The 144,179-nt window shown below is 40.6% G+C and overlaps 5 protein-coding genes across 6 annotated transcripts in view; 3 read left to right on the forward strand and 2 right to left on the reverse strand.

The window, feature by feature from the left end:
- Positions 1-5,396: 5,396 nt before the first annotated feature.
- On the reverse strand, positions 5,397-8,775 carry zic2a (zic family member 2 (odd-paired homolog, Drosophila), a). Its single transcript, XM_028591494.1, has 3 exons — positions 7,803-8,775; positions 6,468-6,631; positions 5,397-6,287 (listed from the first exon to the last, which is right to left on the reverse strand). Exons 1-3 carry the CDS (start codon positions 8,773-8,775, stop codon positions 6,093-6,095), a joined length of 1,332 nt encoding a protein of 443 aa, XP_028447295.1. The 3' UTR covers positions 5,397-6,092.
- A 5,182-nt stretch (positions 8,776-13,957) lies between these two features.
- On the forward strand, positions 13,958-16,589 carry zic5 (zic family member 5 (odd-paired homolog, Drosophila)). Its single transcript, XM_028591735.1, has 2 exons — positions 13,958-14,999; positions 16,153-16,589. Exons 1-2 carry the CDS (start codon positions 13,958-13,960, stop codon positions 16,587-16,589), a joined length of 1,479 nt encoding a protein of 492 aa, XP_028447536.1.
- Positions 16,590-32,559: 15,970 nt separating this feature from the next.
- On the reverse strand, positions 32,560-98,688 carry clybl (citrate lyase beta like). Its single transcript, XM_028592232.1, has 8 exons — positions 98,629-98,688; positions 57,587-57,800; positions 46,664-46,852; positions 41,228-41,329; positions 38,905-38,998; positions 38,539-38,706; positions 34,239-34,363; positions 32,560-32,866 (listed from the first exon to the last, which is right to left on the reverse strand). Exons 1-8 carry the CDS (start codon positions 98,670-98,672, stop codon positions 32,771-32,773), a joined length of 1,032 nt encoding a protein of 343 aa, XP_028448033.1. The 5' UTR covers positions 98,673-98,688; the 3' UTR covers positions 32,560-32,770.
- A 17,442-nt stretch (positions 98,689-116,130) lies between these two features.
- Positions 116,131-117,869, forward strand: si:ch211-184m13.4 (G-protein coupled receptor 183). 2 transcript variants are annotated; one of them, XM_028591994.1, is made up of 4 exons: positions 116,131-116,174; positions 116,299-116,652; positions 117,038-117,552; positions 117,628-117,869. In XM_028591994.1, exons 2-4 carry the CDS (start codon positions 116,304-116,306, stop codon positions 117,790-117,792), a joined length of 1,029 nt encoding a protein of 342 aa, XP_028447795.1. In that variant the 5' UTR covers positions 116,131-116,174; positions 116,299-116,303; the 3' UTR covers positions 117,793-117,869. The 2 variants fall into 2 exon arrangements, with proteins under 2 accessions (XP_028447795.1, XP_028447794.1); XM_028591993.1 differs by lacking the exon at positions 116,131-116,174 and having other exon boundaries at positions 116,292-116,652.
- A 24,048-nt stretch (positions 117,870-141,917) lies between these two features.
- gpr183a (G protein-coupled receptor 183a) overlaps positions 141,918-144,179 on the forward strand; it is a 3,767-nt gene continuing 1,505 nt past the window's right edge. The window contains exons 1-2 of the mRNA XM_028591348.1: positions 141,918-142,094; positions 143,826-144,179. The exon at positions 143,826-144,179 is cut by the window's right edge and continues 1,505 nt beyond it. Coding sequence (XP_028447149.1) covers positions 143,849-144,179 — 331 coding nt within the window. The 5' untranslated portion in view covers positions 141,918-142,094; positions 143,826-143,848. The remainder of the gene's footprint in view (positions 142,095-143,825) is intronic.

Consider the following 144,179-nt stretch of genomic DNA (forward strand, 5'->3'; position numbering starts at 1 on the left):
ATCAACTTCCCACATGTTCCAGATAAAGTGTGAGTGAACCAAAGATGTGCATAAACTGTGAATACACTTCTTTTTTTTTTTTTTTTTTTTTTTTTTTTTTTTTTTTTTAAAGCAAAGCGATATTAGCTACTGTGTGCCTGGTTGGTTTTGTGTTCTGCTTGCAGATAATTGGTCTTTGATGGTACACCTGCTCCTGTCTGGGAGAACTTTGGCTGCAGCAGAAAAGAGTTACCTGAAAACGCCCCGTATTAACAGCACATTACCCATTGTGGCAAATAAGAGAATTGGCATGGTGTTGTGTCGGAGCCATATTGAGAACCTCACTGCAAAAGCAACAGCAGGGGAGGATGCTGAGTTTGTGAGGGATTAGATGAATTCTAACACTTTTTTGGGGGAGACCACAACAATGAGCACATCTCAGTCAAGCTTGAGTATGTCATTTACTCTGCACCTCTCCACTTTGTGTTTCTCTGTGTGCATGAGAGGACCAGTCATGCCAAGCTTTCTGCATGAAAGGGAGAGTGTTAAGCTTTTGAGGCTATTTGTGCTTCTGACTCTGTAGTGTTTGTGTCCAATGGGAGGTGCCTGCGCCAGCTTCCTTAAAGGAGTAGGGGGTTTTGTTTGTTTCTCTGCTGTGCCAGGAGAAGTGACAGCCATTCCGCCTCTTTCACAGAAACACATTCATCTGTGTGAGAAAGGCGGCCGCTGAACTCAGATGAAAGGCCATGGGGGCTGCGTTGCACAGGAAGGCAGACTGTACATCGACTTCAGTACAAACACAACATAAGCCATGTCACAGACAGACAGACAGACAGACAGACAGACAGAAAGAAAGAAAGAAAGAAAGAAAGAAAGGAAGAAGCAAACAATAAATATAATGCAAATATCACACTACACTAAAGTTAATATGTTGATATTTTAATAATGTATTTCACTTAGTAATAAACTACACTATACTGGTCTGCATACTATACTGACCTCTCTATTAACTGTTGAGTTAGAGAGACAGACAGAGAGAGAGAGACAGACAGACAGACAGAGAGAGACAGTCAGAGAGAGAGAGAGAGAGAGAGAGAGAGAGAGAGAGAGAGAGAGAGAGAGAGAGAGAGAGAGAGAGAGAGAGACAGACAGACAGACTATCATGAAGGCCCTGTCACATAAACATGTGACATAATCATTACAATAAAATATTTTAGTCAGCCACTTTAATTCATGTCAGGCCAAAACAAAAATCTAAATTTTCTTTAAGGTTTGTGTTGATACAGGATATAGGTTTGTAACATTTTGTGTTATTTAAAAAAAAAATGAATTTATTGTTGAATAGTTTTACGAAATATTTTGTAAAATGTATTACCTATATTAAAATGTGGTTTGGGCAAGCAGGCCCGCTTTTTGAGGGATACTTGTGTGACTATAAATAACAAAGGCCGGCGAACGGACACGTTCATTTCATTAGAGCAGGTCGAATTCAATTAGAGGATGTGGCGTTTGTTTTAAAAGTTTTCTTTCAAAACATGGTTGCCGACAAGCTCTTCACAGTGTCTCTGGTATTTCTCCGGAGGAGGCCCATTTGGGAAGTATCACATTGAGAAACGAATTTGGTTTAAAATATACGAATTTAAAGTGCGCAAACAAGGCACATGTTTTTTTTTTAAACTCCATAATTTAAATGACGGTATTGACATAATTCATAATGACACAGCTAAATAGAAAGGCCTGCTAAAAGCAAGTCGATTTAACATCGTCTAAAACATCACGTGTAATGTAATCCATTTAAATAGAACGAATTTGCGTTGCCAGGAGAAATAGGTTGAACATTGATGTGCAATATTTATTTTCTAATTCATTCCATGATAATCTTTTTGTGTGTATGTGTCGTTGACTTGCAAAGAATTTATTTTGGCCCTTACAAACGTGTATGTTTGCTTAAAACAGGAAGTCATGTTTATAATCTCAGTTCCTTGTTGTATTGATACACTGTATAGGCCGTTTTTTTATTTGCATTGTAATAATTCATTGTGTAATTATACCTCTTACCTCTTCTTTAATTATTAAAGGTGTCGTTTAGAAGCCCAGTAAGCCACCTGTTTAGTCCTTAAAAGCTGCGCAACCTTCATAATGTGCGTTATATCGCTTCATATCTTAAAGCAAGTCAAGTTTGGCTGTCTAAAAAAAAGTAAAATCTCTGTCACCAGATTTTATAAAAAAAATAAAATAAAACATAAAACAAACAAAATGTGGAAAAAACAATTGTGTTGCCATGATGAATTATGAAGGTAACTTAGGCCTGCAACCACTACACGTTGAAATGAGGAATATTTAGGCCTATGCAAAAACACACAATTTAATACATCAATAAAGATTTTTATTTTTTTAGTCAACCGTACACAATTAGTGTGTGTGTGTGTGTGTGTGTGTGTGTGTGTGTGTGTGTGTGTGTGTGTGTGTGTGTGTGTGTGTGTGTGTGTGTGTGTGTGTGTGTGTGTGTGTGTGTGTGTGTGTGTGTGTGTGAGAGAGAGAGAGTGTGTGTGTGTGTGTGTGTGTAATAAGTGGAGAGAGAGAGAGAGAGAGAGAGAGAGAGAGAGAGAGAGAGAGAGATAATTATTCATCAATATAAAAACACAGCCAAAACCACACTGATCACTGATGCGAACATTGAGCCAATACAGCAGATACATTCACCTGAAATGACAGGTCTGATGTGTTGCTGTGGATGCAGACCAACAAGTACTACAGACCAGGACGCGCAAACACACGCGCGCGCTGCATGTGCGGCATCCCTTGAACGCACTGATTTGATTTCATTCCCTGGAGGCCTACAATCATTCGCGCTCCTTGCTTCGCCCTCTCACTCAAACTTCAACCTCAATTGACACAGAAAATGTTTTAGCTCGTAAACTACAACTAGTGAAGCTTAATTTAAACAATGTTGTCCCTAATATCGACATGCTGCCACCTCTCTCCCTCTCACTCTCTCTGTCTCTCTCTCTCTCTCTCTCGCTCCTCTCTCTTTCTCTCTCACATACACACACACGCGCACACATACACACACACACATATATATATATCTTCATTGATAATGGTAAATACAGTTGTAAAATAACAAACAATATTTGTGATTCTCAAATAATGCTCATGCTGTACGCCTATTTAACGAATACACACTGCGCTGCTACAGACTAAATACAAAAATAATTGTTTTTTGAAGTAGGGCCTATAGGTCATGAATCCAGGTAAAAACCTGCTGCTTCCCTGTTGATTTCTCTTATTTGATCAACGCCATGAAGGATGTGTGTTAGATAAAGATGGGGGACTAATTACTCAAAATGTGGATAAGCACGTTTTATGCATATTGTTGTCCCGTGCTACCTTCCTGCAGCCTCTGCGTAATAACGTCACCTTAGATACACTCATGCAGAACGGTTCATATTGCTCAGTGAACTTATTACGTGACCTCGAAGATTTCCTCCTGAACTTTGGCCTGAGTCCAAGTGTGACTCCTGAAAAACACAAGCTCCAGGCCCAGTGAGGCAGGTTGGCTGTGTGCTCTGACAGTATAGTATCCTTACAGTAGGCTACAGGCAACAATGTTCAAGGAGCTGTGAGGAGGGAGAAAAAAAGAGTGCTTCCTTCTCTGCGGATCAATATCAGCGCAGCTGGAGCCGAACAGGAACCGGCATCGACACACTGTGTGGAGCTGACCTTTCCCACTCCCCACAGGCCATACCTTCCTCCGCCGGAGAGGTCACCGGGCCAGCCACCGAAGGGGGCATTAGGAGGTGATTTCAAGCGCTTAAATAAGCTGCATATAAACCAATGGTTTGCTCTGAGACAGAGATACACCCATCACAGTTTACGCACAAAAAGAGTTTGCTCTCTTTTGATTGGCTGATAATGTAAATGTACTTGCCAAGGGAAACTTATGAAAGGATTTTTAACGAGAGAGAGAGAGGTGGGGGGGGATCGTTTTTAGTAGGTTCTAATTTATTTTAGTTGATATCATTGCCTGGTTGTAATCAGCACCGCTTCCCTGGAGATCCTACCAACCTTTTTATTTACTACATCATTCTGTGAGCCAAGTAATGTGAGTAGCCTGTATAACGGGTGACGACGTTGCCTGCAGTCAAATCAGCTCCATAAGACAGACAGAGTGCCACTTGCTGCTGCAGCGGAAAGCCGGCCTGCAGCGCAAATTCACCATCACCAGCAAGTCCCACTACATGTTTTCATGTTCCTGGACGTCTATAAAGCACGACTCATATAACAGTAATGACAGCAACTTATTCACACAGAAGCATGCGCACTTAGCAGAGGCCAGCGTCTCGCAAAACAACCAACAACCAGCTGACAAACACTTATGTGGATTTATTAGGCTTAATAGAAATAACATAACATGTTTCATTTTGACCTACCTGGATATAATATGTATTCTTCAGAGCCTCGGATCTGTATGAGCAATAACACATTCGCAGACAGAAATATATGCCATTATCTTTACTCACAGCACTACAATGCATCAAATTAAAACAAACACGCCTGAAGCGTTCTTCAAAACCATCTAAATTAATAACAGAACTACAGAGACATATGGCCAACTCCCATAACAGGTTACAACTAGAGCACAAAGACGCTCTCAGAGACTATACTAAGCCGAGTCAAGTTCAAGTTCACCAGCTCCTGTGCAGTGAACTGTCCAGCTTGGGGGAGGGGACACATTTATGGGCTGTGTTTTTCGAATGCACTCAGTAACTGACCTGGGAAAATATAAAATGACAAGATATGATATATGGAAGAGAAAGTTTTGCAGTTTCTTCTCTAAATGAACAGACTGGCAGGCACACAAGCATTTGTGTGCTGAGTGTGCAGAATGAAAATGCTGAGTTTGCTGGGTTTTCTTCACTTCAATTAAAATATTTCAAACTGCAACAAATTGTTTTAACTAGAATGCACTTCCTTGTTATAGGTATAATTTCTCTTCCAAGAATATTCTGACTGTGTACACAGTTGACTTAGATTCCCAAATCTCCTGTTTATTTTAGCACCACAACAGACACATTGTTTAGGGCCTGTAAGCATGCTTTGCAAAGCTTGAGGTAAAACACCACAATGTCCTTTAGCCTAAGGACAAAAATTGAGGGCACAAAAAAGAATTTTACTACTAAGTTATGAAGTCTGAGATGTAATTTAGGGCTTGAATAATACCAAAACAGTAAATGCCTCCGAAACAATATACCTCACTAAACTGCACCAGAAGCCAACAAAACAGAAAGCATGAAAAAGGAAAAGGAAATATTTAGCACTTGCAACACCTTTTATTATATTTGTATGCAGTAAAATTCTTATCACAATAAGGAAGAAAACACCTCTTAAAACTTTGAACAAAAGCACATAACGAAACAACTGCCCAGGTTTAGCTCGTAATTTTACATATTTATAGTAAAGAAACATTCTTTATAAATACTGTTTCATCTGTAGCAAGTAAATACCATAATTTAATTACAAATGGATAAATATGGCAGTTGATATTTACAAAAGGAAGGGTTTACAGAAAATTGAACGGCACAACGTTTATTTTCCTCACAATCTTCCAGATAGTATTTCACAATTCAAACTTGCAAAGCACAAAACATCACAAGTTAAGCCCAGCAAACTAAAATATACATTCACAAGCATAATATTGTGGTCTGTTTGAGTTAAATGTTAACTTTGGCACTCTTTCCAGTTTATAGATGTTTAGTATAGTACAATCAATTTGCCTTAGGATCACAATATTCAACAGTATAGTACAATTTTATTGTAATATGTGCACTAAAAGTCCAGTTAGAGAAATAGCTACCATTGAAGGAACATCTATACACCAAAAACTATCACAACCAATGGGAAAGTGGGCTTTTAGTAATTATTTACAATATGAAATACACTGCGACTATTATACATAATTTCCTCTGTGGTAATCGTCATATTCCCTGGCAAATCAAAAATAATAAAAATAAACAAATGTTTGTGTGCCTCTTGTGTGCACGTGTCCCAATCTCCTGCTGAATGGTCCAGTGCTATGAAATGAGTGTGTGTTGCTTCATTTCAGCTTAGTCCTAAACATACCATTCACTGAAATTGGAGGATAGGCCACTGTGGCTGGTGGTGTTGTGCACAGCTGAGGCTGGGGACAGGGTGGTGTTGCTTTGGGTCTCGGTGGTGGGAGACACCAGGCCTGGAGGTGTGGAGGATTCATAACCAGAGCTGGCTGCTGGTGATGAGTCTGATGCTGGTGGAGAGGCTTCATGGACCTGGAGAAAATAAGACAAATCAGTACTTGCCATGAAGCAATAAAGAAAACCCTTTGAATTGAACTGGGAATGAATGATGCACAACATAAAACACAATTAAATGTGTTACTAATAAACATTACAGAGGCCTGACACACACATTTAACTAATCAGCACACATTTCCTGACACACGTATTTACCTTCATGTGTTTTCGTAGGGAGCTGGGATGTGTGTAGGACTTGTCACACATTTTGCAGAGATAAGGCTTGTCCGACGTGTGAACGTGCATGTGTTTCTTTCGGTCGCTGCTGTTTGCAAACCTTCTGTCGCAGCCCTCAAACTCACACTGGAACGGCTTCTCTCCTGCAGGAAACAAAAAAAGAATAAAGTGGTCACATATATATGCTATATATACAGTATATATATTTACAGAGCGATGCCTCGGGCTGAGTGTAAATCAACAAGGAGCTGTGCAGCTCATTGGATGCGTAAAATAAAATTCAAATGCAGAAATTTTGTTTACAGTATGAATGTGTTCCCTTAAAATCACAGCAATCAATAACACATTTTAAAACAACTTATAGCGCAATCCCAACCGTGACATTCAAAGTTTAAAGCGTATGTTAAAACGAGATGGGGGAGTTAATGAATAATGCGCATAGTGATTTGGAGGGGGTGGGAGAGGGGGATAAGGCCGTCCTCAGTAGGCCTACAGAAGGCGTACCATTTGCTGGGAGACAATAAAAATCTAATTAGCACCTGACCAATTTCATGGCACGGCACCATAATGTATTTCCCAAGAAAATAAGTCCAAATGTGAAAGGCTGGTAATGGCCCTGTCTAGCACCTTAGCTCCTATCAAAGGGACGCATGAGAAAACAAAAGGCATTAAACTACTGGTGTTGTCCTCGGCTTAACCTACACCACAACACACAACTCCTAAACAAACAGGAATTACACATCGATTAGAAAATAAGTGGGAATAATTTCTCTAAGGACAAAGTATGAAAAAGCTAGATGAAAAGGGTGGGGGGGGAGATCCTGGGAGCTATAAAAGTGCAGCATCGACAACAAGCTACACTAAACCAATTGATATGATTTACTACACCAGCCTGTCTGCACGCAACGCGCTCCCCTGTCCCCTTTGACCCATTTTTAAAGTTTACTCCTAACAGTAAAAACATCGACAGAGCCTGTTAAATTGTTGTCTACACGTTTGGAAAATGTTTTACGCGAGGAAAATTGTAAAAAAAAAAAAGTGCTTGGTGTAGCCGTATAATAAAGACATTATTCCGCTATTTTAAACGGATTTGCGCTCTCCTGGATGTGGTCCTAAATCTACTTTGACTGTATCTACAAATACTATCTACTTTAGCAGCCTAAAATAGCCACTAATAATTAGATCTTTCTCTTGGCCAGGCACATGTTTACAATAGCGAAATAAACGCACATGCCGGGTTATTAACAACAATAACATACATCTTATTATTCAAATAAAATCAATTAAAAAAAAGGCCTTCACAGTGATAATTACCTGTGTGTGTTCTCTTGTGTATCTTCAAGTTTTCCGACCGTGCGAAGACCTTTCCACAGCCGGGGAAGGGGCATGGAAAAGGCTTCTCCCCGGTGTGCACCCGAATGTGGTTCACCAGTTTGTATTTCGCCTTGAACGGTTTGCTCTCCCGGGCGCAATCTTCCCAGAAACAGACGTGGTTGGTCTGCTCCGGTCCACCGACATGCTCCACCGAGACGTGCGTGACCAACTCGTGCATGGTGCTAAAAGTTTTGTTGCAACACTTCTTTGGGTTGCTGAGCTGCTCGGGGTCGATCCACTTGCAGATGAGCTCCTGCTTGATGCACTGCTGCCTCATGTAGCGGAAAAAGGCACCGGGGTGGTGGTGGGCTGCCATGTTCATCCCCATGTTCATATTCATGGAGCCGTACTGGTTGTGGAGCTGCGCGGCAGAGTACGGGTCGGTCCTCGGGCTGGAAACCTGGTGGTACTGGTCGGAGCGTCCGAAAACTTCTCCGGGTAGTCCGAGCCTCATTTGCCCGTTGAGGACATTCGGGGAACCGTGGGACCCATGTTGGTCGTGGATCCCGGGGAACAGAATGTGGCCTTGAGTGTCTGTGTGGGAGTGATGAAGGGATCCCGCCGTGGGGCCAAAAATAGTGTGTTGGCTGCTAGCCGGAGAGGATTCTCCGAAGCCACGACTACGAAAGAGAAAGTCCCTGGTTGAGTTGAAAGGAGAGCTTGCATACGACGAGACATGGGCGGCGTGAGCTCCCAGAGCCGCAGCGGGGTAGCCCGGCGCCTGGCTGGTGAAGGCAGAGCTCTGTCCCGGAGAGAGATCATGGTTCAGCTTAAACGCACCCATGTGTGCGGAGTCTACAAAGCTATTTTGTGCCAAACTCAAGTCTCTCTCCTGCATCTCGCTCGCTGAGTGATGCCTGGCAAATGACCCCACTCCCAGTCCGGGGAACTGGTGACCAGCATCCAGCAACATTATTTCAGAAAGCGATTTCTTTGTTTATTTTTTTTTTATTATTATTATTATTTTTGTTTAAATCAGCGCAGGGCTGTAGCGAATAAGTTAAACAACAAAATCAAATGTTTATGCTGGTAAGCAACAATTCAACTTCCAACCTTGGAAACACCATATCAGGCGTGATTCAAAACGCTGCTCCGCTCATGAGGAAAAAAAAATAAATCAGCTCGGCTTATCGAACACTGAATTTACTTCTAGTTAACTTGTGCCTCAAAAATCCAAATGCAATGAAGTGAAGAGTTTCCTCGTGTCCTCTTCTCTTGACTGCGACAGTTGGCTGCGTTAAAATGCACTCGAAGAATTAAATAATTATCTTACTAGGTGTCCTCTGCGTGCACAGACCGAGAGTAGCTGGATCATCTCAAAAATCGCTGTGCCGATTGGGTATGTATTTATTTCTCTGGCTCGCCTGTGTTTATCGCGGAGGGTCCCTGTTTCTCCGTGGACTGGCTCAACCTCTTCTTCCGCCCCCTTTAACTGGAACCCGTTCATTCATTCCTCGCAGTCTCATTGGCCACTGCGCCTCATCAATCCCAGGTGCCCCTCCAATAGCAGGTAGCGCTCTGGCGACTTAATAGTGCAACGCCATTTTCCACTAATAATTACCGCCTACTTTCAGGAGAAGATTTGGGGGGTATATACAAGCGAAAGGATCACGACAAGAGAGAGTAGAGAACATGTTTTTGTTGTTTATATTCCGTACGTGCCAAGTTGTAGTATGAAAAAAAGATAAAAATGTGGCATTTGTTGAGAAACAATAAGATAGGAGAACGATACAAATTTTTAGATCGGGGAAAAGAAAGTTAATCATTGGTGCAGGGAATTCGGTAATCTAAATATAATGCAACAGCTCTGTGTATTTTACATTTCTAAAGTACAAAATGATCACACTCCTATAGCAGTCCACATCGAGCCTTGTTATTAAATATATGGATATCATTTAGCCACAATATCTAAAAAAATTATATATAATACACGAATAGCGCAAAATGTTCCGTACGCACGCCAGTATGACTGCAGAAGGGGGAAGAGTGTAAAAAGATTTTCAGGCATGTTTACTTCTATAAAGCATATATGGTTTGAATATTATAACATCATTTTGAATGACCTCCAACGTCTGCTAAAATACTGAGGGTGCATTAAGTCTCTTTGGCAAAAAAACAAAACAAACAGTAAACGTAATATAGCCTACTAATGCAGAACAAAATTTTTGGTGTTTAAATTGACTCAAGTAGTATAATAAATTATATATTTTAACATGCATGCAAACATTCACTTATACAATTTAAATGTTGATATGGTATAAATCTGTCATTAAGTTGAGTCAAGATAAGTTGTACAGAATCACTCAAATCTGACGAATCGCTCGCCACTTAATTCTCCACAGCTGAGAAAGCATGTGTGGCTCCATATGGAGTCCAGCGGTTTTTCACTGGTTGTAGAACCACAACTGGGCCTTTAGTGGTGCTCCAGTGCTCACACTGGCAACCGCCAGTGCTTGTTGTTGGTTCTTTTAATGGATCCATATGTTGCTGGTTCTGTTTCCTCGGTGGTTCTCACAGTCACCACAGCAATTAAGTTACATGGTGTGGTGGTGAACTGCGGTTAGATCCAAGTTAACCATTAGTGACCTGTAAGGTCGAGCTTTTCCTGAACTCACAACAACGAATTTACAGTAACACAAGTTTTTCAGTTGATATTGAAATAAGATTCTATGGTGTTCTGTATGAGCATGGGTCTGTGTACCGTTTGATTTTAGCCTAAGAAACTATGCCCTCAAGAAAACGATAGTGTGCAGCCATGCAGCCACTGCTTCTTACACCACATTTAATTTATTAACCATTTATAAACCATTTTTTTCTTATTTAATTTATTAACCATTTATAAACCAAAAAAAAAAAAAAAAAAACTGGCAACTTTACATTACAAGTATGCACTGAATCTGCGTTCAACTGGGGATATACAGGCCCTGCACCACAGCTACTCATTCACGTACAAGTCAAAGGAAGTTTACTTACATTTTCACCAAATTAAAATCCCACAAGCTCTCCCGTTCCATTACACAACACATGTCTCTGTCTGCCTCAGCTGTCCATAAGCGACCGATAATGGTCAAGGCGAGGGAAACGTTTAAAAACTTTTTGAAATTGTGAGTGTGTGTGTGTACGTGTGTGTGTGTGTGTGTGTGTGTGTGTGTGTGTGTGTGTGTGTGTGTGTGTGTCTTAGCTTGTAGTGGGACAGGCTGAGCGTTGTGTGCCATTCTTCTAAGTCTATTTCAACCCGCACCACAGGAAACGCAGGAGCTGATCCAAGTTCAAAGTCACGTCTACCGACCCCTATAAGAAGTTTTTTATTTCTCTGCAAAACCTTCCCCAGATAGGGAGAAAAGCGAAAGAAAGAAAAAAAAATCTACCGGGTAGATAGGCACATGGCTGAGGGTTTTCCCTTCTGCTTGGAGAAGAAAGGTGGACTAGCCTATTGAAAATCCCCCAAAGGCCAGTATTTTAACAGGTTTTAGGATCAGCAATACACATTGAGACATGGGCCCCCAGATTTAAAATATAAATTACATGAAATATAACTCAGAATGTCATCTGAGGTTTCTGTAAGTATGACGCAAAGCTAATCAATAAAGTCAGTAGTCTCGATCACATAAGGGCGCCCTGCCTTATGATGGGGCCAAAGGCGTATTTTCTCCTCTGTTATCTGACAATATCAATATGTTGACACACTGGAAGGTTACTTGTGGTGCTTCCGTGACCTTGTGTTTCATGGATGTTTGACCTATGACCCGTTAAGACCAGTATGTTGCCCTCTTGACTCCTTTTGGTAAAATAACCCTGTTTATGACAAAGCGTCTTTGTTTTAAAGAGAGAGAGAGAGAGAGAGAGAGAGAGAGCTTTAAAGATGTCCCCCTTTTCCGTCTGAGGCACCGACAGCTTTGTGTAATTTGGAAACTATAGGTCAATACTAAATTAACCCATTCTTTCAACAAGTTCACACTCGACTTTTCCTGTATTAATTTAGATAATTTAATATTACGTGTAATATAGACCAATTTCCATTATTTTGACATGGCAGGATATGATGACTGTGGAAAACTCGGCAGCTGTATTTCAAAAATTGCACGTGAAGGATATTCACAAATTGTCACGGTTGAGCACCTTTATTACTACTTATTTGGCAAAATTATAATTCTTGTTCATTTTGTGTGGATTAGGTCCCAATTTAATGTGGGGTTTAATTTAATGTGTATGAAATAGGGGCCCTTAAACAAATCATAAACAGTGCACCCACTGCTCTTCTGTGTTTTATGGGTTTCCAGAAGCTCTCATTGGAGCTGGGCACATTTTATTTATTTAACTAAATCCCCGAGACAACGATTCACACACATGTGGTTATGGGGGAATTTGAGTGACTTTTAAATTATGATTAAAAAAAATACAGATACAAATTCATTGTGCAAATGAAAAGAAAAATGAGCAGCTGTTAATAAACAATAAACTGCTAGAGGAGTAGGAAGAACAACCAACAGTTGCAAGACAAAACGTTATATATCAATTGTAGAAAACCTCTATTCAGTTGCTGATTATCAAGTTCATAAATCAGTTTCAACAGAGGAGCACGTGCAACAGGCCCATAACATGTAAACCCTTCCCTCTCTAACACGGTGGAAATCAATTAGCCTATAGAACATGGTCATGAGTGGGGAGATGTGGTGTTCATTACTATACTGTAAGTTTTACATGTTTATGGCCAGCTCCTGTTCAAGTTACAAACACTTTGATTGGATGATGATTTATATTTTGAGGCCAGCTTTCATAAATCGATTGGAAAGGTGTCTGAATGAAGACATACAGTATCAATGACAGATACACGTCCTGCTGTCAACAGGGACTATTCAAATGGAGTGATCCTTCATACTGAACTCATATACAGCGTTACAAATGTCTTCCAACCTTAAATTATAACCGACATTATAAAAACTTAAATAATGGTTAGCTCACGTGAGAATAAAAAAAAATACCTGACACCTTTTACAGGTGCTGCCAAGACAGTTTGATGTGTATAACTCACGCATAGGTCAGCCTTAATTTGTAATACATTCAAGCCAAGATACATTCATTTAGTGTTTTTTTTTTTATTGAGGCATTATGGAAAATGTCAAAGAACAAATAAGAATTTTGACATTTTTATTGTTTTTTTCCACATTTCCCAAAATTAAATATAAAGCTTCTAAATGTAAGTGTAGTAGTCATGTTATTTATTTCAACTCATGAAGAAAATGAATCATATTGATATAATAACTGCGAGAGGGAGAATAGGGTTAAACTTATCTCTCTGATGTTTTATTTTATTTTCTAATCATCATTTTACGGTATTTTATTTCTCAGTAAAATGGTTTGGCAATGCAATGCCTTTCCACAGGTGTTCCCTTTCCATTAAATATTTTAATAATAAGTCTCAGGAGCTGCATGTTTTCGAAATCTTTCTTGATAACTAAAATGTCCAATTCCAAATAAATAAACTTTGCGCCATCACTGTTGTCCTCTTGACACATTACACTGGCCACATCCATCCATCCACCAGCGGGCTTTCTCTCTCTCTCTCTCTCTCTCTCTCTCTCTCTCTCTCTCTTTTTTTTTTTCAATGGCGACATAAAATCGATAGTAAGACACTTTACCAGGGATGAACTAGGCTGTATTTGTCACACAAACTGGCATTTCGGTCATCCAAATGCGCCAGGACCAGTAAACAGAAAGCCGCACAAACAGATCTGCTGGTAACTTTGTGAGTACAACTTTTTGGAGTCAACAGCGATAAAGAGAGTGAGGGGGCGGAACCCTGCTGAGCCCCTGCGCTGAACGACAGCCAATCGCTTCGTTCTCCTAACTGCCAGTCACCGAAATCCGTCCAATACCCGCAGTGCCATTTCTAAACTGTATTCCCCACTGTGTCCTCCAACTGTTGTATGTTCTGCCAATCGCTTGAGGACAGAGTGGGAAAAGGAGCAAGCAGAGTTAGAAGCCGGACAAAAGAACTTATAGAACCCTTATATACATATTTTCCTAATGTTTTAGAGAGCGTGGTGTGGTGAAAAGCAATTGCGGTGAGTGCGGATGGACTTGTCAGTGTAGTTATGGAACCCCCTTTAAGCAAGAGGAATCCGGCGATAAGATTAGCGGATTTGGCAGCGACTCAACCCCTTCCTCATCAGAATATGACAGGCTTCCCGGGGCTAGGGGGGCATCACCCTCTCTCCCACCATGCCCACCTCCACCCTGGGGAGCTGGGCAACGACCCCGGAGTGGCACTCACTCCATTTGGACCAGAGCACATGGCACAGACAAATGCTCTCAAACTTAGCCCATCTCAGCACATTCAGAGCCATCACGAAGCCCAGACCGCGGCATCTTTCACTTCTGCTCAGACCACAGTTGGTTTCCCCGTGGCTCACCCCCACTCAGGCTACTCAAGCAGCAGGGACTTCATCCTCAGGAGAGAACTCTCAGCCTCTGCTATGCATGCACTTGGCGACCAGCATAGTTCCGCCTCCTCCCCTCATCACCATGGCATGTTCATCTCCCCAACAGGTGCTTATGGGCACGCGGAAAGTGGGGCCCATTCACTTTTTACTGGACTTCACGACCAGGCGTCCCCAGGTGCCCACCACCATGCCCTCAATGGGCAGATGCGCCTGGGTATACCGGGGGACATCTACGGCAGGCCAGAGCACTTCGGGCACAGGCCAGAGCACTATGGACCCTCTTCTCTCCACAGCTACAACTCCATGAACCTCAATGTGAACATCGCTTCTGCTCCTCACGGAGCGGCGGGGGCGTTTTTAAGATACATGCGGCAGCCCATAAAGCAAGAGCTAATCTGCAAATGGATTGACCAGGAGCAAAGTCAAAAAAAGCCCTGCTCTAAAACTTACAGCACCATGCACGAACTGGTCAACCACGTCACGGTGGAGCATGTCGGGGGACCGGAGCAGAGCTCCCACGTCTGTTTTTGGGAGGAATGTCCACGGGAAGGAAAGGCTTTCAAAGCGAAGTACAAACTGATAAATCACATCCGAGTTCATACGGGAGAAAAGCCCTTCCCGTGTCCTTTCCCGGGTTGTGGAAAAGTCTTCGCTCGATCGGAGAATTTAAAGATTCACAAGAGGACTCACACAGGTCAGTACTTCTAATTGTGTAATCTGAAAAAATAGCACTTGATCGTTAGAGATCGTTAGAATTTATGCAAGGGAGACCTTGTGTTGTTATTCACGGACAGTGCGACCGTGCGTAATTGCGCACACAAGCGAGCAAAAAAAAGTTGCATTCAGTGACGCATTGGCACAGTGAGTGTTTCATTTCCTTTCTTAAATATAAACGTTTGTACTCGCAGAGACGCCTGCAGTAGGCGTGAGAGGATTAGGGCATATGATTTGTAAAACGTGCTTACGTAGCCTACATACAGGAAAGCGCTGGAACACGCGCAAATGTAATTATCCTCAGGCGTAGGACGTTTACGCAAAAGCTATATATCGACGAGTGATGTACATGGTATACGATACCGTAACGTGCCATATTTATTTATTGGGGTTACTGTTAACCACCAGGAGTAGCTATAGGAGCACGTATATAACCTCTGCACTACCGTCTATCGAGAAAGAAAATCTATCCGGATATACTGCCCAACCAAAACAACTGCGTCGTGGTTAATTGTTGGTCCGAGTTGCACCGTGCTGAAAGTTCAAAGCAGTGAGTTTTAGCAGGCCAACTTTCCACAACGTTAAAATCTGACGTCATGACACAGACTGAGGTCCAAGTTACATCTTCTTATTGCTTATCATTTCCAAAACGCACACTGCCCTCCAAGCCACAATTTTACATATATATATATATATATATATATATATATATATATATATATATATGCACTATGCAGGCTATCATTAAAAATGTATGTTTCTCATTTAAGAGTGGCAGACACTACGGTATATAAACGGCACCTGGTGGTCTCCTGAGCCCCCCCTCTCCCCGCATACCACACATACATGTAACCTGAAGGCCTAAAGGCATGTTACACGTGTTAACACAGGGAAATGCTCTGAACAAGTGGGTGTGTAGTAGTGACTGTAGTATGTTTAGTGGATAAGCTCTAGTGAAGACGAAGCCCCAGTGGAGAAGTAAAGGCTGCTAGAATCTATGGGGAAATAATGTTCAGCTCTAGCCTTGTGATGTGTGTACAATGTAAACACCCTTCATGGAGACTTTTCCATGGCAGTTTTTGAAGGCATTCTTGCACATGACACTGACTGCATCTGTTTCTCATTTATCCCAGGAGAAAAACCTTTCAAGTGCGAGTTTGACGGCTGTGACAGAAAATTCGCCAACAGCAGCGACCGGAAGAAGCACTCTCACGTCCACACCAGCGACAAGCCTTACTACTGCAAAGTCCGTGGCTGTGACAAATCCTACACACACCCGAGCTCGCTGCGGAAGCACATGAAAGTGCACTGCAAGTCCCCGCCGCCCCCTTCCACCAACGTCAGCTACATTTCCTCCACAAATCCACTCGGAGACCCTCTTTCACCCAACTCCGAGCCGCACAGGAACCGCTCCGCGAACCTCTCCCCTCAGGTCACCAACCTAAACGAGTGGTACGTGTGCCAGGGGAGCGGAGGACCCAACCACCTCCACACCCCCTCCAGCGATGTGCCAACGTCAGATTCAGACGAGGACTCTTTCAGAAATTCAGACCCGAGGACAATGCTCTGACGCCCCGTTTACAACCACTGACTGTCCAACTTGTCATCTAGTCGACCCGTTAACGTGACTCTGTGTGTAGATCCATGCTGGCCCGTGCGCTTGGGATATTGATCAGTTATTTTCACTGTAGTATTATTAAACGACTGTGCTCAATGCAGATAATTCACTATTATTCGTGGATGCAGTGCCGGCTTAACTACCTGAGGAAGAATTTATCTGAAGGTGACCCCTGACCTTTCTTAAAATGCAGACCAAAACTGTCAAAATAAAACATTTGACACCGACATTAGAATTAAAATGAAATGTTAAAAAACCCTTGCTTCTTATTTGAAAGGACCAACCATTCTAAAGTGAGCTAATTTTTTAATAGAACTTTCTCCCCGCCCCCAAAGAAAAATAAATATTCAAGGTTTAATTAACATGGCTTAAGACTCAACTGGTGTGCTGAAATGACATATTTCATGTGACCTCCCATCACCCCATTGCAGTTTAATAACTCGCCTGCTATCAATCACTGTCATATTCCAGACATTTATGGAAAAAGAATGGTACTGCTTGTAACCCCACAAATGGCAACAAATGTGTATGGACCGAATCTAGAATATGAGGCTTTTTTTATTTCATGTGATTTCTTTAAGATGTGGTACAAACTTTGATAAACCATTAAGGAAAAAAAAAAAAAAAAGGAGGCAAACATGTGAGTGTCTTAAGGGTTCTCATTTACCTTTTCAGATTTATACAATACATGTGTTTGGATGAATTTTGTAATATTTAAGAACTATTTAAGACTATATTTTATGCAAAATACACAAGTGTTATGCTCGTTAAAGAGTAAAGTCCCTTAAGACCCTAAATGTCTACACTGACAGGCTTTGGCCCTGTAGGATTTGTATATATGTAATTGTACTGATGCTTGTGAATGTTGTGTAGTTTTAATTACAAAAAAAAAATTTTGTTTTGTACATTGTAATTTATTTACTGGTATCAATGTTGTACTGGAATTACAGGAACACCAAAGAATAATAATATCAGTTTTGGTGATGCATAGTACCCTGCTGATGTTTTTTTTTGTTTTTCTCTTTCTCAATTTCATGTTACTTTTCTGTTCACTTTTTTTTTTGTTCTGTAAAAGAAAAAACATTTACTTGAATAGGCTGTGTAATGTGAAAAGTCCCTTTCTCGCATGCCTTTTGTAGTGATCTGTCTTTCTCTTTGAGGTGCATGGTGCCGTTGGACATGATGGATAAAAAAAAGAGATGAATCAGCTATTGTGCAGATCTTTGATGTTCAAAATTAAATTTGCAATATAAGTTTCATGCTAAAAAATAATAATAAAAAAACAAGACATATACAGTAAATAATTAACAAGTGTGAAATGATTATGATGAATGAGTGAATTTGATTAATATGAGTTTTGGAAATTAGAGAATTACAGTGTATGAATGGACTGGTTACACATAAAGTCAGCTGGACTTTATGTAAAAATTTATTTTAGGAAGCTGTGCATTTATTGTCAAATAATTACCTTTTTACTGTGAAATGTAAATAAGAGTCAGTTAGACGTGTTCACTTTCTAACCAGACATTTCTATAAAATATTCACTGTTATCTCAGAAAAAGGCCCAATGGGCCAAGAAAGCTGGTATAAACTAATCACTGAGCTAATGGGAAAAACTTATAGCCCCCTGATGGCGCTACCTCTGAAAGGCGCGACAGCACAAAGCAGCCGAGGCATGAATCATTCATGGAGAAAATAAAAGATAAAAGAAATCTGACAATAAGCAAGGCCTGGTATAGAGTGTATAAAACAAGTTCCCCCTCTTATTTTCTCCATTAAAACGCACAATCTCACTTTCAAAGAGTTGCCTGTCCAGTCTATAGAATTAGACATTGACCAACGCGAGTCCTGCACCACTTCAAAGGCTGCAGCTTCTGAGAGGAAGGCTGGCCGCTTTGACAGTCTTCATGGTGCGTTAGGATTTCTATTGCAATTGGGCAGTGAGACGCTCACATTTGAATGTGTCTGGTTGAAAAACACTAACTGCCACTAAATGAACTATAATCAAAGCTCGGGATGCACCCTCTCCAGAAATGTTTGTCAGCACAAATGCACCGTTGGCAGGTAGATGACACACAAGCTGCAGACACCCTGGTTACATTTGCCTGCTAAGATTTGGATAAATCCAAAAGAAGCAAAATACAAATTGAAACCTTGTTAGAAAACACACAGACAGACAGACAGACACACACACACACACACACACACACACACACACACACACAAACACGCATTGGAAATTATTCTCAGCTTCCACGCTGCATCAATTAAGACACTTGACTCAGGTCAACCTGGAGGATGTTGGGATTGTAGTCATAAAATGAAAACACTTAATCAGCACTGGAGTGGGACCAATCTCAAATACTAAGCTCATTTTACAGCCCAATGGGGAAAAAAAACCTTCAGCAGCATTAGGAGGCTTTTTTTTCAAAGGCAACAACTGCAAGTTTGTTCAGTTGTATTAATGAGGCTTTATCAATTTTATAGCGGTCCTCTAAGCATTTCTAAAAACACTTTATCTGCTGCTTCATTCAAAGTATAAGCACTTGTGGGCCTCTTCTCGTTTTGTGCGTGGACTTTTATAGGGCTCAGGGCCCAAAGAGGAGCCTGCTCTTGTATGTCCTGTTTGGAAACAAGAGCTCAATGAATGTTACAAAATAAACACGATGAAAAATAACCAGAGACAGTTCCTTCGGCATTAAAAGGAGGGAGACTTAATAAAAGGAGTGAAGCAGTCACCCTTCAGTGAGAAACGCTTTGATGTAGAACTTATTATCTGAGAAATACTTTTTGGTTGTCCTAACGACGCTGCTGAATGGGAATGGCACTCCTTTGTCAGCGATTTGTTCTCCTTTAGTGGGATGCCCGTGGAAATCACTTACATGGGCCACCTTAACATACTGCCTGCAAATCAGTAACTGGCAGAGTCAGACATGCAGACGCCACTTTGGAAAGGACAAAGCAAAAAGTCGCAGTGAAAACGCCGCTGCTTCTCAATTGCGCCCTTTAAAGGGGTTGAATGATAATTTCTCAGACGAGCGTAGAACCAAAACAAATGCCGTCTTGTCAGACTTTACAAGCATTATCCATCTCCTGAATGCTGTTGCCACAATGCGCAAGAAAAAGGCTTGTGAAGTGATCATTTTGGTCACAAAAGTTAAGAGGCTCTGGTTAAAAAAAAAAAAAAAAGCACGTCATTTGATCCGAGCACCTGCGCCTGGGACGGCACTGTGACGGCGACAGGAAAGTATTCATTTTTCTTTTTTTGGGGGGGGGGTATTTTTATTTTATTTTCAACATTGGGTTTTAGGCTATTTCTCGAACAAGAAATATCATACAACCAGCAACACACACCCCCCCCACAGAAATCAAATATAGCAGAACAGCAGCACCTTGTGACAGCTTTGGTGGTTTTCGTTCAGTTCCTAAATATGACAAGTGAATAATAAGAATTGGGTGATAAACTTAAGTAAAAACCCCTAGAAATAAGAAATAGAGCGTGTGTGTGTGTGTGTAGAGAGAGAGAGAGAGAGAGAGAGAGAGTAGAGTGTGTTTGACATATTTGTCCCCATTTAGTAAAGTTAAAGTCCAATAAGATTAACACTGTATTGAATAATAAGCCCTGCCAATAACAGTCCCCTTCATTTTTATGTTGCCTAATGTGGATAATTAAGAAATTCCGGTCAGGTTTTTTATTGCAGCTTTTCACCTCTCCCTCTAAATACACTGTACAAATCCCCAAGACTGGACTGCTTTCATTTAGTGACACAATAATAGTCTGTGCACTGTTAAACTGCTGTGAAGTCAAGTAACGATCAGAAATGTTTTTTTCCTTCTTCTTCATAAATACATTTATTGTCCAATCAGTTCTATAAGATTGGACGTGTGTCTGTGCCACAGCAGTACACACCTGTTTGCCTGCCCAAGTCGAAACTTTCTCACAGTGTGAAGTCTCCGTTGTTCAGATTCTCTTCTTTCTAACAAACCCACATTTAACGGCCACATACAGTATTTGCTATCCAGGCATTTTGCCAACTTTTTTCCAAGCTCCCTACCTGGATACTGTCTTAAGTTTCATGATCAATTCAGAAAACATCGCAGACGGTCCAGCTGCCGTCGCACCTCTCCCCGGTTAACTCGAGACTCAACTTGGAGACTTCCCTCGGAGCTGACTTTTATTTTCTTCTAGAAGAAGCACGCGAGCAGTCTCTGCTTTTCTTCTGCTCTGCGAACACTAAGTAAAGGTTTTACAGCCCATGCACTCCATCTAGCCTGCAGGGGACAACTGGGCACCAAGTTCAGGAGCGACTCGATACTTCTGTAGCATATTTTTTGGGGAAGGACTCGTCCAGCCCTGATTCATGGACTGCGAGAGCTGCATGGGGAAAACTCGAAATTCTTTGTCCGGTTTTACACTCCGACTGTCGGCCGTCTGCAGTGGGAAGGTCGCTGCTCTCCAGAACAACTTCAGCAGCTGTGGTTTCAGCCATTAGCCCCGATGTCTTTCCCAAAGGATTGCGGGAGTTAAACATCTGACGCGCCAGGGGGGGTTACTCAACTGACCTGTACTTGGTTTTAGTTTCATAGGAACTTCATTAAATCAATTACCAAGTGAGCACATCAAGATTTTTGTATTTTTAACTTTATATGTTTAGCCTATATATATATATGCACACACACACTATATATATATATATATATATATATATATATATATATATATAGAGAGAGAGAGAGAGAGAGAGAGAGAGAGAGAGAGAGAGAGAGAGAGAAAGAGAGAGAGAGAGAGAGAGAGAGCAACCTATGTCTTAGTAACTTCTACAATTAAATACAACCATAACCTGCAGAGAACGCTGTGTGTTGTGAAGCAAATTGCTGTATTCTTGCTCTGACAGTGTTGTTTCTCACCTCCCGTCTCAAGCGAAGTGGCACTGAGCTATAGAATATCAGCAGTCACAACAGCTGAGCACTGTTCCTCTGTTTGTGAGACCTAATTTCAAAGTTCACAGTTTTTCCTTCAATTATTGTATTAAATTAAACAAAAAAAATAGAATGTTTCAAGTCAAAGCATAACTGGAATATGTTTCTTCAAAATATCTTCAAAAACATGTGCACTCATTGATCATGCTGGAATTCATTTGTGTTTTAAATGTAAAAGTAATGAAATGACATAAAAGGGTGAAAATTAAATTTAAGATAACAGAAAATACCTTACTGATCAGAAAGAAAATGAAAGACAAATTATTTGGAAAATTGCAATAGCAGGTGCCATAAGGCTGGCCTTTAAATGTCTACATTTGCAATAGCACTAAGAAATGCTGTGATTTTTGAAAACAAATATTTACTGAGCCAAATTGAATTATTTAAAGTATATTACTGACATAAAAATAATTATTTAATTGTAATATTTAAAGTAGAACCATTTCCTTCTCAAAAAAGAAAATGTCCCAGTGAGATGGCAAATCATTTCACCACACGTAGAGCCACAATGAAAATCTTTTTAACTAAATAGTTTTCGGATGGGGTTACTTTACTGATTTTCTTTGTTGTCACATGTAGCACGGCTACTTTACAGTCATGCACTGTTATTCAGAAGAGCATGATACATCACTCAGAAACTGACATAATATCTGGTGGCTCAGTAACATCTGTGGGGGTAGAGACTTGGTGCCGGTCCAAAGCCCCATCCCAGGACTGGGAGCCACTCCAAGGCAGTAGGTGAGGAGAGCAAGGTCGTCCACGGACAACCGCATGAGCCAGGCCCTGCTACCTGGCCCTTATATAGTCCACCGGCCAGAAAATAGACACTAAAGTGCAGATAAGCGTGAGCATGCTGCCCCAGTAGTCTCTTATTGAATGACAGGGCTTTCCTAAAAGCCTCTAAATGCAGGATGTAGGCTTCAGTGTGCTTGGAAACTGGGGCTGATGGGTGGAGGGAAATGCTGAACTATATCTATCAAAGAGAAGCAGATGGACTTTTTAGTGTAGGATATTTTGATTTGTGCCAAGGGATGATACTGCTTACGAGGTACTTTAGACTGAACTAAAAGAAACAGCTTCATCTCTGGCACATGAAGAACAGTCTGTATGACTAACTTGGTTTCACCTATTTTAAAGTAAGCATTTTGTATTGTTAAGGCTTTTATTTAGTACAGAGACAAATTAAAATGTGTATGATAGGAGCACTAAAACACTGCATTGCACTCCATAATATAGTATATATAATTTTCACATGTTGTTATTGACGACATGCTGACACTTATAAACTGACTTGGGACAAAAATACCAGATTGAGGCCTCTGGTGATTTCTTTATATGTAAGGGATTACTTTCACCACTACGAACCACACTAATCAAATTCAAATCCATGCATCCCCCTTCAATTCCAACCTAACATATCTCAAAAACCTATCTATGATTGATCAAAAATGATTTTAAAAGCACAGTGCCAGTCCACAATTTTAATCCACCCCCATTCCTTTGCTTTTTCTTTCTTACCATCACTTCTCCATTGTGGGCGAAGATCGGTATCAGTACCAGATTTGTGCAGAACTATCACTACTGCAACATCAGATGGCGGGCCCTGAATGCATCTGGTTTTATTGCAGAAAAGGTCAGCATTTAGAGTGAGGGAATCACAGCTGGGGAGAGGGGGCATCCTGGGAAAGGAGATAGAAGAAAAGGAAGAGGGTTATGTCCAGGTAAGGAGAAAGGGAACATGAGCAGACAAGAATCAGTCTTGGTAATAAAAAAAGAAAAGAAATGACAAACGGTCATCTGTGCCAACAGCAGATAAGGGTTTGACTCCTGCTCCGCCTATACGGACATCTTCACATAGTTGTGTTCATCATGGGCAAACTGGTGAAGTTGGTTACCAATCATCCTCAGCTTCTAGTCTCACTGTAGGAGCTCTAATCCAATGTGATAAGCCAATGCACAAGCAGTAAAGGATCCAGTGTGGAGGCACCACTGCCTCTTCAGCCATGCAGAGCCTGGACCTCCCTCTGACTTCATGGAGGTGCCAAACATCACAAGCCTCACACCCATTCTCTTTAACAGCCTTGGGTTTGGAAATGAAAGATATGGCTCTGGATGAGCAGAAGAAATTGTGGTGTCTGGATGTTTTCAACTGACCAGGGATAAGCCAGAAAGGATTTATGGCTGGATAGGCAATGAGATTGAGATATGAGGGTCTCCATCTGACCGATTGCTTCAAAGAGATGTAGGGTTGGTCCGCTGAGGCCCCAGATCAGGCTTAAGACATAAATGATTGAATACCAAGATGACCTATGGTATTAATGGTGTCCAGGAAACAGCTCTCCATCCACTTTCCCGTCCCTTGCCTTGCTTTGTATACTGCAGAAAAGATGTTTAGCCCTTACTGGTGTTCAAGAAATTCTTCCTTAAGAAACAGAAATGTGAAACATGTTGAATCAAAGACATCACAACCCTCCACCTCATCTACGGACTTGGGCAGCGCACTTATAAGGCTGAGCTCTTTTGCTTGCTCTGAAGATGCTGATGACAGCCATAATGTGTCTGGTTGTCCCGCAGGACACTTAGCTCTGGACTGTCCCAATCACAAGACTAATTGTATAATTAGGCCAGCTCCATTGGGGATGGGCACCTTTTGGCCCTTCCTAGACACTTGCCATGGTAAATGACAGTATATTTCACAAACTATCAAAGCTTATCCATCTTAGTGACACTAAACCTTGAGAGATGGCGATATTTTGTTAACATGACTGATAGTTTGCCCAAAATCTAAGAACATAAGATGCAACCCTCAAGGCGCATTTAACACATAATTATGCAGTGTTGATTAACTAATGTATTTAGTTTTAATATTATCATTATTTAATTATTAACTTTTTTGTTACATTTTATAGCAGACATGTGAACATAACTGCTGTCTAGATTGTGAGAAGACCAGCCAGCAGATTATGTATTCATCAGTTCAGAAGTGAATTGGTCCTGAGGAGAGATGCAACGGCCCCTCCCCTGCACAAACACGGAGAGTCCTTATTTCCCTACTACGGCCCCTGCTTGGATTTTCAGCATCACCATGCACATCATTATCGTTGTCAAAAGTTGTGCGCGGAGTATGAACTCTCAGTGATGGGGGCTGTGGCAGGCGGTGCCCGGGGGGAGCCAGAAGGAGGAAGGGGTGGGGTGGGGGAGGGGGGTGACGCGCAGGTGTCGGTGCTTCAATTCTGACCGGCCGTGGCGAGGTCAGGACACCTCTCCATCCAGGAGGGCCCCATAGGTGCCCTCATTACGCAGGCCCCTGTAGCATCGAGCGGCGTGCGCATGGAGAGGAGAGGTGCGACTTCTTACGCTCAAAGTCTACCTCTCCCACCTGGCCTCTGTCTGTCTGTCACAGCTCCTATAGAGAAGACTCCCAATATGAATTATAATAAGCATAATAACAACCTTGTGGTTGCAGGAACACCGAAAGGGTATAGGTAATGGCGCATTATTAGAGCCAGTTAGGCAAGCACCAATTTCATAACGCGGATGAGATGTCATATAAACAGAGCAGTAAACTGAGTCATCACTTAAAAAGTTAGTTATTCATGAGCTAATCCTCCTCTGAGCTGGTTTCTTTCGAACTGTAACGCTCCAATAATCGAACATTTGCAATCGTTGCCATACTGTATATCTAAATGACATGTAATAATAATAATCTCTTCGTCATATTTCATGATGCATGGACGGAAAGTATGTTAGACGAATGAAGTTTCACTAAACTTCCCCGCTGCACACTGTGACCGAGATTCAAAGGGCAAGTGGTGCTTCATTAACCGTATCCCCATTTACTTTAGATCCCCCCTGAGTCTCAGAGAGAGCGGATTAATGTCAATTACCTGTCATTTTGCAACACCTACAATATGTTATGTCGGCTTGGGCTTTATGGAACCATGTCGCCTTTTCCTCAGAAACGCTTTCTAATTACGAATTTGTGACAATTCCAATAAAAAAAAAAACAGACCGCAACTTTACATGCCAGTTGGAATTTCATTTCTTGTATTTTAAGGGTTTTAAAATGCTGTTGTTTTGTGAGCTTCAGTGGGAATTTTAAATCGAAATGTTTACCATAACTGTTATTTATCCCAGAAGTTGCACGGAACACTTTTGTATGTTTCTATGTGGGAGAGTGTTTGGGGCGGGGGGAGATTTAAAACTAAGGATTGGATGTTATCTGTCATTTTTATAACAGGCGCAGGCCTAATCTGCCTAAACCAGTTAAACAAACGACTAATTAGGCACACTGTAATTGAACAAAAAAAAAAAAAGAATATAATTGTTTCCTAAATCCCAATTAGCAGGCTGTTTGGATTACAACACGTTTTTAACTATTTAACAAGAGAATGAATACAGCTGGGATGATTTCTTATGTTTCCATAAAGTACAGTCTTCTCTGATACAAACTAATAACTGTCACCAGCTCAGCGGACGTGATTTCCCTTTAAAGACCTGAAAGAATGGAGTGCTATGCATGATGAACCGTGCTAAACAAAAAGCCAGAGTACTGCACAAAGAAAACACCATCCAGCTCGAGGACCAATGAGGGGTTTCTTTCACTTTTCAATCACTCCTAGTCGTGCCCGGGATTAAGAGAGGGCTCTTGACTCGCTCTCTTTCACACAAAACCAAGAGTGCTTGTCAGCAACTTGAGGGAAAAAAAGAAGAGAATAATACGTGAGTCCAGGGTTATCGTGTTTAATTGGATTAGATGGTGTCATGTGGAAGTCCGGAGCATGACAAACAAATGCTAGACGGCGAGACGGCTGGGATACATACATCCTTGTCCCGCTTGGATAATATTTAGGCCTATAATGGGGGGTGTTTAAAAATATATTTTGTTTGCGATGTTGTTTAGATAGAAAATTGCTGATAATTAGCCCCAAATCATTCATAGAAATAGTGCCTGTCTTGTTGTCCCTCCACAAAAAGAAAGTGCAACACGCTGAGGCTGGGAGCTGTGGCACTGGAGAGGTTGGTATTGTCGGGATTGTGTTGTTGGCTGTGTGCTGCGCTCATCTGTGCGTCAAGCAGCGGCAGCAATAACAAGGTGCGCGCAGCTGCCTGTGCAGGTGCGCGGCCTCCACCTGCTCAACTGCACGCAGAGAGAGAGATGGGGAGAGAGGGAGAGAGAGAGAGAGAGAGAGAGAAAGGGAGGGGGACGGTGCAGATCAAAAGCCTGGTTTTCGATTGTGCAGAGAAATGGGAAATTATCATCTATTCTATCAACCTTTAAATTCGCAAAAGACAGTTGACAATACTTCTGACGAGGCAAATATTTTGAAGAGGAACAGCATACGTTTCATATTTTGGTTATAAACTTTAAACTCTAAAGCCTGAAGTTGACACACCCTGTTATTAACCAGTAAGGCCTGCAACAAAAGTTCTGAATGCCCCAACAAATTAATGGTGTTTCGCATCATTTTGTCCACAAACATCTATGAAAATGAAAAAAATAAAAATAAAAAATGGGATGTTCGATACAGCCAAAGTGAAACGTTTATGGAAGATGCTCATATCGATACCGTAAAGGTAAACACGGCAGAACAAAGAGAGCAGAGCTGGATCAGACGTGCATCAGTGCGCACTCGTGTACCAGATATTTGCCTGAAAAGTTACAATGTTTCCCAGTCGAATATGTATATGTGCCGATATGAGAATTTGTTTCCAAGAATGTTTCATCACATTTCAATAGGAGAAAAGTATGTAACCCATCACTCATTTGGCACAGGCTTAACGTTGTACTGCCTAATTAGGTGCTCGAGGCAGGTGTGAGATCTGATCTCCGTTCATGTCTGTATGGCCACAGACCTCCGCAGACATGTTCATTTTATGAGGTGCTGTTACTTTGTTTTCTCCCTTAAACTGTCTGTGTCGGTCGCGTAAACTTTCTATTGGTCTGTCTTGTCTGGTGCGTTCCGGGCCAACAAAGAACAACAAAACAAACAAACAAGACTCAAGTGCAGGTAGGTGTGTAATCATTTTAATGATTGTATTTTAAATTAAAGTACGTTAATTGTGACATAAATGCGTGCGTTTAACGCAAAAATGGCCTTTAGACATACATCCATCCCCTTTAATGTAAGCTGTGGATCAGAAATAAATCATTCTGACATACACGCCAGGTTTTTGTTTGTACTCTTATCATTAACGTGCAGATATGCTGCTGTCACTCACGCGATATAAAGTGGGAAATAAGAAACTTGTTCTGCAGTGAAGTTTAAGTCAGACATTTAAGGGAACTTGAGAGAGTTGAGATATGACGACAGATGGAGTTTTGAGGTACAAAACGAAAAAGTTGCAGGGACTTTTTGTCGCTCTGTAACGAGTCTCATTTCCATGCCAGCCCCCCCCCTCCTCACTCCTGGCAACAGCAGACAAAGCGGGCGGGTTTTAGTGGTCTCCGCCGGGGCCGCGCAGCCTTTGATCTGAGCCCGTTAAGGAGAAGGGAGTCTGGGGGGAGTCAGGCCAGGAGGAGGGCTGAGGAGGAAGGTAAAGTCACCTAACAAAATTATATTTTTTTTTACCTACATTTAAAAAAGTAAATCAGACTAGAATTTAACTACTTTTTTTGTGGGACAATCATCTAATGTGCATACAGGAGACATCACCTCTGAGGGTAAGATGTTGCCAGCCTGAAGTCGGTTTCATTTCTGTTACATTGCTTTTCTTTACCAACTGCAGATGATACTAACCCGTCAGGTAAACAGTCCCCGGGCAGCCTGGACTTTAACACGGACCTCTATGAACTAAACTCCGCAAGAAGCATGAAGAAGCCTTGAAACATAGAGGCCCGCGTGGTAGCACAGAACTCGACGCCTCCCCGCCCATCACCTTTATGATAGACCTATTGCAGGTGGGCTGCAGCTACAGCACCATGATATTTATACCTGTCTGCTGTATTAATTATTGACTAAGTTTGACCTACAGTGGCAAATAAAGTCCCACCTATAGCCTGAAATCAATTGCAGTGAAAGTGTATTTTGTTTAGAAAATTAATAATATTTATCTTTGCATGAGGCCTATTGGGGGTGTGTGTGTGTAGTAGGCTACTGCATAAAAAAAAGATGTATGTCACAATATCAAGGTGATAAAAAAGAAAAAAAGAAATAAAAAAAAAAAAAAGAGTTGGGATTCTGCATCTGTGATCCCGATTCCTGCCAGCCGCCCCGTCCCCTCGGACTGCCTTGCTGATGGGGACACTCAGACAAAAGGTCTGCTCAAATGAAGTTAGTAATGGTCCACATGTGCCAGATCACTCAGGCAGCACTGTGGATTTCATATCATGCAAACGCACTGGGAAGGGAAAAAAGGAGGCTGGACAAGCGCCTGTCATCATTGGGGAAATAAAAGGTTCTGCGTTTTAAGAGAGGGACTGCTTTTTCTGCTGCTTTTGAGGAAAATATTGAACAAATATTCTTCGAACATGCGTTTGCATTCAGAATAAAGTAGCAGATAATGATGAATGAAAACCCTGAAAGCCTTGCATCATGTCATTGAAAATTACCAAAACAAGATCAATATAAGTAAAGGTTGTACGATTTTATTACCAGATTATGCTTTTCAAATAATCCGCCTTTTATTTTGTTGCTGTTATTTGATTATTTGTCTTAAAATTGCAAAAGGTGCAATCAGTTTCATGCAGATACATTATTTTAAATTCTACAAACCCAGAATGCTTCTCTCAAAAGAAAACAAACGAACTCATTTCTTTTCGAATTTAAATCCGTTTTATTATTATTTTTGAAAGCAATAATTGATTATAAAAAACAACATTTTGTCTTCTGCCTCAGGGCTGGGATATCCGGAAAATTATGAAGGGGCTGTAATAGTTCTGTCACAATTTAAATTAAATATTGAAACAGAGTTAATTAGCTTAAACTAAATGTTTTATGTTGATCAGCTCTGCACTCGTTACATCTCAAGACATCTTCACTTCTCAAACTGTGCTGCAGCTACAATAACGAGGCATTTTATTGCTTGGGAATAATCTTTTACTGCAATTACTTTGTCATATATTGTCATTAGAAGTCTATTAAAACATCAAGTCATTATTTGGGCATCCCCGGGCGGGGAATTAGAATAAAACCATCTTTGCCACACGGGTCCCATTTAGATTAATGGAAAAATATGTAAAACATTTGCGTTTTAATTTTCCTCTGACAGTGTTTTGCATACATGCATTTTCTCCGCCTGCGCTGTCCCTCATAATTTATGAAAGCAATCTCGACCAACACATTACCGGGCTATGAAATACTGCTCGCAGCCTAATTGATTCCCGTCACCATTTTGTGAGGTTATAATCGTGTTAATTGTAATTTACTCTCTCAGGGAATACCAGAGAGATGTATTTAAATAAAACTGCCGAGCGGACTGGGAAGATTATATCAGTTCCACACATAATAGAAATGTCATGTAGCATTACACAGCGGACGCAGACAGGGATGCATCTACAGAGATGTCACTGGAATCTTTTTCATTTTTCATTCCAAAACGTTATTGAACTCCAAAGTTGAAAAGATGCAAGAAAGCTGACCAACACGAGCTCTATAAAGACCAAAAGGACATCGTCGGTTTTGCCTTCAATCAGAAAGGGGGGAGGGCTGAGAAAGTGTGAGTGTTGGTGGAAATATCACATAAGAGCATGATTATTGGAGGAAACGACAAACAAATTATATCAACAACAAACTTAGCGGATGTTGTGTTTTGTTAGAATATAAACTGGCCAAATTGTTTCCTGATCATCCAAAGAAGAGTTGCCCTTTTTGCCCGCCTCTGCATGATGCCCTGCGCTGCTTCCTCTGCTTAGAGATCCTCCTTCCTGTCTGTGGGGACACCTGTTGGTGCAGAGCAGCTCGGAAAAGCCAAGTTGTCCCATCAGACTGGCCTCCTTCACCACTAAAGTCACATGGTGAGCCTCTGTTCAATTCGGAGTGCTGCACATGTGTCTAATGACTTTCTGCAGCCAATTATGCTGTTCTACTGGCTCAATAGGGACAGTCAAAGCTGTTTTATTCAACATATGAGAGGACAAAACTTACAAAATTTAAATTCCATCTTAAACCCGTAAATGTTCTAATTAATCTGAAGAAAACACCCGATTATACACAGATAACCTTCTTTCATTTTAACATTTATTGATGGAGACAATAATTAGCACCGCACTTTAAATCAAGCTGTCAAACAGCTCTTTATTTGTATATGTGTTTCAAGAATTTTGACTGCACTTCACATTCTGCAACTTTTTCTGCATTCATTTCAGATGGGATTAGAACACAGCTACAACAAATGACAAATGAATGAATCTTTAAAATATCAATGTTAAAGTGTTTCAAAGTTTGATCAAAATCATCTGCATAACCCGTGTTAATGACATAACCCCAAAATAAGATACAATAGGATTGAAGCAATCACTACAGGCTACTCACAGTCTACACATTCTGTAACTGACAAGGTCAAAGAACCATCTCTTTAACATATTATACCAAGTATGAAGTTGGAGACGCGGCTTGTCCGACATCGATTTTTAAAGACCGGCAGAGCTTCGCAAAATGGCTCTAACCAAATAATGTTTCTCTATTCATTTAAAGAAAGTCATACGTATTATTGGTTTTGTCCACCAACCTCAGGGTACAATGGTAGATTGGGTGAAAACAAACAAACAAGCTGCATGTGAATTCCCGACAGAAAAAGTGAGCCAGGGGTGAGGGAAATATGTGGCCAAATGCCAAAGAGACAGCTTACTGTTCGGGTCTTTGGCTGGGCACAGGAGTGGTTTCGATCTTTTTGTCTGGCCTGGCCTGGCAAAGACCACAGACCTGCCCCAGACACAATAGATCATACAGTACTAGAGCGAGAGAGCGAGAGAGAGAGAGGAAAGCAGAGGGAGAGAGAGAGATAGATGAGTGGATGAGGTGGGGTAGGGGAGGTATGGTGCCTTTCATTACCATGGTCACCAATGGCACTATTAACCATTCAACACCCCCGCAATTATCCTCCCATCCACAGTCAGAGAGACAAAGCCTCGGTCCTGGTCTGCTGGAGCAACATGGCCACTAATCTGTTTCACTCGAAGATCACACCCACTTCACTGTCTCTGGAAGTCAGACGTTCACAAGCGCTCCACAGAGCCCCATTGTACTTTTATTTCTGACAGCACGACAAACGACTTTACTGAACTTGTTTAGGAGTTCATTTTTATCAAAGAGAGGAAATGTTTTGTTTTTTTGAAGATGCTGATAAAAAACAAAGAAACTGTGAATCTAATCTAGAAACAATATAGCTGAACATCCAAGTTTAACTCTTTGTGTTAAATGAGAGATCAGGTAATGAAAACTGCCAATGCATGTGCATGTATTCAGTGTTTATTTTTTGTACAGGTCATGGTGTGTCTGACGCCACACGCCTTCTCCATCAAGACCACAGGCTCACAGCTGCCACAGGGCGAGCTGCATGTCTTTACTAAGGAGACCGACACAAAAAAAGCTAAATCGCGAGTTTACGCACTTCCATCTGTGTTTTTTTTAAGCGAGAAAGACTTTGATGTTTGTGAGTCAGGCCCTGGGCAGGGGGCTGAGGCCTGACTGGAAGACTGGGGCCTAATGAATAGATCCACAACAGTGGCTTGTTGTGTTTGTTTACCCTTTCGCCCAGCTGCCTGGACCGTGGAGATGGAAGAGCATTCATCATGACCTAGGAGAGATGGGAGGCATGGGCACACACACTGGAGAATGACATGATGGCGCACACACACTGCAGAGTGTGCCAAGAAAGTGGCCACACAGGGCAGTAGTCGTCAACACTCTGTTGAGAGGCAGATATCTGCTGCTGCTATTGTCAGAATCATCCTCAACGAAACTGGACCATCGCAGCAAAAGTAAATCATCACTGCAACTGCTACCACAAACAAAGTCCTTTAATCAACATCTTTCAACAATTATTAAAAACTTAAATTAAAAATACAATTTCCACCATCCACTTATATCAGGCAACATAGTTCATAAGGTTTTGAAGTGCTATTTTTGTCATGAAACCTGCAACAGTTCCAGTTTCCTTCTCTTGTCAGGGTTTAGTTGTGCGGTTCCTCCCGTTTCTTCCCACCGGTCGGGTTATTTCTCTGGCACCACGACTGAGAGCGTTATGATGTTCTGTGCCTGCTTCACCGAGGGCATGTCAATCATGCTGCCGCGGAAGATGAACGCACCCTGAACAGGTTTTTGCGAGAGCAGAAAGAGAAACATTAGACCAGACGTACATAGTGAAATACACTCCCTCAGATACAGATGCAGGAATGTGCATTACTTTACAAAAAAGCATAACATGCCACTTTATGAGAGCCATTACAATACATATTTTGTGTGTATGGGGATGCAGCATAAAGTGTTTTTCAACCTGTAATAATTAATACTAAACAAAGTCATTGATTACAGCAAATAGAAGAAAATGTAGCAAGCAGCTTAAGCAGACATACACAAGTGAAACATTAAAAAGTCACAAAAATGCAGTCAATAGCTGGAGGTGAGAATTATGAAAAACAAGCACCTGTCGTGTTACACATACAAAGGGACTGACACACACACACACACACACACACACACACACACACACACACACACACACACACACACACACACACACACACACACACACACACACACACACACACACACACACACACACACACACACACACACACACACACACACACACACACACACACACACACACACACACACACACGGGTAGGATATGAATCCCTCGGGCGATGCTTAGTAGGAGCAGCCCTGGCAGGGAGAGAGGTGTGGGCAGATTGTGTATTACCTCAGCAGATAGCCCACAGAGCTCAACACACAGGATCCAACCATGCACTAAATTAGGAACAATAATATTGTACACTTAATTGGTCCCAACCACCCCCCCACACACACACACACACACCCCATCTCCTAGTCTCTGAGAGTCACCCAGGGGTGTACAGTATTCTCTGGAACTACAGAGGTGTGTGAGAGGGTACACAAAAGGATCAGTCAGAGTCTCAGAGCAGAGAAAGACTGCAGTCATCTCAACACAGTCACAGATATCGTGACATGTTGGAGACATACATTTCAGAAAGTTTTGTATAAAAGTATTCCCCTGGCTTATCCCCTCTTAAGAAATTTTTTTTAAAGGATTTTTAAAAGTGTTTTGTGAAGTTAGAGTATCTTTTAAGTGATTTTGGAAAAAGGCATTTTGTCTGTTTAAGAACTAAAAGGGACATTTAAATGAGGTTGAAGCCTGAAGCAAATTACTGGAGTATTTAGTACAACCAGAACAAATGCTAACAAACTACAGAAACTTTAAGAGATTGCAATGTGCCTTTTGAATTATCTATTAATTTTGCATTTGCATACAACCATCTGTCAAGTCATACATATTGATATACAACTCCTCTTAAGTACACACTTTCAGGCTACACTCCTGAATTGTCTCAGCAATGAGCCATGGTTACCATATTTAGACCAAACACTTTTAACATGAAAGAATATTTTTACAGTAAAAACACGTGATTTTACTTTTGGCAGAGGATGTTAACGTTACCTTTCCCTCCTTTTGGTGTTGGTCAAAAGCAGCAATGAGCTCTTTGGCCCACTGGACCCTCTCTTGACTGGGGGAGAACTCTTCCTGCACAGCTTGGATCTGCCCTGGGTGGATAACCTGCTTACCTGCGCGCACACACACGCGCACACACACACACACACACACACACACACACACACACACACACACACACACACACACACACACACACACACACACACACACACACACACACACACACACACACACACACACACACACACACACACACACACACACACACACACACACACACACACACACACACACTATTTGTTGGCAGAGAGCTGTCAATAACACAGTTTGTGCCAATTATCCTCCCTGATTATAACAAAAAATATATTTTATTAATGGAAACCGTTAAGCAAACCGCTAGAAACATAAGAAGTCTGAATATTGGGAGGGACTGGAGCTGGCACCGTTCCTGTGAGAAAGGAACCACAACGCAGAGAGGCAATGAGACAGGAGAAACATGAAATACACAAGACTAAATGTGTTTATGTGTCAGTATGGCACTTAGGTAAGTCAGAGGACGAGCACAGGACCGCTGTGCATCATAAAGGACATCAAGTGTCTCCCTTCTGCTTGCAGCCCTGCTGTCAAACAGAAACTTTGCCAAACACTTAATTAGACTTTGTTATGTGACGTCAAGAACAGAATACTGATGACGATAGAACGACCTGACAGAGCCTAAGTAGACATACAGTCAAGTGAATCATTACAAATTGCCCAGAAAATCACATAAAATAAGACAATACATGTAGACCAAGTATTATATGTATAACCATGTTCAAAATAATGTTTTCATGCATCCTTACTAAAAATATTCTGTAAGTAAATCTGAAGAAGACATTTTATATTGCTTCTGTGCAATTTCTATAAATGTTCATCGTCAGTGGTTGCATACCTTTCAGAAATGACATCTATCCAACTGAAACACAAGCCTAACAAGGAGTTAAGGCTCTGTCTGACACAATCCCCCACCCTCCTGCTCCCACTCCTTCTCAGTTAAATGTGGGCTAACGCCACAGACATAATCCCGTGTACATTTGCAGATCAAACTTGTAGTGATAAGTTAAGGTTATGAAATGTCTGGTGAGAACGACAGCTCAGCGGCAGCCAGCAGGAACTGGACACTTTAGGGCTTAGCTCTGTCGCCGACAACAAATCCTTCAAGGTGGCCGAGCGGGCGGGCTGCACGAGCGAAACATTATGCCCAGAAGAGAGGAAGAGAGATGAGAAGGGGAGAGGAGGAGAGGACAGGAGAGGAAAGGGGAGGAGAGAACCCACTCCCTTCATCCAGCTTCACTCACCCCAGTTAATCTCAGAAAAACACACACAGCACATACACAATCAACACACTGTAGTTAAAGGCTTGAACAATTACCATTGACAAGATAATTCATTGACTTGCGACTTCTGATTACACAACATTTATATGTGCATACTACAAAAAAATGACATTTGGCACTTGTTAGTGTGTCACTGCGAATTCATGAATGTTTGTGTGAAGCAGAGAGACTATAACTGCACATTTTCTGTTGGAGTCTCTGGACTAACCAGGGCCACGCTGGAGATGTGTACGTGTGTGTGTGTGTGTGTGTGTGTGTGTGTTGCATTCTATGCCGATTGAGGCAAGACTAGTCTGTACACCCTCTGCCACCTGTTTTACTTCTGGGCTAAAGACAGGAGCATGTTTCCACACTGAAATTGGCACGCTTAAATATACTCAAAGAGGGTGTGTGTGTGTGTGTGTGTGTGTGTGTGTGTGTGTGTGTGTGTGTGTGTGTGTCTATACACGTACACAACAACAGGAGAATGACGGAGTGAAGAAACAGACAGGGTGACTCAGGTGCCCTCAGTTACAACCCATTGGTTCTCCTAAAAGGCATCATTTGTGCCCTCCAGCCAATCCAAGCCTGCCATGTGGTGCTGGCATCTCATTGGAGGATTGCTATTTAGCAAAGTGCTCTCAGGCGAATGATGGGCAGGGTCCCGCGGATGGAAGTGAAATGCAGTCCCTGAAAGCAGAGTATTTTGTGCAACCGTTTTCTATTTCTGGGAGGCAAACACCTTTTGAAGGACCATTGAGCAACACAAAGTTTACTGCACATAAAACAAGGTGCTTATAAAGAAAAGATACCGCACAATTGAATCCCCAAAATTAATGACTTTCTTTCCCAACAGATTTGATACTTGTCAAGGTTTTGCAGAATTTTTCCTTGCCTGTCTTGTGCACCAATAAGAAGCACCGGGCGTTTGTGTTTCACCAGTATGTTCTGTGCTCAGTGCTAATGGGTTCTATATGCGGCTTAGGTACTGCCAAGGTCAATTACAGCACAGGTAGAGGCTCTTGGCCGCACCGTATTATTGCTTAAGCACACTCGGGCCAGTAATAGCTACTAACTAAGATTATAGAGAGTGCCCATGGCTTGTAAGCCACTAATCCAGTGCTTTGAATGGTTCTGTTCCATATCAAATCTGACCATTTATTTCATTAACCGGCTGCTTCCATCATTAGCTTTTATACCTTTTATCTCCTATAAACAACACCTCCAGCTTTCTTTTATGGATTACTCTTTGCTAAAAAAAAAGTAATTTTGATTCAAACAAAAACAAACAGATTATATGGTTGTAATAAATGCATACAGTTGAGGAAAACTAAAACATAATACATAACATTGCAGCAGTGTGTAAATACTTCATTGCAGAACTGGAAAAAGAGAAATGTTAAATCGTTCAGTGAAACAGTATAAATCCTCTAAACAGATAGAAATCTGCTGAATAATTCTGATACGCACACGCACACGCACACGCACACACACACACACACACACACACACACACACACACACACACACACACAGAGAGAATAAAGGTGGCAAATGAGGTCATCTGGAAAATAAGTCACTGTATAAGACAGCAAGAAGCTCTCCTACAAGATGATTTGATGATGTGAAGTGCAGGTAACGTGCCTCTAGGCCAGTGCAACATGGAGAGTGTGCTCTGGGATTTATACAGAGCCAAAAAAGTGTCAAGTCCTTTTTTCATCCATTTCTTTCCAGTGTTAAAGCTGGCTTATTGCTGACGTTGTTCTGTTTCATTCACTGATCTCGCATTCGATGAAAAATGATCCAAACATTACAACGTAATAAATTAAACATTATATTATGAGATTTGTTACTTCTTTTTTTCCCCTCACACTTTATGTTGACCCAGACCACAGTGGGAAATGCATTTTGAAATGAGCAGTCTTCAAGGGATGAAAATACCAGAATAAATATATTTGCTGCAGCAAAGGAAGAATGACTGGAATATCCACTTTGGAACAGCCTGTCCTGCCTTCTGTGGTCTCTTACATGCACTCTGCGGGACACACACACACACACACACACACACACACACACACACACACACACACACACACACACACACACACACACACACACACACACACACACACACACACACACACACACACACACACACACACACACACACACACACACACACACACACACACACACACACACACACACACACACACACACACACACACACACACACACACACACACACATTCTGAAAGCGTTGCCTGGCTACAGACACACAGAGCGTTGTTAAAATAGATGCTACCGCTACTTTTACTCCCTTTTAATCATACTTGCACACACGCACAGGAGCAGGTACGCACCAAAGTGCACTGACAAAAAACAATTCATGGTGGGCATAACAGAAATGTCAGAAAAGCATTTAAGGATGGCAGTGTTGTTCACTATTCACTTCAGCAGCAACTGAAGTGCTACAAAAAAAAAAAGCAGCCAGTTTAGACACAATGGTCATTTTGAGTGATACCTTCATTACAATGAACAATAAAAGTATGTCGATGTCTAATGAAAAGCCAGATGTCTGCACCCGTTTAAACCACATTTTATAACAATTATCAACCAACTCATAAATCCTATTTTCACTTGGACTGTAGGAAGAGCAAGACTGAGTAACAGAAGAATAGAAGGAGTGAAAAATTAAATGTTGAATTGCCTGAATGCAGCTTGCAACAGGAAGTTGAGGGAAGACTGTTATTGTGCCATATGGATGAGGGAAGAATGTATGGGAAACACATAAAGCATAAAGTCAAAACGATGTGATGAAACTGCAGAAATTAGAGGTATTGGGGGTAGACAGACATGTTGAGCTTGAAATGACGTTAGTTAAATGGGGCATGGGCAGATTTGAGACCCAGATAGGTCAGGAACTTTACCTGTAAAGCCCATGAGAGCTCCCTCTCTGGCCTGTCGCCTCATCCCCTCCACATCTTTGTAGTCAATGTAGACCAGGTCGATAGCCTGAAGACCAAACGCTTTGGTGGTCACAACCACCTTCTGCCTTGCATAAAGGAGCTCCCTGGCATCTTTAGTCCGTGTGGCACCTTGAGAACAAAATATAGGTGTACATTCACATCATGTAGGTCAAAAAATGGGGATTGACCTCTGAGACATGCTTTTACAGACAGGCATATTTTACAATACAATGTTCTCTGCCACAAATCCAGAAAGAAATAATGGGATAACAGCACATTTGTGGACAAGAAATAGTGAAAAGGTTAAGCAGAAGGTGTAATAGCTACCTATGCTGGCACAGAAGTCATCAGAGCCAAACACTACGCCGTCATGGTGTAGACCGGCGCTGGGAGCAAGTCGACGGATTTCCTCACAAACCACCTGGAGAGAATATATATTAGTATAATACAGGCTGACTAAAGTGACACAGGTGTAAAAAGGGCGAGAAATGTTTGACATGTTGGCACAAAGGCTGCTGTGTAAATCTAATTATAGTCTAATATTCCAACAGTAGTTAAAAAAATTCTGGATTTAGGAGTTTCTTTTGCAGCCCAAAACTGGCATGTTCACACAACAATTCATCAACACCAAATCTTAGTAATCCTTATTAGTTAGTTAGTTTTTTTTTTTTTTTTTTTAGTAAGTAAGTAAGTAAGTAAAATTTATTTATAAAGCGCTTTTCACAGATAAAATCACAAAGTGCTGTACAATAGAAGAGGTAAAACAAACAATGTAGAATGTGTATACATATGTGAAATTAAAGTGACACTAGTGAAAACCCATCAGCCAAAAGCTTTCCTAAATAAACATGTTTTCAGATCCTTTTTAAAAGAGACAACAGAGTCTGCCAGACGCATGGACAGGGGCAGGGCGTTCCATAGTCTGGGAGCAACAAACTCAAAAGACAGGTCCCCTCGGGTCTTATAACGAGTCTTAGGGACTACAAGCAGGTTCTGGCCAGCGGACCAAGAGTCCGCCAGAGGAATACGGCTTTCAAAGGTCCAGGATGTACTGTGGGGCCTGACCGTTTAAGGCTCTGAAAGTCAGCACTAAAATCTTAAAATCAATCCTGAATTTTACCGGGAGCCAATGGAGAGCCGACAAGACTGGAGTGATATGAGACCTTCGAGGAGCACCTGTTAAAAGCCTAGCAGCAGAATTTTGAACAATTTGCAGTTTGTTCAGGGCAGACTTATTCAGACAAGTAAAAACAGAGTTGCAGTAGTCCAGTCTTGTTGATATGAAAGCGTGAATTATCATTTCCAGATCCTTTTTGACAATATTTTGCGTATTTTACAGATGTTCCTAAGATGATAAAAGCAATTTCGGACGAGCTGTTTTGAGTGTGTCTCCAAAGACATGGCCTGGTCAAACACAACCCCCAAGTTTCTGAGGCTGGATTTGACAGAGGGGCCCAGAGAGCCAAGGTGCTGTTTGATCAGCGGGATCTTATGGTCTGGAGCAAAGATCAGCGTTTCAGTCTTGTTTGAATTTATCTGCAGGTAGTTAGTGGCCAGCCAGTCTTTGATGGAGGACACACACTCTAGGAACAGAGACAAACGATGGAACTCAGCGTCATTAAAAGAACAATACAACTGGACATCGTCGGCATAGAAATGATACGATACATCCTTAAAACAACCAATAATTTGACCAAGTGGCAAAATGTACAGTAAAAACAAAATAGGACCCAAAACTGACCCCTGTGCCACTCCGCAGGACAAATTGGACACATCCGACTGTACATTGTTTACAGCAACATTAAAGGTTCTGTCATGAATATAGGAAGAGAACCACTGAAGTACCGATCCCGAGAGTCCCATCTCATTACAAATCACATAAAAAAAAAAAAAAAAGTACCTGTACTGAAAAATGTCAAACAATAACAAGTACAAGACAATACAATAAGACAAGACTACTGGCCACAATTATTGTTGAATGGAGAGGACAAAATCTGGAATGTGATTGTCTGTGGTGAAACAATAAGAATGTGTCTCCTGGCTTTTGTTGGCCTCCAAATTAATTCCACCACTAGCTGTGCCACAGCAAAAAAATGTTCCATGCTTGTAACCTGGGGTTCAGTCTGGGCAAAGATACAGGGTGTTCTCAAGAAAGCACACAGAGGCACCCCCTGCCATCAAAACACACACACACACACTGACAACCACAGTCACAGAATAAGGATGGTAAACTAAAAGACAAATCAAAAGAAGGAAGGACAGCTTGTTTCTCCCCAAATGCCCAAAACCATGCCCTTTTCCCCATGTAGCTGAAGGTCGTGCTGTACTATAACAGGAACTGCTTTGATGCTTGCCAAAATATCATTAAGAACTTTTTTCAATATGATGATATTAAAACCGTTCCAATTAAAAAATGTCAGCGTGTCTGGAGAGGGATGGAGAGACACACACACACACACACGCAGACAGACAGAGAAAAAGGACACAAAAAAGGCTAATTTTGAGAGACTGTCCAAAAGCTTTGAAACCCTTTCATTTTGGACACGTGGAGTGCTCCGCTCGCTGATGCAGTCTTTAATCTAAAGTGAACAATGGACAAACAGCAAAATGTCTTACGCAGGCAGTTTTGGGGGGTTTGTTTGTAATTTACCTTAAAATTAAGCAGGCCCACAGCGGTTTCCACAAAGGTGACCAGACGAATGGGTTCTGTCAGTGCCCGCCCTTTCAAGTTGTGCTGAAACCTGTCAACAAACTAAGCACACAGGGACAATCTTATGCACAACTCATTAACAACACCCACAGTATCTGTAAATAGAAAACAATGAAGCTCCAAAACAATCACAATAAATTAATTTGTTCTTGCTACTTTGTCATTATCGTCACATTCATGACATGTCTGTGCTTTTGTGGTGCAGCTGCTGTTCTCTACAGCATTTGCTGTTTTGAAAATACTTTTCAGACTTATGATCAGGATTGAATCCATTTGTTATATTGTGTATAATATGCACAGATGAAAATTTAAATGAAAATTCTGTTACTGTATTTTTGTTCAAGTCAAGTCTGCTCCTCTGTAGAAATTGTGGTCAAATGCAGCTGCCGCCCTCAGTGGACTTATCAATGCATTATTAGTTATATGAATGAGAAAAACAGGAAACTCACACGGAGATACTGCGCTATTGAGTCAAGAGTGAATTTAAAAATTGGGAGAAGAAAATGTTAAGCAGTAAAAATACGTAAATGATATGACACATCTTTCAAAATCCACTGTGGGGTAAGAGACTGAGGAGAGAAAAGAAATCTTAAGGTGCAAAAACTCACTTTTAGTATGAATCTTGACACCTTTATTACCTGCACTGTTCTCATTTCAGTCCTTACTCAAAAACACATCTATGTGGGTTCAAATAGCGGAGAGAGCGAGCACAGGAGATCAGCAACAAAAGCGGGTGAAATGAAATATTTTACAATATCACCAGGGTTCCCCCTTCGTCTGAAGTCTTCTGCTCTACCTTCTTTCACAGGATCCGCACAACTACAGCATGTGCTCCCCTGAGAGAGTATGCACATGTAAATGCACACATGCACGCACGAGCACATGCATACACAGGGCAAACCAAAGAAGAAACAAAATACAGAAAAGGAGAGAAGAAACAAGATTTGGGATGTCTTTGAGTGTGTTTTACTCCTACATTATTCTGTTTTGTGTCCCCCCCTCCATGGCGGGGAACAGGGAGACTTGAGCAACAATCAGACTGTGATGTGACACTTTGCTGAGGCCTTTATTCTGCACGACTCCTGCTAATATGCAAGCTCACCTAAGTAAGGCTTTAAAACCAAGTTTAATTCTTTGAAGACCAAAGCATTTACATTTTTTCCAACAGACCAGTTCACAGCTAGCCCTGGACTGCCAGTGGGGTTGCCCAAATTCCAAAATCTATCATCTGGAAACACACAAAAGCCCCCTCCGTCAGATATTTCCTTTCAAAGCCAGTCAAAAAAAAAAAAAGGGGGTGGAGGGGGGGAAAGAAAAGAAGAGGGCGCAAAAACTCAGAGCAGAAATGTCTAACTCCATGTCCCCCCTTCCTTTTTCCTCGCTCCCTCTTTGACACACCAGGAAAAACCAGATATAAATAACCTCAGGTATAGCACTGCTATTTTTCTAAATGAAGAGCAAAACAACCCCTGTGCTCGCACTCACCACTCTTGTTCTCAAAACTGAAAGAGTGGGCCTCCATTGAAGGATTTCATAAAAAATAGGGGCAATTTTAATCATCTCTCCATTCAATCTCAGTTGGATAAATCATATCTGAGAGATTTGCATAAATACAAACCATCAAAGACTTTTCATCTTCAAAGAGGGTTTCAAGACCCAATAGGCTTTGTACTGTAATCATCTGAGGTCACAACCCTGTGGGAGCAGGGCTGCTATGGCAACATAAAAACTAACGCTGGGGGCTTAGCATAATATCCCCCCCTCCTTCGCAAACACAGGAAGGGGTGGGGGGGGGGTCCGATCAGGGAGTGTGAAAAGAGGGTGTAGATAAACCTATTTCTGTGACAGAGGAAAGTAGATAGATATGGCCTGTTGTGGGGAAACCTAGCTGATATTACACACAGAGATTACCACCACGACACTGTGCCACGCAAACTCTAACAAGGCCGCGGCCAGCAGAGCAGGCTGTTTGGATTCTGGTGAAGGAAAACAAATGACAGCTCAATGCGACACCGCTGGCTACAGAGCCTCCTAGCCTCTCCGATTACATGTTTCTGTCCTGCTGTATTCTCCTCTTCAGCTATTATACACTTTTGAGGGCCTGATTTACACTGCATAAGAGGTACTAGTGCTTGTTGATTGTTCCTGTAGAGCATATACAGCGACCATTAGCTGCCAATGGCTCTCAAAACAAGGACCCTTTAAGATGTTATTCACTACTGAATTAAAAAAAAGTAAAGGAAAGAAAAAAGAAGAACTAACACCTCTTCTTGCCATTGAAAGCCACGCTACAAACAAGCCCTCTGACAATTTCACCACCCAATCATGAAAAGAGAACGAGGGAGGGATGGAGCTAGAGAAAGGAGGCTATAGTGGGACAAGTTTCAATTAATTTTCTTCAAAAGGGGGCCAGATTAAATGTTTCCGGCCTGCTGAAGTGTTCATTTCACAGAGGGGAAGCGGAGAAAGGGATGAGGGGAGGGGACAGGAGGAGGAGTAGAGGAGGAGGAGCGGGACAGGGTGCGATTCTTTCGGTCTCAGTGCACACCAAATAGTGTGGTGGGCAAAGAATGCACACGGCTCCGAATCTGTGTGAGAATTGTCCTCAGACAAAGGAGGGAGTTCCGCCTGTTATAGCCCAATAAGGCCTGTCAGTCACACAAGGGCCGGGGGAGAGGAGAAAGGCAGAGCTAAAGATTTCCACACAAAGAGAAACAAGCAAGTCCATCTTTTAGCGACAAATCAGTCTGGAGGTTCCTGTGCTAATATCAATAAAAAAAGGGAGAAAAATAAACAAGTGACGGATTTACTGCGCTGCCTTACAAGAGTGGAGAAAATCAGACATATGCTTACAACACAGACGTATGAATGCGCACACAGAAAAGTATGTGTAAAGAAGACACAGAAAGTTTGAGGGACAAGATTAGATGAGCATACATGAATGAATTAATGTCCCATCCAGAGCTACAGACTTGACTGTTTCAGGAGCACACATGCACCTGCTGATGCAGAAACACCCTGACAAACACACTGTAAATCCAACAGATTTACAGTGCACTCAGTGTTTTTGCAACAAAGCTTTAGTATGATAAAAAAAAAAAAAAACATAAGCAGGCAATTACTTAATCACTTTATAGCTCTCAATGGACTGACTGTGATTTTCAGCATAATCATTTTAATAATAACAGTGGATGATTTTCAAAAAGAAAAAACGGAAAATTAATGCAGAATAAAATTGACTTAAGTGAGGAAAAGTAGCAAAGGGAGAAACGGCTGAGCTTAGGGAGAGAATTAGTGAACACCTGTCAGCAATTATACTTGGAAGAAAGAAAGGGCAGCAGGAAATAGATGTGTTCTAATTAAAACCACTAGTTAAAAACTTCCTGCCTAGACCATGTATGAGTGTATATAGATGTGTGTGTGCATAGGCGTGTGTGTGTGTGTGTGTGTGTGTGTGTGTTTGAGCGGGCGTAGTAACACAGGAAAAAGCCAGACAAGACACCATCCTTTCACCTCTCTCTCTTTTCTAAAATAATCTAAAGGTTTCCTCTTGTGTTATCACCAGAACACAGTTTTGAATGTGTGTAGCTTGACACAATTATAAAAGCTTTAACAACGCTCAGGTAAACTGCTTGAGTGTATGCAAAGAGAGAGAAAAAGTAAAATAAAACGTATTTAGCTAAAAGTACTTCAATACAGCACCTCTGAACCGTATTCAGACACAAACAGTGAAAGGGGCAGACAGTAACCTGGTTTCTCCTGTTAAGTGAACCATATGGAGCTGATCAGAAAGGCTTGCATTAATGATGTCACTGTCTCCTGACCTTTTGGGACCTAACATCCGTACAGCGCCCCTTTATAGAAAGCCAGAGGGATGGCCAAGCCCAGACAAACACCTCTTGACTAGAGCACACGCCCAGTTAGTATGGACACATTGCAATTTATAAAAACAGCAATTGGGAACAATATTAGTGGGCAATGCACTGCAAATTGTTTTAACAGTTTGTGAGCAATTATCAATAACCATTGTAAGAATGCAAAAGCTTGTAATATTTTACATCAAATCTCGTCTATCAGGTTGTGATACATGTATGAAGACTTTTAGTCAGAGACGTGACAGGAGACCTTTAAGTACCACGTCTAAGGCAACTGGATTTGCATTCTCACTTGCTTTTGAATTTGTAAAACAAACTGATATATACTTTCAAAATTCACAGCAGTTTGTGATCTTCCTCATACACAACTGACAAGATAGCCTTTCGACTTAAAGGAGAAATCCGGTGCAAAATGAACCTAGGGGTTAATAACACATGATTACCGAGTTGACCGTTCTCTGGGATATGTTTACATGCTAATCCAACGTGACCAGTTTTAGCCCACTAATGCTAGTCGTCGGGGCACGAGGAAAGTAAAAAAAAATAAATAAATCACTATTTCTATACCATTAACAAGGCTCAAAATAGCACCACACTTCCATGGTAGCATAATGAGGGTCCCTACATGTAAACCGAAGCATTGAGAACTTTGTACAGACAGTTTATTAATAAGATAGTTTATAAAGACAACAAGTAACATAGCTCAAGCATGGCGTTTGTCGACTTCCTTTTTCTTTCCTCGTGCCCCGACGACTAGCGTTCTAAGCTAACTAGCGGTTTGGGCTAAAACTGGTCACATTCAATTAGCATGAAAACATATCCCAGAGAACGGTTGACTCTGTAATCATGTGTTATTAACACCTAGGTTCATTTTGCGCCGGATTTCTCCTTTAATATTCAAGAATATTCAAAGGAGTGCATGAATTCATGCACATGCATGTTTGCGGCATATTTTTTTATTCATCATACCTGTCTGGCTGAGTACTTTAAGTTTGATTAAATTAATTCTTAGCCACAATGGACACTGTTCCAGGCAGTTTCCAGTAAGTTCAGTTGTGTTGTTACAGAGAACTATCGGGCTTCTGAAGCTAATCTGAAGAAATGTCATCTGTTTCTTGAGCAGCGGCCAAGAAAAACACTCTGTCTGTCCCTGAGTCCTGCCACAGGGATCGATTCCCACTTTTACTGGGAAATGGAAAAGTTTGTTATGATTGCTTTGAAGATTCCCGTGGTTTCCTCTTACTTCATGAGTTTGTGCAAGAGCTCCACTGTGTTTTTTAAAAGACAACCAGAGGTGAAAGAGAGAAAAGTCAAGGGTATTTTTAGGGCTTGTTTAGTTTTTTTTTACATGTATTGCAACTTTGTGTTTTGTTCGTTTTTTTAGGAAGTGGTTACATATCATTTGGGAAAAAAATATTTCTGATTACTCCATTCAGCATTCTTTGACTTAGAAAAAACACTACAGGAGCACTTATAAGGTGGGCCAATGTCTTGAACTTACCCACTGTACTTCCTGCATGTCCTCCACTTTGGGCAACATGATGGCAGGAGGGAGAACCTCAGCCTGCAGAATGACCTGCAGGTCAGCCTCAGCTAAGCCACTGGACACTGAGTTCACCCTCACACACTTCTCCGTCCGGCCCAGGTCCAGTTCCGCTAACATCCTGGGAATGGTCTCCCTGGCCTCTGTCTGTAGCACAGGAACATAAGCCACATGATTATTTCATGTGATGCGTCTGGTCAGACTGCACTTTTAAATCACTAATAAAGAGTTTTTAAGATTCAAAACAGTACATTTGAATGAGAAATGACTACCCAAGAATATATGGGAAAAAAGCTAAATGGAGCAAAAAAATAAAGGTTGAGATTTGGTCTAGCTCCATTGAACATTTCCAAGAAAAAAAGGATGTATTCAAATCAGTTCCATTCACCAAAATAGTACTGGATAAATTGCAATAAAGAATGCAATAAAGTCAAATTTCCTCCCAAGGAAATGTGGCTACGTACATTAATTATATTGACCATTAAGCATGATCATAAAAAATAAACAACACATTGCAGACACTAATAATGTGTCATACGTGTGGGTGGTTGACAAAGCCAATATGGAATAAATATGAAGATGAAACATTAACATAAAAAACAAACAAAAAAAACACCTGCACTCTCCCCTGACTGCAGTTTATCTATATACAGTATGCCACCAATCCACACACATACGCTGCACACTCAATTTTGCTCTCTCAATGCAGGCATTGTATGAGCTGAGCAGGAAGAGAGATGAGGAAGATGTTAAAAAAAAAAAAAAAAAAAAAAAAAAAATCAAAGAGAAGCCTACAGTCCTAACTTCTATCAGTAACACAGTAGCACACGCCGTTTTATTCAAACCAGATGCTGGGCTACAGGAACGGAGAGAAAGAGGGATGAAATGGGGAGAGAAGTCCGGCTAGTGAGAAGAGAGAGGCTCTCTGGGAGAAATGTGGTCCGAGTTAAGCAGCATGAGGAAACGGTAGCTTAGGAGTTGTCAGGTCAGATCAGAGGCTGGAGCCTTTGAGTGCTTGTGTGTGTGTGTGTGTGTGTGTGTGTGTGTGTGTGTGTGTGTGTGTGTGTGTGTGTGTGTGTGTGTGTGTGTGTGTGTGTGTTGTGGAGATGCTCAGATTGGGATCCCCCCCGTTTCCATTTAAACTACTAAAAAATTCTCTCAAATAAAAAATACTCTTAAACTGACACTGAGTGGAATATCTAAAACAGGCTGTTCATTAGAAGACCGATCTCAGAAGTAATGTGTGCATGAAATAGAAACTGTAGACAGATATAACATGGGGAGCCCATACATCACAATCTCTTGTAAAAACTAAAGTGGGCTACAGTCAATAGGTTCAGTTGTATGAGAGCCGTCTCTCAAGGGTCACGGGACAGCTTCTGAGACAAAACAGCCCTCGCTCTGATCTCCTGGAATGCAGAACTGTACTTGATATTACGAACACCCCTCCAGTATCAATAAAATATGGTATCAAACTACATATCAAAGATTTGCTTGGATTTAATAGGGGTCATGAGCGGGCTGGACTGTTGTGTGTCATCTATGTCTGTCTTTCACCTCATTGAATGAGACAAGAGGGATTGTCGCACCATATGATGAGGCACTGTGATCTTTGACTACGTTTTGCTGTAACCTCTCTGTTACTCTGGCTTACTGTCGCTCTCGTAGGCCAAGTTAAACCCGTAACTGTCCAGTAGTAACTTAAAACGGATGGAGCGATTTACGCAGACATAATTCACTATTCATAAACCTGCTACTTGGAGGATTAAATTCTGTCTGTCCCTCCCCAGTTCACGGTGACTGGAGAAAATTGATCTGTGTGAACCGCTGGCTGCCTCATAAAGCCAGGAGTCACATTGATCCTTGACCAAACTAAATAAATAGCGATTCAGAAATGATCAAAAAGCATGGTTTATAACATTCACATATCAAATAGACTGGAGAGGGTCTCCCTCTCCAACCTCAGCCTGATACTAGCAACCTACATGTATAAAATCCTTTTAATGTAACCAGAGACCGCTCATTGCAAGGATTGTCTCCTACACTTTTCTCCTTTTGGAACGGTATTTCTGAAACCATGACGCCAAGAACGGCTAAGGAGAAGGCCAAATCACTGTGCACTATCCTTTCTTTTATCTCCCTCTCTCTCTGTAAAGTAAGAGAGAGATATTATTACGCCAGACACCTTGACCCCTATGGGTTCCGCTACTCCGAGCTTGAATAAAGCCCTTTGAAAAGGAGATATTTTACATTAATGGACAGCCATCCAACAAGTTGCTTCAAAGCTCCCTCCCCAATCACCTGGTGTCCCATGGAGAGCTCGCCCCAATGTCAGCTCCATTCCTCTTTGATTCCCTCCATCATCTTCATCATTAGAAGCTGACACACAGGCAGACAGGCGGGCGAGCGGTTGGCCATGCAGGCAGGGCCTTCGAATGCATAGATGCACACGAGAAGCCTTTCAAAGGCAGAGAGGCTGACCTTCCAAAGAGCGAGGTCAGCTCCTTAACACACAGCCTGAGCCTCGACGCTCAGGATCCTACAGAGTGCTGTGTATACGTGACACAGCATGGCTACTGCCTTGTAGACACCACATCAGACTGTTACGTCCAAACTGATGTGTGTACAGTCCACAGCGGGACAGCCTTCCTCTCCAGCATCAGATCATGGATGTCCAGCCCTGCCATCATGCAGCTTGAAACAAGCAACGTCAAACATTGCCTCTGGACAGACTTCTGGATGTAGACTCGCACTCTCTGTCCCTTTATCCAATTTAAATTGGATCTCAGGACAATGATTGTTAGTGTATATACTGGACAGAAAAGAGGGAAAATAAAAAGGTCTGCATGAGATGAAATGTGTATTAGAAAAGGCATAAGAAGGGATAGATTCAAATGTTTCTAGAAATTAAAAGTTGTGGGTATCAATTGCCTGAGAAACAGCTAAATACATAAGAGTAATGGCATAAATTAGGATAATTTACAACATTAGCAAGTCAGTGTTTGTCTGTCTGCATTCTCAAAAAACACTTGTACTGTATGTAGAGCACAACTTTTATCACTGACAAGGTGCCTTCAAACAGTATAGTGCTGTGTTTTTTATTCTGAAAGTATATATATATATATATATATATATGGCTGTGTGAAAAGAGTGGGAAACAAAATGAGAGTAGGTTGTTTTTCCTTCTTTTTTGTATCCTTTTTAGAGCTGGCGTTTTGCATCCTGCTGTGCATCTCGCGATGTCATTTAAAATGAGCTGTAAACTATCGCTGGTGAAGGCTGCCTGCCTGAAGTGTGACTGTGTACGCACTTGTTCGTCTGTCTGTGTGTGTCGGTGGGTGTGTGTAAGCAGGCTTCAAGTCATCGTGGATGGGTTTTGACAAGTGGCACGCTGCCCTACAGTAAGCTAGAGTGAGATGACAGACTAATTCAGGCTACATTGATAACTGAGACGTAGCAGAAGGAGATTCAGGCCTTCACTCTTGTCAGTTGGAGGCACACTGTGTTATCCGTTATCCTGTCAGGGCAGACAACAAGACATAACTAGCAGGATAGAGAAGAAGGAATTTGTAAATAGTGAAACCTGCTTGTCATTGTTGGTCAAAACTGACAGCCGGAGGTGGAAGAACATCTAGTTATTACTCACTATTTATTCACTTTAATTAGCAATGAAAAGATCTCATTACAGCTCTTTGGTTACAGTTCATTACAAGCTTGTGTTTTTGGGAAATTAATTCCCAAGGCTATGTATCCATTTTGATGGAAAAATGAAGGCAAGTTCCATCATTCAGTATCTTCACATATATAATCTATTCTCTGCAGAATTACAATTATTTTGTTCATTAGTGATTATGCATCAGTTGGTTTCCTAGCGATTTATGTCTCATTTGCAACTCCCAGTACAGCTGTCTCCACCAATATAGTCGGACTAATTTACGGTTAGCCCAGACTACTCACAACAACTAACACAGGAATTATTACGCTTCACTTAACATCTATTATCTTTCTTTTAAATCAATGATTAGTTTTTAGACTGTGATTATTATTATTATTATTATTATTATTATTATTATTATTATTATTATGATTATTATTATTATTATTATTATTATTAAGGTATTTAAATGACTAACATTTGGCTTTATTTCTGAGCTTTGAAGTGCATGAGCTGGAGGGCATTTTCAAATCATGACCCTATCAGGTATTCCTAAATCTAAGCAGAACAAAATCTGGTGTACTTCAAACAATATAAGGTTTGCAGATGCGACCCATGTAATGGGTAAAAAATACCAAGCAAGAAATAAATAAAAATACAACATGATCTATGGCTGTAGTGAAGTAAATAATGCACAAGTTCAACGATAACTAAAGATTATCGGCGTTTCACTTGACTGTGTTTTATCAGCAAAACTCTATACATGTATAACAAAAGCTTCAATAAAAGTTTTTTACTTTTTCAATACAACATATCATACATCTGGACCAAATAAATCCCCCCCCCCAATATAATTCCAAAGTCAGTCAATTAACAATAATATTACCAAGCTCCACCATATGACAGCTCTTGAGTAGAAATGAAACTGAAGGTGTCCTATGTGGAGAAAGAACGATGTCTTGAAAGATCCTTGGAAGGATGAATTTCTTTTTAACTTGGTGTCAAAATCAGTTAATGTGGCCAAAGTGCCAATAAGGTAAAGAAGGTGTGAAAACACAACAAGTGAAGTGCAAACATGTGTCTTGAGCCCACATGTGAAAAGTGCAACCAATTACATGACAACAAATGGCCAATGACGCATAAATTTGTGTTAGAAGTAATAGAAGACAAATAGCTAGCTAGGGTCCGATTACGTCAACGTGCCTTGCCATTAAGACAGAACATTTTAATTAAGTAACATTCTTGCAAAATAAGAAGTATAGCATTGCTGTGAGGCAACATCTGCCCCATTCCTCTCCTCCTCCTCCTCCTCCAATTCTTTAATGTTTTCCTCTCCTCATCTCCTTCTCCATCATCACTCCTCCTATTGGGGTTACTCTCCGAGTGTTGCGTTGCGCAGCCCACGTAGCACAGAGCGGCTCTGCCAGTGAAAACACAAGAGTGTAACAGGATAATGCGAGAGGGAGAGAGGGCCTCTCTGTTCTCTATGTCTCAGCATTTTCCGATCCCTCGCTCGGCCTCAATCCTCGCCCTTAACCCACGGTATCTGGATCAGCTGCATGAGTGTGTGTATCAAAAGTTACTCAAAAGACCTGAGAGAAGCTCAAATGTAATCTATGACTTATATTGATATCTAAAAACGTGTGTGACGTGAGAATAAAGGTTTAAAACTTTCACTCCTTTAAATCCCTCCACTTTCTAGGTGCTCCAACAACGGACAAGCCCTCTCCACTCTTGAGCAACGAATGCTAATCACAGCGCTGTCATCACTTGCTTATGCACCTTGACCTTTCGTTCACTGATCATACCCTCCCAAAGGACTCCAATCGATACCTGACACATGACACTTAACACACACACACACACACACACACACACACACACACACACACACACACACACACACACACACACACACACACACACACACACACACACACACACACACACACACACACACACACACACACACACACACACACACACACACACACACACACACACACACACACACACACACACACACACACACACACACACAGTGAGGTTTGTATTTGAAGAGCTTTCTGATCTGGCTGGGACAGGGACTATTTTCTGGGTGAGCAACTTACATCCCGTTTGTGAGTCTTGGCAGCCTGACTGGGAGTTTCTCTCGAGTCTCCTGGGTCCTCTGAGGTGTTGAGCTTGCAAGTATACAAGCACACGCACACAAGAACATGTATATACACAGATGTAAATACACGCACACACTGACACACACTAAATACAAATGTTCAGTATTCATAATTCAACTGGCTAACATTATTTCCCAGGAGCTCTTTCTGTCAAGAGTTTAGTCATTTGAATCCACTTAAACGGAGAGATCTTTCAGTGTCCTCTGGAATAACACAGTGAGCATTGAACTGAGGTCATATATCAGTTGACAGTTGGCTGCATAATTTATGTTAAGTTGAAAATCTCTGGTGTCAGACACAGTTCATGCATAGACCATAGCTCATAGATTGACTGCGCTACAGCCAGAAAAAGTTAATATTAAAGTTAATAAAGGTAATATTGTCACCCACTCTACAATGTACCATCTACTCTTCCCACAGCTGCCCTCACTGTAACTACAAACGCCCATCTCCAGACAGGAGAATGACCAAAAAAAGGGAATGAAATTGATGGGAAAAAAAAGTTTTTATCAGTGTGCACATCCACCTGCACATAAGGTTAAACAGTCAAGGTTAACAACTTTATGAAAGAACCACTACCACAAGTAACCATCAGTTTCTCAGTCGCTAATGAAAGAACTCAAAGCCAAAAGTAAAAACAGAGAACGCCTTTTAGTAGAAGAATTGGAAATATTCCAAATGACAAGTAAATATGATTTTCCACACACAAACCTTTCACTTTACTGTTGTAATTTTGACAATGTGAAATTGTCGACTCAATAGACCAGATGCAATCTTGGCCCATAATCACCTTTTCTTGCATAAGTTAAAGTTAATGTTAACTACAAGGGGTACATGACACCTGTACCTTATAATACAACAGACCTACAATAAATGCTACCTTTTTGAAGGTTGTTATTCTTTGTCGAGATTGTCACAAAGAGGTGTTGATTTACCTAACTAATTGCTCAAATTGCTGCATAGGACTGCAGGTTGCCCCTTCATGTCCGACAGGGAAGATTATTGGTAATAATTATTCGTACTTTCACTAGCTTTCATGTCATGCAGTATAAAGCGCCTATTGTTACAGGCAGCAGTTATACAACTTTTTATTAATGAAAGGAATTATACAATTAACAACTCCAATCTCGGTTATCACATCCATGTACTCCTAAAACTGTAAAATCCAGTGAGTGATGGGTTTCTGGCTTCCACATGGGAAAACTATTTTAACTATTTTTTACTAACTAATTTTAAGCACTAACAAATGGTCCTGCTTCTTTAATGTTCTGATAGTGAATGCAGGAGACTGGTCATACTTGACTGATTTACAGTGAGCTGCAGACCGCAACAATACGTGTATGTGCTTGCGTGCATGTGCATTTGTGTGTGAATGTCTGTCCATGTGTGTCTATATGTGCACACTTGCCTGTGTGTGCATGTTTGTGTTCCGCATGTCTTGTGTATTTGCAGGGGCGTGCTGGTGTGCAAGAGGTGCTCCCCGTTGTGTCGGCCGTGCCACCATGCCATCTGGAGAGGAAATCGAGTGTGAAGTACAGTATAGTTTGGGACCAAGCTCCGTGGCAGCGGCTCAGCAGTTAGTTCATTAGTTCCAAACTTCCAGGGATTAGGGGAGAATCTCTACGGCAGGGAGGCAGGGGGGAGTCAGGGAAGATGGAGGGACCCATGTGGGGAAAAGAGAGGGAGAGAGGGAGAAACACCAGGAGGAATACTGGACCATAGGGCACTAAGAGACAGAGAGAGAACATGAGAGAGAGAGATAAACAATCTTAACCCTGAGGACCCTGGCGAGGGAAGATGAGCGAGAGAGAGGGACAATGAAAGAACAAGACAGCGAGGGAGAGAGGAGGAGAGAGGACAGGTGTAGCCGTCAGTTCCGCTCCGGGGTTTCAACCTGCCCTCCCTCTCCCTCCACCCCACTGATCATACAGATATGATGATATGTGTAAGAGTGTTAGAGCAGTCAGCCTTGTCTTTCCTCCCCTCTCTCTCTCTCTCCTCCTCTTTCTCTCCCCTCTGGGTCTGTGGTGACAGTTAGCAAGCTCTGGGTGGCTCCTACCCTTTACTCCTTTTCTCATCTCCCTGCCTCGTAAGCAGCCAGCATTACTGCCAAGATGGAACGCAGACATTTTTGGAGTCAAAGCGGCAGGCAATTAAAGCGGGTGCTGCCGGATTTCAATTTTCAAGGGGAGGGGGTGGACTGACCTTCATGGCGTACCTTTTTGTCATGAATATCCTTCCCTGTTTTAAGGTGAATGTCACAGATAATGAAAAGAATACATTAATGAACAAATAATAGGAGGATGGTTGTGGGCAGTAGCCCCATTTGAGGCCCATCCATGCACCCGGTAACTAACCTCGCATTTCACCTAAGCCATTGTTGCCTTTATCAAAACAGTGGTTCAGGATGGCATTTAACAAGCTCAGTCTCTGCTTTGCTCCCGTTCTTTGATTCAGTTGGTCCCAGAACAGATCTTAATCTGGCATACTAGGAGGTCAGGTTAGGGGTAATATTTTTAAATTACCGTCAAGGGCTCTACATTTTGTGTCAGTGCAATTTTTCAATTCAGCTGGGTATTTACTGACAAGCAGATGCAAAGTGTCCAGCAACATGTGCATATGATTTGCATGAAGTGCAGCAATGTAAGATCTTTACATTACATTTATTTAGCAGTTGCTTTGGTCCAACACCACTTACAATAAGTTTTTAAAACTCAAATGTAACATGAGCCAGATGTCATCAAAATATGAAACTGCAATCATTGAAAATTAACACTTTAAAAGTTTTTAGAGATCTACGTCACAAGTGCTTAGGGATGCATGGCAGTGCTTAAGTTGCACGGCATCTGGATTCTCGCGATATCATGAGATCACGCGATAATCACATATCACCCAAAAATCCATCTTGTCAGGCTTTAAGTAATGAGTTTGTGTCCGAAACACCGTGGTCCGGAACAATCAGCATCGTGTGAGGAGCAACTGGCAGCGACGGCAGTGGTTCAGGTGTGACAACACAAAGAGGCAACGTTCAAAACAACAATGGCGGCTCCTAAAGCGGTTAGCCCAGATGCTGCAATAGCATAATTTATATCAGAACTGGAGAGTATTTCTTTATTGAAAGAAGAGCAAAGAACGGTGTTTTCGCAAAGAGTTTGACAGACAGATGGTTCATCCAATCACTTGCCAGGTATTTTGCCCTTTGCCTGCCCTTTTCCAAACAGTTTCCAATGACAGCTATTCAGGTGGTTCGGTGTAACAAACCATCTTGTGCGTCAGGTTGGGCTCGGGCTTGTTTGTATTTCTTTAAAACAATCGCAACAATCCTGGGTGGCGCTAGACTCAACAGGAACACCATAAAATATATTGCATAACTTCAAACACATACTTCCTCAGTGCAGGCTTTTAGTAGATTTGGACAAATGCATTTTGACTGTTCAACACCTTCCTTGGTAAATATCCCCCTGTGTATGTTATAAAGAAGACAAGAGTTTTTAGAAAATAGAATTTTCAAAACATTGAAAAAGTAAAAAAAAAAAAAAAAAAAAATTAATTTCAAAACATTATAATGAATATCCAAAACAAATCTTAGCAGTATTTCTGCCACACACACAAACTAGAAGCACAGTTCATTCAAAAGTTAAAAAAATAAACATGTCTTCAGGGAAGGAATAACTACACAACAACCCCATGGATTTCCAATTGCCACAGTGGAGAAAGAAGCTGAGAGTGTGGGAAGTGAAGAAAGGGTGCCAGTAGGAAAGGTACATTATGTTATTGAGTAAATAACTCATTTTTATATTACACAGTACGACCTACGAAACACATAATAGGTTACAGCATTGTTGCACGCTGTGTCTGCCTTTTAAAGCTAACATGGACCTATGGTGTCAAAAAAACGTTTTTGCTTGTACTGTAAAGTGCTGATGTAGCCAGATTAAAGAATGAGAAAGAAATGGGATTAATAAGCAGGGAACTATTGAGGTACAATACTATTTTCCAGAATGTATTGTTGGTATTGTTGGAGTGCTACTAGTGGAAAACAGAGAGGTAAGCCTGATGAGGGACAGGACATGATATTTTAGGGAAATAGAACTGCGCTGTAGCTAATGTAATTTTCTCCTTTATTTTTAACAGAATGTTAACAGGGCCTCCTGTACAAGTACAACCCACCAGCTTATTCCTAACAGAGGAAATGCCTTTGAAAAGGAGAGAACAAAATGAATCACATCATATTCAAAATTCACAATTGTCAATTTTTTTCTGCACACTTTAAACTTTACTAAAAAGTAATGTCTTATGTTGTATGTGAAATAAGTGGGTTGGTAAACAAAATCAGTGGGTTGGAGCAGGATACTTTTGTTGAAATAAGATAGAGACATTGACCTGTCACATGCTGACAGGCTGACATCCACCATCTACATTCTCCTCAAGCCTGAATGGCTGCTTCAGTGCTGCATTCCTTTCCACATTTCCCCTCTAACACATAATAAAGACAGAAGCTCTGACATCCACCAACTCCATCATAGGGTCACAGTTTTAGCCTGTCAGTCACACAGGCCATCATCTTATTGTCTTTGTCTACTACAGGAACAGCCTCCAGCCATATCAATCATCTTTATTATCATGACTTAAAAACCTTTGTTAGTTAACTTTTTACCCGGGCCTCTTCTTTATCCCACTCTCCAATCACAATTTCATGGGCAGTTCAGCAGGGCCAATGAGGAGGCTGTGTGGGCAGGGGGAGAATGCTTTTAACCTGCTGCATCTGGTGCTTTCCCACTGTTCACCCAGTGGGACATGGTCACCTTGTTTTAAAAGGACTCTGATAGGGGGCCACCACTGCCTTTATACCATCATAATAGGGTGAAATGTGCTTGCTTTAAACATCTCACTTAGGTAGTTTGCCTTTCAGTGATTAAGACCAAGCACCTGTCTGAAGGAGGGATATGGAATTAAAATCAGCCAGGATCACACAACTGCGCATGGATTTGTGTGCTCCCTCCTAAAAAACATACAAAGCTGCATTTCTATTAAACATGTGCATCTGTGTACCTTTTTACTGAGGGCCACACCATCCTCACAGTCCAAGACCGCACAGTCGACATCCAGCGTGGCTAGTTTCCTCAATTTTCGCACATCATTGCCAGGGCAGTAGAGAACCGCCCTGCGGGGTATGTAGCGCAGCGAGGGGCCTGCCGAGTGATGGTGATAACGCCATGCTTTGGTATACAACTGCCAGGCCGCGGGCAGGAGCCAACCGCTCTCCCTGTCAACACAAATATAAACATACATAAGCACAGGGTGGCACACAGACATATACATGAGTTTGTGTACATTTCATAAATATACACAACACTCAGTATGCACAAATACACGTCTTTGGTGCATACATTACTCATGAGAACACACAGTATCAATACAGGGCTAAGTTCAATGAATAATTAAAGGTTGTTGCTGCATTCATCTTCATAATATCTACAGGGTTTATATAATACGCGAGGATCCAGAAGTAGGCCTCTTCCTTCCTCCAGACTACAACGAAAGTTTGGAAACCTTTCATTTTGGGAGTTCCGTTTGCCCTTCAGCTGTCCATTGAAGTGGATGAGAGACGTTGACCTGTGCTTTGGCACCCTTTGTTGAGAACAAACTCACCCAAACACTGCTACTCATATGCTAATGTTGCCACACTGCTAAATATCTAGGGAGGGCAGGAAGTGAATGAGTAGGGGTGTTAGCAGTGGTTTGAGCTGAGTCATGGAAATAACACAGAGTAGCTGTGTTATTGTAGTTTTAAAAAGGCCAAATCCCGTACCTACATTACTACTACTACTGGTGCAAAACCTACTATAGATGATTCTGCTCTATAAGTGACACTGATAAAATGGATAGACATAATTCAAATAATTAAACATTTGTAATGCCAATCATATTGTTGTGGGAGGTGATGGCGCAGTGGATTTGACACATGCCTTTGGTGCAGGAGACCAGGGTTCAAATCCCACTGTGATACATCAACCAATGTGCCCCTGAGCAAGACACTTAACCCCTAGTTGCTCCAGAGGCTTGCGACCTCTGACATATATATAGCAATTGTAAGTCGCTTTGGATAAAAGCGTCAGCTAAATGACATGTAATGTATGCTTCTATTTTTAGAAGCATTTATTTTCTAAGCAGCATGAGTATACGACTGTGTGCTGCAGCAAACTGAGGGCGAAAACGTGCATCAAGTTATTCATGTTTTCCAGCCCAACAACATAAAAATACAAATATTCTTGGATTGCCACACAATGAAATGCCAGGTTGACCAGTTGTTGACATAGACACACACCCACACAACTGTGTGCACCAAAAATCACAATCATTGTACACACACGTCTTAATTATTTGTTCTGTCAATCTGGCCTCTGAGACTACTGGCCCTAATGAATAGTTAAATGTTTAGATCAGATGCATCTAATTACAGCAAGAAACAGCTTCTCCCACCACTAAATCTCGATGGGTATCAGAAGCCCTTCTAGGGATCATATTTGTAATTAGTGTCTTTGCCAAAAGAAGACAAGAGAAAAAGAGGAAGAGGGGGGTATTCCTTCTGTTGAAAAAGGGGGCTGAATTATTCTCTTTTCTTGCCTTTTGTTCTCTAAAAAGGAGTAAAAGTCACTTCAATAGACACTTAATCCAGTCAACTACGCTTCCGCATGCCCTCCAGTCCCAATCAGTCCTAATCTGCACTGAGAAGTTGCGGTTGTAGCAGACAGTTTAAAACCCAATTCAGGTTGCTTCCAGCATTTTAGTGCTTCCAGGTACATAGAGTCTATTTAGACTGGGAACAGTTCTCGCCAAAGGCTTAGGGAGAAAATATGGAAAAGGTTGGAGGAAAGACTGGCACACCACTGGGCAAATTGTAGGCCGTAAGTAAGCAGTAAGAAAAAGGTAGAGCTCAGTTATTTCAGGGATGAAAAGCTACAGTGCCCAAATTGATAGGGAACAGAGGGAAAAAAGCAAACTGCAGAATTAGAAAGGAAAATAGTGAGGATGGAGGTGGGAGTTGTGAGTGGTAGGGTTGCGACCTAAATGAAATCAGTCTATTCTGTGCAAACAGCTCAGGGGGAAATGTTAAAAAGCCATATTAAGTGCCCACTTCAAAGGCAAATATATTATAATATAAGTGAATTACAAAAAGATAGTGGCTGTAATTTAAGAGTAGGTTTCATTATGAAGAAAGAAAACTGAGAATGGGGAAAGGGAGTGGAGGTGCCTTGATGTTGGCTAGAGACAAGACACCAGAAGCAGAGGTCAATAATAAAGACCAAAATCAGCATTTTTTCCCCTTAATTTCACTGCACTACCTCTTTCTGCTCTTTCATAGCTCGCAGGAGGTCTCATTTTACAGTAAACTGGCAACTAAGTGCATGCAACATGCAAAAGTAACAAAAACTATGTTAAATTCTCCTTAAACACATTTTAAACATCTGAGGAGATGATATGCAAGCATGCCAACAGGATGTAGCAGAGTTGGACTGCAACTATCAGGTTAGAATATAGTATAAAAAAAATAAATAAAAATGTGTGGTGTACTTTCCAGGACCTCAAGGTGATGTCATCAAATGTCTTCTTTTGTCCAATAAACAGTCCATAACCCAAAGATAATGAACTTACTAACCAAAAACAGCAGAAAATTGTCACATGTGAGATGCTGGAAACAGAGAATCTTTATTTGAAAAATGGCTAAAATGATTATCAAAACAGTTTCCAATTATTTTTATTTTATTTGAATTGATCAATAATCAATTAATACTATTACTAATTGTTTCAGCCCTACATTACAGATACATGATATAACGATACATTGTGGTGTTTTGGTTTCCTATTTTGACCCCAGTAAATAGATTATAATAATTTCATGTTTTTAAAAGAAAAGCCGATGTAGCAGCTGAACTTACATGAAACAAGAGAGTGAAATTCTATAAAGCACCATCTATTAAAAGGAACCAGTTCCATCAGAGTGTAGGCTTTGTAATTACCAGTGTTGAGGCCTCAGTGATGCATACTGCTCTGATGAACTGGAAACTGCTGTTGAGCTGTGATTTCTTTGTAAAGAGATTGGTTCTTTTTTCCCAGTGTGTCAACATTTTTAACTTTCTGTGCAGAGCCCACATTTCCTATCCATTTTTGCAAAGCATGTCTTTCCTATTGTTAATCATACCTCCGTTTGCCAAATCAAATTCTCCACTGGAATTATTTTTTCACCTTGGGTCCACAATGATGTCATAAAGCCACATATTTCTGAGTTCCACAGTTGCGAAGACTAGGAAAAATGAGAAACCTTAAATCTTTTTCTGTCCCCAGTTGTCACCAAGATTATGTGGACAGAAAACAAAGTAAGTAAACTATTAATATGGTAGGTAGTGTACACCTAAATCAATTGAGAGTTTGTTTGTACAGTTAGAATGATGGGAATATGTTTCATCACCTCTACACCTTATTTTGACTCACAATCTCTTGGGACAATCACCAAGCTTTTAAAAAAGCATTAAGGTGTATATGTATGGTCAACACAACACAAATGTGACCACATCAATGAGCAGTTTATTTGCAATCTTCTTTCGTACATTTAGCCTAATTGATTTACTTTTAACTTGTTTTAGCAGTATGATTTGGCAAATACTAGATATAAATGGCAGGAGTGGTGGCAAATATTAAACATTGAAATTTTTCCTAAAAACCAAAAGGAGCCGTTCATAAGTAGTCAGTGATAAACATCACCGATAGATTTGAGCAGAGCTGGAACCAATGGGGGATCTAGGCACCATCATCAAATACACATATCACTTCACTACAATCTGGATTTTTTATTTACACCATCCCACATCTGGTGGACATTTTCCCATTATTAGATCACTATATACTTGTGTTCTATATATTTAACAGTCCCCAAAGTGCCATATGCACGTACGTTACCAATTTCTTTTCCTCTTCCCTCTTTCCCTTTCTTTTTTTTACATGAAAGGTTATGATAACACAGGGCTGTGTGGCTAAATTAGCAGCTGTAAAGAGGTGGGACCTGGCCACAGTGACTATGTTTACTGGTCTGAGATCAGAGGTGTGTGTGTGTGTGTTAGTGGGTTTATATGGTGCTGGATGGGACTGGTTCTCATTAGCAGAGAGGCAGCAGTAGACCCAGGCTCAATGGCATTAAAGAGGGAGGATGAGGGGAGGACAGGGGGGCGGAATGTGGTAAGAGGGTGGTGAGCTCTATGTTAGGCTACATTTACATTGCTACGTTTTGGTTTTTAAGCGGACTTTTGAGCCAAAAGCGATCTCCGTGCACACAGTGTGTTTAGCTCCAGTAGAAAAACTAATCTCCGTATAAACTAACACGCCCAAACCGCATATCTCACGAACATTCTCGTATAATGGGCACGTGCATGCCAGGGTAAAGAGGAGGCAGCATGCACTCTGCCCATTGCGGTTAGTTGCCATAGTAACTTTAGTAGCTTAGTCTAACGGAACAAGACTTCATGACCGATAAGACCCAATCAGGCAGCGAAACATTGGCGTCAGTGTTGGTGTTGCCAAAGGTCTCCGTCTGTGGCCGTTGAGACCGTTGAGTGTTTTCAAATTTCTCTGGTGTAGAGGCTCTGAAACGCCAGAGCAGTGTGAATGTGAGGTGTAAACGTAGTAAAAGATATTAGTTTTTAAACCAAAACGTAGCAATGTAAATGTAGCCTGAGGCACGATATTAGTCTTGCAGACTCAACAGTACAGTATGTCATATTTGAACCTACTGTCTAATAAGGAAGTATTATCAACAGCCAACACTGTTCGTATAAACATTCAAGCTTATTTTTCTCTAAAGTTGTACTTTTCAATGCTGGGTGAGCAGCTTTTTTACATGCAGCTTGATGTCGGTCTTCCTCCAACACCGTAACTTGGAGTGTAACACGGACAAAGCAGTTCACTGGTATAGAACAATAGATCAACTGATCTTCAATCCAACAGGATAGCCTCTGATGATCTGACACCCACTGTACGCCTCTCTGTAGTGCCTAACTACAATAAATCCACCTTAGACCACATACCCTTCAACTACACATCTTATCTTCACCACTCTCACACAACTATGACACTGATGATGTACACATATTCAGCTCCTGTTTTCCTATTTCATCTCCTTATCTCTGAAATCCCCTGCCATGTAATCCGGACAGGGGCAATAATATTTCTTAAGGCATGTCATTAAGAAATGGCAAACTATGCAAGGACCTGGGATTTCTCAGATAAACATGATTCTATACACATGCTAAGTTTACACCAGCTTTTGCTATCAGTGGTGGTATGGGATGGAAACCTAACATTAAACATGCAAATGAGACAATCCGGATTTTGAAAAATACTTGTGAATGTGTCTCAACAGCGGCTCACCAGCGAGACCTTTAACTTGGATTTTTGTAAGTATCAGTCATTTCAGCAAATACCCAAGCACAACGATTGTTTACGTTCAAGTAATAAAGCCCTCTAGCAGCCTTAGAAATATGACTCTTGTTGGTCGGAAGTAAAGGAGGAAGTCAGCGGACATTATAATAAAATTGTTCCATCTAACAAGTACATTACAGAGTCTTATGTGAATCAGAATTTAACCAAAATGAAAAGATAGGTAGTATGTATAGTTAAAGATGTATTGACATTAGTAAGAGAAAGTTTAATGATCTCCCTGAAGAAAAAAGGCTTTGTTTGCTATATGATTTAGGTGAGACTGAAGATGTCCATTTCATGTGTTATTGCACATTATGATGATTTAAGGGCTAGAGTTTTTAGCACAATATCAACTCTGAGTCACTTTAGAGAGGGAGTCTTTTTGTGATGGATTTTATGTTGACAAAGTTCTTGTTTGCAATGTAACATCATATATAAGAAGTAATGTTATTGTCTGACAAATGTTTCAATATTGCAGTGGTAATTGTGGTGTCCTACGCAGTAAGTCCACATGGGCTGGGCACTTGTCTGAGCGTGAATAATAAATCGTATAACTAACTAAATGCCAAAGACTAGACCTCTTCAGCTGCAGTGTACCACATTCTGTCTAATAGAAATAGGAAGGAAGAGTATATTCAATCTTAATAAATATTCAACTTGACTTAAGATCTATGTCATAATATCTAGACACTGCTGATAGCAGTCTGGTAGTCAATATTGTATTATGAATAGCCTGTAGTAATTGCTTCATTATCATTACATGATAATCACTATTTCGTGTAACTTACTGGCCTCCACCTGGCAGCATAATAGCCTAATTCAGGTAGTAATATTCATCCTACCACATGAATTATAGCAGATAACAAGAGGCCCACTCCAAAACAGACCCTGACGACAGCCTCCCTCTCAATATGTAGATTTCCACAATTATCTCCAGCATGGTGGTGCGGGCAGAAGCTGTGTCTAAAATGCACAAAATTAAAGATCTGTGTTTCTACCCCACAATAATCAGCTACTTCTTAATATGCAAACTACATTTTGGGGTCTGTGGTGCTTATGTTTCCAGATTAAATTTGGTGAAAATAAAGATGAATAAAGAATAGGGAGGAAATCGATGTTCTTGAAGCATAAACAGGCTCTGTGTCTGCAGAAGAATGTCTGCGGGTGGGAAATAAAATGGTCAAAAAGTCATCAATATTTACCTAGCTTCATGTCCTGCCTGTCTGACACTTTTGTTTTTTTAGAATGAAAAATAAATATTCCCCAAATGCGGCCCTGCTCTCAGCATGATACTGTATGTGTATAGGTTTTTTTTTCCCCACAGTGCCTCAGGTCTGAGGACACAATTGGATGGCAGAGAAATGCTAAAAAAATTAACCAGAGACACCCAAGACAGGGAAAGGAAAGAATCAAACACTTTTGTTCTACTTTTTCCCTTCTCTGCCCCCTGCTTTCTTTGCTTGCCCTCCAGCAAGTTGGAGCTCGGGATGAGCAATCCGTCCCCCTCCAAATTAGATAGGGGCTGCAGAGTTTACTGGGTAGTTTCTTGGACAAAATCTTACTGAATTTACTAACATGAATTGGTTCGTTTGGTAGCATAATACTCCAGTACAGTTACTGGAGTATTATGCTACCAAACAAACAATTGATTTAAAGAACCAACACCAGAAATTTGCTCTGAGCAGTTGAGAAAGCAACATAAAAATGCAATGCCATGCTCCTACAAGCAGAAGAGATCATGATTTAGGCAACCCACTCTAATTTAAGTCTTTGCATTTAACTAATTTAGCATTTCATTTTGGCGCAGAGATTAGGCCATCCATTTTTTTATCTCACTTTCTCAGATTATATCACCTTTGGACCAACATCTTCCTCTTCTCGCTTTAAAAAGCTAATTCCAGTGACAATTATGCCCCTCACCATCAACAATACCCCTTACACCTCCTCCCATCCATGTCTTCTCCCCCTTTCCGGTCTCATTAGTTTGGGTTTTATGCCTTAATCTACACAATGAGGATGAAGTCATGGCGGTTATCTTCAGCAGCCAATGTCTGCCTACCTGTAATCCTTCTCAAAGTCCCTGGCTTTCTCCCAGCTCACAAATCGGCACACAATGCTTTTATGCAAGGCCTCGGCCGTAATGCCTAAAGACGACTGCAGACTTTTTTCTTCTTTTCTCATCCCTCAACGTAGAACTAGTTAAATCCCACTCCTACAGAAGAATGGTGAGGTCTTTATCTGGGTCTCAGGACAGGGGAAAATCTGAATGTAAAAGAAACAAGAGCTATAATTTTGCAAGAGATACAAGCTGGTCATGATGACAGTCTTCGTGGTGTCTGTCCAGCTATCTCTTTCTGCCTTTCTGTGTGCCATAAACAACTCAGTAAATCCATTCAAGTCAGCGTTGATTATTGTGTAGCCCATACTGTAAGGGCTTAATTAATTTGAAATAAATAAATATTAAAATGCAATATTAAATGTGTGCAGAATAATATACTTACGATGACCGTAAAAAAAAAAAAAAAAAAAAAAAATCAATGAATTTATCATTAAAAGTTAATTGAGAGGGGAGGTCAAACAAGTCGCTCCATTTGAGGAGGGCATAAGGGGGTTAGCTTTTAACTTAGCATTTTTATTGACTCTGGCAAAACAAAATGAGCGGGCTCTGTAGGATTGTGCACTCCGCATTGGCCATTCAGGCCTTCAGAGCCCCATTGTAGTACTTTGAAGAGAATGAAAGGAAGCCCCACTGGTGGAAATGCAGTGGAACAGCCCCACAACAGGCCACAACTGTTCCCTTATGCATGAAAGGCAGGGACATAAAAGACAAGATGGACTTCTGAGGTAGGGCCAAAAACAAAGGCAACAAAAGTGCTGATCACGAGGGGATGACACGACTCGTCTCAGCAGAAGGAGCAGGGAGAAAAGGGGCAGGGGACAATAGCACTCCCGGCCAAATGACATGTTGAAGAATTGAAAAATCCACACAAGAAGTGTCTTCTCAATTCACTAAACCCACAAGAGCTGGGTGACTGTCGGCTGGACCCTGGTCAGTCTGAGGGGGGTGGACTATAACAGCCTACAGTTTTTCTCTCTTTAACTTTCTTTCCCAAATCTTTCCCCGTTTTGGCATGCAACTTGGCATGGGCAGAGACGGACTGGGGTGATGGCTTTAGTCTGTACACACCAAACCGAAACCAAACCAAATCAAAGCGTAGTGGGTTCCGCTCCCGCAGCTTCCGTTTTGATCTGTTGACTGTCTGTGTGTCTGATCTGTTTCTGTTTGTGCCCTAAACACAATTATGCTACTGCCTAACCTCCATGGAAACAGTCAGATGGACAAAAACATGTTTGCTCTCATTCAAAAAGCATCTTTGTTTCCAGTGAGTGGTCAGTGTAATGGCTGGATATTTGTGCCAATGTTTCAAAAGTCATACTAAATAACACTTTGTTAATGAAAACACCTCCTGCCGATTTTCACCCTGTTGACTTCAATATGGAGGAAGCATATGTGTGTGTGTGTGTGTGTGTGTGTGTGTGTGTGTGTGTGTGTGTGTGTGATACTTTTAATAGATTGCTAGGATTAATTTAAATTGCATCCATGACATTCTATGCACGCAGTAGATGAATTGGTGTGAAAAGATGGCAATTTAAGAAATCCGCTTCATACATTCATAAATGCTTTTCACACAAATACATATATGAATTAAATGCACTGCATATGGAGAAAACATATTAAAAAGAACCCACATATGCCTCTAAAGTTACTTGTTGTAAGCCAAATGCTAGAGAGCGCACTCCACAAGTGAAGGCCCTCCTCCACGATAGCCTGAGGCCTATCCCACAATTCTTCACACATACCCACGGGCTCTTTCACTGGCCATCACCCTGTCTGATTAATGGATCGATGTGGTAATTGATTAGTGAAGAGGAGGTGGGAATAAGAACATAGGTCAAACGTCAATAATGTCCCCCTGACAAAAGGTGGAAGACGTAAAATGTACCAGTGATAGCCTGCAGCCAGACCTCTACCCATCAAAGCCCTGGCAGGGCTAACATAAAGGCTCTGGCCCATTCTCCAGCCTGCCCTCCCCTCCCTCCCCAGTGCTCCTTTTCTCTTGGTAATGCTGTCTGTTAAAGTGACAGGAACCATTCTGGGAGCTGCTTGTCAGCTCACCTTCATAAAACAAGCCATAAAGCAGCAAATAACAGGCTTATATGGCTTCATTATGCCGGAAATGCAGGATCACAGCCCTGGGCTGAGGGGTGAGGGGAGTTTGCTGGTAGTGGAGAGGCGGGGAGAATGTTGGCAGCACGGCCTGGTTCTCGTGGAGGTTTGTTGTCCCAACGGCTGTCACCATGTCCATGTTTGCTCAGGATAGAGGACCACTTGACCCCCCTTCAACCCTGTATTCCCTGAAATCCAAAGCAGGACAAACAAAGAGGTATGACTCACTTTGGGGATGCTATGACAGCTCAGACTTGTTTTAACTTATCATGCTACGTACTTCATCCCAATAAATTGGAATCTTTGCCCTGCTATAGCCTACTTAACACAAGATGCTAAAGTTAAACGATTATAATTTGAGGCCTCTAACAAATATCATCCATAATCAAGCAGAAAGTATGATGGTGTATCTGAACAGTTAAAAGAGTGGAGATGAGGAGATCAGGGCCAGATGGAGCATGCATCTGCGACAGTAAACCTTTGGCCGTGTCAGGAGTGGACGTGAGAGAGATTCTCATTTATTTAATGCAAATATCTTTTGGGCTGTTTCACAACCTGACAGTGGGGGCTGAGAGGTGGTCAATATCTCAGGTTGTGTCTCCGAAACATTCCCCTGTTTTATCAGAGTCAGCCACGGGTGCCTGGCAAAGAAGCCAGCGGCAGGAGCAGCAGCGGCAGTGAATGTGTGCGCTTGTGTGTGCTTACCCGTCCGTGGCACAAATAAGGAGAGTCCTTACTCTCAACACAACTCATGGTATTTCCCCCACTGACTTGCTTCAAATGGAAATTCTGCCCTTTCTTAGGTTAACAGTTAAAAACTTTTCCAAAGAGCAACGTTTAACATAGAGATTAATCTTATGTACGTATATGATGTGCAGTCATCATCCTAAAACATACAAAAGGCCTCTATTAAAGGCCAAAGCTTCAACGAGAACTATAAATGTGATTTTTTTTTTGCATATGTGTTCTATGTTTTATGTGTTCTATATGTGGTGCTGTGCTATGGAAAGAAGAGGAAGATGTGTGGAAATGATTATCCCTATGGGACAATAAAGACTCTATCTATCTATCTATCTATCTATCTATCTATCTAAATAGGCTGCTGATATAGCAAGTCAAATATGAAGCATAAAGCTTGCAGAACATCTGGTAGGCAAGCGTACACTGTGTTACCAAAAGTAACTGTCCCCTTATGTGCTTATCTGTCATCTGCCCGCTCCCAGTCGAGCTGAGATCAGTCACTTATCTCTTTAGCAAGGCTGTAAGGCAGTGGCACAAGCGCCATCACTGTGATCATTGTATAGTTAATTGTCACCTCCATCAACATTAGCACTCTCTAACATGCTAACCAGAGGGGGAAAAAAAAAAGGGGCAGCCGACGCACTATTCACACACGCTCTATTCTGAGGCTGACACTTGTTCTCTGAGGGGCGGTTTTCGGTGTCAGGATTACAGTGCATGGGAGAAAAGAGGCGGAGGAGAGGTGGGGAGCTTTCTCCACAACTCATGTCACTCGGTCTGTCTGTAATGGCAGCAGAGGGAGGAAGAGAGGAAGAGATTGATTAGTGTTTACTTTTAAGCAGCCTCTCAACCAATGGCAAAGCAAAGAGTCCTGCATGCACGGCTGATGTATGGCTGCTTAATACAGACTTTGACCATGTAGTCAATTGACCATACACAGGGTTCAGTACTTACACACACAAACACACACACACACACACACACACACACACACATACACATACACATACACATACACACACACACACACACACACACACACACACACACACACACACACACACACACACACACACACACACACACACACACACACACACACACACACACTTTGGCACATTGCCAGATTGATTCAAATGTGTCACCACCGAACCATATGGATACACTCATACGTGCCTATTCTAACAAACACTGCAGCGCAAATACACACATATTTTGGCTTGCACAGACTGACACACACGTCCGGACTGTAAAACAGCATTGCCATCTTGAGCCCCCTGGATCACCGGGGCCATCTGACACAGTGGAGCCTGAATGCATTAAGACTGGCGAGGTGGCTGCACTTTCCATCTCAGCTAGCACAGTTACATAACCCTCCATGATATGAATGCATTAACAGTATTAGTTCTGCAGGTGAGAACACTGCTCACAAATGGCACCGCCTCACATTTTCATAAAAGATAATGTTGCTGCTGGATGTCAAACCAACTTCCATTAGGCTAATTATTTAAAAAAGGTAAAACAACTGCTGTTACACCCCCAAAGAGGACTGTCATGGGAAAGCATTTCTAAACCAATTTGAGGACGCTTTCACTTGTGCATAAATCAACTTAACTACAATTTAGAGTTGAAGCAGAGGAGACGACGCCTGGTTGACTCCACAGGTGTCAAGGTTCCTCTTGTGAGGAAGAAAAATGTAAGGGAAGAAAACGTGGCTGAGAATAAGGGGTGTAAAGGTTAAAGCACATGCATTGATTAAGTCTGATAGATAGATAGATAGATAGATAGATAGATAGATAGATAGATAGATAGATAGATAGATAGATAGATAGATAGATAGATAGATAGAGAGAAAGGAATGGGCAGACATGGTTGCATGGGCAAGCTTAAAAATGGTCTTTTAACTTGCACTAGATGGGACAATCTGGGTTGGGGTGTGCCTGGATGAGCCCTGGATATGGATATGACTGGGACAGTAGATCAGATGGTACATCAGACTATTAGGATATTTGGCCTGCGATGTGATATGTACTGTGTCTGATCTCTTGCCCCCACCCATCCACCCACACGGGCCCAGACACAAACACGCCCCCGTACCCCTCCTCGGTCCTCAGAAAAAAGTCTGACAGATGGGTGTACTGGAAAGATCCACTCAGGAGACCAAAACATACTAAGGCGCTGTCTGTCTGACGTTTGGATTTGGAGGGAAACAACCAGAGAAAAACAGGACAGAGAAAAGGGGACATCTGTGTCATTTGTCTTATTTCCTCTCTTGTGGTACATGATGTGTCACGAGTGAACAGAGACTTTTGGATCATATTCCATTTAATTAATGAAGTCCCCCCAAAACACACACACACACACACACACACACACACACACACACACACACACACACACACACACACACACACACACACACACACACACACACACACACACACACACACACACACACACACACACACACACACACACACACACACACACCCTCATATCTCTTCCCTGTAAGTTGCCTGTGCCCCCAAGTGGTTGAAACGATAACTGCATCGGTTTTGCAACTGCATCCGTTTTAAACTTGTGAAAAAACAGCTTCAGTAGCCAAAACCTTTTAAAAAAACCCACTTATTTAATGTCAAATTTACTTTTAAGTTTAAGATTCTAACACTTGTACCATTGTACTGTATTTAAGCACTGCAAGAAAGTGACAATAAATAACAAATGCCTTCAAGATAGTGCACTGCAACAAATGCTTCTTTTTGTAAGTCAAACATCTCAAAATAAGGCGAGTAGAGCTGAATGGATATTTCTTACAAAAGGGATGAGCATTACTCATTCATGGTCGAGTGCTGGAGATCGACTCTGCCTCTTCGAACGCATGGAGCGTTGCTCTAATTGTCGATTTTGTGAGCTACAAGATGGCAGAATGATATCAGAGTTGGCTAAATGTAACAACAAACTTCTGAGCACTTTGTTGATCTTGAATAGATCACTTTTCTTGTCTTTACAGGTGTTTGGTTTGTCCTTGAGGATAATAAAATGAACACAAAACAATGAAAATATGAAGTGACTTTAATTACTTCCATGGTGTTAATTATTTCAACCTAATTTCTCTTAAGCAAAACAAAGATATAGTTAAACCATCATTTGCGTGTTCCAAAAGTTCTTACTGTTCAATACGTTATTGAACAGTAAGAACTTTTGGAACGGAATTTTAAGTAATAAAGCTGCTCCCTATAGTGTTGTAATGACAGACGTTTCATTCTTTTAACCAACAGGGATGCCTTTTGCCCTCGACTTCTGCCCAGCCCCAAGCCTTTAATTAAGACTGGCTTAGGCTCGATTGATCCTGACACACCAGGAAGTTTCTTGAAAATCTGACTGCCAAAACCATGGAAGTATTATATAGGCCACAACCCCCCATAGCAGCCCACAGCCCCTCCCAACACCCCACATAAAAAAGATCGTAAGCTGAAAGCCCTTCTAGTCAGTCCATGAGACCTAACATGATTGAGGTATGTCTACACATTATGCATTAACCCTTACATCTCATATCTACATAAATTATTAGATTTTTTTGCAATTACTACACATTACTAGAAATAAGACTGTAGGGGCAAGAAATATACTTCTCTTCCCCTCACATACAATTTATAGCACAAAATGGCATGATTCAATTATTAACTCAAGTGTTCTCACTTCTAACTTTGTTATGGCTCTAGGATATACGTCAAATAAGTTGAAGAAAAAAATACAGCGTCTCTGCAACAACAGGTCTACACACCGCCATGCCATTAAATCAACAACACATGCCTGTAGCAAAAGCTGTGATGCAAATACGAAGCTGGGATTGTCAGATTGTCAGAGCTCTGTGTGCTACGGGTGTTGTGTACCACATGGAGAGAATTCTTGTACTGGTTTTCACTGCAACACATCCACCCATGAGTCAGTGAGCCCTATGAAAGTGCAAGAGCTCCAGAAACACTGCCTTTGTTTTATTGTGTTTAGGTATTCAACCGGGCCAGACTTGTTTATCGTATGATACAAATACAGTAGATTATATGCAAAATAAAGACATGTGAAAAGAATTCTATTTTTAGTAGTTGACAACAACAAAAAAGATAATTTGTTGGGTTTAAGGGAGTAAATACATAGCTTTGAATAAGGACACCTTTGGCACCAGCCTCTTTGTGACAAACTTTCAGGAAATTGCCAAAATGCCAAGTCAATGCAAATTTCAGATCAACTGCCCTGAGTCTTCACAGTGTCACAGAGCTTTCCCCCTGAAGGGGCTTTAACGTGTCCAAGAGGAGGAGAGAGGTAAGAGGAGTTTAGAGTTAAAGACTCTAGACGGTGCTGGAGGAGAAATCCAACCAACCAGCCAAGCGGATTCCTCCAGGGCTGGACAAAACAAGGGCAACACTTACAGTACAATGTAATGTAATCAAGCAGCCATTCAGGAAATACTGCTGTTTGCAAAAATACCAAAATCATGCCATATTGGGTTACGGACTTGCGTCAGATAAGGTGTGCAGACCCATTCACATGAAAAGAGACAAGGAATGTTTTTTTTCCTTGAAAAGAAAAAAAAAAAAAAAACTGTTTGCAATTGCCACAGATGTGAATGGATCCATGACCCTTCTCCCAACCTGAGTCTCACGAAGGACGGGGTTATTTTAGTCAGCGATAACAACCCTACAATTACATTAATAACACAATGCTAGGTATTTGCAGTGTCCTCTAGGCCTGTCAGCCAGTATACACTTTTCACTTTAAAATCCTGGTATTTTGTCCACAACACATTATATTAACGTTACACTATAATTCCGTACAACAAAATAACCATTAATTTCAAGCCACAATTCCCTAACAATTTATCATCAGAATTTGTTGTTAGCTTTTTAAAAAACTGGTAGTATTTAATCCAGGGCTATTACATTGTATTAGAAATATTGCAAAGGTGTTCCTGTTTTATACAAATTGACTCAGTGTTTAATCAACAGCTCATTTACATGCAAGAAAACTTTGTTCAGACAGAACAGGTTTTAATCATTACTGAACATTTTCTGAATGTGCTAACTGCCATAGTGTTTTCCTGCAAATGTTTTAGGGCTGTGCAAATGTCATTTTTTTACATTTGAAGCTTCTATTGAGGTTTTCCAATGAACTTTAAATGCCCATTGTCATATTTTATGACATCACCCCAAAAAAACTAAATCCTCTAACTAAATCCTCAAATTTGAATAAAGGGATTAATCCACAGATTAAATGGAGAAAAAAAGCTGCGCAGCATCCATATGTTGATTTGAATGTCAAACTTATGAATGAAGCTTCCAACTAGGGCTGGGCGATATGGAGAAAATCAGATAACACGATATTTTTGACCAAATACCTCAATATCGATACCGTAACGATATTGTAGTGTTGACTATTGGTGCATTCACAAAATATTTACACAATGAGAATTTTGATAAATAATCATCAGTAATGTAGATATAATGACTAAGTGGGTAAAGGCAAATAGAACAGTTACAACAGTCTGGTAAGTTCTGAAAATTACATAACTTTACTGTAATGCAGCCTTTAAAACCAGGAAAAGACAACATTTGTACCATATTATAATATCCAAAATCTAAGACGATATCTAGTCTCATATCACGATATCGATATATTTTCAATATATTGCCCAGCTCTACTTCCAACTATTCGGTACAGCCGTAAACCAGTATTAGATCTTTAAGTATACAGTTACACAACCAACACATTTGTTTCCACACTAGGGACAATGAGAGTCCATTCCATGCAGAAAAGTGTTCTAGAAAGAGACAGAAGTTGACAAGTGCTGGTCTAATGATGAAGTTAGAGTGTTATACTGTCATACTTCCTGTAACTGCTGATGAAGCATATCTAATGATGGTGTGTTAGTGAAACATTCAGAAACATAAACACAGACCCAGCCACAATGTGGAAATTGACAAGGAAAGAGCAGGCCTATTTCTCCATTAAGGGTGTGGTGTGGGTGGGCAATGACCAGTGCCCCTTCCTTCCCTAACTGGGAGGATCATGGAAACTCCATGTCACATTTTCAACAGGTTTGGCAACAACACAATCCAGGACCAGAATGAAATCATGTATTATGGTGTGAGGAGCTTGGCAATCAAGAGGTTTGAATGGAGAGGAGAAGCTTACTTTAAAAAAAATTGAACTATGTTACTACAGATGATACAACAGTTGCATAGCGTTAAGTCCCCTTTACACTAATAACCCAGGATGTAGAGCCCTGGTTCAACCTTTGTCTGGTCACAGGTAAATATAGTGTTGATACCGTTCACCCAAGATCAAGGGGATGTCATTAAAAGAATGATAAATGAAAAATTATTACTTAATGGTTATTCTTGAGCAAAAGCATGTTTCATAAGGTATTTTCATAAGAAGAAAAAAAGAAAAAAAAAATCTATAAAGTTGCACCAGATCGCCCATAACATCATTAGCAAAACAACATATAAGGGGTAAGCTGTGCGAGCCTCCTAAAGCTTTCCTGAATGCTTGTCTCCAAAACCTAATATGAAACTAAACACAAACATTAGCCCTCTGGAAAAGCTATTGTAGCAAATTGCATAGGAATCTACCAATGGAGCAAACAGCCGGTTAACCAAACTAACAGTTTTTTATTTTTCTATAATGTGCCAAAGTAAGTACATGAAAGTCCTTGTGTAATTCTGTAGTCTAACAGTGATACTGTATGTCCTGTACAGCTGAAAACCCAATGCTTGTGTAAATGGTGAGTATTTACGTGTGTGTGTGTGTGTGTGTGTGTGTGTGTGTGTGTGTGTGTGTGTGTGTGTGTGTGTGTGTCGTACTACTGTATACATAGTGCACTAAGCTGACGTGAGGGTTGGAACTGACATTATTCTCAATGGTGATCCCGTAATGCAAAGTCAAGGTCAGTCAAACTGGTCCGATGCTGGAATTCAGATAGCAACAGTACAGGCATCAGGTACAGGAAGTCATTAAGAAGATTCCATTTGGAGTTAGTAAAAGGTTTCCTGAACAGAGTGCAGAATGGGTGTTGGCATATTGTTGCTGGAAATGTCTGCTGATTGACACAGGGTATGACGGTTGACAAGCTGCAGACTGTTTTGACTGGAGTGTAGCCTAATGACCAAAGTGTTTTTGAAATGTTATGGAAATTTGTATCAAGGCATACATACAAATTTCATAAATAACTCTTGGGGAATCTTATCCAACTGCAAACAGAGGGGAAAAGCATATGGCAAAGATATCCAGAGCATCTAACTAAAATGAAAAGGTGTATGTCTGTCCTTTGAGTTCCACGACAACCGTTTATCCGATTGACTTTAAACTTGGCGGGTGTATTGCTGAGGACCCAAGGAATTGCAGTGTCTAGTGCTAGCTCTTGAGAACTACAGGACATATTTATCAGTAGTATGTTTTGTACACACTGTGTAGACTATTGAGAGGGAACCCATGTAAGCCTAACTGTTACCTGATACTGATACCTACAGCTCGCTCTCCGTCGTTTGATACAGTACATTTAAGAACAGATGAAGAAAGAGAGACCGGACATGGTACATTGTAGCAAACAAACATTTTAAGCATCAGGAATGTAACTTTTGGAATAACGCTTTTGTTCCCGGAAATAGCCTGGTCACAATTAAAACTAGCTGTTACCAAATGACGTGTAAACACTAGAATTAGGGGATGCAGCTATGCTATGTTAGGTGTATTCCCCAGGACCCAAGGAAGCGCAGTGTCAAGTATTATAGTTGTTTGGATAAGCGGTTCTCGAGAAATACCGGAGGCCAAGCAACCGGCCCGATCTGAACATGCACTGCACTAGTATCTAAAAATCTTTGACAAGAAATGTGGACTAAAACACAGAAAAGTAAATATAGCTGGCTGAGCGTTCTCTCCAGTTTAGCAGCTGGCTTTGTCCCTCCCTAGAGGTCCTGTAGTAAAGTTGGACTTCAAAAGAGCCTTATCGCTGTCATATTCTCTCAGAAGAGAACACAGTAATGGAGACCGGATGTGCAGGCTTACACTAGGTTAGGCTACACAAGCAGAGGAGGGAAGAAATGCTTTGAATGTTGCCTTGTAAAAGGGAAGAGCTCCTGTATAGGCCTCCTGACCTTCTAACTACACTTCCTTCCCGAGAAGTAAAAGGAATGCTGTGTCAGGTTTTAGAAATTAGTATGGACGTGCATTTTAGCTTTCCTTCAAAAAATGTTTTTTTAGTGTTTTTTTACAGAACCAATTTTGTAGTAACAACAATTCAATGTATTTAAAGCCCATGTTACAAGGTTTATTTTCACACAGCATAGACACACACACAGAACGTTGATACATACCGAAAAATGTGACTCAGTAGTCCTATGTTTGATGAATTTGCTCTGCTAAGTTGATTCAATATTTTTTGATAATGTAGAATATAGTATTATATATATATATATATATATATATATATATATATATATATATATATATATATATATATATATAATACATACAATAATACATGCAGTGTCGCCCCCACCGACAACGCATAGTATTGTCGCACCGCGTCGTCGCGTATCAAAAACTAGGACGACACATTTGGCTACGCATCGACGCATAATGGCGGCCGAAGCGTAGCAATGCGTAGCCTTGCGGACGCGTACCGATGCGTTGACTCTGTAACGGCCCTAACGCTGTTGCGCTAACGTTAGCGAAACGTCGGCGTAGCGTTAGCTAGCTGTCTAAACTTGTGAAAAGCATCCCCATCCAAGTAATTAATAAACACCAGGCAAATATGTTGTTACTGGAGCTAGTAGGCTACCATCAAAACATGAGATATATAATCATGATATCAATCATTTTTATCTATGTGTTTACAACCATCGGGGGATTTCACAGGTGGGACTGGCAAGTTAGCACATAGCTAGCATGATGCCTTGTATTTTCTAGATCTAGATAAGTTTACCGGTACTTAGCTGAACTAACGACATGATCACTGTCACTAGATATAATTAAAACATTGACTTTCACTTGGTGCTATTCACGGACAGTAAAAAACCCTCTTCCTCATCCCAGTCAGTCACCATAGTTATAGTCATTAGGCTCGTTCGAGATGAACTGCGCCTCGCCTGTAAAGTAGACGAGAGCAGGCGGCAGCAGCCGGGGGCGGTTACAAAAGTCTGCTCTCAAGTCGGACAGTTTTCCAGATGATTCCAGCAGCATTCAGACTGAACAGGAAGTGACACAAACACTGTGGTTCGATTCCGATTTAATAAAATGTTATCAGACCCATATATCAGCTCCTACACAGTCTCCAGTTGATTTTATTATGACAGAGTAGCTGTCAAAATTCTCTACATGTGATCTGTTGCTGTTTTTAATTAACAACAGACTGTAGATGATCTGTAATCTGAACAGTTTTAGTCTCTCTGACTTCTAAACATAACTATAAGCCTCACCACATGTATTCTGTACAGAATAAGCTTTTAAATCAGACAAATCGCAGTTAAAATCCCTCCGATTCCAAATCAATAAAAAAGTTTATATAAAACGTCATCATGTTAAGTCGATTCTGAACCAATCAGCTGTTCAATCAGATGAGAGGCCGGCGTTTCCCAGCATGCAGTGGGTCCACCTGCGTCCGCCTGGCTCTTGCAGTTGGTGAAAAGCAACTGCGCTACCCTTATGTCTATGGCGCTACCTGCGTCTCAGAACTGCGGCCGCCTTGATCTCGTGAGGTTATCGTTGCCCACGTGTGCATGACGTCAGAGCAAGTCGGGATCAAGTCGGACACAAATCTAACCGGTATGCATTGGGCGGCGATCGCCGGTGATCGATTCTGCGCAGATCTGGCTCATCTCGAACGAGCCTACTGACATATGGGGCGTTTCTCAATACCAAGAATGCAAACTACGGACTTGTGTTCTTGGGGAGAACGTTCTTGCTGGTTGTTCTTTGAAGAATTAACTTGCAAGTTCACAAGCACAGAAAACGCTGTTAACAGTTTGAGACGATGTGTTCTTCCTGTTATTGCTCAACAGTCCCAGCACAGAGGCTACCTGCAGGGCTCCAAAATACCAGCTAGAAATAAAAACCACAACAATATGACATGCTATACAACTGCTATGACATGAACTTCCACGATAACCTTCAAAGTCAATGTGACTTCTAATGTGACTGTTATCACCACTGTTCATCACGCCCCCAACCGGCCCGTCAGACACCGCCTACCAAGAGTCTGGGTCTGCCGAGGTTTCTTCCTAAAAGGTAGTTTTTTCTTGCCACTGTCGCAATAGCCACTACTAATGCTTGCTCTTGAGGGAATTACTGTAATTGTTGGGGTTTTGGAATTTATAGAGTGTGGTCTAGACCTACTCTATCTGTAAAGTGTCTCGAGATAACTTTTGTTATGATTTGATACTATAAATAAAATTGAATTGAATTGAATATAACCACTTTGTATTAAAACAATCTCTGGACAAGAAAACCTCATAATGCTAGAAGTATTGCAATAATATTGAAAAATAGAACTAATTGAGCTTTAATTTTATTGTTTATGGTTTAGCTCAAACACCCCTTACTTATTCAAAAGAGTGGAACGCGATCCCTATTATTAGCATATATGTTTAAGTCAGTTTAAATTAAACAAATAAATAGGCATATGCACTGGTGTGTCCTATGTGTTCCTATTAGTGTTATGTGGAATTATTATTTCTATATTATTGTAGTGCACTGTATATGCCCAGGGAGATGGAAATTAGAAATTCAAATTATAAAAGGTTGGTGTCTCCCCTTTAGTCTACATAACATGTCATAGCATGTTACCACTTTATGTACAACTGTTCATTTATCATAAAGACTGAAACTCAACTTCTAATAAATCAGAAAACAAATACACCAAAAATATAATGTAGGCTATAGCAAATGGCATAATTTAAACAAGTCTCCCGAAAAGAAACGGGTGTATCTCACATAATAATATACAGTCTATCTATGGTATATCTCTCCTCTGCCTGCTGCGCTGTGTGTGTGTGTGTGTGTGTGTGTGTGTGTGTGTGTGTGTGTGTGTGTGTGTGTGTGTGTGTGTGTGTGTGTGTGTGTGTGTGTGTGTGTGTGTTGAGTTTAACTCCGAAAAGACCGTTAACCACGTGTTGTGATATTTACAACGATCCGAAACGGTCGAAATAAAAGCCTACAGCGGGGTCTCCGAGTGGGACTGTCCAAGCACCGAGCAAGCGGCCCCGGCAGGTGTAAGCTGGTGGCCGCGTCATTTTATGGAGCTCCGAAAACTCTGAAAACTTTGGAGCAAATTGTCAAATCGGCAGAGATTTTCGCAAGACTGGCTATATTCGAAATATAAACCGTTCATTTCTCGCCTAAAATGTTCTCAGAAGTGAATTTAGTGATGAGTAAGATGGCGAAAATTGTTAAAATTGTCCCGTTTTTGGGCTGTCTATGTACTGGAAATCCAACCATCATTGAATGCCGAAATGAATGTTGGGATACAGGTGCTGCGAAGTTCATACAAGTTACCAACCGATGTATCCTCGGTAAATGGGCGTGTCAAGAATACATCCGGGATTTTAACTGTTCTTTGCGAAATGCGAACTTGTGTATTGGGACAGTACTTTGGAAACACGAGATGACGTTTCACAGAGACACAAGAACACAAGTCAATAGAAGAACACATATTGGGAAACGCCCATGGTTCTAGTACTAGTGACGTCATCACCGAATTCCGGAAAAAAAAACACTAATACCAAAAACGACAAAAACTGGCCTTTAACACTATTTGGAGACATTTTTAACAATGATATACATATACTGAGTGCTATATGTACCTATTAATCAACAGTGGTGGTTAACCTGCAACATGGGCTTTAAGCTCTGTAATTGCCTGTTGGCTTCCCGCAGTGGTCAATCCATGGGTATTTTAAAAGGGAGCTCTGGAACGAACACACACACACACACACACACACACACACACACACACACACACACACACACACACACACACACACACACACACACACACACACACACACACACACACACACACACACACACACACACACACAGAGAATTGAGGTGGCAAATGAGGTCATCTGGAAAATAAGTCACTGTATAAGACAGCAAGAAGCTCTCCTACAAGATGATTTGATGATGTGAAGTGCAGGTAACGTGCCTCTAGGCCAGTGCAACATGGAGAGTGTGCTCTGGGATTTATACAGAGCCAAAAAAGTGTCAAGTCCTTTTTTCATCCATTTCTTTCCAGTGCTGAGCTCGCATTCGATGAAAAACGATCCAAACATTACAACGTAATAAATTAAACATTATATTATGAGATTTGTTACTTCTTTTTTTTTCCTCACACTTTATGACCCAGACCACAGTGGGAAATGTGTCATATTTTGAAATGAGCAGTCTTCAAGGGATGAAAATACCAGAATAAATATATTTGCTGCAGCAAAGGAAGAATGACTGGAATATCCACTTTGGAACAGCAATTGAGTTTGTGCATATTCAGTTCTTATGTTTAGATTGTCTTATCCCACTTGCACTTCTTTTGTAGACAAATGTCATAGGACAGTTTTCATTCATCGTTTTGAACACTTCGTTTGAAATATTTTTCCACACTCTACGTTCTATCCTCTACATCGATTGCTTAAGTATTTAATGATGCCTTCTGAAGACGTGCAGTATAGCATTACACCGCTAGTCAAAAAAGTGATATTCTGGAATTTGTCAGGAACTCCAAATGGGTGTTGAAAGCTTAGATTCTATATGCATTTTGCATCCAATGGGAAAACATTAAAGGGCAACTATTATATAGTTTTTCCAGGATTATACTTGCCTTTTGTGTTTGTACTAGAACATGTTTACATGCTTTAATGTAAAAAGAAAAAAAAAAAAAAAAAAAAAAAAACTTTATTTTTCTCATACTGTCCATGGCTGGTGCACCTGTATTCACCCTCTGTATGAGACGCTCTGTAGGAGCGCCTGTCTCTTTAATACACTCCTCCCGAAAAAGCCCAGTCTGCTCTGATTGGCCAGCGAACTTCCTGGAATGTCAGGAGCCTCCTTTCCATGTTTCACTAGTTGAAGCTGGAGTTACTGCAACAGAATATATAGCAGGACTTTGTTCCGTGAAAAATCACCAATAAAAGGTTTCTAAATCAAATATTACACAACCGGAAGTGTCCCAGCAGTAAAGTGACTGGAATTTGGGGAGAAATTACCAGCATTGGCCAAGATTACAGTTAAGTCGCATTAGCATGTAACATTAGCTACTTAATAGTTAGCAGTATACTAACGTTAGACTGTAGTGGAACGAAGCAGCACTTTCTACCGTCAAAAATCATTAATTAAGGCTTCTGAACAAAACACTACCTAATTGGACAGCATTTTTCAGCAGTAATGCGACCCGGAATTGGGAAGAATTTAACAACATTGGCAGCCAAGATGAAATTGTTTACTGCAGTTAGCCATGTGATGTAAGCTAGCTACTTTAGTTAGCTGTTGATACAGAATATAGCAGCAATTACTACAGTCAATAGATGTTGGGTGACATTCTTTACAGCTGTTAGCATGTAGCTAGTTACATGGCAACATAACAATGTTAACACCGCAGTGGCTTTAAAAAAAAAAACACTCCAGTCCTGCCTACTTGGAGCAGATCATAGAAGGCCGGCTTAGAGTTGTGTAAGACTTCGCAGAGAGTAGAACAAACTGTTGAAACCGGAGTGTTCAATATCAATCAATAGTTGGAAATTCAACACTTTAGCTCACAGGGATTTGTCTAAAATACATTCACCTCATTATTTGAATTATTTGGCCACATTTAACATGAAATTCCAACATTAATATTGTAAATATGACAGCAAAGCATAATATGTGACCTTTAAATAAAATGCATTTAAGACGCATGTATTTGATTCTTCCTCTCCATGTTTTCTTCCTACACATCTCCTTTTTTCTCTGCTCCATCCTTGCTAGGCTAACTCTGTCTAACACAAGGTCCCCACTTTGACTGTGGCTTCATCCTGTATTTTCCAATTATCACCTTTTAAAGGCCAGCTGTGTGCATTCCAAACCATCGGGGGGCAATTCCATTTGCATTGCTCTCAGACAAAGTCATGCCCAAGTACTTTCATGCTAAAGTTCATAACAGACAATCTAAAAGCATGCTCCTTGTAGCTTAAAAAGTCCCCAATACCTTCAGCAATATCAAACAGAGAAAATGGTATTCTCTTCTTTATGGATCTCAAGATTTAAAATACTTAGATAAAGACAAGAGAAGTTGATCTTGAAATCTGACAGCGTTGAGTAAAGTTGGTGAACAACATTCTCAAGCTTTAAAGGTAACAAGCTTGCTTAATAAACACAGCAAGCAACCTTTCTCATTTTAGACTGATCAATGTAGCTCTCCTGCGAGTGTTTGGCTCTGTTTACACTTACAGCTCATTATGCTGATTTTCTTCTCCCCTTTCAATAACTTGATTTTTAAGCAGCTCCAGGAATATTTAACATATATTTTATTTAGGTCAATTTCTATACCCATTAAAATTCCCTGGAATTAAAGGGCTCTCCTCTCGATTGAAATGACCATTGTGTGCGTGCGTGTGTGCGTGTTCATGCGTGCGTGTGTGTTAGAGGGGCAGGAGGGAAGTAACTGTTCCATTTGCTTTGCACATTAATGAACACTGCCCTCTCCGCCTGCCTTTAGGCTCTCTTTCTTAATGCTGGGGCTGTTCACTAGTGTAAACCTGTATTTGATTTTTCCTCTCCCTCTCAGACTGCATATAGCAGCATTTAGCTGTGAATTAATTTTCATGTTTGGATATACCCTGCTGAGGTGTGATGCCGGTGGTGCATAATCAAAGTCTGCAACACTACATATGGATAAATAGGCCTTGTGGGTATTTTCACAGTGCAGATTTGTAGCTGGGCGGGGGGAAACTAAAAGAAGAGAGAGGGGTCAACGGGCAACAGACTAAACAGAAGTCAATGATAGGACAATGGGAAATTTGACACAAAATAATAAATCTATTGTCTTATAGAAGGCTACGGAGCAGAGGATAACTTTTGCAGTGTGGTGTGCAGCTGTGAGTGTGCGTTTGTGATAAAGCGCATGTCTTTGGCCATGGGACAAGACACGCACCCACAGCCACAGCTCAAACACCAGCAGCCCTTAACATGGTGTGTCTAATGCTCCTATTTAGTGTTTGGGGTGCAGCGGCGCGTGGCCTGAGGTTTTTGGGAGGGGAGCGTGGATAGCACCTAGCCTGACAGCTGCGCCCCAAACTGAAGACAAAAGCCTGAGGAAGTACCGCATCATCGAAGATGGGACTAAAAGGCATGGCAATTTGCTTGTGGTCTGGCCTATGCTGCTGTCTGATTCAGTGCATAGTCCACTTTCCATGGTGAATACAGCCCAATGGCAAACACTACTCTTATAATGTAAGCTTGAACTGGGAGGAAGAAAAAAAAAAAGGAGTAGCCATCATGTGGTACATTTAGATCAAAAGCAGAAACACAAACTACTAATTCATAACACACTTTATTTCAAGCAAAAAAAAACAGAAAGAATAGGCCACCTTTTGTGCATCAGTCTTTTCATTGGAGTTTATTTGTAAACCTTTGATAGGAGGGAGTCTCTTTGTTAATCGGGATACATCAAAGATAAGCCAACTCACCATGCTGCTTGTGTTTGTGTATGTATGTGTGCATGTCTGTATTTTAGTCTTTAACATCACAGCAAGGCATGTTTTTAATCTATTGATTTAATAAGCTTCAGTATCAGACTGTTGGCTAAACAAATGAACAAGTATTGAGGTGACACATCTTCAGTCTAAAAAAACCTGGTACATGTTTGATGAATAGCTAATGGTATTTACACAGGATAACCTACCTTTCTGTAAAAAAAAAATAATAATTATGCATTTTTATAAACATAAGTCAAATAATTTCTCATATGTTTTATCATGTAGGCATCTGCAACACAGATGCACACAATTGGTGAACTGTAAATACTAGACCAAAATTCTGAAGTTAAAAAGGATCAAGTTAAAATCTACAGGCATTTGGCACCCAGGGTCAATTTTCATAAACACTAACCCTTTATTACCATAGCCAGAGGTGTCTCCATTCATTGGTTGGGCTAATAGAAGCAAAAGAGATAATAATTACTTGTTTGTTGCCACATCAGATATTAGGTGATAATTAGGCCTCAGCGAGAATTTTAACTCTTTAAAATGGTTTGTTTGATCTGAACGTGTGTTCCCAGATGGATGTCTGAGTATCCTGCATTCATTATTATTGCAAATTAAAGACCAATCAAGCCTGTGCGATCAGATGGTCTAATAAGCTGTTCTCCTTACCACGGACTGAACACAAATGGCACTCACATACATGTCTTAATAATAAGGTGAATTGTAATATGTCATAGACTGGAGGTCAAATTTTCTTTTATGTTTTCATGAGCGTGGTGGATCTGAGTTTTGGTGTGACTGACTGTGTGCTTTACTTGGAGCTCAGCGAGGCAGATGAAACATCAGTAAATGTGAACCGTGGATCAAGAGGTACTCACAAAAAGGGTGGGGCAACCATTCCTGGCATGCATATCAATGACTAGCCTTGTTATAAAATGGAAAAGTAAATATTTAGAATACATCTTTACGCCAAAATAGGAAAACTATCCATCCCTCCCATAAAGGGACTTCCTTTATTATGCCCCTGTGGACACACACACACACACACACACACACACACACACACACACACACACACACACACACACACACACACACACACACACACACACACACACACACACACACACACACACACACACACACACACACACACACACACACACACACACCAGGGGATTGAAAAGGCTCAAAAATATCCACTGGTTTAAATTAGACCATCAAACAGCCAGCTGCTGATTTGTTTCCTCTGTGTGTGTGTGTGTGTGTGTGTGTGTGTGTGTGTGTGTGGGTTGGATGGTGAGTTGAGGGAGTGAACTGAGCAGGTTTCTGACCTCCAATGGGCGCAGCAGAGTGCAACGGTGTCAGGTCACTAAAACAACAATGTGTCTAACAGAAGGTTTCACAATGGAGAACCACAAACAAGCCTTGTATAAAACCTGCTAACAGTAAATTAACTTACTCATGTAACAATAAAAAATAATAATAATAATAATAATAATAATAATAATAATAATAATGTGGGTGTAATTTCTTCACCAGAAAAAGGGGTGTCATTGCCACACAAAAAAAAAAAATCAAGCTAATCAAAGCTATGACAAACAACACTATTTGTTTCAATTAATTTGACCACCACCCACGGGGACTTATTCTAAACAATGCTCTAGAATTGATGTTCTTCTGTTCATACGGGGTGCCTTTGCTGCCTCACTATCGTGACTACGTAACAGGTGACTTCTCAGATTTACTCTCAAGGTAAGGTTACTATAAGACTTTTGCTGTTTACAAAGTCAGCAAACAGCCTCAACTTTATTCACAATTTGGGTTTTGGTTTCTTACACAATGGTGTTAAACCAAACAGGCTTCCATTACTTGCCTATGGGACATAAAAAGAATATGTTCCAGAAAGTCCAGTTTGACTAACAGATCCATTAGTTTGAAATTGTATCGGATGCCAAAACACTGCATATAGGATAATACTACTCAGAGATAGGGTTTTACAACTCTGGAGAGTAATCACGGCAAACAATTATTTTATCTTCCGTTGCAAAGATTGTGAGGTGAACAACAGTTAAAATAGTTTTTCAAGCAAGGCTTGGTTGAGATAACTGGGCGACCGCTCATAAACTTCCAGACTAGAGGAGACACTACACAGAGTTCCCAGTTTTATTAAGTACACTTGTACAATCTAATGCAACCAACTTCACCGCAGTATATGCTTATCCTATTTTATAATATGTGTTGTCATTGTTATGTTATTGTTCTACTGGAATGGATTATATAAAGGGTTACAAATTCTGTCAAAGTCACACCTTTTTCTCAACAGTCATAAATTAGCATATGCTATTGTGCATTCACATTGAAAAAAAAAAAAGACTTGTGCATTTGACAGCACAGAAAGAACTTAGGCAAAAGTTGTTATAAGACTGCTAATGACCGAAGAGAAGAGATGCATCAAGGAAGGCTTGCTAAGAGGCTGTGTAAGGTTAACTAGCCAAGCACATTATTTTCTGAATAAAATATACCAAAATCAAAATAGTTTATCAAGTGTGTCCACACAAGCAACCATAATTCCTTCTCCTGCTTTTATCTAACTCTTTCCATTTTCTTCTGAAAGTACTTAGTGTCCACCCTTACATACAGAATATTACTACCTATTTAACCTACACCCCACTATTGCTCCACAGTGTTATTATGTAGTTGTAGAGTCTGGCATGATGAAACAGAGCAGAGCCTCCTTAGTGAGAGTGGCTGTGTCCTTAGAGGGCATTAGTACAGACATTATCTTGTTGTGCCAGACAGTTCTGTAGTAAACACCCTGGCAGAGGGCCTCATAGTAAAACTCCGATGGAACTGCACAGTAGAGCCGGAGTGTTGTAGCCGTCCTGGCATGGAGATATGGGTCATGCAAGGCTGTCCTCTCCCTCACCCCAGCACCAGAGCCCAAACCCTGATGAGATTAGCCGGCCAGCCAGGCGCTCAGTGGTGGTAAAACACAAACACCACTGATTACGTGAACATTAAAGTCGGATCCCCTCACACTTGAGCTCGGATCCCCTTGTGCAGGGTCACGAGCGGGTTAGTACGATGACTGTGCTGCCATTCCCAACATATATGGTACTATACCTCTGTCTATGCACCCACTGTGGACGCTGATAGATCATTAACAAGCAAATAATGACATAGTGATTAGAGCTGACGTCATCTGAGAAACGTGCTATTGCATGACTTTCAATGCATGAAGAATGGGACAGTGACACAGCTGGTTCCCTGGAATCCTCAGCATGATGTCTTATACATGAGAAAAGCTTTCTGCTTCGCCAACTTATTTGTTACAGAAATATGAAGCCAAACAGGTTGACATTTCCTTCCACTCCAGTAGCTATTTTTTTGGGGTAGGTCAGTGAATGCAGTGCCTTGGCCACTGCTACTCTGTGTTAAATCACTGCTAGAAATGGGATTAGGCAAGTTGGAATGCCAGGGTAATCACTCATTCAGCAGCAGCCGGGAGAAAAGGCCTCCTTAAGGAGAAGGGGTGGGTTTTATATAGCTGAGAGCTTTGATTACTGCTTCGTCTTAAAACCGCATCCGATGAGTAAAGACATGCACTGGTCCTCCCCCACATTTACTGGGCAAGTCAACCTCCTGTGTTCCTGTAAATAAGTGATGTCACAGTGCTTAATGATGCCCAGACTAGACTCGGCAAAGTCCTGAAAATAATACACACTACTGTGAGCACGCTGCCCAACCGTCATGTCAACTAAGAATTAGTTTTTTGAACATCCAATTTCTCTGTGCGACTATTGATTATGCAGCTGAATAATGGAGAAGTGAGCACAGTCAAGGGTATTCTCTCTTATTCTATAAAGCCAGTAAAGTTCACCCTCTGGGAAACGAAACAGCGTCCTCATCTGTGGATCGACTGCTCTGTCACTAATGAAGATGTTCAGATGAAGAGTGCACAGAAAGAGACACTTTTTCCTCGGCTTTCTCCCGATCTCCCCGACGCAGACTGGTAGTGACAGTTGTTTCCAGTTGCTACGTATAAAGGGCCCATCATAAAGCCCGGCTAGAGGAAACAGGATAAGCGCTTGAGCCAAGGCAGTAAAAAGCTCTCTGGAAACTTGAAAGCCACACAAATGAAGTCTGCGTCTGCCATCTGGAAACAATAAACAAACAAAACAAACACCACGAATGGCAAAGGGAGAGAGGCAGAGGCAGAGGCAGAGAGAGAGAGAGAGAGGGAGAGAGAGAGAGAGAGAAAGAGAGAGCAAGAGATGGAGAGAGATGGAAGCAGAGATTGAGTGTGTGAATGAGTGATAGGGAGAGGAGGGTGTCAATGTTAAAAACGTGTGCAGCATGCATCATTAGCAGACACTGATGGGAAGACAGACACAGAGACAACCCTTTGTATAAAATCTCCTTTGATGCTAGGGAGATGGCCCTGCTGTTTGAATGTGTGTGGTACCACTGAAACCTGGTTCTAATGAAGTGTAGTGCTAACAGGAGGCTGCCTGTCTGCAACTTGTGCCGGTGATGTGATGAGAAGTTATAAGCCAGTTCCAAATGCGGCAAAATACCAAAGGAATGCAACCTATTCTTCTCTGCATGCCCAGATAAATAAAAAAATAAGGATTTTTCTTGTTTATGAATTCAGAAAGACATCACAGATGTCCTGTTTTCAGTGGAGGGTTTTATGTGTTGATGATTTGATCATATAGCTGTTAAATTATATGGACTGATCAATCGGAGAATATTGTTCACAGTACAGAAGCTGCGAAAAACTGTGGGGTCAGTGGAGAATGGCAGCTAGAACAAGATCAATTAGGGGTGGCCGATATATATCGTTTACGATAATATCGTCATTATTGTGTTAACAATGTGCAAATTGACATTATTTAGAAAAAAACACTTCAAAACACGCATTGGAACGCTACACATTCACTAATGTCAACAAAGATGGCGGCGCGCGATTGTGCAGCGGCTACTAGCTCTCCTGTCTGTGTATATTTATACAAGTACAGCCACACTGAACTAATCAATAGGACTACGATACCACACAGCCGTTACGAGAGCCTTCCAGGCGGCTCATAGCATCCCGGAGGACATGCAGGTTGTTGTCGGCGCTAGCACGCCAACCTAGCTAACGGCAGGATGAGAAAATAACTCAGACAAGACCAGAGGCGGAGGACTGCATTTTTGTGCACAATGAATGGAGTACCGACCGCAGGATCGTTGCCCAGCACGGCTCACCTGACCTGGAGCCCTGTCGGTAATATACAGGCCATTTTATTTACTACAAAAACAGCACACTGCCATCTATATAGCCCCCGATGCTAACGTTAGCACAAGTTTGGCTCACTGCTAACCATAGTGAACAAACTGCAGCGCGATCACCTGGAGGGGACTTTTACAAGGCGTCCTTAAAGTATGTTCCCCTCCAGCTTTCTCTCAGCATGTAGATTGTGTTACTAGAGGGAAGAACACACTAGACCATGTATACTCTAACATCAAGAAAGCACACAGAACTGCACCTCTCCCTCACCTGGGCCAGTCAGATCACATCCAACTATTTCTGATCCCAGCATAAGTCCCCGTCAGAAGGACTATACAGCCAAGTAGAAGGACTATCAGAACCTGGCTTGACACTGCCCTATTCCAGCTCCAAGACTGCTTCCAATAAGGACATGGTTGTGTGCAATATATGTTACAGAACAGAGCCCTTTGTTTATTGTTATGATTTCATCTTGCTTGTATGCTGCACAATTTACATTACAGCAGAGGTGAACAACTGAATGTGTACTCAGAGTTCAATGCTCCTACACTAGTTCAATTAGTATTAGTATAGTATTTTGTCTTTGAATTGTTTTTACTTACTTAAATTTTAAAGAAAATAAATAAGAACTGTTTTCATTCAACATTTTGCCCATTATTATCATCAGTGATTAAGTAACTCAGACTTTTAAAAACACATTTTTAAAGGATATCGTCTAATTATCGTTATCGTCAAAATATCGAGATATTTTTTTTTTTCCATATCGCACACCCCTAAGATCAATTATTTATTTATTTATTTATTAATTATATATATATATATATATATATATATATATATATATATATATATATATATATATATATATATATATATATATATATATATATACATATACATATATATATATATATATATATATATATATATATATATTTCTCCTTAAATCATACAAAACACAAACTATAATACACATTATAGTACATACAGTATATTTCCCCCTTTCATCATGGGAAATCTAGTCTCATTATTTGTGTTACAAGAGCCCATATAATGCACCTCAAATCGCAACCCTGTCTGTTACAGATATTCAGTGTTATTCATCTATTAAGTTAAACTCAAGCCAATAAGAGCTGCAGCTGAAGAATACCATTTTACCCATTGATCATCCAGTTTGTAAAATGTCAAAAGGTTAACAGACACCCATCACAACTGCCCATGCAAGGTCTTACAATTGCTTTCTCAGCAGTCAAAAAAAACTCAGACATTTTGGTGATATGAAGTGGAGAAAACTACATCCGAGCAGCTGTTCACAGTGAATTTGGTAGTTTACATAAAAGACCTTAACAATTAATAACTGGTCATCAAAATTGTCAGTCACGTAACAGTCACCCATTGATTTTCTGTCAAATGATTTAAAAATAAATAAATTAAAAGTAAATCAGTGTTTTTTTTATTTATGTTGGGTTGATTTTAGTTCACTGTAACAATAGTACTAGCCTACATGTGGCACATAATACTTTTTTTTCCTGGTGTCAAACGGTCTCTCATAAGAGCAAAAAAGGGCAGCACAATGTTATTATGCAGACACAGTTGTTGATGTTCCAAATTAAGTTTCCTGGATAGTCACTTAGCGACAGCGTGGGACTATTTAATGAGGGAAAATCATAAGATGAAACTTCGCCTGGTAGTAGAACAAACATCACACGCTGCTCTCAAAGTCCACATCACAAAGCACACTGTCAATACTGACACCGAGGGGTTAGACCAAGAACTGCAGCCATGTAGCCACAGCATAGTACCCATGTACTATTACAGATAGTCCCACCTATAGGTGTACACCTATAGGTGTACATACGCTTAAACAAACAAGGCAGGGTGGTACAGAGAACCACACACACACACACACGCGCTCGGTCTCTCTCTCTCACACACACACACACACGCACCCTGCTGTGCCTGGTTAACAAACACTCTGCTATAAAAGCAGGCCTCTTACTCATTAGGGTGCAGTGTATCAGACAGGAAATGCTGGGTAAATTACACCTCATCGCCCTGGAACTAGCCGACCATCACCATGGCAATGAGCCAACCTCAGAGCCGTGAGAAGACCAAAACACCATTGTGGCAGAGGAAAAGCGGAAAGGACAAGACACGGTTTCACCCAATAACCGATAACAATGACCTAATATCAGTGATGCAAATGTACTCCTACAGGTTTCTGAGGTGTAAATTTAACCCAAATCTGTATCTATTTAAGCCAAAAGAAACCCTTTGGCCTTTTGACAGTGACGCTGACTCAAAATCTGGAAGCAATATCCTGCCCACACACAACTTTGACGGCTACCCAATTAATGCTACATGGACTAAACTGTACCAGCCCCAACACACTCTATTAGAAATTGTTAGTCATACCTACAGTAAATGTTTTAATACAGTTTAATAAATAGATCAACACAGGCTACAACTTGTCATGACAATAAGGAGGAAATTGGGTGGTCTCTCTAAGGAGGTCTGTGTGTAACAGCTAAAATAATTTGATGGTTGACCAATCAGATTATGATCCAACCATGTAGGCTAAATAGATTAAGGATGAGTAGTTTGGGCAACTTCACTGCAAAGGACGTATGACCACAACAAGAATAATTTTTGTAGCAGTTTGTGTAAGAAAAATTCAGCAGATAGCCGTTTAAAAAAAAAATGCAACTTCATCAAAAGATTATAACCTATAACTTTACTTATACATTGCTGTGTCAAAATGTGTGACACCCTGATCATTTCATCACGGAACTTGTATTGGCTCACATCTAAATCACAAAAACAAGTTTCCCACTCGTGTTATCATTAAAAACACAGAATATTTCCCCAGCTTCTCATTCAATCCGACCACCATGCTCAAACTCCAAACCACATAAACCACTTGCTAGCCAAGTCCGCCCCACGTTTCTAGAACAAAATTCTTTTGTTGCATTGTTCACACATTCCTCCCTGGCCGTGTTTATACAGATGCAATTCCATGTGCGCTCTGGGGTCCAAAGAAGTCCTACTCTGAAGCCAAAGATGTGCTGTTGATCAAAGGCTTCAGTGCTAGAGCAGAGACACTTGTTTTGGTTGTCTTTTTTTTCTATGGGGATACAGGGTAACATATCCATCTGTTGACCGCATGGATCCACCTAAGCCAGCGTTGGGACAAGTGTAGGCCTCTCTTCTCTGCCATCCCACACTGCTCCCTGAACCACGTTTACTCAGCTGGCTGCCACGCCAGTCGCCAGAGCTTTGTTTTCACACAGCAACATGTGTTAACTTAATGCTCTGTAACAAATTTCAAAGGCAAGACTTGCTGGGTCAACAACAGGTAATAGGGCGATTTATTGATTCATTGGCTCAAAAAAGTTAGTGTAAAAAAAAAAAAAAATGCCTCTGTTGACACTGAATCCATTCACAGGCGGTGATGCTGTGGTGTAGATTTTGTTTACTTGAACCCTGTTATGTATTTTGCAAGTGTTGATTAATTCAGCTTGACAAAACAGATAGTCTACATAATATAAGGGAAACTAAATATAAAAAAGGTGAAGAACAGGAAGACAGGCTTTTAAAAGTGGCTCACATGTTTTTGCAAAAAAAGACTTCAGTGGTACCGTGAGGCAATGGCCAAGTATGTGTCTAGTAAAACAATTAGATAAACCATTAAATAGTTCAGGAAAGGCATAGAGAACAGGGTTTGGGGTTACTTGGCCAACCTGCCCGTCCTCCCTAGCTAAAGACTCTGGTTACACAGTCCCCATGGTTGTTTTCCTGCTTGATTGGATTATGGCCACACACCTCAAGCTCGGCTTCCACTACCAATCAATGAGGAAATGAGGTGTCAACACACTGGTGTTTATTCAACACTCATTTATTTATCTACTGGAAGCCGAAGCTAGCTCAACCACAAAAGACAACAGATGATTGAGGGGATTTTCTTTAAAAAAAACATTGCTCATTTTTTTCAGTTGCATTACATGTAAATTCCTCTTGTTTTATAGGAAAGTTTATATGGAACTCTGCCAATTTACTGTGAAATGACATTGGCATTTCTAATGACACTTTTTACTATTATTATGAGTGTTAAACATTACAAGTATATCAAAATTCGGTCTTGTCTCTAATCTCTTTTACAACTAAGAAGACATAGCTTTTAAACTTCAGGCTGTGCGTCCATATGCTGAAAGAACTGGTAATGGGAAGACACCAGGAAGTCTGTAATGCTTCCAGTCAGCATGAAGCGCCATCAAAATAAAATTCTGCACAGTAGCTGCTGCTTTAAAACAACTGGGGCAATTTGAAAATTCCCCTCCCAATTTATGCCAAATGCCACTTTATAAACATTCTAGCATGACTGCCAAGTGTCTGCACTGCTTTATGCCCTTTCTCTTAATTGAAAACGTTATAGGGGTGCATTACACTTGGGGTTTTTATAAGCTGTGCTATAAAGCCCTAGCAGACCCTAAGAGGGGAAACTGCCCATTAACTTATAAGGTCCAGGCCTTGGCTCTCTTAATTGACAACCTCTAGGCTACTTTCATCACTTGTCGACTTCATAGCGGCAGCCAATGCTTCCTCCAGGATGCTGTTGCATCTTTGACACAAGGGTGTTTGTGACAAAGAGCAGTCTGCCGCCAATGCCAGGGCGAGGGCTCTAGGCTGTCCATAAAACAAGCACACACATTCCTCTCCTAGTTCCAGCCATCTGAGAGGGCTGCACTTAACCATGTAGGTACTGGTTCTCAGAAACAAATTCAATATGAATCCCATTAACAAGGTAGACATTTTATTTGCTTTATTTGTCTACACATCACATACCATGAAAATATTTCCTAAATATCCAGAAATATGCTTAGAAAACAATTTAAAATACTAGAGAAAAAATGTTTTAAATGCTGAATTAAAAGATAAATTAGTGAGAATATGTAAATATTTCTAATCCGTTCAGGACACACACACACACACACACACACACACACACACACACACACACACACACACACACACACACACACACACACACACACACACACACACACACACACACACACACACACACACACACACACACACCAAATTTGGCAGGATCATCAGCTTTGTGCCTCTGGAAATTCATGCGCCTTGAATTAGAGTCACATGTCACAATGTAGTTGACCAGTACAGACACATTACTAGAATATTAAACTCACTTAGGTTCTTTGTAGCTGACATTCAAACTGCCTGAAATATCTTATTATGCCTCCCATGAGACTTGCGTGACAATTCACAAAAGGTAAAAGAGCACTGGGCAACATGGCTGCTAACCATCTGTCACTGAATCTCATTACGTAACCTTGCAAAAATTCACACAAGACTAATATGCATGCAAGTGCTTGTATTCTTAAAGGAGTAGTTCAGCAATTTTGTATTACACTTTCATCAAGTTAAGGGTCAATTTGACCCATTTCCGTTTTTGTGTTGACCAAAATACTGTTTAACCTGTCTTTTTCTTCATGAAATTGTATGACATTTCCTCATTTAGGGTCATGAACTTGTTCATAAAATTTGGACACACTGATGTGTAGTGGAATGTCTGTTCAGAGTTTGTATACAAAGATGATGTTGCGGGTCATTTTGACCCGGAGACTTTCAACACCCATTTAGAACCAGGGGTGTGTGTGCGTGTGTTTGTGTGTGTGTGTGTGTGTGTGTATATAAAGGAGGAGGAGCTTTCTCGCGCTTGTCCTCTTCTCTGTTGTAATGTCATCTCTTTGACACGCACACTACAAAATGAGCTCCAAAAAGTTTGCAACTGAAGAAGTTTTAGCACAGATTTTTGATGGTAATAGTGATGTAGAGGAAGAGGTTTCAGAGTCAGAGGATCTTTCAGAGACCGAGAACAATGCTATTGACGATCCGGATTATGAATTTTCCTATGATGAAGAGGATTCAGGGGACTAGTCTGGTGTAGTCTCTACATTAGCTGAAAACAATGGACAGCAATCATCCTCAACATGGACAGCTAAAGATTGTAACATAAAATGGTCAACATCACCACACAGACTGACTGACTGTCATGAAAATGACTCCAAGCCCCACAAGATTTTCTGCCACACTAGTTGATGATATTCAATCACCATTTCATCTCTTCATATCCCAACCAACAGATAGGATCATAGTGGACATTACCAACTTGTAGGGGAGGTGTGTATTTCAAGAGAAATGGAAGCCACTAGATCAGATTGAATTGCATGCATACATTGAAATCCTAGTCCTGCTGCGTCCGCAGCATCCACTCATGCTCTGCAGCGCCACGTTAAATCCCGCAACACCCTGCTGTGATGTTTATACGCACAGAGTAGTCAGGATCCGGTATTGGAGACTGCACTACTCAGTACGACACGATGTGCCCTTCTATGACATGAACTTCGATGACTACCTCGAAGTCACTGTTCCATTATCTCTAATGTGACTATTATTTGCCACTGTTCATCACATCAGCAACCGGCCCCGTCAGACACCGCCTACCAAGAGTCTGGGTCTGCCGAGATTTCTTCCTAAAGGGAGTTTTTCCTCGCCACTGTCGCAACAGCCACTGATAATGCTTGCTCTTGGGGGAATTACTGTAATTGTTGTTGTTTTGGAATTTATAGAGTGTGGTCTAGACCTACTCTATCTGTAAAGTGTCTTGAGATAACTCTTGTTATGATGTGAAACTATAAATCAAATTGAATTGAATTAAATTGAATAGTATTAGCTGGAGTGTACAAGTCAAAGGGAGAAGCAACTGCCAGTCTGTGGAATGACGAGAGTGGAAGGCCAATATTTCTAACAACAATGTCTTTGGAGTCAATTCATACAAAAGCTTGGGTGTTCCACAACACTAGAGCTGGTCGACGTGAAAGAGACAAACTAGCTGAGATCAGAGATGTAAGGGATAAATGGGTCGAAATTTTACCTGTCTTGTACAATCCTGGTCCCCATGTCACTGTAGATGAACACCTTGTTCCATTCAGGGGTGTGTCCCTTCTGACAGTACATGCCCAACAAGACTGCCAAGTATGGCATCAAAATATGGGCATCCTAGGATGCCAAATCTAGCTATGCATGGAATATGCAAGTGTATACCGGAAATATTTTCACTAAATAATTGGTAAAAACAGTTTTGGGGGAAAAAATGTTTGTGATGAGGAAAAAAAGTTTGTTTTGAGTGTATGTACACTGTACGGGTCATTTTGACCCATAACATCATCAATGTAATTTTTTTTCAACATAATACGAGGGTTAAAAGAGCCAGATTTTAAAAAGAATGGTCAAAATCAAAGCAGCTGAGGCTAGCTACATCCTGACTAGAGATGTTCCGATACCGGTATCGGCTCCGATACTGCCTAAAACGCTGGTATCGTTATCGGGAAGTACTGGAGTTTATGCACCAATCCGATACCACGTAATAAAACCATAAAGAAAATCTATGTTAAAGTAGTTTATTTATGTTCTTTTTCCGTTATAACTGACTGTCGAACTGGATAATAAAAGAAAGTTCTGTGGCATTCATTGTTTGTGTTTGTTCATGTTTCACAAAGAGTTTAACCTGAGCCAGACAGACAAAGATAGAAATCATATCACATCCATACAGGGATAGTAGCATACAGTTGTTAAAACATAATAAAATATGTGACACATTGGTATCGGATCAGTACTCGGTATTGGCCGATACCCAAGTTCAGGTATCAGAATCGGTATCGGGGAAGCAAAAAAATGGTAGCCTATCGGACCATCTCTAATCCTGAGTTTTAGTCCCTAATACGAGTCAAGCTCCAAATACACTGTGAGACAAAATGAATTTGTCTACCTTAAGTCCAAAATCTTATATCACGATATAAGATTAAACCGTTTCTATAGCAAATGTCAAAAAACCCACAGCCGTATTGCATTAGAGCAATAGACCTTTTTCCCGGCAGACATGTTGACATGTCATAGTAGGAAAAGCACAGGTGTATTCAAACCCATTAATGATGGCTGCATTCCACTTAGAAGAGGCCCTGGTATTGTGCATGCTGACTCACTGAAATAGCTTACTGGGACACTTGATGGAATTGAGCCATCGTTATGGTTACCAATTTTAGCTGTGCTTTTCCTACTAGGACAAGTCAAAATGTCTGCTGTGAAAAAGGTCCATTAACGTTATTTGGTCAACACTTTATGTTCCGATCAGTGCAGTAGAGTCTTGTCGTCCCAGTGAGGTTACCAGGCAATCAGCACTATAGCCAAAGATGCTCTACACAGAGTACTGGGTGGATGGAAAACAAATGGTTAGATAATACCAATTCCCCTAAAACCCCCAATTCCCACTTTTACATTTCTGTTTTGTGTATGATTAAACAAACTAGATATATTATTTGAATTAAACCTGTTTGAATCGTCAAAAGCTCTATAACTTACAATTTCGTAGGCAACAACAACTCCACAAGTCAACTCAAACGACTGAGAGAGCAGAGAGACAGTTCCCGACTCGCAGTTCTGCACATAGCCTAGCTAGGCCTACTGTAGGTTTGGTGTATACATGTAGTATGTTAAAATGCAATTAGGTCGAGCAGACAGTTGCGAAAAATTGCAAGCTCGCCTCGGCAACAACTCATGAGCTTTTTTGGGGGGTTTTTTGTCTTCAAAAAACTATTTTTCAAGTACAGATACACATACACATTGAAAACATTAAATGCATACATACATTCATGAAAAGGGGGCACATGAAATTTACATTAAAGAGGTTGTAAGGCATTGTAAATGTTCAGATACCGGATGGCTTTCTTATTTGTCCTTTTAAAGTTTCAAAATATAATTTCATGTCATTTTTAAATGAATATTCGGTTTTCTTTCAGACCATTTACATTTATTGATATGATAGGATATGAAATTTTCCAAATAAAATTAAAAGATTCTAAATGAAAACATTGCATTTATCCAAATCAAAAGCTTGCCTCAGATGTAGCATTCAATACTGACTCGCACAACCCAGATCAGTTTAGCAAGTGATTCAGAATAACCCGAATCCTTAAAAGGAATTGAGTTTGCCAGGCCTAATTTGAATTAGTGAGCTTTAGAGGTGCTGGTAGGGAATTTTTAAACTTTGGAGAGAGCCAAAAATTAACAGGTAGGCTACTACAAGGTGACAACCACAGAATGAAAATCTAACAATTAACCTTTTTACTGCCAAACTCTTACACTGGCAACGTGTACTGCCGTGTACTTCAATTTGTTTTTGGGATCAATAACGTAACGCATCTTCTCTTCATGCAGAGCCACTGGAGCACAGTGGAGCACAGGACAGGAGAGGGGGTCAATGCAAGCTTTATGCCCATTTCCAGGTTTTCTAAGCTCATAGCAAACAAGCAGCTACAAACAAGTCTGTCCTTCGTCATTTTGTCTCCCATGGCAGCGATGACAAACAAATATAATGTCGGAAACACTGTTGTCAACTGCTGTAACGTTACTTCTGTTCTTCCCAGCCAACAAAACAAGTGACATTTGCCCAACAGTTGCTACCATCACATTGAGAGACACCGAGGGAAACTTATCGACCGACATTAGCACCGTTGCATGGTGCCAGAGCGCATTTAAAAGGAGGAATGAAATACATAAAGTGACTTACTGTGGAAGAAGTCGTTTCACAGCTCTGGTTATGTGCGCCGCCATATTTTCTTCGATGACGTAGAAACAGAGCAAGCAGCAATTGGTTGTAGAAGTAGTTACCTCGTAAAGCCAGAGCTATGTGATTGGCCATAGCATGGAAAGGGGTGGGTTTTGGAGGACTCCAAGCACATGGGAAGGTAAACAGTGAACAAGTAGTGGGGTGGTGCTGTTGAAGGGAGGGGAGGATATTTTAAGAGGGAAAATTACCCAAACAGTTCTGATAAAAATCAATTTTTATTTTATAAGGTAATTCAAAATAAGCAATGGAAGTGACTTAAAATGAAAGTTACAGTGTTTTAACAGTGACATTCTTGGATTCCTTTCCTCATGCTCTTTGAGACAGAAGGGACAGAGACATACTAAAGCTTGCAACGGAGAGAAACAGGAGAGGAAAAGAGGAAAAGAGAGATTTGAGCACAAGGCACATCCCCCCAGGAGTTCTCTCTCACAGCAGTGGTGAATTACTACCACTAACATCAGCCAGGTCCAAGTGTGGTGCACAAATGACACGCAATATTTGGCATGATTAAGTCAGCAGGGGATTTGCTCCAAATGTCAGCATTCAGAGGACAGCCATTGGGCTATGGGTGTATTCAAATGTGAATACACTGCTAAACTTACTTTATTTTATAAAGGTTGTGGAGCCAAATGTATTGGGTGGTAGACCTTGAGTAGAAATAGAGGAAACGTGTCATGTCCATCATGACAATATATGGGCCATGCTTCCGTTTTTTAGTTGCCTAATTAAAAGCTGCTTCCCACCATAAAGTGTACATTATTAACAACAATGACTTAATTTATATAATGCAGTGGTTCCCAAAATACATTATGCAATATTTAACTAAAAAAACAAAAACAATGTATAGACTAATACAAAATAATCCCTCTTAATCCCCATTTAGGCCTAGGGGGGTGAAAAGTGTGTGGCAGTGTATGTATCTGCAGAGACCCTGCCCTCTGTCTGTATTTTCTCTTTTTTTCTTATTTTGCTGGGTGCGGGACGTCTATGGCCGTCAGCAAAGAGCATTTTTGCACCACGTGGGTGTGTTTATTTGTGCTTTAGAACCAAACCACCATGAAACAATCCGAAAATAACGTTTTATTTCTCTAATTCACTGCTTTGTTTGGCGCTCCCTCTCTTCGTTCACCCCTTGCTCGCTCGACCACCACTGTTCTCTCTCTCTGGCTTGTTGGGCCAAGGAGGAGGGGCCAAGCGATATTTACTACATATTAAACCTTTAATTACTTGGAAGTGGTCTCTCAAAAATATTGAATTTAAAACATCAGTTTGTGTTTCAACTGTTTGCAACTCAATGGCATATGGAACCTGTAACAAGGGGTTGATGTAGACACTGCTTCACCTTTAAGGGTAAGAAGCAAAATTTTGGGAACTACTGATAAAATGTGACTATTTGTTATTATTTACACTCCAGGTCATTTTTTGTTGGATCAGTGATATTCTTAATGGATGTTTTTCCCTCTCTCCAAAGACTGATAGCACATCAAACATTTTTAACACAAATGACAGAAACATTAGCAACAATACTACCTTACAACATTTGAAATCACCTATACATATAAACAGGCCATTGTTTTTCTAAAGGCAGTTTATGTGCGCATCTGTTCCTACATGCGATAAAAATGCAATGGAGTTGGAAAATTCCATCCATTGGTTACTTAGAAACTACTTATTTCCCTCCCCCTACCGTTCATCAAACACAATTGTTGTCTACTAATCCAGTTTTGATAGCATTTGGCACACTTTCTTTGGATCACAGCAAGATGCTTAACTTCCATTCTGGTCTCCCCTAGGAACCTCTGAGCCCGAGAAAGCAGCCGACACTAGGTCGCGCCAGAGCAGGGGGGTTCTCTGTATCCTCAATAAAGCACAGAAAATTATTTTTTGATTCAAGTCACCCCTTGCCACATGCACACACACAAACACACACACACACACGCACGCACACACGCATGTACACAAAATCATCAGACTGGTTGTTAATTCCAGATATATGCTGAATATGTGTTTATTCTTGTCAATCTGTTATGTTGTTAAATGTTGCAATCAGTTAATGACCCCCCTGTAAGGCAATAGAATATATAAAATATTATGTCAAAGGCAAACGATTTTCGCCTTTGTCCCCCCTCTGTACTCCCTGATCCAAATGGACAATGCATCACTAGGCCTTGATGCCTCAGAAGTCTGGGTTCATTAAAATCTTGAATGAGTGCCAAAGCTGTAGTCATAGATAAAAGGAATATGAAAGGATAACGAAATTTATGGATGGCAAGTCACCACCTCACCCTGGCATTTATAATAAACAAATGGTTTCTGTTTCCAATTTAAATTTCTCATTATACTGTGACTTTTGGAAAATGTGTTTTGATTTACCAACATTTTATCTGAAAAACTGTATAATTGATTAGATTTACATGGCTCTGATTTTAATGCTGATCGCCTGCCTTCCCCAACAGCCCCCACCCTCAGCCCCAACACTCAACAAAAAAGAATAATCGTAACTGCTCCTGAGGCACATTAACATCATATACAACAAACCTACATATCAAACAGTTTTTTCTGATAAAATAATTGGCTTTAACCAGCATAGAATCCAATTCATCCCTTTGAAATAAAACTTCTGTGAGGGCACCTAAAAAAAATGGTGAGATAGACTTCACAGCCCGAGTGAGATGGACATCAATGCAGTGTGCCAGCAATGGCTATATTAACCCATGGCTAAATCCCATCACACAAATGTCAGTGTATCCGTTATGAAACCATGACATTTAGATCCAAGGTCTCCATTGTGGTTTTAGAGGGAGCTGATGTTTGTCCATTCTTTGCATCCATCAAACCTGCACACAGCCTCACAGCCAACTGTACTCATAACACAGAAAGGTTAAAGATCATAAGGGTTTATGTATCTAATTTTATTGCATAATACATAGTGTGGTTTATGTAATTTTTGTATTTATTATTTATTACACAACATACAATTTTTTCATTTCTTTTTCAAGTACAGTATGATCAATATACTGTACACAAATAAAGATTTTGGTTAATCACATTGACACAATTTGGCAATAAAACAATGGATATCCTGAAATGTTTTCTATAATCTGACATGACTGTCATTTTCAAAAGAACATCTTTTAAAAGTATTTTTGTTTAAAAAAAAATAGTTTAAGATTATTACCAATTTCTATATTTTTTTTTAATTTTATATAAGTAAATATTGTCGGTTGTCTGCGTTTCAAATGAAATTATAAGCAACACTGTACTGCATGTTTGAGTTTGGCACTTATTTTGCAGACTTGTTCATGCCTCATGCTCAGCAGCTGTAATATTTCAGAGGCCAACTCCTAATTTACCCTGTCCAATCTCCCAAAACATCACCACTATCCCTGCAACACACCAGGAAAGGCCCAATCTGACACATCACAACCACTCATGAGTCATGTGTAATGAGGAGCAAAATCCACATTCAAGAACTGGACAATGTGTCATAAAGCTCTCATGTTAAGAGTCCAACACCTATAACCCACTTGGCTAAGAATCACGAGATGTTTAATTATTGCCTCCTTACATTAGCTTGGATCTCCCCCCTCAGGCATCAGTTTGGGGGTCACGCTGTGGGGTGGTGGGGATGAGAGGGGTCCGAGACTGGTGGAGATGGTGAAGAGGAATAAAACCCCTTCATTACCACATCTCTCTCTCACTCTCTATCTCTCTTTCTCCTACCAACGGCAGTCCAGATCAGGAATTACAAATGATATCATGACAATTTTTCACGCTCTTCAAACCAGTGATGTTTTACCGACTCATTTGCTATGATACCTTGTTACGGATCCAGCTGTGAATCAGGGACGTGTCATGGGGCTAGAAGCCCACCTCCTGCTGAGCCTGGCCAATGACCTGGAAGGCAATAGGGGATGCCAGTGCCTGCAGCATGTGCTGCACTGACAAAGCAGCAGGGCACCGTCAAAAACCCTCTCATACAAACTTTGCAGATCACTCCGTTTTTAACAGATGAGTAAGCACTGGTACTGACTTTTTTTTCTCTGCCCTAACACAAGGTTTATGGATTTCCCTTCACGAGTCTGTGGCTCTGGTTGACGCATAGCAAAACCCTTGCCCACAAGGGGGAAAGTGTAGTGGTGGATCTGGGATAGAACGATGCAGATAGCATGTGGCAGGGTCACTGCGCAGGTTAAGCAACAATTCAGTTGAGTGCCTGTAAAGGAAGTGGAGTATGGTTGGAAAAGACCAGTACACCAGCTAAAGAGGCCACACAATCCAGATTAAACTCTGGCCTTTGAACATATATTACAACATCCCCTGCACACTTTCAGTAATGTATGTTTCATGGACTTTAACATGAGCGGATAGTTTTGAATATTTCTTATCTCTTTTTGCAATACCAGACCATAATATGGAAACATTTTAGAAATATTTCTCGAAAAACACATCAATCCCAAACGATATTGTGTAATCTAATGAGACAATGTAGCAACTAAATCCATTCATTAATTTTTGCATTCTTCAACAGGAATTCAATGAGGTTAAGGTTGTTTGGGTTTCCAGATGAAAGCCCTCACGCAATCCCAGGCCCTGATGACTTCTGCATTACTAGAATGATGCGGCCGGGACTGATGGAGCTGAGTGTGTCAGGAGGCATTAGCCTTCAGATCCCAAATCTGGTGGACTAAACCAGACTGCGCCCCCTGACCCAATCCACCGCCAAGTTACTGACCCAGCAATCATGAGAGAAACAGAGAGAGAGGGAAGGAGCAATGCTATAAAGAAGAAAGATGTTGGGGAAGACCAAAATGAGAAAAATAAGATGAATATGCATTGAGAGAAAAAGTCAGAAAACATAGAGCTGGAAAGACAAATACTGAGACTTTGACTTACCTAAATCACAGGAAATGGTTTTAAGAGGCTTTATTCCCGTTCGGTTCACTCTGATTCCCCCTCTCTCACTTGATTTAACTGAATTAATGAGCAGGTCCGGCCAGACCTCAGAATATTAACTTTTTGGCTACCCGCTATTTTGTCGAGGCATTTTGCTTTTGTTGTTCAGTGATTATGGGGATAATTCTACAATAAATAAACATGTTTACTTTGGATACCTTTGAATGGATGTCACTCTAAAAGACTTCAGTGGATAAAATATGAGCAGTAAGAAAGTTTAGGATGCAAACATTACAAAGAAACATTAAAATCATAACACAACACTGTTTTCAAGATCTATGACTTCCAGTGTGGGCAGTGGCTTGCTGGATGTAAGCTTATGAATGAATGTTCTCATAGTACTCCTCTCAGCACACTGACGCGGAACAAGCACAGTGGGATGGTGGCCTCGCAACACGACACTGGCGGACTGAGAAACACCTACATCAGAGAGGACCTAAAGCTGTGTACACATGGTTCACCTCAGGACAGACCTGCTTACAGCACAATGTTAATGTTGCACTCCCTCGTGCACTCTGTTGAATGCACCTCTGTGATGGTACAGTAGACAGTGTTCTCATAGCATGCTATACAGGGGCTATACAGTATCACACAGAATACAGCACTATAGCAGTAAAAAGCAGTTTCAAATGTGCTTCTCTTATTTAACAGTGAAACCCAGTGGCAAGGATATGCCTGCTTATTTCCATATGTTGTACGTCCCATCTGATTTATGAAATTATATGAGTTCATTCATTATTCATATTGGTAGTGGAGTTATTACCATTTTCCCCATTGCCACTGACACCACAAACATTATGAAATCACAGTTCGCCCAAGGCATTGCTGCTGCTGTGAAAAGTGGTCACAATTGACTAGTTAGCACGGGCATGCCGTACACTGGAGACAAGCACTAAATGCCATACAAGTGACCCGTGAATTTTTAATACAAGCAAAGTGGTGACAATAAGACAAGTGACAAGTAAGAAAAATGACTGTCGAACTGAATAGTACTGAATTCGTGCTCCGCTTAAAACTCTGGGCCGAGTCCTGTTATTACTGTGCCCTGAGCAGTACAGGAGCAACAGTACATACAGCCATGCCCTCAATCTTAATGCAATCCAGGTCCACAGTGTCAAACCAGGACCTAACATGCAATCAGCAGGTTCCAATGTGATGTCCTACTTTGATTATAAAGCTAAATTCTTTTAAAATGAATAAGAATTTCACACCCCAGCAGACGTATTTGTAAGCTAATTTGTCACAGGCTTATCAAGGCCTATTCATCACTGATCTAGTAATTACCAGAATGAGCTACAGGATAACCCCCCTTTGTCCCCCTCTTTTCTCCTCCCAGCGATGGTCAGCCTGTAAAACCAGGATGTGTTGGCACCTTTATGATATAAATACGCACACACCCTGGGCATAAGAAAGCTGTCAACAGAACATTTGTTTTCCATTTTTCACCACCCAAAGCATTTCAAGCTGAGGGGGAAAAAAGGAGACAAGGTGTTAAAAATGTACTGCAACACTAACTATTTTGCCCCTTGGTGAATTTTAATGCTTAAACAGATGGGGTTCAAATTGGCTCCCTTTAATTTAGTGCAACAGGATTGTCCAAATTTCCATTCAGCAAGCTCTCACCTCCTCACCACCTTGGTTGTGGTTGGCACAGGCAGATTAAAGGCATACAACACGCATGGAGTACATTCACACATACTTGATTATGTATCAGTGCTGCTGACACACATACACACAAAGAGCAGCTGCTATCGCTGTTCTCCATTAATGCCCATTCATCACTAAACTTTTTGCTGATTGAAAAACACAAGTGCATGTCAAGTGAACTGAAAGACAAGGGATGTCAGAGGTGCGTGAGCTGACCCACGCATGGTAGTAAGCTGTTATGACCCCCCCCACCACCCAAATCCATCCTACCGTAAATAGATCAAAGCACATCTGTTTCTGTGTCCAGCAGCCACACATCTATAATTGCAAACTGGCCTTAATGGCTTAGAGCGACCCATCAGATGCTAAGCAGTTTGGACACAGGAGATGCTAAAGCATATGAGCGGAGTGCAACCATCAGTAATCGCTGGACAGGGAATTCTCTGGAGCCACAGTGGCGGCTGTCTGGTCTCTAGTGGACTGAAATAGATATCACAACTTCAGCCCAGGGACGGAGGCCCTGAGGGGCCGGAGCTGACCACACAGCTGGGATTGTGGAGCAGGGGTAGACCACTGGTCAGAGGCAGGGATACCACTGGGATCAAAGATTGGTGTCGAGAAAAAGTTGGTTAAAGATTTAGATCAATATTATGGCTGGAGATGGTGTATTCAAAGGTAACAAGAAAATTTGTTTATCGGCATAGAAGACACTTTTCCTAAAAGCTGCTGTTTTAGGCACAAGAGAGAAGCTATAACAGTTAATGGTTTAAAATGAGGTCTTGAAGAGTCTGAGCTGGTCGTGGCTGAATGGGGTAAGTACTGAGTGATGAGAGAAGCCTCAAGTTGGCCAGTTGTCACAGTGTGACACTGATTCTGCCTAATGAGCGTAGTGCTGTCACCACACATCTGCCTCTCTTTCACTTGTAGAATCTGGCAGACTCAAAACCTGCTGGAGTCACTGCTAGATGCTGGAACTTAAGACACCGCCACCTCACTGCATCAGCCCTGGTTGCCAGATCATAAAGAACCTAACAAGATAACATATACTTGTACCACAGAATCAAACATGACAACAATACAAAGTTTGTGCCCTATCATCCACCAAGAATGACAAGGCATCCTATAGTGGACAAGTAGTAACAAAATTTGATTGACTAAAGAACAACATCCATTTTATCTAAATATAAAACTGTAATTAATAACAACTCCATTTGTCCTTTATCTTGTCAGCAAACTTCTTCTCAAACTGCTGTCACTAATGTATTCGAAAAGGTGGGTAGACTTTTGATCACAATTCTATTTGTATTTACGGGTATTTGTTCTTCTTCTAACTGCAAACAAATCATATTATTTCATATAATAGACAGCAAAAAAAAGAAGGTTTTATTCATTATCTTCTTTATGACCCACATAAACATAATTTATTAATAAATATGACTTTCTCACATGTCAAGATTACACAACGGGTTAATTCTCTCTTTAATGATAGCCCATAGGTATTTTACATTTGTTTATGATAACAAATGCCACATTGTTTTTGACTCGCTCAATATGATCCAGTAGATGAAATGTTACAGTAATGGAACTGGAGTGCATGTGGTAGATATTAGCCTCTCTGTTGATCAGAAGAGACAACAAGACAACGAGAAAGACTGTATGTGATGATGATTAGGTTGTGGTGTCTCTGATCTGCAGAGGACAGCAGTGCTCCAATCTGTCCTGACTCTGAAGGCGTCTCTGTAAACTGAGCAGCTACTCAAAAATTCCTCATGGGCATCCTCCTGGAAAATAGCACAAAGGTTTACTAAACATCATTGTGGCGGTGGCACCAATTATTGTTAATATACATCAAATAGCCTCAGCCGAGTCCAAGAAGAGACTGATCACTCCGATGACGGCAACTGTCAGTCTGCTCTCGAATGAAGAGAGCTGTTGAAATAATTAGTCCATGCCCTCTGAATAAAACAATAATACAACAGCCGAGATAACATCCACAATATGCACATCTCCTCAGATGACCTGGAAACCTGCCCCGGCACGGACCGTGGAACAAGGCCACATCTTCAAACGCCGCCTCAGTCACTGACCACAGATGAATACAGGCTTTGTTTAAGTGCAGTATGTACATGTTGTGGTAACGTTAGTGAAGAGGAACAGAGACAAAAAAAATTGCAGCAGTTGTTGGGACATCATTTGTTAGACCTCATGTTCATGGGTTTTTATCTATGAAGCCGTGAAGCTATTAGGAATTTCTTGCACTTAAAGCTTGCATTTCAGGCTTCATTAGATTTGAAAAGAAAGTACAAAATTTAAAATATTATTTTTTAAAGATGCACACATTACCTTGAACACCAAATCAAATCAGAGACAGCACAAAGGCACAAAAGCAATCCAGGCCATATACTGTACGTACCTGTATAGTGAAACATTACCAAAAATGATAGAGAATACAATAAAATTAAATTAAATTAAATAAAATAAAATTAAAAAACACTGGTAGGGAAGGAAATATCAGAGGCCAAAAGTCAGAGCTCAGAGCTGGAAGGATTATTTTACTGTAGATCCTGAAGATGGTGCTGCACAGCTGCATTGCTCATCTTTTCTTTTTGAAAATACAGAAGTACACATTAGACAGTTATGTGAGACCTCCTGTCGGCTGGTTTCAGATCCTGTATTAGACTGTGAAACTAGGCTATCCATGCTGCTTAACAGTCCCTAACTGAGTCACTAAAGCCTTACCAGCCCCAGGGGTGCTGTGCTGTAGCTGACCTCTGACCTCTGATCCACCTACTGTATGGAAGGGATTGGGCTAATTGGCATGAGGATCAATAATGTACCACGCTATTTTTTGATAACAAAGTAATCTAAAACTGATTAAGTCAGTCAAACTACAAAAAAGTCTTGCGTCTGTGTCTGCAACATGTTTTTTTTTGTTTGTGTTGACTACAATTCCAGCCCTGTATTCATTATTCAGTATTTATCAACTCAAAATATATTGCATATGCATGAGTTTATACTGCATTAGTTCATTTGTTAACCAAACACTGTAAATGAAATGTACATGTAGGATTCTAATTATTTTGTTTTGCAATATGAACATTTTTGTTCCACACTAAATATTCCCAGTTACTGTAGCTCTATGGAAGTTAGGTTAATCAAGTAAAAGTGCACACTTAGCATACAACTCATCTAAAATAGTAGAATATATAGAGGATACCGTAAGTGATTTGTCTAGTCAAAAGAGTTGTTTTTAAATATAAGTTCATCAGCAATGTCTGATTTGAAATGGTTTTGTCCATGTTTTGTTGCATTGAAGCAAACCTCTGAATTGATCTTTTTGAGTTTTGATCAATTTCAGTACACTTACTAGTATTTCCTTAGAAAGTTTAGTTTAGTTTAGTTTATTAGTTTATTTGTCAGGGACCATGCAGAGTTCAAGTCCCGTACCAGAGTTAGCTATACAGTTAATTTACATCTGTGGTCCCTGGGCAAGGGAGCTAAAAGGACAATATAGACAATAGACAGTACAATCAAAACAGATACAAACTTAACAACAAACAACATATAACAAGCATTACATAACGTATAAACCAGTATACAAAATATATAAATTCCATCTTATAGAAAGCAAAGTGATTTTTATGGCTATAGAACTCACAAATGAAGTAAAATGATTAGTAAAAACAACATTGAAGGCTTTGAGAAATAACTTTACAGTGCTCTTTGCTATACTCTTTATGGTTTCAATATAAAATAAAGCTATTTTATACTGCAGTACAATATCATTAAATGACAGTACTGGCCCATGTTTTGGTTTTTAGCAGTGGTTTTCAGAATTGGACCTTCAAATCTTGATATGTGTTTCATTGTGCTGCAACGTTTTTTTTTTGTCTGAAGCTCCAACAAAGCTTAGTCTTTTTGATAAAATGCTCAAAACCCAGGAGCAATTTCTGAAGTACAAAAAAATGATGCCTCTGGCACCAATGATCAGTCCTCTAAAAGTCATTAAACTTAAGCCTTTTTCAGGTTTTATCAATCAAGAATCCCTCAATGTGTATAGGACAAACAGAGCTTACCATATGTGGGTGCTTCTGTGAGTTACGCATATGTGTGATGAGCCCATCAAACCAATGAGTTTGTGTACCATGAGACTTTCCTAAATGTGGTTGGAAGGTGTAGTTCACAGCATGCTCATGAGTGTGAAGTCATAATCAGTTCAAATGGACACTAGGCACAATGAGCTGGTGTGTGTTTTTCACAACCAGCTACACTAGTGTCAACACTGTGACATGTTAGATTAAGAAAGACTCACTATGAATGAAAGGGACTGTGGACATTCGTTCTGTCCATAGACACCTGTGACAGCATAAAATGATGGTCCTTCACACGCACACAGCCTCAAACACTTCTCTCTTCATCGCATTGCTCTTGTTTTGCTCTCACACCAAATAAGGCATGCAGAGTGAAGCAGTATACTTGCAAAGGGTTTAAAAGTGTTAACTGAAAAACAACAAATAGCTCATCAGGGGTAAAGGTGACAAACGAGAAGCAAAGTGTGAAGGGAGAGTATTCACGCGAGCGTGGTGGAGCAGGGACGGGGCCTGAGCTGGGCAGGCGGTGGCTGATGCATGGGGGGGGGGGGATGGTGATGATGAGAACAGACACGAGCCACATGAGGCCCTCTGACAATGCAGGAGTCCCCTGCAGTATGTCCAGCAGTCTACTTATGCACACACACACACACACACACACACACACACACACACACACACACACACACACACACACACACACACACACACACACACACACACACACACACACACACACACACACACACACACACACATACAGACAAATGCATAAATGCACATAAGCACGCAATTTTAACACTACTACACTGACTTTGTATTAAGTGTAGAGTGTAAATGTAAATGAAGGTTGTTTTTGTTAAAACCTGAAACATTTTGTTCAAATTAATTTTATTCTTCACTGTAATGGCACTGTATTATTTTATGTTTCTGATTCGTAATGATTGCACCCCCTCTAGTGGTGGTATGTTTTATAGCAGCTCTCTAGCAACTCTGGAAGCCTCCATTGCGACTGTATACATGAACATACAGTGTTTTTTTGAAAGTCTATGTATATGTGTAAAAAATCACTATCACCAAAAAGTAATTGTCCATCAATACATACCAACACTGCTTTTATCTGGCTGCTGACTGGGTCGACAGCAGCACAGTGAAGTTGGTTTGATAAACCAGACATCATTTTCAAACATGTGGGGGAAGTTTCATACACAATTCATTTTGGCAGCAAAAAACATCCCAAATTTGGTTAGGCATCATTTGTCAAACCATGCTGGCTATTCCACACATGTTGTGGACACCAGAAGTCATTCCCAGTTTGCCTCACCAACACACCACTGGTCGTCCCTCCACCATGAGGGTGTGTTTAAAACGATATGCCTTCTGGGGTGTTCTTTTATGGGCTGCAGTTGCACCATTGACTATTGTATAATTCTCTTCAAATCAGTTTGTTCCCCCCGTCCTCCCTGCCTTTTTTTTTTTTTTTCCCACCCCTGACTTAACAACCAGAAAAAGGTCACATTTCTGAGAAGTGACTTCCATGCATGTTCCATGCTGGGTCGTCACTTTCAATTTCCTAAGACCTTTCATGTCACACAGCCATCAACCCAGAAAACTGCAAACATACTACACGTCCATGTGCACCACTTTCATAGTGGTGGTGTGATACTGTGTATAACATAGAAAACTGTAAATCAAAATGTGACATTTTCGAAGCAGTCCTTTTAACTGGATAACATTAAGGTATTTAAGTGTATGGTTATTGCAAAAAAAAGGAAATGGGCATTGTTGCAGCTTCAAGCTTTCCGTTCAACTTTAAAATCCTCCTCAGGAGCAGGATTGCACAGATATGTATTATGGTTGAGGGGAGGTAAAAGTTATTGATGTGGCTCTGAATAATTCATAGTTAAAATCTCTGGATGGGTTTACATTGCTTATTTAGGGTAGTGAGAATACAAAGGGCATGCATGAGTAGAAGTGATCGTCTCCTTCTTTCCATGTCCTCCTGTTCTCCTGCTGTATTTAACACTGAGAGACCCCCAGGACACCTAGCGAGCGCTCAACAAACGACTTGTCTTTTCCTTTTCCAGCACACCGTTCAGATGGTACGAGATGTTTATCTGTGCGCACAAAATTAATGGAGCATGAAATGTAGGCCTGAAGTGCAGCAGGCTCCTAACCTGCAGGTGACATTGGTCTACATGAAGCCCTTATTGTGACCTAAGTGAGCTGTATTATAACCGCATTTGACTGGTGACAATTAGTGACCTTTTGCCTTTCCAGCAGCCATCCATTTCAATTACACCAACTTGGAGAGCTTTGGCGGGCAAGCGAGATGAGATACTGTAGCCAATGTGCCTCTACTGTACTTCTATTGTTAGCTTGGCTACTGTGCTATTGGCAGAGGTGGAAAGTAACGAGTAGTTCAAGTAGTAAAATTGGTATACGTATTGAGTAAAGTATTGTATTTCGCTACATTACAAATCCCATCCGTTACTGAATAAAAAAAAAAACTTAGACTAACGAAAACCTAAAGGAAGAAAAAAAAATCGCGCCTGGAACCACTACACTACAAGTATTTCTGTATGACATTGAGAAAGAGATGGAGGTGGATCAGGCTAGCTGAAACATCGAATTCTGCTGCCCAAAATTCAAGAGGGCCAATAGTATCATCATGCAATGCCAGATGTGCCTGCCAAAGGTGCCTGAACTGGCAGCATTCAATAAGTCCACATCTAATCTGCAGAAGCATGTTTTGATAAGTATTTGAGCACTGGTACTTCAAACGAAGTTTTCATGACTAATAGCAAATTGCCAATCAGCAAAACATGTTTCGTGGCATTGTTAATTTTTGTCTAGCACCCGTAGGACAAGATATGTAGGACACTGGCTAAATCCCCCCCCCCCTCCATTTTACAGTTTTTGTAAGTAACTTTTACTTAAAGGGGTGGTTCAGAATTTTGGACATAGGACCTCATTTCCAAGTTAGCCAGTGTGTTATTTACTGTATCAGTGTAGACAGTTTTCAACACTTTTCATCCAGTCCTTCCAGGTGCAGAGTTCGCTGGTGCTAGGCTAGTGCAAGTCAACAGTATCTGCTAGCCTGCCATTAAAAGCAGTGTGTCTGTCAATGTCTGTTGATAAAATAATGTTAGAATTAAAACTATCCTTGCATGGCTTGTTCCCCAGCTGGTAGCATAGGCTACAGCAGCGGCAGAGTGATATTACCTAGGCTACTGAGAAAGCCGGTTTACATGACAATCACGCAAGTTTATTTACCTGCGGCTGTAAGCTCCAACTAATTCCACTCTGCCAGGCTATAACTCACATAATGTTACCGGTACATGAAAGCACACAGGCTAGCAATTTGCATGTAAACTGTCCAAGCTTATATGACTTTTCTGTCAGGAATTCCCAAAAGTTAGCGATTAACCCAGCCAGGTATCTACCAAGAGTGTAGCTATACCGTTAGCTAACGTTGTCACTCTCCACAATGCATTTAACAGTAATGTTATCTCCACTAACGTTGTCAGTCTCAATCTATCAGTAGCAGCTAGGCTAACGTTATGAAAGGGGCTAGCTTTATTAGCTAGAGTGGCCTACCAAAAGTTATTACCTGTTCATAGCTGTTGGTGCATCTAGAAAGACGGATGGAACCGCATTCGTTGTCAGTGACTTGTGGGCCTTTAGATTGCGGGGTTTTTCAAAGTTGTCTGGTCTAAAATGATCACTACATATTTGCCACTTGAGTAAAGTTTCGGCCGGTGTCTTGATGTCCAAGCCAGCAGCGGTTCCTTTGTGGATCTCGCAATGGAAATTTGTGGAAACTTTGTGGTGCCCATCTGTTTGATTTATTTTTACAATTTCTAAATGCACAGTGAATCACCATGTTGCCTAGTCCTTAGTTTCCAATCCAATGCTTCAATATCAATGTACTAGGCTACTACTAGGTTTCCCGACTGGCGCTTCTCTGTTTACTTTTTGGCGCAATACTACTAACCGGAACTAAGTAAAATTCCGCCGCTGCTGAGAAACTAGTCCCTCAAAATGTAATGCGATCATTGAGATGCAAGGGTAGTTTTATTTCTAACATTATTTTATCAACAGACATTTACATCGATAGTCTGGTGTTATAATGTATTTGCCTCTGATGTACTGTGGACTGTGTAAGACTGCTTTTAATGGCAGGCTAGCAGATACTGTTGACTTGCACTAGCCTAGCACCAGCGAACTCTGCACCTGGAAGGACTGGATGAAAAGCGTTGAAAACTGTCTCCACTGATAAATAACACACTGGCTAACTTGGAAATGCGGTTCTATGTCCAAAATTCTGAACCGCCTCTTTTTGTTTTTTGGGATTATTTTTTGGGGCATTTTAGGACTTTATTTCCACAGGATAGATGAAGACAAGAAAGGGGAGAGAGAGGAGGAATGACATTCAGCAAAGGGGCGCAGGTCGGAGTCAAACCTGTGGCCTCTGCATCGACGAGTAAATCTCTGTATACATGTGCCTGCTCTACCAACTGAGCTAACCCGGCCACACTTGAGTACTTTTTCAGATAAAAAGTATTGGTATTTTTACTTGAGTACAATATTTTAGTACTTTTTCCACCTCTGGCTATTGGTCTTACTACTTATAATACTGATATGATTTGGCACACTATTCTGATTGAGGTTTAAGTGTGTAATAATGGTTATGTTGTGCTCTTATTTTCTTTAATATCATTGAAAGGTCATGCCAATGTGAACTCTTCTGAGCAGATGATCTATTCTGTAAACTATCAGCCAATGAGTATTTTTTGTCCATTAGTGTCTTTCACTGAGAAAAGAAATGAGTAGTGAGAATTTGCAAACTGACTCGGTTTTGTTTGCTTGAAGTGAAGCTGCTGCTTCTTCCTTTGCTGAAGCAGACTTACTTCGCCATAATTTTACCACCATAACCATTCTCAGAATTTAACAGCATGTGTTTTCAGTTTGGATTGTTGTTCGTTTTTTAATCTTTTTAGGGGGTTGGTGGTTGAGATGTATGAAGATGTGAAACTCTTCAAACTGTTTTACCAGTCATCCACACATCACAGGATTGCGACAGCAATACTTGAGCTTCCACCTCAGGCCTGCCTGCCTGCCTGCCTTCACCTCAGCTACATAAAGTACAAACTTAAAAAACCTCAGAGGCAGGAACATTTTTTATAGAACCTCACATTTTATCACTTCATCTAACCTTTCTCAAAAATGCGCTGCACCCAGTGCAAGCAGTAGTGCAAATATGTGCACTGTTTTATTAAACTCGTAGCCACTGTACATATCACATTACAGCTGCTTTTGTCATGTGTTAAACAGCAACCACATTGAAATAGATACTGCATGCATTCAGAGAAGCAACACTTGCTTACTCTCGCTATCACTAGCTATTTATCTTTCCTTCTCTCTAACACACATAAGTGCTCTGTAGCACTCTTGTATCAACCACATTGTAAGGTCTGTGCTCACAGTCCCATTATGGGGACTCACCTCCTATTTGGGAACAAAAAGTGAGTACCCACAAAGTAAACCATCAGTAGTTAGTGTTCAATGTCCTGAGTAACAAAAACACATGGCTGTGTGTGGATGTGTTGAAGAAAAATAGCAACAAATGTGAAAATTTGACAAATGGCCAGTCAAACAGTGTGATATGGTCTGCGCATGTAAATGCCTACATGTATAACATTCACATAAGGAACATGTAAATGCATCAATAACATTGTATTTGTATAGGAGCTTTGATAGAGGTCAGTGGAATTGAATGACCTTTAAAGGTAGCTGATAGGTGAATAGTAAGGCAATACAAATCGGAAGGTATTGCTTGTGAAGAAAAAGGGAAAATATATACATATATATTGTACTGTTTACTAAGGATCCCCATAAGTAAAATATGGGTGTGCCTTTAGTCTTCCTGGGGTTCTGAACATAGTAATACAATACAGACATACACTAACAGTACAGACAACTTAAGATATAAAAACAATATGCAAGCTAAATAGATACACATGAATGAAAGAAATTAAGGATGAAGTTGAAACAGACTAGCTGCCAAGTAAACATGAAAACAGAGAGAAAGAAACCTAATATAAAGTGATACTAAAGCAAGCAGACTAAACAGATAAACGATTGAAAAAATTGAATACACACATACATATGTATACATACATACATACAGACATACATACATACAAACATAAATACGTATAAATACATACATATATACAAACATACATACATACATACATGTACAAAGTATGTGCCTATCCTATTATCTGGCAAGATATTTCTTTGTAGACATTTTGAAAGATATTCTGTTATTGACGGTAGATAGAGCTACAAAGAGAGATGTAAAATTAAAATCTAAATTAAAACGATGAAGTAAATTGAAGTGAAAAAATAAAAACAATAAAATAGCACAAGGTCATCAACATAATACGTGATCATGTTCCAAGAAACAAACTGCATTTTCTCATTTTGTCTGTATTTATTTACAGTAGTTAACACTATAAACAATACACTATTGGACTATATATCAAATCTGTGTTAAATTGTTAATATAAAGCTATAACAGTTTACTGTGCACTCTGAATCAATTAACTACTGGGGTTTTAGGATGAAAGACATATGATGTCAAAAAGAAGAGGTGGGATTTGAACACTGCATCCAACCTTTTGGTATTTCAAAAGATTTCAAGTATCACAGCTCAGTTTACTACCACAACCACCAGACTCAGGAGCATAAACAGTGAATTAACTTGGGAGCCCATCTCTTGTTGTAAGTACTATACTATGTTAATCTTCATCTATAGCTCAGTGGTCTCATGTTCCTTTGCTTATTATGCACAGTTGTTTTCTGATTGTAATGATTTATGATTTTCATCTTTTTCTCAAAATGACAGGTGAGATGGCTGTTGAAAATATCACCCTGGACTCAGCCGAAAACTCTCCAAACCAGAGCAGCTGTGATGTGTTTATCTACCAAAGAGCTGCCGTAGTCCTCTTCCCAATTTTCTACTCTGTGGTTTTCATTATCAGTGCGAGTGGAAACAGCTTGGTACTCTTTGTGATCTGCCAGAGGAAACAGAAGTTTAACTCCACCTCAATCTATCTGGTCAACCTAGCACTATCTGATACCCTGTTCACACTGGCATTGCCTGGCAGAATTATTTACTACATCCGTCACTTTGACTGGCCCTTTGGTGACATTCTCTGCAGACTGACAACACTTCTCTTCTTCGCAAATACGTATGCAGGTAATATCAGTGCTTCTGTTGCTAATACGCTACCATATATTTGAGTGTGTTTTAACATGAGTCTACACATATGCAACCACATGTCCACATCAGGTTCAGTTAAGTTTATTTTTACATTGTCAAAGTGTGAAAGATGTCAGCATTTACATAGGACGAGACAGTTTAAGCATATGAGTTTATTAAAATTGCACCCAACCTTATTAAGTATTACTTATAAGTATAAAAAGCTTGTTGACCAACTTTTTACCCAAAGTATCAGAATGGGACCAGGATGGTGAAAACACCTTCTACAAAGTCATGGAGTGATGACCCTAAATTAATTTGCCATTCTGGTCTGCATGCCTTAAGCCTAAACTGTACTGCATATCCATTATATTTCCACCAGGTATTGGCTTCATGACCTGTATCAGTCTGGATCGATACCTGGCCATGGTGCATCCACAAAGGCTGCAGTGGTTGCGGAGTGTGAGGGTGGTTCGCAGGGTCTCCTGCCTGGTCTGGGCTCTGGTATCCCTGGAGGTAGCTCCTCTGATGTTCCGCAGCATGCTGCGTGAGCACCAGGGAAAACAAACCTGTATGGAGTACTTTAACTTTGACGGCTCCCGCTTCACCCCTTATCTCCTGCTTCTGGCCTGTACCATCTCATTCTGCTGTCCGCTCATCATCATCATGGGCTGCTACGCCAAGATCAACCTGAAGCTGCGAACTGCAGCCAAGCAGAACTCCGTAACTGGTCGATCGAGGAGGAATCATAGGGCCAACACCATTATTCTCCTCATCCTCCTCACCTTTATCATATGCTTTAGCCCTTACCACCTCAACGTTATGCAGTTTATGTCCAGAAAGATACACCACCAGGCAACCTGCGAGGAACTGAGAGCCTTTAAGGTGTCCTTACAGGTAGGAACTGTGTTTCTTTGATTTGAAACATGCCCTATCAATTGTTCCTATTCATAAGCCATCTTCTCCCCACAGATCACAGTTTCTCTAATGAACTTCAACTGCTGCTTGGACCCAGTCATCTACTTCTTTGCCATTAAGACCTACAAGAAGCGGGTGTTGAGCCTGTTTAAAGACTACATCTATACTTCCGGTGCCTCCTCCAAAATGACAGCTGAGAACAGCAGCAGCAACACCTGAGAGAAACCACAGCTGAGCTTGCAGGATACATACAACCAGTGTCGCAGAGAAGACCTAGTTCACTCTGTTGAACTCAAAAAGGCCTATTTTAGTCTCTCTGTTTGAATATGACTAACAAGTCTTTTACTTTTTGTGACAATTTTGCATGTATATATGCAGTAGAGGTCCATTAAAAAGCAAACAAAATCTTTGCTTCTGTTTGAGAACACTCCATACGATTTATTGTTCTATATGTATTATATTTTTCTTTTTGAATAATGGTGTAACCTTTCTTGTTAACATGCGTGTGATACAGTAGTGTAATACAGTAATGTAAAAAATAATTTTGGTGAATCAGTGTTTAATTGTGTATATGTGCAGGGTGAAGGAAATGTCCTCACCTATAAGCTATGCTTTTTGTCAACTCTTTTTGAAAAACTGTTGTGGTTATTAATGCAGTAAAACGGCAACCTTCACTTCCTCTATGTAGAGAAACACATGCGGAAGTCGTAAATATTTTCTAGAACGTGTATAAGTGGGTTTAATTAGTTTATTGGACCTACTCATAAATAAATCTGTAATGTGTGCTCTCCTACTATTAAAAACATTTCTCATATGGTCCCCACAGTTTTAAGTATTATGCGAGAACTTTAGATATGCCAAAATGAGAACATGTTACAGATCTCTCTTTCTTACCCACATCTGAGTTTTGTGTGGGAGTGCGTAGAAAAATACCGTCACCACTTCCTCAACCACCTTTCCTGCTCCCCCTCACAGACCTCATTCCAGCCGGGTCGAACATCTTGTTCGACCCGGTGTGTGTGTGTGTGTGTGTGTGTGTGTGTGTGTGTGTGTGTGTGTGTGTGTGTGTGTGTGTTGTGTGTGTGTGTGTGTGTGTGTGTGTGTGTGTGTGTGTGTGTGTGTGTCTCTTACAAATTTAAGCAGGTGCATGCTGTCTGTTTATAGTGCAGAGTGCCATATTTAAATTTAACCTTTAACATTTCCTGGATTTTTGGAAAAGCTGCCCTATGATTTTGCATAGAAAGTAATGTGCACAAACTGGGTCACAAAGAAATGTTATACTGGTTTAAATGACTACTGATGTGTTTGGATATTATTGTACAATTGATCTATTTGTCAAACACAGAATAAACAATCAAGTAAATAAATTATATAAATAATTGTTTAGGGGTCCCTTAAAGTCAGTTACTGAGTCCATAAGTGACAATAATATGCATTAGATGACCGACTTCTAACCACAAGGAGAAAGCAACCCCTCTCACAATGCATTAAGTTATTTGATCCATTGTTAGTGTAAAACTATTGAACAGAGTAACTTTAAAGCTATACTTCTGTCTCCCCCATGAGGAATTCTAAGTAATGACAACAAAACTGTCAGCGCATCCACATGATACAAGCCTTCTGTGATCGCGCACCACCCCCAACCCTCTTCTACGCAGTTGCTTGTAACCAAGGAGGCTTTGTAGCATTTGGCAATGACTTGGATGTAACGAACACTAAAGGTTTTAAGATTTGGCTTAATTGTATAGTGAGAATTGATCCAAAAGCGGTAAGATTAAAGTGCCATATTGATGATATGACTCTTCTACATATTCTTAGTCCTTAAAAAATTACCATTTTAATTGATTGATACATTCTGTAAATGCTTCTCAGTAAATTGCTAATCCAAAATAGACTCGCAAAATTCCATAAAAGGGAGCAATGGTGGATATATTCACAGTAAAAGTGTCATTAAGCTACACTTGCACTTGCACTGCAGCACCTGTATGTAGCGACGTTAGCTTGCTGTTTGGAAGACTACACAACTTTTGTTACAAAGAAATTAATGTAAAAAAACAAAACAATAACCCCACTTTGTGTCAGACTAATCAAACAATGTTTAATCACGCAAACACCCACAAACCGGTTTTGTTTCCTTTCAAAAGAAAAACCTTTAGTATAAATTGTTAAGGTTCTCACCAGAGACATTCTTGTTAATGAGCTGGATCTTAACCACCTTAACAATAATGGATATGTCACATTGTATAGTATGTACATTATTGTAAAAAAGAAAAAGAAAACACAAAAAAAGATATTTTGGAGAATCACCCAATGGCAAAATGTTTTCCAGCAGGAGGGATAGGTTTTTCCAATTAACCATTCTGTGCAGTTTAATAAAATTATTGTAGCATTGTTCACAACTACTACTCTGATTGGCTGGCAATATTGCTGGTGTTATAGATAATCAAATCACAGAAAATACAGAGATGGTTAATGTGATATATATATATATATATATATATATATATATATATATATACAAATATTTTATGTAATTAATCACAGTGAAGTTACAGAAAAAGTAACAAGTCTCACCAGATCAGCTTTTTAACTGCAACTCCCACAGAACACAGGGAAACACAATTATTTTATATTTGTCACAAAACAAGAAGTCTATGCTAATTGGAAAGCAGCCAAATGAATATTTTTCTAAACTAATGGAAAGATGTATTTACAATAACCATGCTCAATAACCAATGACAAGCTTTGCATGTCTCCATACAATTTCATATATAGCTTTTCCTGTAACGGTCATTCAGAGATACTGTTTTCTTCGCCGGTGACAAGCTGAGTTGACAGACAGATTTTCATAACTGGTCCCAAGGGTATAGCCCAGGAATGTACCTGCACCTGTCACAGTAAGCAAACCCTCTAGATGTGCCTTTGGCTGCATCTCAATATCACAGTTCAGAGAACATTGTGAGACAGTTTTGAACACAGTGCATACAGAACAATGAACAAATGATAATAAAACATTAATTAAACTGGAGAAATCATAATTCCTTAACACTGGCACCCACTCCTATATCTATAGATCATATCCATCAGTATTTTAATCTGATTCAGACCCTGATTTGAAAAGGTTGAAATATAAAATGTTTTTCATTTGATACATCGTGCATTCAGAATGGCACAATTTCATCTCTTTAAAGATGTTTAATCAGACAAACACCTACGAACCATACATATATGCTAGACTAGCCTAAAACTCAGACTTCTTATGTGATGTGGTTTTAATATTCTTGCTGTACGAAGAGTCAATTCAAAGTCCGGCAATGCTGCTTTTAGTTTTTATGGCCCTAGATGCTGGAATAGGACCTGAATTGTGACTTATACTGGTAAGATTTTGGGCAGCTATTACTGTCACTTTTGTTCTAACAACACAACAAAGTGCCAAATTGCATAAAATAAAATATACTGCATAAAATAACTGTTCCAAAAAGTTATTTAATTAATTAATTGACTAAAAGTTAGCCTTCCAGACTTTCTGCTTTCATGAGTAGTAGGAACGTTATTCACAGCACTTAACCATCCTGTAGCCTTTTGGGCAATTACACGCGTATGGTATGAATAATGTTGATAAACTATACCACGCAACATAAGTGAGACATATTTTCCTATTTTTGTGACACAATCAGTATAACTATCCAGTAGCTGTTGAAAATGTGTGGTCATGAAGCACATTGGTGACATTTCTCAGGTTGTTCACACTGATAATGATTTGGTTTTCAACAGGAAGCAGCTGTCTGAGGTTTATTAACTACATCACAGAAAGGAGCTGATCAGAATGTTTGTTCAAGTGCAATTTCATCACATCAAAAAGTTTCCAACCAGCCAAAGATTATAAGCAGCCGGAGTAAAAGCGTCAAGAATTCACAGCATTTAGATAACATCACCATAATCGCTAGGGGTGTGATGAGACACCCAGCTCACCAGACGAGACGAGACGCGAGATTGGGTTCACGAGATCGAGACGAGACAAGATTTTAACACTATTTTACAGAAAACCTCAATTAAGAAATAAGACTGGAAAAAGAGTCCGTCAATCGAAAGACACAAAATGAAAACCGAGCACTGAATGGTTTTGCCATTAACTCAAATGACTGGCTTCTCTCCTGTATAACTGACAGTTACACTGTTACTTATTCCATAGGCCTATGTATGGTGGAGAGAGAGTCTCTTCACTCAGAGAACAAAGGTTGTAACATAACTAAGTGTTTTCTGGCAGTAGCCTAGTTGAGACCAATTGGTGTGTTGTTTTGTACTTGAATTTGAAATTGTACAGTAGACCGAGATAAATAAAGCTTATTTTACTATTGTCTGCCAAGAAAGGGGGAGAGAGAGGGAGAGAGGGGGGGGGGGAGAGGGGGGAGAGAGAGAGAGAGAGAGAGAGAGAGACAGAGCGGCGGTCACGGCGGCGGTACTCAACGTTTTAACGCTGGGTTTTACAGGCAGCTTTTTTCTTCAGCTATCGCTCTGCAAAAGTAAACTCAGAGTCAGCTTTGGAGAACGGGCAGGGGTTTTCTATGCTAATTTCAAGGATGCTGCTCTGCACTTGTGTACTGATATTGCGAGACACTTTTAATCTCCCCTCTACTACTCACTAAACTACCCAGATGAGACAACTCTTGTTTTTTTTATATAATACAACTGCTGGCAGATGGGACAGAAAACTATGGCACCACAGTCAAACATGTTAAATGACAAGGCTGTTGTTTTTACATTTTGTTTCTTCTATTTTTCCAATGACCAACAAATCTCATAAAAAGACTAAAACCAACAGTTCAGCAGTCAGTTTCTTCAGTATTGTAGGTGGACTATCTTTATGAGTGTTGCCATTGTTTCAGTCTCTATATCTCCTCTTGCATGGCAGTGACTGTGACGGTGTGGCAGACGGTGGGTTCATCTTCTATCTTCATGATTTCTTTTGGATTTTAGACAAGTTAATGAAAAACAAAATATTTAAATACTGTCCATTGCCCAATGAAATAATGTTCTATTGTATAGTTGAAAAGCGTACTGTATGAACAGTGATTCTTTTGTTGTGGTTTTTGGTTTGGTGTCAAGCTAACCAATAGCAACCAAATTTGTCAGATAAACAATCCTGTTGTAAATTCACAATCAGATAGTTACATATAAAGCTACATAATATAATACAATGTTTCTGCTTTCATTTTCTTATGATTTTCATTTCATACAAAAAGGAGTTACATTTTGGAGATTTTTCTTGCAGATTTAGTAAGATTTCCAATTTATGTTTATAACATTTTATTTCAGATGATCAAGACCATGGACTTGCCACCTTTAGTATCTGTTTAAATTCCATGGAGTTAACTGTAGTTACAACTAGCTGGGTAAAAGAACATCTATAGGCTTTAACATTTGTCTGCAACACTGTTTTCAATTTCTTTGGAAGAGAATTTGCCTCTGACAGGAGCAGTATAGACATTGCTGCCATCTTGTGACGTCCAAGTCTTGTGTACTCTAAACAGATGTCAAATGCAAATCTTTGACTCAATGTTCTTTGAGTCCTCATGAAACTGTAAATGAGCTGAACTTCCACAGATGCAGTACGTTTTTCTTGCCAGGAGAGTTCACTGTTAGTCTGAGAAGATGTTCCTGGTTTTAGACGATAATGACTTAATGTAATGCATTTATTGTACATAGAGGAAAAGGGAATATTTTTGGCCATGTGGTATTTTGAATGTACTCCAAATTATCCCCTTCAAAGTAGTTGCTTGGCTTATTATTCAAAGGGATATATGATTTGATAAACTGTTTTGAACAGATTATTGGGGCAAAGCAGAGCAGCAGTAATGGCTTCTAGAGTAAGCCTATATTGTTATGGTTGTGTATGCTTCTGTTTCCTGTTTTATTTTGAAGTCTGTCTTTTCTCCATGGTCATGTCTGGTTTTACTTCCCGCCTTTTTTGATTGTTCTGCCAAGCCCTAATGCGTTTTCACCTGTTCCCCAGCCCTAGTATCACCTGCCTCTTGTGCCTCTCTGGGCGTTTCTCAATCTGTGTTCTTCTATTGACTTGTGACCCTGTGAAATGGCATTGTGTGCTGCCAAAGTACTGTCCCAATACACAAGTTCGCATTTCACCAAGAACAGTTAAGATTCCTGGAAATGTTCTTGACATGCCCGTTTTACCGTGGATGCATTGGTTGGTAACTTGTATGAACTTTGCAGCACCCATATCCCAACATTCATTTCTGCATTCAATGATGGTGGGGTTTCCGGTACCCCAAAAACGCCATCTTATTCATCACTAAATTCACTTCTGAGAACATTTTAGGCGAGAAATGAACGGTTTAGATTTCGAATATAGGCAGTCTTTGCCGAATTGACAATTTGCTCCAAAGTTTTCGGAGTTTTCGGAGCTCCATAAAGTGACGCGGCCGCCAACTTGCACCTGCCGGGGCCGCTAGCCGTTGATAGATCGTTTGTTTAAATATCACAACACATGTCCATCATAAGATTGACGGGAACCTGTGGTTAACTGTCTTTTCAGAGTTAAACTCCACAAGCACACATACTATATATGTGTTATACATTCAATTTAGTATTTAGTTCATATTTTTTTGGTGTATTTGTTTTCTGATTCATTAGAAGGTGAGTTTCAGTCTGTATGATTAATTAACAGTTGTACATAAAGTGGTAACATGCTATGACATGTTATGTAGACTAAAGGGGAGACACCAACCTTTATAATTTGAATTGCTAATTTCCATCTCCCTGGGCATATACACGCACTACAATAATATAGAAATGATAATTCCACATTCCACATTCCAATTCCAACACTAATGGGAACACAGGACACACCAGTGCATATGCCTACTTATTTTTTAATTTAAACTGACTTAAACTTATACACTAATAATAGTAGGGATCACGTTCCACTCTTTTGAATAAGTAAAGGGTGTTTGAGCTAAACCACAAACAATCAAATTAAAGCTCAATTAGTTTTATTTTTGCAATAGTTGTAGCATTATGAGGTTTTCTTGTCCGGAGATTGTTCTTGTCAGAGAAGTGGTTATATTGTTGTGGTTTTTATTTCTAGCTGTTATTTTGGAGCCCTGCAGGTAGCTTCTGTGCTGGGAGTGTTGAGCAATAACAGGAAGAACACATTGGCTCAAACTGTTAACAGCTTTCTGTGCTAGTGAACTTGCAGGTTCATTCTTCAAAGAAAAACCAGCAAGAACGATCTCCCCAAGAACACAAGTCCGTTCTTTGCATTCTTGAGATTGAGAAACACCCTCTGTGTTCCCCTTGTCTGTTGTCAGATCATTGTACTGTGTATAGTATTCCATGTGAGAGTGTGTGGCGGTTACCCTGTTGGTCTCGGTGTTTCTGGTATTTTGTTATTCCTGATTTGGAGATTCTGCCTGTCCCTGTTTTGGAGATTCTGCCTGTCCCTGTTTCGGGGATTATGCCTGCTCCTGTTTTTGGGATTCTGCCTGTTCCTGTTTTGTATTTTGCCTGCTGTTTTCAGGACACCTTTTGTTGGGTATGGACTTTTGTATATCTGTGATTTATTATTAAATCCTCTAGAAACACTACACTACCTGTCAGTCTCTGCATTTGGGTCCTACACATTCTCTGAAACTATGACAGAATGACCTGACCAAACATGGACCCAGCAGAGATGATTTCTGATGAACTTTGTGACCTTGTGTGTGACCTGGTGGAGCTCAAAGCCAGGTGGAGGAAGGCTAGCAGTGATTGCCAGAAGGAGGCAATTTTGGCAGTAGCTCGTGAGAAGGTTTAGGAAAAACCTTGGTTAAAGGATTCCATTCCAAACTGGGCTATCAGCTTAATTTTTGCTCCAGCTCCTCCACCTACTAAATGTTTGTGTTCAGCCAAGCCTGTTGGCTCCACAAGTGCTTCACTCAGTCAATTATCAGCTCCTCATCAGATTCTGAGCCAGCTAGCACCCACTAGCTTGCCTGCTTCTCGGCCTGCTAGCATCCTGGCTACAGGTTCTGTTTTTGACCATGGGCATTTCCCAATATGTGTTCTTCTATTGACTTGTGTTCTTGTGTCCCTGTGAAACGTCATCTCGTGTTGCCAAAGTACTGCTCTGTACTGTTTTACACTAACAATGGATCACAAGTTCGCATTTCGCAAAGAACAGTTAAAATTCCCGGATGTATTCTTGACACCTGTATCCCAACATTCATTTCGGCATTCAATGATGGTTGGATTTCCAGTACATAGACAGCCCAAAAACGGGACAATTTTAACAATTTTCGCCATCTTATTCATCACTAAATTCACTTCTGAGAACATTTTAGGCGAGAAATGAACGGTTTATATTTCGAATATAGGCAGTCTTGCGAAAATCTTTGCCGAATTGACAATTTGCTCCAAAGTTTTCGGAGCTCCATAAAATGACGCGGCCGCCAGCTTGCGCCTGCTGGGGCCGCTTGCTCGGCGCTCGGACAGTCCCACTCGGAGACCCCGCTGTAGGACCCCGGAGGTCTTTTAGACCGGTCCCTTAAATAAGAGGCTTTTATTTCGCCGTTTCGGATCGTTTGTGTAAATATCACAACACATGTGGTTAACTGTCTTTTCAGAGTTAAACTCGACAAGCACACACACACACACACACACACACACACACACACACACACACACACACACACACACACACACACACACACACACACACACAGCGCAGCAGGCAGAGGAGAGATATACCATAGATAGACTGTATATTATTAGTCTATGAGATACACCCGTTTCTTTTCGGGAAACTTGTTTAAATTATGCCATTTGCTATAGCCTACATTATATTTTGTAGTTAGTTCATATTTTTGGTGTATTTGTTTTCTGATTTATTAGAAGTTGAGTTTCAGTCTTTATGATAAATGAACAGTTGTACAGTGGTAACATGCTATGACATGTTATGTAGACTAAAGGGGAGACACCAACCTTTATAATTTGAATTTCTAATTTCCATCTCCCTGGGCATATACAGTGCACTACAATAATATAGAAATGATAATTCCACATAACACTAATAGGAACACATAGGACACACCAGTGCATATGCCTATTTATTTGTTTAATTTAAACTGACTTAAACATATATGCTAATAATAGTAGGGATCGCGTTCCACTCTTTTGAATAAGTAAGGGGTGTTTGAGCTAAACCATAAACAATAAAATTAAAGCTCAATTAGTTTTATTTTTCAATATTATTGCAATAGTTGTAGCATTATGAGGTTTTTTTGTCCGGAGATTGTTTTAATACAAAATGGTTATATTGTTGTGGTTTTTATTTCTAGCTGGTATTTTGGAGCCTTGCAGGTAGCCTCTGTGCTGGGACTGTTGAGCAATAACAGGAAGAACACATCGTCTCAAACTGTTAACAGCGTTTTCTGTGCTTGTGAACTTGCAAGTTAATTCTTCAAAGAACAACCAGCAAGAACGTTCTCCCCAAGAACACAAGTCCGTAGTTTGCATTCTTGGTATTGAGAAACGCCCCATGTGTGCCCCCTTGCCTGCTACCCAACTTTTTTTCAGTATGTCCTACTGTTACATGGTCATATTTAAAAATCAATTGCTGACATTAGGAGAAACTCATAAGAGGTAAAAACAGAAGGGTATACAGTTGAAACCAGATATTTACATACATTTCAGAAAAAAACACAAAAACTTTTATTTCTTTACTGTCATACATTAAATCAGAGTAAACTTTTTCTGTTTTAGATCAATACATATTAACATATTTTTTGCATTTGTTAAATGTCAGAATCGAGCGAGGGAGAATTTTTATGTATTTTTTTTATCACTTTCATCAAAGTCAGAAGTATACATACACTAAGTTTATTGTGTCTTTAAACAAAAAGAAAACTCCAGATGATTCCATTCTGAGCTTAAGAAGCTTCTGATTTGGTTTATTGATTCTGTTTGAGTTAATTGGTGGCACACCTGTGGATGCATATAAAGGCACACCTCAAACACAGAGCCTCTTTCTTTGACATCATGGGAAAATCAAGAGAAATCAACCAAGACATCAGGAAAAGAATTGTGGACCTCCACAAGTGTGGCTCATCCTTAGGTGCAATTTCCAGATGCCTGAAGGTCCCACGTTCATCTGTTCAGACAATAATACGCAAGTATAAAAAACATGGGAATGTACAACCATCATACCGCTCAGGAAGGAGACGGATTCTGAGTCCCAGAGAGGAACGTTTTTGGTGCGAAATGTGCGAATAAATTCCAGGACAACAACAAAAGACCTTGTGAAGATGCTAGCTGAAACTGGTAAGACAGTGTCATTATCCACAGTTAAACGAGTCCTGTACCACCATGAGCTAAAAGGTTACTCTGGGAGAAGAAAGCCATTACTTCAAAACCACCATAAAAAAGCCAGACTACAGTTTGCAACTGCACATGGGGACAAAAATCTTAATTTCTGGAGACATGTCCTGTGGTCTGATGAAACAAAAATTGAACTGTTCGGCCATAATGATAAACGGTATATTTGGAGGAAAAAGGGTGAAGCTTTGAAGCCTCAGAACACCATCCCAACTGTGAAGTATGGGGGTGATAGTATAATGTTGTGGGGCTGCTTTGCTGCAGAAGGGACTGGTCTACTTCACAAAATAGGTGGCGTCATGAGAAAATTGTGGATATATTGAAGCTACATCTGAAGACATCAGCCATGAAGTTAAAGCTTGGGCGCAAATGGGTCTTCCAAATGGACAATGACCCCAAGCATACCTCCAAATTAATTACAAAGTGGCTTAAGGACAACAAAGTTAAGGTACTGGAGTGGCCATCACAAAGCCCTGATCTCAATCCCATAGAACATTTGTGGGCGGCACTGAAATGGAGGACTACAAACCTGACCCAGTTACACCAGTTCTGTCAAGAGGAGTGGGCCAAAATTCCAGCAAACTATTGTAGAAAGCTTGTGGAAGGATACCCAAAACGTTTGGCCCAAGTGAAACAGTTTCAGGGCAATTCTACCAAATACTAAGGAAGTGTATGTATACTTCTGACTTTGATGAAAGTGATTAAAAAAAGGGTGAGGCTATTTGCACCCCTAGTACAATTAGCAGTGTATGCTATTTGTACCCTGGTGCAATTAGAAGTGCTATTCGTACCCTGGTGCAATTAGAAATGAATGCTATTTGTACCCCGCCGGTGCACACAGCAATGTGTTCTATTAATACCCCCTCTGGTACAAATATCAATGTATGTGTTGCAGCCAATTTGGATGAGTGTGTGTGCATGGATAGTGTGTGTGTGGGTGGTAGGTTTGTGTGAATGGTTTGATCGTTACGTCACCTGCGCACCTGTGTGTATGTGCTAATTAGCCAGGGTAGTAAGGGAATCACAGGTGAGCCAGAGGGAGAATCTAGTCTGGGAAGCCACACAGTTTTTCAACCTCAGCTGTGCGATAGTGATGGTTTTTAGATCTCGTCTGTTCGTTTTTAATCTTGCACGTCAGTTTTTTGTATGTGTTTTTAAATACATTTCTACAATAAAGAATTAACTATACGGCGATGGCGGACCTCATTTTTTGCAACAGCAAGAGTTGGAAATGGCTTCAAATTCCCTGCAGTGGCATTTTTTGTGGACAGATTGCCACTACGTTATGTTGAAAAACTTAGCTTCAAAGGACGGAACTATTGGATCTGCAGGTGGAAGGACACACCGCGCTTCATTCATTGCGTGCCAGCTGAATCCACTCATTTGGACACAGATACAGCCTGCGCAAAAGCTTTGCAGAAGAATCACGGTAGGACAAAACAAGAATTGTTACGCTGTGTGGAAGAGATTGGCCTTCTCACAAAAGGGATACAGGTACATCCTGCTACAATTCTTAATAAAGTCTTCAGCAGTTCTTCTAAATCAATATCAAAATGAGTGATGTGTCTGCAGCTGTCAGTCAAAGTGAAACGGAAAATGAACGTGGTAAAAGATCGGTCAAACTAACGGCCAAAGCATTGGAATTAAAAATAATATCAAATCAAAAGGAAAGGAATTCCAGGATAAAGAAACTACACAAATTAACAAAGGAAGTTAAGCAACTGATGCTTTCAAAGGGAAATGTGTCTGAGGTGCAAACAAAGTATGAAATGTGTTTGAAACTTTGTGTGGAAATTGAACAGTTTCATGAATCATTGAAACAAAAGCTACCTGAGGATGAAATGTCAAAACAAAATGAATGGGTTGAAGCACAAATGCACAGCAATAAAGCAATAATACAAAACATGGACATGTGGTTGCTTGACAAAAGGGACAATGATGATGATGATGATGATGATGATGACGATGATGCTGCACTAAACAAAACTGTGCTCAAAACTGCACCTGCCACAGCTGTGGTCACTGATGACATTGGTCCAGGGGACAGCATTTCTAATGTTGGTGGTAAAACAGGCTTATCAACTGGCCGTTACAGTCAAAGGTCTTCAAGGTCTTCAATTTCCTCTGCATGCCTAAAAGCGGAGGCGGAAAGGGCTGCTCTCCTTGCAAAGGCAGCTGCCCTTAAAGAAAGACATGAGCTGGACGCTCAGGAGGAGCAAATCCGACAGAAAAAGGAATTGCTGGAATTGCAAAGTCAAATTGCTGTTCAAACTGCAAAGGTTAATGTGTACAGAGCATCTGATGTGCAGAGCTCAAGAGCTCATTCAGATGGAATGAATTCTTATCTGAGAAGTTCTAAACGTAAATCTTCTTTCAGACTCTCTGCTATGGAATTTGTTCCACAAAGTTCAAAGCATCAATTCAATCACCCACCAACAGGAGGCAGTAATGTGGCAGTGCTAATGGAGGCACAGCCTACATATTCCAATCATCAATTCAATCATCCACCAACAGGAGGCAGTAATGCGACAGTGCTAATGGAGGCACAGCCTAACTATTCCAATCATCAGTTGAATATTCCACCAATAGGAGGCAACAAAACTGCCATATCAATGGGAGCACGACACCAGGAGACATTTTCAAAGCATGTTGGACCAAAAGTTTATGCTCTGAATCCCCAACCAAGCATTCCTCAAATATTTCAGGAAACATCTCATGCAATACATGACACAAAGGAACCCATTCAACGTGTTGACCTGATGCAAACTAATGTTGACCAAGGCAATCTTCTTTCCATCATGCAACGACAAAATGAAATAACTGCTCTGCTAGTGCAACAACATTCTTCATTATCATTACCTCCAAGAGATATACCAAGTTTTGATGGAGATCCTCTTGAGTATAGCACATTTATCAGAGCATTTGAGCATGGAGTGGAAGGAAAGGCTGCTAGCAGCATAGACTGTTTATACTTTTTGGAGCAGTATACCAAAGGACAACCAAGGGAGCTGGTTAAGAGCTGTCAACACATGCCACCAGACAGAGGATATCAAAGAGCAAGGACCCTTTTAAAAGAACGCTTTGGAAATGAACAAAAAATAGCCACTGCCTACATGGAGAAAGCTTTTGGATGGCCATCAGTAAAATCAGAAGATATTGAAGCTTTGCAAGCTTTTGCTTTGTTTTTACGTGTCTGCTGTAATGCTATGGAGGACATCAGCTATATGGCAGAGATGAATATGCCATCCAACATGCGTGCTATTGTCTTGAAGCTACCATATAAATTGAGAGAAAAAATGGAGAAACACTGCTTATGAGCTGCAGGAGAAGCACAGTCGCCAAGCAGGTTTCAGTGATATTGTCAACTTAATTGAAAGGCAAGTGTCCATTGCTTCCAGTCCACTCTTTGGAAACATCCAGGACACATTCACCTCAACACCTCAGTATAAAGAGAGAAATAAAGTCTCACAAGGATGCTTTAAAGGAAAAGGAAGCAGTTTTGCTACTTCTGTGGCAGCGGTCAATGCTCAACCTGTGACTCAAATGCAAAATGAGAGAAACTTACCTGATAAACCAACAAGGGTGTTTTGTCTGCTGTGTGAAGAGGGTCACAAATTGGAGTCGTGTCCCAAAATGGAGAAGAAGTTACACAGTGAAAAAATGAACTTCTTAAAGGAGAAAGGTGTTTGTTTTGGATGTTTATCTGTTGGACACATGAGCAAGGACTGTCATAGGCGTCTGTCTTGCAAAGTGTGTAATTTAAAACATCCTACCATCCTTCACATCCATTCAAGAGAGAAAATCAATTCAGAGGACACGCAGCAGGAAATATCAGGAAACAGTCATGCAGTTTCTCCCAAGACATGTGGCCATATAGGGGCCGGAGCACAGGACAGCGTCTTGGCAATTGTGCCTGTACAGATTAAGGCTAAGAAAGGCAGCAAAATGCTAACCACATATGCATTTTTAGATCCTGGCAGCACTGCCACTTTCTGCTCTGAGCGACTCATGAGGGAGCTAAAGGTCAGAGGAAGGAGTGCCAAAATCCTGTTAAGGACTATGAATCAAGAAAAGTTTGTTGACAGTCATGTTATCTCAGGACTGGAGATAGCTGCACTTAATGGTAACACCTACTTTGAATTGCCAGAAGTCTACACTCAGTGTAAGATGCCTGTGACTCGGGACAACATTCCACGACAGGAAGAGTTAAGTGCTTGGCCACACTTAAGCTCTGTGGAAATTCCTGTAATTGATGCTGATGTGGAGCTGTTAATTGGGACCAATGTGCCAAAGGTAATGGAACCATGGCAAGTGGTACACAGCAACAATGAAGGACCTTATGCTGTTAGAACCATACTCGGCTGGGTTATCAATGGACCAGTGAGAGGAGGCAATGAGACTGAGATCAGCTGCCCCACTATCGTAGCTAACAGAATAACCATTGCTCACATAGAGGAACTGCTGGTGAAGCAATATAACCATGACTTCAATGAAAAATCATCAGATGACAAGCCAGAAATGTCCAGAGAAGATCTTTATTTTATGGCAATCATGAACAGTTCAGCTGAACTTAACAATGGACATTACTGCTTGAGATTACCTTTCAGAGAGGATAATGTTGTCATGCCTAATAACCGTCACGTTGCTGAGCAAAGAGTCCTTTGCCTGAAAAGGAAATTCGAGAAAAATGCAACATTTAAGGAGGAATATGTTCATTTCCTTGGTGACGTCATAGACAAGGGCTATGCAGAGAGAGTGCCAGAACACCAATTGGAAGGAAAAGAAGGAAAAGTCTGGTACATCCCGCACCATGGCGTGCACCATCCTAAAAAGGGAACCTTGAGAGTGGTGTTTGACTGCGCTGCAAGTTTCAAAGGGATTTCCCTCAACAGTCAACTACTCCAGGGACCTGACTTGACAAATTCTTTGCTTGGAGTTCTCATAAGGTTTCGTCAAGAAAGTATAGCAGTGATGGCGGATATACAGGCAATGTATCACCAAGTCAAAGTGGCAGAACAGGATACAGATTTTCTTCGTTTCCTCTGGTGGCCAAATGGTGAACTGACACAACATCTCACTGAATACAGAATGACTGTTCATTTGTTTGGTGCTATATCATCGCCTAGCTGTGCCAGTTTTGCCTTAAGAAAGACTGCTGATGACAACAGAGAAGAATTTCCAGCACATGTGATCAACACCATCAAGCAGAACTTTTATGTAGATGACTGCTTGAAATCCATGCCTTCAGAGGCAGAAGCCATGGCATTGGTGGGAAACTTGACAGCTGTATGCCAGTTGGGAGGGTTTCAGTTGTTAAAATGGGTCAGCAACAGTCGATCAGTGTTGGAATCCATTGATGCAGAGAAAAGAGCCAAAGAAATGAAAGGACTGGATTTCGACAGGGACAATCTCCTGTGGAGAGAATATTGGGACTGCAATGGTGTGCAGAAACCGACACTTTCAGATTCAAGATGGCAGTCCAAGAAAGACCATTTACAAGAAGAGGCATCTTGTCTGTTGTGAGCTCAGTATACGATCCCATTGGATTTCTGGCACCTTTACCTTACCTGCCAAGTTGATGCTGCAAAACCTCTGTAGGTTGAGCTACAGTTGGGATGACCTTATTCCTCCACACTACCAGCTGCAGTGGGTCAGGTGGCTAGAAGACCTAAAAGGGCTTAGCGTATTCAGCGTGTCAAGATGCATCAAACCAAAAGATTTCGAAAACTCATAAGTGTCCAACTACATCACTTCTCTGATGCTAGTGAGGATGGTTACGGCACAGTTTCATATCTGAGGCTAAAAACCACTGGGACAAGATTCACTTAGCCTTCATTTTAGGGAAGGCACGAGTTGCTCCAGTAAAGAAAGTGACAATCCCAAGGATGGAATTAACGGCTGCTGTGCTTGCTGTTAGAGTTGACAGAATGTTGAAAGCAGAGTTGCAACTAGAGCTGGAAAGTTCAATCTTCTGGACGGACAGCACAACTGTGCTAAAGTACATCAGGAATGAAACAAAACGCTTTCACACCTTTGTGTCAAATAGGATCTCCATTATCAGAGAAGCCACTGTTGTCTCCCAATGGAGGTATGTTGACACAAAACAGAATCCAGCAGACGAGGCCTCTCGTGGTTTGAAAGCTGAGGAACTCCTTACATGTTGCAGATGGATCCACGGCCCAGATTTCCTTTTCAAGAATGAAAGTGAATGGCCTATTAATATTGTGGAGCCTGCTTCTTTCAGCTGTGATGACCCTGAGGTCAAAGGACATGCTATTGTGAATACTATAATTATCAAAGAGTCACAGAATGCAACAACACAGCTGATTACCAACTTCTCGTCATGGAAAAGGTTGAAGACCTCAGTTGCTTGGTTTCATCAGTGGAGAAAGGTGTTGCAGTTGTTGTCTCAAAAAAGACAGGAAATACAAGCGTGTGTGTCAGGTAATGGACTTAACATAATTGAACAGAAGAACAAAGTGGAAAAGGAAATGCAAAGCTTCAAAGCCACATTGGGTGGTCAGACTTTGGCATTGGAAGATATTAACACAGCTGAAAGTGCCATTATTCAGTACTGCCAAATGGAAAAGTTCAGTGATGAAATAACTGCATTGAAAAGTGGAACATCTGGAGTTAAGAAAAGTAGTCCGATTTACAAACTTGACCCAGTGCTGGAAAATGGGCTCTTGAGAGTGGGAGGACGACTCAGTAAAGCGGCAATGCCTGATGGCATGAAACATCCAGTCATTCTTGCTAAAAATCAGCACATCTCAACTCTCATTTTGCGCCACATTCATGAGCAACTGGGACATTGTGGAAGAAATCATCTGCTTTCCAGACTTCGCCAACAGTATTGGATCACCAGTGCTAATTCTGCAGCCAGAAAGATCCTCTCTTCCTGTGTTATTTGCAGACGCTATAGGGGAAAGCTGGGTGAACAAAAGATGGCAGATTTACCAAAGGAAAGACTCAACCAGATCTCCCACCTTTTACAAATGTGGGTGTCGATTATTTTGGTCCTTTTGAGGTGAAGGCAGGCCGTGGCCGCATCAAAAGATATGGAGTTATCTTTACTTGTATGGCCAGCAGGGCAGTGCACTTGGAAGTGGCATACTCATTGGACACCAGTTCTTGCATCCATGCACTGCGCCGATTCATTTCAAGACGAGGCCAAGTGTCACACATCAGGTCTGATAACGGAACCAACTTTGTTGGAGCAGAACGCGAACTGAGACAAGCTCTATCTGCTCTGAACCACAAGCAAATTCAAAACACATTACTTCAATCTGGAATAAAATGGAGCTTCAACACCCCTAGTGCTTCACATCACGGAGGAGTATGGGAGAGAATCATTCGTATGGTCAGGAAGGTGCTGAATTCAGTACTTCATCAGCAAACTACAGACGACGAAGGACTGCAAACTCTTCTGTGTGAGGTGGAAGCTATCCTTAATGACCGTCCACTCACAAAAACTTCAGATGATCCCAATGACTTGGAACCCCTGACTCCCAATCACATTATTTTGTTAAAAGGCAAACCTGCGCTACCACCAGGACTTTTTGACACAAGTGATCTGTACACCAGACGGCGATGGAGGCAAGTTCAGTATCTTGCTGATCTTTTCTGGCACAGATGGGTTCGGGAGTACATACCACTGCTACAGGAACGCCAGCGGTGGTCAAAGGATAAGAGGAGCTTTGTTGCAGGGGACATTGTTCTTGTGGCGGACTCTACTGCCCCTCGTGGATCCTGGCTGTTAGGAAAGGTGTTGCAGACCTTTCCAGACAAGCAGGGACTGGTACGGTCTGTCAAAGTTCTGACCAAATGCAACATACTTGAGAGACCGATTACAAAGATCTGTCTTCTGTTGGAGGCTGATTAAGACTTTTGTAATTACTTATTCCATGGATATTTATGGACATTATTGACTGAAAATGCACACTTGTACTATGAACATTATTGATTGATTTGTCATTGGCTCCATTATTAATTTTGTGAATTGTTGTGTTATTATACAATAACAATTAGGGGCCGGTGTGTTGCAGCCAATTTGGATGAGTGTGTGTGCATGGATAGTGTGTGTGTGGGTGGTAGGTTTGTGTGAATGGTTTGATCGTTACGTCACCTGCGCACCTGTGTGTATGTGCTAATTAGCCAGGGTAGTAAGGGAATCACAGGTGAGCCAGAGGGAGAATCTAGTCTGGGAAGCCACACAGTTTTTCAACCTCAGCTGTGCGATAGTGATGGTTTTTAGATCTCGTCTGTTCGTTTTTAATCTTGCACGTCAGTTTTTTGTATGTGTTTTTAAATACATTTCTACAATAAAGAATTAACTATACGGCGATGGCGGACCTCATTTTTTGCAACAGCAAGAGTTGGAAATGGCTTCAAATTCCCTGCAGTGGCATTTTTTGTGGACAGATTGCCACTACAGTATGCTATTCGCATCCCTGTGCATTTAGGCCTACATACCTTGGCATATATTTACACACAGTTATCCATACTACTCATGTGTTACACCTTTTTGGAATATTATCGCTCTGACATTTTTACCCTAACCATAACCAATCCCACTCCTCTTGACTAAACCTAACCAACCCAACCAGAGCAGGCATATTCATGAGTCTTCCCCTACCACCCTGCAAAAAAAAAATGTTGCCTTCACGGGCCCTGACTTGCGCAATTGCATGCAAATTATACAATCCAAAATTACAAAATCAAAATCACCTCACAGGGGAATCAAACTCCTAACTCCCATACCAAAGGTAAGCGTTTTAACCACTCACCTAGCAGTTCTTACAGGATATTGAACAACTGTTTACCACTTGTTTTCTTCAAGCCTCGGTTGCTAGGTAACCGTACTGTATACAAAAAATACGTCACTTGACTGCAAATAACTTTACATCTGAAGCGTTTAAAGACTCTATTTGTCCATTGTTTATTTCTAAAGAAACACGACAATGTATAAAAGGATCCATTACCTTGTACCTCACGTTATAGCTCCGTAGCAGACGTTGATGTAAAAATAAGCTAACGATTGTGTCATAACCAAGTGACTTACTGTCGCACAGTAGAGGAATTACCGTATAGTACAGGAGAAGCTCGCAGGCAGTTTCGACTTACATTAGCTGTTTAGGTTTAATTACTAATGTTAACTAGCATGTTAGTTAGCAATAATTAGCCTGTGCTTATGTTACATATACCTACGCTCTCCGTCTCTGTAAGATTGGAATGATTGAGATTTCTCTTGGCACAGCTACCAGAAGACTTACAACTTTCAGACACGTTGCTCACGTCACATTTACGCTGTCTCTCTCAGTTGGAGGCTGCGCAGTAAAGCAAGAGATCACCGGAAAAGTGCTTCTAATAGCCTTCACTGGTCTCCGTCCAGAGCAACGGGGTCTATTGGTCCGTTATATACTGTCTATGATACTAACTAACAAACCAACGGTTGTATGCTTTCACTGAAGACAGAAAGCGCAACTGTAGTATCCATTTTCCGCTAGAAATTCAATTGTTATAAACTTTAGAGACAAAACTTTCCTAATATGCCAGTTTCTGCAGTCATGGAAGATGAACGTCCGCCATGATTTCAGTGCACGCGAGAAACGTGTTTTTGTCGTTACGTCACAGGGTGTGAATAGCTCAGCTGTGTGGCCGAGGCTATTCGTACCGGGGGTGCAAATCATAGACAGTATATAAGGTGCAAATAGACACTCTGTTAAAAAAAAAAAAATACAAATTCTCCCTTGCTCAATTCTGACATTTAACAAATGCAAAAAATATGTTAATATGTATTGATCTAAAACAGAAAAAGTTTACTCTGATTTAATGTATTTTTGTTTTTTTTCTGAAGTGTATGTAAATATCTGGTTTCAACTGTACATCAAAAGGGCAATACATCGGAGGTAGAAAGGTTTAAGCACGACAAGCAGTCCTTTGAGGGTACCCGCCTGGCCATGTTCCCTGGGACCCGTGGATGCCATAGACAACATGGCTCCCGTCGCCATGTCCCGCTTCAACCTCTCTTCAGCACCGTCCCCGTGCTGTCCAGCGCCCCCCGAGCCCGTGCTGTCCAGCGGAAACCCCGTGCTGTCCAGCGGCCCCAAGCCTCAGCTGATGACCAGTCCTCCGGAGCCTCAGTTGATGATCATTCTTCCAGAAACCGTGCCGGTGCCCAGCACCTCAGCCCCAGAGATTGTGCCGGCGTCCCAGAGACTTTGCCGTTTCCCGGGGTCCCAGAGACTACTCTCCCCAGTGTTCTGTCGAAGGCCCGACCGAGTGGATGGACTCTTGTATATCTGTGATTTATTAATAAATCCTCTAACAACAATACACTACCTGTCAGTCTCTGCATTTGGGTCTTACACATTCTCTGAAGCTATGACAAGTATAAGGCAACATAATAATTAAAACGCATCTGCTGTACCTGGAGCTAGTTCCAACAGTTTGTACTTCAACACATTGGATTTGAATGAAATTGTGAGGCTCATAGGCGCGGGAAGCCTCACTGAGGTTGTGCTGAATTGGACTTTTAAATGTGGTTAAGGGTGTTCACATCTGTTTTGGGTGAACACCCTCAGTGTTGCAAGTGAAGGATTCCAAGCCCTTTTAACCCTAAGGAGGGGGGAGGGGGGGAGGTGCTCTTCATGCATTTATATCAGGGACTCTGTATAAAAAGGAATCAATATCTGTCCAGTTCATTAATTCAGCCTTCAATATTGTTTTAAATTCAAATAAAATGTGCAGAGCTAATACAACAAGATGTGTCAATGTTGTATACATTCTGTCTTTACTGCACTATATTGCACAAATAATGCATCATTTGGTTTGAAATTTGGTCCAAATCTGCTGCTTACAAGACAAAGTAAAAATTAAGTCAAATAAACATGCATTATAAAAGTTATTATAATTTGATGGTTGTAAAAATATAGAAGCACTCCAGAAAACGTATTAAAGATGTGTTAATATGTGTACAACTGAATATTTTGGGGGTGAAAACAACCGCAAACTTAAAAGTAGTTTGTTTCAATAAATAATACACTAACCATTATAATTCTCTGAATCTATAGTTTCTACTACTAATCTATAGAATCTACTATTCAGAGTCAATAAACGTTGCATGCAAGTACTATCAAGAGAATCAAATACTGTGAAATGTCATCCGTTAGTGGTCTAATCTGAGTTCTGTTACCCAACTGATGATTTTTTTCAGAATAACAGCCACATAAGTTTCCGGTAAAGCTGTTGCAATCTGATCTTAACCACGTGTTGAACAACAGCACTATAGACACTTTATTCATCACTGCAATGTTGTACCAATGGTACTCAAGATGGTGAAAATTTATTTGTAAACTGGACAGTCTATAAACTGTATCCATAAATAACTTAAAGGGTATTTTTTTGTTTTTATTTTATATAGAGGTACACTTAGTTTAACATTAAAGGGTGATTCCATTATTTTTTTTTTTTTTTAAGTTTTTATATCATTCTGTGTTTTCTAAAAACTTATTCCAATGTGACCTGACGTAGGTTTCTGGATGATGACATTGCTACGTATATCCTTATCCAGTCAGTGTATTACCGACTGTAACTTAAATTTCCCATGTTCAGAGAAGAAGACAGGAATAAAATGCTGTAAAATCATATAAGAGCCATATAAGAGAACCTACTTAGATGAAACCAAATGGTAGTGCGTGACAGGGATATACTAAAGCACCATTACCTTTCTGAACTGGTCAGTATGAGGTTGATCAATCTTCTGTATGAACAATGTAATGTATGTAATGCAACATATAAATTACAGCATCCATTGCAGAAAAAAAATGTATATTTCAACAGACATAGCTCAAGAGTTTCTGACTCATAACTTCCTTTATTATGCACAGGATGTAGATAACACTGATTGGTATCAGCTGTTAATCTGCCAACGTCTCAAAGCCTTAAGTTTCTGCGCAATTGTTTTTTTGTTGTTTTTGTTTTTTGTTGTTTTTTTTTAATATGATTTCATATCCTTATTTGAAAATAAGATGTGTAAAGATGCTGGAAGGGACTTATCTTTGGTATTTAATCCCATTGTCTTCTATGAATAGCCATGGCAAAATACCATTCTGTAGTCTGTCAGCTATGGGTGTGATCTTGCCGTCTGATGCCCAGTGAGTCAGACACACAAGGCAAGGCCAAGAGGAAGTTAAACTGCTTCCTCTGCCTCACCGCCGGACTTGTTTTGAACAAAAGAAGGTTGTGCTCAATAAACAACAGAATATGATTCTTGTTGATGTATTTCATTTGTATTCAGGAGCCTTTAACTATGCCTCACATTCCCCATACAGAAACATTTTAATTGAGCTGGAAAGGACAATAAATCAATACTGGGCACTTTATGAACTTTTCTGCGTTTGGTAGTGTAGTAAGACTTTTCCTGTGCTCTTAGTCTTCATACAGTACATACCATCAAACATGCGATCTCATGGACTCAAAATCTTTTGGGCCCCTCTCATATATGTCCCTTGGAAAATGTTGACATTTGCCTATTTTTTTTACACTTCTATAGTCTTCGTTATTTGAAAGAACAACACAAGAAAAATGTATTAGAATACATGTCTCATGTATTTCTAAGAGTTCTAGATTTGTTGATCTATAAATATAATGAAATTGAAAATTATAGATTTAAAAATTTAAATATTCTTTTAACTATGAAGCCTTTTGTAAAAAAAAACAAACAAATAAAATACAAATGATAAATTAAATGAATGGAATCTGAAAACCTTTTCCGGACCCCTGGGAGAGAGTTCCACTAATTTCATAATCACTGTCATAAGTCATTTCGCCTAGCTGAAGATATGCTTTAGTAGAAAGCAGTTAAGAGAAGGGCGGCACTAATTCAGAGGTGTTAAAACCACAGGATAACATTTAGTACACACACACAATAAATGATGTGCTCAGCAACCCCTGATTCAAATATTGTGAGCAGTTAGGTCAAACTTTTTAACTTAATAAAACATTTTCAAAAAATCTTGTTTTCTTTTTCTTTCATTTATACATCAAGGCTTGACCACATCTTACATCTAAAATGGTCTCTGATCTCTCATTCCAACGCGTATTTGTGTTTTGAAAGTATGCTGCTACTCCTACACCTTAAACCATAGCCTATATTGGAGGAGGCTTGTTTTGTTTGCTGAGCAGTTTTGACTCTGTGGCATCAATGTGCTCTTACCACAGGAAGTCTCTGTTGATATTTGGAAGAAATATGATCACTCACCTCAAATTATTCTGTAACACAAATTACACTCAGTGATTGAAAGCAAGTGGTCATTTAATGTACATCTTTAAAAAGAAATCATTATTTGGAGTGTTCCTCTTTTTAGAAAGTCATTCTGAGCTCAAAACCTCAAAACAAAGGTGCTTCTGGAGCAAAGGGGAAGTTCCTCATTTTACTGTCACGTGTTTACATAGTCTAAAGGGAAATTGACCAGAAACTGAAAAAGAGCCTGCTTTTAAAACAGAGGTGTAATAAGAGAGAATTGTGATGTAATTATTGTGCAACTTACACCAAGTATTTGTATACCAATAGCCTACAACAAGATAGGTGTCTAACAAAAGCAACTCTGGACAATCTCATCTGTGCAGCTGAAGCCACAGCCTCCAAGTACTCGCATGGCATAGCGTGGCATGCTGTATGAAACCTAGATTTTCCTTTCCCAAAATATGTCACAGATGGCTCAACCCCCACAGCTTTATCAATCACAAATATAACATTACACACGTCAGTGAAGTGTCACATTACTTTTGGGTTCAATCAGTAGGTGTTTCAAAAGTGTGTCGTAAGAGATAGGACATTTTAAAGGTTAAGCAAAAGTGAGAGAGGTATGAGAAATACATGCACACATTGCCAGAGAGAGAGAGAGAGAGAGAGAGAGAGAGAGAGAGAGAGAGAGAGAGCTACAACAGGATATTTTGTCACTATGGTTACTTGCAGCAGATACGGATCTTGATTTCTGTATGTCATGCTGCTCTCATTCAGGACAGTATTGTTCAACTGCTGCCAGGACAGCCCTTATATTTAAGTTAATCTTTGCACAAAGGGTGTCATGTCTTCTGGATCAATGTGATTTCAGCAAATCTGACAAAAAACATATTCCATTTGTGAGGTAAGTTTTCTTTCCAAACTGTATTTTTTTAGGCTGAGATTGAATCATTCATAGTGACATAGATTGTGTGAAATGTACGTGGATAATACATGTAACTGTGTCTGCTTGCAGTTTAGCTTGTAATAGATTTATGTTGTGAAAAATGTGTTGTATTCCAGAGTCAGATATATCTACTACATGCAAACGTCTGAAAACTAATGGCAAATCATCACAACTTTACAAACTGTAGGCTCTATAATTTAAACATAATGAATACTGGATTATGAATAAAACACTGGTCTTCTATGTAGAAATGTAGTGCTAACACCAGAGTCAAAGCAATTCACCACAGCTGCGACACCCACAGTTAGAAGCAAGCAAACCACTTTCACAACAGTTCGAGTGTTTTTGGAAAAGGACAAACTATATTTTGACATAAAACACATTTATTTTCAAATTGCTAAATTTTAAAAGAAATGCATTTGGAAAATAGTGGATTTTTGCCCCAAATACCCTTTCACTTTAGGGAAATGGGCCAGGAAACATGTTGACTGGCCATGTTGGCCACTGCACCATGTGCTCGAGCAGATAGAGCGGTTTAATATTTTTGCTTAAACAATATGACTTTCCAACTGCCTACCCTTTTAAGGCAGAGCACCCTGGGAAAGCTGACATCCTCATAGACAAGGTCGTCTCTCAACACCAAGTTTATATTTTTTTGCGTTGTAAGTGTGAGAGTGCTGCAGCTGTATTCAGAATCACAGTAAAGCCGAGTTATTGTTCACACTTCCTTTGTGTCACTTTTAGGTACAAACAGCGTTAAAAAACAACAACAGTTATGTCCTGTGAGTTAAATACATGAATGGCTGAATGGGCTAATAGTTTGTAAGTAAAGGACAGTTACTGTATCTCTAAATCCGTTATTGCCATTTTCATGTGTAAACAGGTTGGAAATTTACTTAGAAGTATCTCAGTTATGCTTTGACATTCAAATAAAAAGCCATTTCTTCATATGCCAAACTTCAAACATAGGCTATTTCCCTATGATAAGTGAAAACAGGAAAGGTTAGACACCAAAGCAAATCAGATCTGACTTAAACCTTCTTCTTATGTCTTAGGAGATCTAAATTGTTAGGACTTGGTTAGTGAAACTGAGGCAAAAGTAAAGTTTGGCGTCTGCTGGGCTTTGCTCAAAAAGAACCACAAGGTGGCGCCACACACCACAAAAAAATCATTTCTACTTCACAGGACACTTTGTGTCTCATCAAGTTTTAGTTACCTGCTGAGGGTAAAAGAAATACAAATAAAGTCATATCAGCCTTGTGCATTCATTTAGTCTTCAGGAGAACCTTCAACATATGGTAAAATCATAAAAAATAATGTTTTTTAATAATTTATTACACTTAAAAAAACAAACATCTCTATTGTTACAGGCAGACATTGTCATTGTTATTTTCTTTACTGACACAGCCAGTAAGTGCCAGGAGTAATGACACATAGTGTAACTTGTTTTGTTTCCTTTTTGAAAGCAAGGTCTTGCCATGATTTTACTAGACAAAAGAGTTTCATTTCTACAAAAGTATAGACTCAATGCTTCATTGCTTTTTGTAAATGGACATGTTTGATTTTGTTTCCTTTAAATACACATTTTCTGTATGTTTTTAGGATCAGAGGAGAAAGTAAAACAGAAAAGAAGATGCACAATGTTAAAAGTAACCAAAGCGTTAACACATTTTAATTTCCTTTTTGCAGTTACTGGTTCCTAACATATCAAGATGGGTTCTACCGCTGCACCTGTGACTTTCAACATCCCATCCACCAACAATGAATCTACGTGTGAAACTCTGTATGCCCACCGGGCCTATGCCAGGGTCCTCATGCCTCTTTTCTATTGCATTGTGTTCTTGGTGGGGCTGCTCGGAAACTGCCTCGCCCTCCATGTAATCCGTCCCAATCTGAAAAAGATCAACTCCACCACCTTATACTCTTTCAACCTGGTCATCTCTGACATCCTCTTCACCCTCTCTCTGCCTACGAGGATCGTCTACTATGCTCTGGGCTTCCACTGGCCTCTGGGCGAGGCCCTTTGCAAGATTTCTGGCCTCA

This window comes from Perca flavescens, chromosome 11 (assembly GCF_004354835.1).
Source record: "Perca flavescens isolate YP-PL-M2 chromosome 11, PFLA_1.0, whole genome shotgun sequence".
Taxonomy (NCBI): Eukaryota; Metazoa; Chordata; class Actinopteri; order Perciformes; family Percidae; genus Perca; species Perca flavescens.

Bases quoted from the DNA above. Each gene is read 5' to 3' on its own strand.
- zic2a (XM_028591494.1), bottom strand. From the start codon at position 8,775: ATGTTGCTGGATGCTGGTCACCAGTTCCCCGGACTGGGAGTGGGGTCA. The intron at 6,632-7,802 runs GTAATTATCACT...TGTTTCCTGCAG, and splicing joins ACACAAGAGAACACACACAG to GAGAGAAGCCGTTCCAGTGT. The intron at 6,288-6,467 runs GTAAATACGTGT...TATTTTCTCCAG, and splicing joins CCCTACGAAAACACATGAAG to GTCCATGAAGCCTCTCCACC.
- zic5 (XM_028591735.1), top strand. From the start codon at position 13,958: ATGGAACCCCCTTTAAGCAAGAGGAATCCGGCGATAAGATTAGCGGAT. The intron at 15,000-16,152 runs GTCAGTACTTCT...CATTTATCCCAG, and splicing joins TCACAAGAGGACTCACACAG to GAGAAAAACCTTTCAAGTGC.
- clybl (XM_028592232.1), bottom strand. From the start codon at position 98,672: ATGGCGGCGCACATAACCAGAGCTGTGAAACGACTTCTTCCACA. The intron at 41,330-46,663 runs GTAAGTTCAAGA...CTGTGTGCTTAG, and splicing joins ACATGCAGGAAGTACAGTGG to TTTGTTGACAGGTTTCAGCA. The intron at 32,867-34,238 runs GTAACGTTAACA...AAACCTGTTCAG, and splicing joins AACACCAAAAGGAGGGAAAG to GGTGCGTTCATCTTCCGCGG.
- si:ch211-184m13.4 (XM_028591993.1), top strand. From the start codon at position 116,292: ATGACAGGTGAGATGGCTGTTGAAAATATCACCCTGGACTCAGCCGAA. The intron at 116,653-117,037 runs GTAATATCAGTG...TATTTCCACCAG, and splicing joins CTTCGCAAATACGTATGCAG to GTATTGGCTTCATGACCTGT. The intron at 117,553-117,627 runs GTAGGAACTGTG...TTCTCCCCACAG, and splicing joins CCTTTAAGGTGTCCTTACAG to ATCACAGTTTCTCTAATGAA.